Source organism: Amblyomma mixtum, chromosome 7 (genome assembly GCF_055824585.1).
Source record: "Amblyomma mixtum isolate Tamu chromosome 7, ASM5582458v1, whole genome shotgun sequence".
Taxonomy (NCBI): Eukaryota; Metazoa; Arthropoda; class Arachnida; order Ixodida; family Ixodidae; genus Amblyomma; species Amblyomma mixtum.
In genome coordinates this window covers 81,285,407-81,429,585 of record NC_143018.1, presented here as the reverse complement: position 1 = coordinate 81,429,585, position 144,179 = coordinate 81,285,407, and the positions used below count along the sequence as shown (strand labels likewise).

General features: G+C 49.8%; 1 pseudogene; it reads right to left on the bottom strand.

Annotated features, from left to right (window-relative positions):
* Nucleotides 1-52,557: 52,557 nt before the first annotated feature.
* On the bottom strand, nt 52,558-115,401 carry LOC149336621 (endothelin-converting enzyme 2-like; annotated as a pseudogene).
* Between the last annotated feature and the right edge of the window lie 28,778 nt (nt 115,402-144,179).

Here is a 144,179-nt window from a genome sequence, read left to right as displayed (position 1 = left end):
CTCGCGGAATGGTGTATGTTTGCTTCGTAGCGCTTTACAAAACCTATTAGCCCTAGCTATATCAGGCATGCATAATGAATAGGGTTCGACTTGCTTTTTTAAACCACAGATTTCCCTTCCCCTCCCCCTGTGGGCGCTCGTTACCTCAGCCGGAGTACCCGGGTTCCAACCGCACCGCGCCGGCCGCATTCCGATGCAGGCGAGGCCTGTCTGCTGTGCGGTGTCAGTGCACGTTAAAGATCGCCATGTGGTCGAAATTATTCCGGAGCCCTCCACTTCGGCACCTCTTGCTTCCTTTCTTCTTTAACCCTCCCCTTACGGCGTGGTTCAGGTGTCCATCGAAATATGCGAGACGGTTAGTGCGTCATTTCTTTTTCTGAAACCAACTAATTAAAACTTTTTCACGGATTCTTCATCGTAGTCGTCTGTGTTGGCGTTGCCGTACCACACCACCTGACAACCATGTATGATAGCAGAAGAGCGAAAAGGAACCTGCCACGGCGAGAGCGGAGAAACGGACAACCTAAAGGTGGCTGTCACGGGAAGATCCCGGATGGTGGCTAGCAGCGTAACATACCACCTTCCAGCGGTGGCAGGTGGCGTGCGGAGAGCTGCGTTGAAATCTCGCATGTACCGACTATCGTAGTTGCCCTTCAATTTTTGTGGTTTTTTTCATTTAGCTTCAGCGAGGAATCACTTGTAGGCTTTCTACTGGCCCCCCGCTTATCATGGTGTAATCAAGCGCATACATGGTGTAATGAAGCGAGTCTGTGAACACTGCTTCATATGCAACCAAGTTCGAGTATTCTGATAAATTTCTTGTAACACAATCTTGAGACGAGGAGTGAATTTTCATTTTTCAATGTTGAAGTGGAAATAAGCAGCGTAGATACAACGGCAGACACCACCGGACGCAGTAAACACAAGAGCCTCCTGGCGAACTGCCGTGGTAATTTTATTGCAACCTACAGAATGTGCGCACGACGACTTTTTCATTTTCACTGTAAGCAGGTATTTGTAGATGAGATCTTCGTAACGAAATTCATTTCGAATGTAGTTGTCAAGAATGTTTTACACCAAGTGGCGCTCTATTATAGAAAGGAGCATGCCCTGCGCGGTCAAACCGGCTGTAGTCTACAGCTAATAATTGCGAAAGCAATATGTGGCGCATCGGGAACAAAACGCCGGGTCAGCGTTCACCAGCTGCAGTGGTCGCAAGACTGCCAGTTGACGTCACCGTGGTATACACAGAAAAATAACGTTTATTCTGAAGATGCAAGGGATTCAACCAAGGACTTTCAGCATACAACCCACAGGCCATAAAACACAATGCTTCTTGACGAACAAAGGTGAACGTAAGATATGCGTTGCCTTACGTGTTTATTCTAATGCGTGGGCATGTCATTACAAAAGAAAAAATCATCACAACATAAGTGAAATTAAAGCGAGATTAAAATACAAAACTGATGCTTTCGAATTCATAGCAGAAAAGTAGGCTTATGTGCGCTCGCAATTTTTGCGACATAAATCCGTCAGTATACAATTTTTTACTTTCAGACAAATATCGAAGCAGTGATGCTGTGTCCAGTTCTAAAATGTCATTTATCAGCAAGACAATGCCGCAATGCGCAAAGCTGAACAAAGAATAAAACCTGCGAAATCGTGCGTTTATCTCCCTGCATTAGTAACCAAGTAAATAATACTGGATGTCCGTCAGATTTCAAGAAAATTACGTCTCGCGTACGGCTAATCCTGGACGCTTGAGTATATGGTAAGGCACATGGGATTGTACACCAGCTACAGGAGCATATTCATGATATCGGCACGTCTATCTGAAGATTTCACTGCCTGTGCCCGGACAGGTGCTCTCTGAGGCTCTCCTTATCTAAAGACGTGAATGAGCACCGGGTACAGCGATAGCCCTCTGCGATAATGTGCGTCAGCATATGACGCTTTAAAACCCATCGCACTGACGTTGCAAAAGCGCATATATCACACTTTAAGGGTTTCTCGCCAGTATGCTTCCGCTTGTGCACGGCGAGATATGAAGAATGCGCAGTTGAAAAAGCGCACAGGTCGCACTTGTACGGTTTCTCGCCGGTGTGCGTACGCTTATGTACGGTGAGGTGGCTCGACCTTGCAGCTGCAAAAGAGCACATATCGCATTTGAAGGGTTTCTCGCCAGTATGCTTTCGCTTGTGCACGGCGAGATTGTAAGAATACGCAGCTGAAAAAGCGCACAGGTCGCACTTGTACGGTTTTTCGCCAGTGTGCGTACGCTTGTGTCGAGAGAGGCTGCTAGAGCTTGCAGCTGCAAAAGAGCACATGTCGCAATTGAAGCGTTTCTCGATAGTATGCTTTTGCTTGTGCATGGAGAGAGTGTAAGAGCGCGCTGCTGTAAAGGGGGACAAGTCGCACTGGAGCGGTTCTTCGCCACCGTGCGTATGCTTGTGACGAGTTAAGCTTGAAGAGTCTTCAGTTCTAAAAGGGCACATGTCGCACTTTAATGGTTTTTCACCAGTGTGCATAGTATCGTGTGTATTGACGCATCCAGACTCTGCAGCTGTAAAAGTACACGTGTTGCGATTCAACAGCCTTTCGCCAGTGTGCATGGTATTGTGTGTACTGACACATCCAGATTCTGCAGGTACAAATGTACACGTGTCGCGATTGAACGCGCTTTCGACAGTTTGCGTACTAAAACGTGGGGTGACATTTCTCCAGTCTGCAGCTGAAGAAGGACACATGTCGCGACTGAAGCTGCTCTCGCCACTGTGCGTACTATATTGTGGAGAGACGTTTCTCGGCACTGCAGTTGTAGAAGGACACGTGTCGCTAGTGAAGCTGGTCGCGCCACTCTGCGTATTATAATGTGGAGCGACATTTCTCGGGTCTCCAGCTCTGTAAGGACACGTGTCGCTATTGAAGCTGCTCGCGCCACTCTGCGTACTACAATGAGGAGCGACATTTCTCTGGTCTCCAGCTCTGTAAGGACACGTGTCGCTATTGAAGCTGCTCGCGCCACTCTGCGTACTACAATGTGGAGCGACATTACTCGGGTCTCCAGCTATGTAAGGACACGTGTCGCTATTGAAGCTGCTCGCGCCACTCTGCGTACCACAATGTGGAGCGCCATTTATCGGGTCTCCAGCTCTGTAAGGACACGTGTCGCTATTGAAGCTGCTCGCTCCACTGTGCGTACTATAATGTGGAGCGACATTTCTCGGGTCTCCAACTCTGTAAGGACACGTGTCGCTATTGAAGCTGCTCGCGCCAATGTGCATACTATAATGTGGACTGACATTTCTTGGGTCTGCAGCCGTAGAAGGACAAGTGTCACTATAGAAGCTGCCCTCGTCACTCTGCGTACTATAATGTGGAGCTACATTTCTCGGGTCTCCAGCTCTGTAAGGACACGTGTCGCTATTAAAGCTGCTCGCGCCAATGTGCGTACTATAATGGGGAGTGACATTTCTCGGGTCTGCAGCCGTAGAAGGACAAGTGTCGCTATAGAAGCTGCCCTCGTCACTCTGAAGACAAGTCCCCTTGTCGAAACGTTGGCTCTAGCAAACTGAGGTTTTCCCCTCCCTTGTTCATTTTGTGATCGCCAAGGACCATCTACCGCACCCTCTCTCTACCATGCGTACTATAATGTGGAGCGACATTTCTCGGGTCTCCAGCTCTGTAAGGACACGTGTCAATATTAAAGCTGCTCGCGCCAATGTGCGTACTATAATGGGGAGTGACATTTCTCGGGTCTGCAGCCGTAGAAGGACAAGTGTCGCTATAGAAGCTGCCCTCGTCACTCTGCGTACTATAATGTGGAGCGACATTTCTAGGGTCTCCAGCTCTGTAAGGACACGTGTCGCTATTAAAGCTGCTCGCGCCAATGTGCGTACTATAATGGGGAGTGACATTTCTCGGGTCTGCAGCCGTAGAAGGACAAGTGTCGCTATAGAAGCTGCCCTCGTCACTCTGCGTACTATAATGTGGAGCTACATTTCTCGGGTCTCCAGCTCTGTAAAGACACGTGTCGCTATTGAAGCTGTTCTCGCCACGGTGCGTATGCTTGTGCTGGGTTAGCGTTGTAGAGTTTTCAGTTGTAAAACGGCACGTAGGAATCTGATGCGGTCGTCCTCTTGTGTGGCACAGCACATCTCCCTTACCGTCGCACTTCGCTAACTCCGCTGGGTCGTCGGAGCAGTTAAATGGCTCTCCTCCTCTCCGAAGGTGCATGTGTCTCGTAACATCTGCAAGGTTCGCTGAACCGTAGGTGAAGGAGGGGCAGCTGAACTCATCTCCTTTCAATGCAGGTGTCTGCTGCTCGGACGAATTCTGTTCCATGTGCGAATACGGCGCTTTGGGTCTGTTCTGGTAGTGTTCACCGCCTTCCGACGGTGGCCGTTGTCCTGCAATGAGCCCCGAACACAACCTCCGCCGTGGTAGTCTGGAGAGCACACCGCTTCTGCGAAAAAATAGAATAGAATGTGTACTGTTAGGGAATTTTGTTTTTTTTTCGACTTACTTACTCCGCAATATTTTATTTCATTGTTTCAAACATGCCAGTTGCTACTTGGAAAGAGCAATAATTCTCGATAATATTGATGTTAAAATAACACACAGGACGCGCACATTTTAAGGAAACAAGCTACATCAGCAACATCTCAAGCAATAAGGAGTAAATTCAAGGAAGCTTGCAATATAGTGCCCATAGTGTACCTACCGTCCTATGTGGATCTATGGGGTTTATTGGACCTTGTTAGGGCAGCTCAAGCATGCCAGATTTTTGTTTGCGTCGAAGAATAATTTTCGCTAAGGCTGGGGCTCAGATAACACAGAGGAGGCGAAGATTTTCAGCAAACGCACCAAGTCAACATCTCAAGTGAATTGAACTGTTTTCTCTGTGTTGCTTTGACAGGGCCGAATATAAAGGCTGCGAGAGCGTCTGGTCGAGTGCGCCCACCTCTACATTATGTGGCAACAGACAGCAGTAGAGAAATATAAGTACTCTGATACAAAGAAGACACTGATCACAACAAGCTAGTCAGCCATACAGTCTGAGGTAGCAAATGAAAATGCAGAAAAAAAATGCGCACATATGTGCGGAAAAACAAAGGGAAGAAGAAAAAAGCAGTTTGAATACATTTAGAGGAGTGCGATTGGGTTTAAAGTGAGTAGCGCGAAATTTGAACAATATTCACAAGAACTGTTTATTAGGAACTGTATTGCCTGTTTTAGATTAACCTTCCTTGTCATATGCTTCTGTATTTATTAACACTATTCCAGATTTCGAAATTTACTGTTTGTACGTTTGTTCTTTTTACTTCTTTGTGTGCTTAGTTTCGTTTTCGGACTGGTTTTCTAGAGATTTGTGTATATTTTTTACTAATAACATATCTTTATGAACCGTATGTATGCCTCTGCATCCGTTACTCCCCTCTGTAATGTAGGTTCGAACCCTGTGGGTATAATAAGTAAATAAATACATAAATAATCAGCGTTCAGTGTGTTAAAAAAAAGTTGGAATGTGTTTTTAATATTTGTTTTCAATAGAAGGTCTAGTGAGCGCCGCGGGTGGTTGGTATTAGTGCGAAAGCATTTTTTGTGTTATGAGTGGTGCCTACGGCACCTCTAGGCAGAGCATGTCATCAGAGCACGTCCGCGCGAACTGTGAGTGATCAATTATAGGGTTAATTAATAGAATGGCTTAATTGAATAGTTTTGTATATAGCAAGAATAATTAACTTACCAGGATTATTTCTCAAATGGGTAAATAATTTATTGAAGTCATTTTATAGTTCATTCACGTAGTCAACCATTACAAAAATTGTTCGGTAAAATAAGTGAATCGACGTATTAATATTTCGAGAGTTAGTTACTTCTTGCTTCTATATATGGGGATTTAACGTCCCAAAGCGACTAAGGCTTTCAGACGCGCTGTAGTGAATGACTCCGGAAATTTCGACCACCTGGGGTTTTTAGAGGTGCACTGACATCACACAGAAGACGGGACTCTAGAATTTCGCCTCCATCGAAATCCAATCGCCACGGCCGGGATCGAATCCGCGTGTATCGGGTCAGCAGCCGAGTGCCTAACCACTGAGCCACCGCGGCGGGGCTAGTACTATACTCCGTTTCATACATCAGGTGCACCGCTGCCACAGCTAGCGCTCCTTTTTGCGCAACCTGCATCCGTGACACAAAATAGTGCGTTGCTTGTGGTGAGCGGAAAATAACAAATGTTTTGGGGACAGGCTTCGTGAATAATACTTTTGCCATGAGCGTGACAAAAAACGCTGCTATTTTGCGAGCGAATCGATCGAGATCTGATTTTCTATTTTGCGCTTGTCGTATTTTTCCATTTCACGTTTTCGCTGTCTCCGCAACCCTGGCCGTGTTTACTCTTTCCGTCCGGCTCCCTTTAACTTTTGAGAAAATGGCGTCCTGCTCAGCAGCCGCGGCCACCTCTCCTCTACGCATTTTCGCGAAGGTTCGTGCATCCAAGCTGTCAAGGCACTCCCGTACCAGGATCCGCTTTCCGGAAAAGTCTGTTCGGGAAGTACTGAGTGCTGTGGGCGAGAACCCCGGAGTATCTCCCCGTGATGTTGCCAAAATCAAGGCGGAGCGTCTGTGTTGGCCTTTGGCGTCTCCGAAGAAAAGAACTCGCGACGTGAAGACTTCAAGCTTGCGAACAGTCAAGAATGACAGCTTCACAGTCCCTGCCATCCGTCTGAAAGTGCACAGTATGTACGCGAAGAGGGAAGTCCCAACACTGGACAGTGTGCTAAAGGCTGTCAGTGAGGACGACGACCTGCCGAACTTCAAGAAAACGACGTTGTGGAGGTTGATGAAGGACATCGGATTCACGTTCGAAAAAAGAAAACGGAACCTTGCGCTGATCGAGCGAAGTGACATCATTGCCTGGCGTCGCAGGTACCTGCGGGCGATCAATGCATTCCGAGAACAAGGCAGGTACGAATTGTTCCTTGCTTATTTTCTTACGCAGCACGTTTAGACTGGCTTCACATAGAGCTTGATGTCAGCGTTCCAACCTCCTAGTCGTAACAGTGATTGCGGCTTGAGAATGACACATTTAAAGGAAATCGTCTTAACCACGTGGCTGTTTCGGACCGCGCAGAGGTGACATTACACGGCCAGTTTTGCGCTTCCTTTGGGGTGGGGCGCGTGTCTGCATGGGTCAGATTTAATCGCTAAATCCGAATTGGTGCGGCAAGCAAAAGCAGCAAAACTGCCAAAAATTTCGTAGCACCGCAATCGGTAGTGCCATCTTGTCGTCACCGTTAGGAACGAATAAACACCCACCGTACACTGCCCGTTGCTCCAGTGGTGCGAGTTACTGGCGCTACTGCTGCGAACATTGGGAATTCTTGTTCGCAGTCGCCACAAGTGAAGAGATTTCAAATGTTACCGAATTAGTCAAGTAACCCATGCAAACAGTGAATATAAACTGGCCACCAAATGCCACCTGGGCGCGAAATATAATCCCGAAAGAGGAAGCAATAAAGCCGAGATAGTTCTTTTCCTCGATTGTCTTTGAGCGGCTATTTGTGAGACAGTGGTTAGCAGTGTGTTTGTTGCAGTGCGTTGCCTGCTTACATGCTGCAGTATGTTTGTTTACTTAATAGCATTAACTCGTGCACTCGGTTGTTTCGCATTTACAGGTGCATCACCTACCTAGATGAAACCTGGGTCAACGCAGGGCACACAAAAGAATACGTCTGGCAGGACAAGACTGAACTCATCTCAGCATGATGTCCTGAAAGGTTTAATAACGGGATTGGCTGCGCCTTCGGGCAAGGGGGCCACTGGCTGTGTCCAGAATAATCCATTTCTCGCAAACACTCTCGGGTCAACACTCATCATTGTCCTATCTCATTTATAGAATATGTTTTCCTAGCGTTGTACAACTTTATCTGCATCTTACTTGAAGCTCCCACAGCTTGGGACTCTTTTTACCTGGCTGCATGAAAATCCTGCCTGAGCAGCTTCTGCTGTTCTAGGTGAGAAGGGAAATAGAGACAAGCTGAATTGCCTCTGTATTGCCTTCATATACATTTGTGCAGGACAACAGATCTAACTCTTGAGGCAGAACTATTTTCTGTCACTGTGCGAATCAACACGTTCTAAATTTAACACAGCACATGAAACAGGCCATATCCAGGTGGTGTGTGTAAAAATATTTTGACCCATCAGTTTAAACATACTGCTCTTTTTCCGCATATAATAGCCAAGTTATAGAACTATCTTCAATGACAAAAGAAAACGCGCTTTGCTTAAAAACGAAAGGTACCTTAACAAAAACAAAAGAAATGCAGATATGCACAAGAATGTTACGCATACACAGTCAGAAAATAGGCGATTAAGAAGTCTAGATTGTTTTCTGCGCTCCTGTAGTCTAAATTCTAAGCCAGCGTTTTAAATTAACAGACATCTTGCTTCTCAACTTTGCGATCAGTAAAAAATAACTGCTCTCGCCAAGGCTTTCGGGCTACTCTACAGCACAGTGCCAAAGTCGGTCCCAGACTCTTTTGGCGAAGACTGGACCAGCCGCTAACCGGTTGCTCAGAACAATTCATAACATGCCAGGTACCTTAAGAGAGGCCCACAAAAGAGTGGGTTCCTCGGCAACAGCGAAATGGAAATTTGCAGACGGCCACTTGTTAATCGGACCACGGCGGAGCACTCACCACTGTGCTGAATAATTAAACCCGACGAATGTGTGTCATTTCGCTCAAATCTCTAGCTTGCATCTAAAAAGTATAGCCACAATGTTGCAGAATCGGGAAGAAAACCGCCACTGCTGACCAAAAGCCGGTGCGAGCTCACTGACAACGAATTTCAGACAGCTCACATTAACGCGGTATGCATCAAATGAACAGATGCATGCAGTTTTTTTTTAGAGCATGGCATAATATTCAAGCGATTGTGAACAAAACAAGCTTTCTCTATCACGTCACACGAAATGAAACTTTCGATGAAAAAAAAAATGTGCGAAAAAAAAAAGTTTCAGTACGCGGGATTTGCGGCCATTGCGGCCTGTCGACACTCCGGGGCGACGCGTTAGACCACACGGCCACCGAACAGCGTGGAGTGATACACCTCTCTTTATTTTGTTTTGCGGACTACTTTCGTAGCCTTGACAGCGTTGCACATGATGTATGAAACGGCGTATAAACAGTCTGGCGGAAGCGATAGCGACCAGCGCATTTTGCGGTCGTCGAAGAACATAACAGACCGCTGCTCTCAGCCGCGCTACTTTTCAAGCTGGGAAGTGAACTTTCGTGGTAACGTCCAAGTGCTATGGCTGCTATCTCGCACCAGGTTGAAGCGGCAGCGCGGAACAGCGATAATCCCAGATAAAAGCAGCTCTTTTGGCGCTCGGCTGCTGACCCCAAAGACGCGGGTGCGATCCAGGCGGCAGCGGTCGAATTTCGGTGTAGATGAAATTCTGGAGGCCGGTGTATTGTGCGATCTCAGTGCACGTTAAAGAACCCCAGATGGTGGAAATTTCCGGAGCCCTTCACTATGTCGTCCCCGTAGCACGAGTTGCCTTGGGACGTCAAACCGATGAACCAAATCAAGATAGATATGGTCGCGCTTCGCGTCACGAGGTTATCAAGCATCGTACCAAGGTTATGAGCCAATAGGTGCAAAACTTCACGGTAATATAATCGATGCACAAATAATGGCGCAGCTTCTTTCTCCTGTTTACTTCGCACTCCCGAATTTGGCCAGCCGCAGCTAAAAATACGCGCCGACTTTTCAACGTTCCAAATGGTTCACTCATTGACAGCTGATGCACTAGTTCATTAGATGAAAGACTGCATATTTCAGGAATTTTGCACTTCTATTCCCGCATCGAACTTCTCAAGCATATTCTTGGCAGAAAATGTATTTGATGATGACTGCCTGGATTTTAACGGAACGTGGGCTGCCTGTATGGTGCAGGTAGGAAAGCGTGGGACTTTAAGCGACACCCGCGCAAAAAACACCAACTGAGCTATGTGCAAGAGAACAGATGTACTCACGTATGGGTCTCCGCAGAGTCGCGTCGTCGGCGCCCTAGTCCTACTTTTTCGTTCAAGGTAAAGTGGGCGGTGCAGAGCGAAGAAGAATGGCCTGAGTTGGCTGCCTGTGCTGCATCTAGACAAGCTGCGAGAGAGCAAAAGTTCACTTTTGACCGCTGCGCCATACCAAGGGCAAGGAACAAGAAGCAACAGTGCGGGGCGCGTCTTAGGCCACACCTTGTTCAGCAGACGTAAAGTGGGTAGGAACAGTTGGTACTCTCTCATAAAACGGAGCGAAAACGGCGGGCATAGGAACAGGTAGACGGAATTAACGCTGAATTCGACCAAACCATTTATTTAATGTCACTTGGAATTGATACTGGCGCTGGAAACATAGCTACAACGCGACCCGCGCACAAAATACAGGAAGCGCACAATGGGTGAAACACTCACACTGGGTCTCCGTTGAGTTGGGTCTTCGGCGTTCAAGTCCTTCTTCGTCATTCAGAACTCTATATAGTGTGCTACAACTGCGTCACAAAGCAGCAAGTGTAGCAGCTAAACACCGTCGCGTGTGCTTAAAAGTTTGCTGGTTCTTTACTGCGCCCCGTACTCTTTGTCTAAAGCCACACCCCCCGCTGTTTCAAGGCTTTCTTTTAGTGTCGCCACCTTGCGGTAACCACAAGGATCAAGGCTACGCAGCGTGTTTTCTTTTCTTTTTTATTGACTGTCCGCCTCATTTTGGTAGCCAAGGCAGGAGCTGGTATATGACAGGCACAAATGGATGGTCTATAACAGATAACAAACATAAATAAAAGAAAGGAAATAGGCATACAGTCAGGTTTCTACGGCAGAAAGCAGCCCATAAAGAAAAATAAAAAAGCGCCGAATTGACATGCGTAGCAGAATTAAAGCATCAAAAACATACTCTGCAAGAATGAAACCAAGTGCATAAAACTTACTGGCTTGATCTGACTGCAGATAAAGATGCTTCGGGTGATAGAGTGGCCGCACTGCGAGTAACCAATTCTAATAGGCTACGGTACTTGGAAAGAATGACATCTTGTATGCTTTGATTGTGCACTGAGGGATTGAAGTCGTTTTGTCAACTTTCTTCGCGTCTTTCGTGTTCTATTATACTCCATATCAGCCTGAAATTCTTTTTCTTTGTGCGATAACAGATGACGGCGAATAGCATTATCAAACGGTGCATTTTTCGACGAGATTCTTTTGGGATATGCCGAGCACCATAACCTTTGCGCCACCGCGACGCCTCCCCCACCCCCCCCACACACACGAACGCACACCCAAACGCGCAGGCGCAACACACACGCACGTACGCGCACAGACACACACACAGCCAGGATTTCTTTTAATGTGACTAGTAATGCTTTCGCATTAAAAGTGCGTCTCCCACTCACACCCAATACACCCTAAAAAAGGTGCCAAGGCGGCACTGGACGGCCGTTCTCTCATGGAAGTTTGGTAGGAGTGGTAGTCTCTTCTTAAATAATTCAGATAGGCAGATCTCTCCCGAAATGTTCTCGTTCCAGTGGCTATCAAGCACCCTAAAGTGCGCTATAAAAATGAAGTAAAAGAAATTCCGCCACCAACGGGAATACTCTGAAGGAACGCGCTTTAGCTGTTCGGTAGCGCCATCCGTCGTCCATGTGATGTATTACCACGTGATTAGGCTACTTTTCAATACATTATGGCAAGCCGGCGCCTAACGCCTTGTGGTCGGATATTTTAGAACAATTTGGGCTGAAAAAGTTTTTCGACTCTTTGCAGGGCCATTATTCTTTACCTCAAGGTGGTAGGTGCCTGTCGCAATGAAATATGAAACTGTGAGCTACCGAGTGCTGACGACGTGGCTGCCATGTTGAGCCAAACCTTAAGTAAATATTGTTGTGGAACGAGACTTATTAATCGTAGCCATAACTTGGGTCTCCATACTTCGTTGCACGTGCTGCTGAATGACAGAGCTGGTTAACGCCGCGACAGAACCTCACACGGCTTCCTCGAAATCGGCAAGTTTGAGGCCCCGAGGCAACACAGCTGGCTCTACAGATTGGTTCTCTGTCCACAGCTGGGTACGGCCTCTCACCACGGGAACGACCAAACAAGGCACGCGGATACTCTTCTTAGAGCAGGCGAGTGTCATAAGTCCTACTACAGCTTGAAAAGATCCGCACTGATTGTGAATAGAGGAAACCCGCACGAATGCTGCAGATAAAGCTGGTACAATAGTGTCTTCTTCCACCGCAAATGCTCCAAAATCAAGTGTCGAGTCAACCACACGAGCCGGAAGTAGTGGAGGGTTCATAGCATTCTCTCCCGTACGACAGTCTAAAGTTGCACCACACTCTTGCAGAAAAACAATCCCAAGAATTACATCTTGCGGGGACCGCGGCAGCACTAAGAAATCTGTTCTAAACGTTAGGCCACCAATAACAATATCCGAGCACACACACCATGTGGAACCAAAGGTTCACCACCGCCACCACGGAATAACGCTGCACGCTCACCACTAAACACTACTTTCCTGCCTAAACGGTTTTTAAACATCAAGCTCATAACGGATACTGTAGCTCCAGTGTCAACAAGAGCCATTGTTTTCACACCGTCAATAAACGCTTGGTTCTTCAACATAAACACGGTTAGAGGTATGGACGTCATCGACTCGCCGGCGGCCTCAGCTCTATCAGCCACGCCTCCCAGTTCCCCGGAGGCGGAGGGGAAGCACGACGTCAAGGAGAAGGTGACCGTCGTTGGTGCTGAGGTGGCGGCATCACACTCCGATAAGATCCAGGTGAACGCCGCAAATGTGTCGAATAGTACGTGCCCCAAGCGGACAGAGTTGGGGATCGCTGCTCTTCGGTGTGCAGTTGTCCGTGAATATTCGCCGAGGGTCGGTAGCCTTGAGCAGTCGGGACACGGCGGGGGTAATGTCTAGCGATATGCCCTGCAATGCCACAGCGATAGCAAAAAGGTTGAGAGCGCCAGCGATCGCCATAAGAGCCCTGGCGAACAAAGTCGCGACGTTGGTTGTAGCCAGGCTATCGCTGCTCACAATCGAACCGCGTCTTGAGGGTAGCTGGGCCTCCTTCCCGTCGGCTGGTGACCATAACGTTGGGCAATGTTGTTCCGATCGTCCATAGCCGAAGCGCCGCTAGGTTGGGGCCACGGAGTGGACAGGGCAGCAACATCTACCCGCGGTCCACAACTGTGCCCAGATATTGTGCACGGCTGAAGGTGTCCCTGGATCTGGAAAATTCCCAGCGCACAATCTCTCGTATTGTATCAGCCATAGAATGTGAAGGACAGGCTTCAACACTGGTTCTAGAGGAGACATTGGCCAGTCTTCCGAATTTAGGAGCGATTGGACGCAGCCTAAGAGCTTCAAATGTTCTACAATGCTTTATAACGTCGCCGATGGTGCTCAGGCTCTCTCTGCTAATAAGAAAATCATAAATGCCTTCCGCAATTCTTTTTAGAAGGTGGCCGAATTTGTCTTCTTCAAGCATACTGGAATTCACTAGCTTGCACAGCTTTAAGATAGCTTCGATGTATGCCGTGCAAGTTTCTCCAGGTACTTGGGCCCGGTGTAGTAATGTCTGCTCCGCACGCTTCTTTGCCGATTCGTCCTTAAAATTTTTCTTCATCTCGCTTCTAAGGATAGCCCATGAGCTTAGTGAATCCTCATGATTGTCAAACCAGTCGAAGGCAGTGGCGGCAAGGAAGAACACCACGTTAGCCAGTTTAGTAGCAGCGTTCCACCGATTATATTTGCTCACTCTTGCGTAGTATTTCAGCCACTCGTCAACGTCCTCCTCAGGTTTTCCAACGAATGTCCGGGGCTCTCGATAGTGTGGCCAGGTCACCGTGGATGGTCCTGGTTGTTCGGTATTGTCGTCTCCAGGCATGTCCGATGGCATTCTACGGCTCCTTCAATAGATGGAACGCTCCGTGGTCGATACCCCACACCTCCACCAAAGCTGTTACCCGCTTAGCACGAACGGGGGTTTATTTAGAGAGGGGATCGATAGAAGCAGAACCGCGACGACGCCTACAAGCGTCCTTCGGCCCTTTCTCCTCCTTTTCCTCTACCGGTCTGTCCGCCCGTTATCTTCTGCTTCTTCTGTCGATGTTCTACGAAAGCGCTTGACAATAGTAGCCTAATTGGACAATATTGGTGTCTAACATGTCCTACTCAGCGAGCCCGTTACGAATATCCTTTAGTTAGATCGTGACGTTATCGGAAAGTTAATTATAAGCAATTAGATGTAAACATAACCAAAACTAAATATTTTACTTCATAAGTAATTTTGGTGTCTAACCTATTGTAATCATATAGAGGAATCGAAATATCTAATTCATCTTATGATGCCTTATTAATTACTCACTTAAGAGCGGTTAAATATAGTCATGAGAGTAGTTAAGTATGGCGTCACGAAATCAGTGTCGTCGCCAATCCCCAATTCCATATACTAATGACGTCACCAATCTATCACCAATTGGTTTGCTATATCGATTTACTATACGGGCCCCCATATTGAATTCCTTGGACTTAGGTACCTAGAAAATTTCACGCCGAAGGGAGCAGATAGCAGACGCCGAGGAATTAAAAAACGTGATAAATAAGAGCTAACGCTCTTAAAACATTTCTTCTGTATTTGTCTTGCACGGAAAATGGGGTTCTTAAACACAAATATATAAATAGGTGCTGTAGTGGAGAGCTTTAGAATATATTGGATCAAATGGGTATTTTTAACATTAAAGGTAGCTGGTTCCAACGAAGAATAATTCTCGAAACGATTGATGCTGAAATAGCACTCAGGACGCAAAGCTTTTAAGGAAACGCAGTACGTCAACGACATCTCGAGCATTAAACAGTTCACTGATGCATGATTTCAAAATAATGCGCGTAGTGTATCTACTGCCGCATGCTGATCTACGGGTTTTTTTCAGCGTGTTAAGCACTCCGTAAATCACACTTTATCATCGGCTTTATTTCGTGCGCTTTTTCTTTTTCTTGTGGCGGGGAAAAATGCGGCGGTGGTTCGGGGACAGCAAGTTGGCGCAGAAGCTTTTGCTTACGGTATTATAGGTTTTGCAGAGGAGCCGGGGTTATGAATATGCTTGAAATTTGCTTTTAACCAAAGTAAAAATTACCGGAGCTCATTTTATGCCCAAAGGTTTCAACATCTGGTCCATGAGGCTGTCAAAGGGAACCAACGTGCGGACGCTAATGCCCGAGCATACGCCAACCGGGAGGCGCGCACCGAAGGGGAACTGGACCCAGTCACTAGACGGTATGGAGCCATCTTAGAACACCAACGAGCCCTGCGGAGGACCTACCCTCCTCCCCACAAAGACCTTTGTAGAGAGCAGTCGGTTGCCTGGAGATAACTACACACTAATACATACCCCAATCTGAGTTTACTCAGCAAGATCTATCCTTCCACATATGACAACAAATTCCCGCTATGCGGTGAACACCTAACGCTTTATCAAGTTACATGGGCCTGTCAGAAAATGCAGGCAGCGTTGATAAACAACACAACAACACCGGAGCAGTGGGAGGCTGCGCTGTCCAGCTCGAAGCCTGAAGAGCAGCTCAAGCTGATCGACAGGGCTCGCAAGACTGCAAAGGCCGCTGGGGCCCTGGACTGAGGGCTCCACCTACGCTAAGAGAAAGAGCCCTTGTAGTACAATCAAGTTTTTCATTCATTCATTCAACATCCAGCGCGTAAACTCCTGGCGTTCTGAATAAAGTGCTCTGCCCACAGTTAGAAAGATATCGGCGTGCTCCAGTGGACCACTTTTCTGGCCCATCCTAGGGTTGGTTTGACTTCACGGAGAAATTGAGATGGGCCGCAGGAGCTTTCTCTTGGGACATGACCTCGCATACGGCACGCCTGGTTTGAATGGAGCGGCTGTTCTGTAAGCTTTGCGCAGTGATGTTATAACACTGACAGAGCGTCTACGGTGGCGGCGGAGGAGGGGTAAAAAGTTATTTCCTTATGTGCAGCTCCATCCAGCTTCTTTAGTTTTTTTGTTGCGACAACTACACAGATGCCGATAGTTTATCAACCATTGCCACTTTCGGACCTTGCATCCATCAGAAAGAAATATAGCGGCGCAAAAGCGACGGCCTAACACCGAGACGTATGGAGGCATCTGTAATTTCACCGCTCCGACTCCAAACGCCATAATAGTCCAGCGAGCATCGCGCTCGCTGTTTTTCGCCTCTGCATTCCTTCTTCACTTAGAAGATCGGGTGATTACGACCGGAACATTTTAATGATTTCATGCAACGTCAAGCAAAAACCGGTTACAAAACAATCAGTACAGCCAGACATAGAAACCATTTCATTTGCTTTTTTGCAGTTCTGAATACCCTCAAGGGACCTCAGTTTGAGGTTATCACAACAGAGGTAAAGTACTAACTCAGTATGATAGTGCTTAGGCGAAAAGAAATTAAAGGGAAACCCATAAAGCATGTAAAGCAGCAAGAATATTCATAAAAAAAGTGAAGTAGAAATATTAGGAACAAAGTTTGAATGTTCAGTAGAAGAGATAAAAACGACTTAAGTCGGTGCGTAAAAAGTCAAGGAAAAAAATTCAAATCAGGACAAAGAGAGAAACATCAAGAAGCAATCATATACATTAATAGTTAAACAATATAAAAATAAAGCCAACAGATCGCAATTTAAAAGTAGTTTCAGTATAGCTGGCCCTAAATTTTTAAAATAGGGTCCTTGTACATAAAAGAGAAGCTTTTTGCGGCGCAGTAATACATGCGTTGGCGGACGTCAAAACAGGCGAATCAGTTTAGTTTTATGAGGTTTAACATCCCAAAGCAAATCTGGCTATGAGAGACTGCGCAGTGAAGGGCTCCGAAAATTTCCACTAACTGGGGTTCTTTAACGTGCCCTGACATCGCACAGCACGCGGGCTTCTAGCATGAACGTTCTAGCGGAACGTGCATGAACATTCACTTACTCTCCATTTCACCAGAACTAACAGTTTTAAACACAGTTTTTTCCCTAGAACAGTGCAAGATTGGAATTCGTTACCGGAATCAGTTTTTTCCTCGCAAAATTTTTCTGATGCGTTAAATCGTCTACTTACCTGCTAATGTTGCTTATATGTATGTTTTGTATCCGTGTGCTGCTAATATTGTATAAGTTTATTCTTTTGGTTTTACTCTTTTGGTATCCGTGCGCTGCTAACATTGTACAAGTTTATTTTTTTGGTTTTATTCTTTTGATATCCGTGTGCTGCTAATATTGAATAATTTTATTCTTTTTTGTTCTGTAACGATGTAAGTTCACTCCTGCTTGGGCCAAGCAGTGGCCTGCAGTATTATGAAATAAAAATAAAATAATAAATAAATATCGCTTACATCGAAACGCGACCGCCGTGGATGAGATCGAACCCGCGTCTTTCGGGTCAGCAGCCAAGCACCATGACCACTGAACCACCGCGGCGGCCCCAGAACAGGCAAATCATGTTGAGTAGTGAAGTGGATATGTAAATTCTAATAGTTACCCTTTTAACTGTTACCGAAATACACCAGTTTGCAATTAAAGATTTTTAGCTGGCCATTAGTGCTACCGATATTAGTTTTCGTAATTTTTAATCCCTTATGGAGAACAAGAAAGCGGCTCCCACGGTAACATCCCGGAGGATGGCTAGCAGCGCAACACACCACCTGCCAGCTGTGGCAGGTAGCTGTGGTAGGATGCGTGTCGCTATTGAAGGGGCTTTCGCCATTGTGCGTACGCTTGTGCCGAGTTACCATTGTAGAGGCACTCATGTGGTCGTCCTGCTGTGAGGCACCGCCTGTCTGTGTTACCGTTGCACTTCGGAAACACCGCTGGGTCCTCGGAGCTTTTAAATAGCTTTCTCCTCCGTCTAGGTGCATGTGTTTACGATTTCTGGCGTTTGCCATTGAAACAGATCGTCTACTTTACCCACGTGCGTCAAAAGCAACGGCAACGCGACAATGACCCTTTACGAACCGATGTGCATGGATAGGGGCGTAGCCCAAAAATACCTTCATACACCTTCCTTGTCGGTTGTATTCGGGAAATATAAAATAGCGGCTGTCGTTCCTTGGCCGGGTCTCCCTATGTCTCTGCTGACAACGAGGAACAAGTTTAGGCAGGCGAAGCGGAAACTTTCTGGCTACAGCTTAAGTCAGTAAAACATGACTGCGTCTGTCGCTTTCTTAAGCCACCATAGGCGATCGGCGAAACTCCTCGCGAAGATTAAAGGAGGAGTTCACTCAACCCGCAGTGGTCGCCATTTTGGCGAGCATTCAGCACAGCGAAATGCTACGGTGCGCGTCTAATCGGGCCTACCCCCCTCCGACGGTCTACACCGCTGAAGCCGTGGAGCTGAACACTAAAATTGCGCCTGTGACGTCACTTGAATAGCCCTCGCTTGCGTTGCAACTGAAGTCAATTTTATAATGAGCGATAGCAAAACGGCCCTCTATAACTTTGGAAAGGGTAGGATCTCGCCGGAAGCGGCAAGGATTCTGCCCAGTAGACGGCCAAAAAGAAAAGTTAGCCTAATTTGGACTCCCGCACAGGCCTCCGTTCCTGCAACGACGCGGCTCACGAGTTATCCTGGGATCTCGACTTCCGGGTAGCTGTGAAGCCGGCCGACTGCTGGAACATGGACGAGCGTCTGCAAAATTATACGGAGATTGTTGAATATTAAATGTTACAAAGGAGACTGGTGCCACCACCGGATAAAATTCTAAACAACCGGGAGGCAATCGCATGGCGACGCCTCCCTGCTGGGTACTTCGTAAACCAGGTTTGGGCGTATCATGTTCAGAGAGATAACAAAGAAAACGATAAGTGCAAGCACTGTGGGGCGAGAGGAACCCCCGATCATATAATCTGGGAATGCGCTAGCTCCCCAGGGGCTAAAGCGAGCATAAGTTGTAGAGAAACCTGGGAAGCACTGATGCGGAGCGAGGCCCCTGCTTCACAGCAACAAGCCATGCGCCTGGCGGAAGGAGCCGCGAGAAATCAAGACCTTTTCGCCTCCTTCTAATCGCGGAGGTCCCGGCCCCCGTCACCAAGGCCTGCGTGCCGGGGACCGGGACTAGGGGGCCTCCTTATCTGGCGGATAATAAAGTTGTCATCATCATCATCCTCATCCTATTGCGTCTTCTAAATAAACGATAGAGCTCTGCCACCACAGACGTGCAGACCGCTTGACCGTGATCCGCAGAAAAAAGGCAGGTACGGAGCAAACTCCACATTACATTATCTTAGACTAAAATACGCAGTATGGCGTGATACCCGAGAACCACCGACGACAAGCACTTCAAGCTACCGGGTGTCGTGAGTATTCACGCAGTACCAAAGAGTGGCATCTCTCTTCTTCATCAGAACAAAGCACGACACCGATGGGCCCTTAGACGGCTTGTTGACGCCATACTACATCATTTTTTCGACCTTATATCTGATAGCATTACGTTCTCGTGCTCTCACTCGTTATGGACATAAAGAGACAGGTCTGTCGCGTATTCGTTAGTTGAATGAGGCGTCTGGTGACTCCGTGGTGTCTTCCAGAGCTTTTACCGGGAATAAAGGCAGCCACTAAACGCCGTTAGGAGGCCTCTCAATTCATAAGAATGTTCTATAGTGCTCGCGGGCTACTGCGGTCATTGACTAAAGCTCCAGGACGGCGAATTTTTTGCTTTCCTAGGCTTGGGTATCTAACAACGCAATTATCGTGTAAGCTCTTGCTGAGGTGTGGGGATTGATTGCAAAGTTTCTCGCCAGAACCTCAGCTTAGCAATTTCCGGAACGTACGATGCCTCTGTCAATGTCAATTTCTCGGTCCAGGAGAAACTGTGTGTTTCGCTCTACGAAGCATTCAATGCAATTCTCTGCAATCTTAAAGCCGCGGGGATTACGACGGCTGACCAGGGTTAGAAGCTGCCTGCTTCATCGAGCACGCTTAGGCGATGTTATTTGTAGGGTCGACCGCGAAGGCATCGCTTAGTCCGTCGAAAAGTAGATCTGCTTGGATCTGAGGTCATTGATTTATTTTATGTTAACTCTAGGAAGTCTATGACCACGATAAGGTCCTGGGAACACAGCCACCCGCCTACAAAGAAGAAGGGCAGGTAACTATATCTGTTCAGCTCAACTCGAGCCAAATATCGTCCTCAAAGGTGCGCTAAAGAGGATCCTACAGAAGATTTTTAAACCGCAAACTCGATCTACACGCTCCAAGCGTTCTAAAAAATTTCGAGCTATTGTCATGTGTGTCCGTTTTCCCTCGTAAATCGAATTAAACATCACGGCTCCCGCCTTTTTCTTTTAACTCACCTTCGAAAAGTGGAAGTCACCCAACGCGTCGAGCGCCTTTCTGCCCCCCACGTTTCAGCTTCCTACTCTGCCATTAGTGGAGTGATACGTAGCGATCGGCGAAAGCAAAGAGTCCACCCGTATTATTATTTCCGCAGGTCTAATTTGGGGTTATGTAGTCGGCGAGTATCTATTGGCGGTAACATAGAAACAAAATAAAAGCGAAAGCGACGCCCCCACGCGACTGGCTGAAAAGAACTCCACGTGTTGGCCGACTCCTCCGCTTTTCGAAGGCGAGGTCGAAAAAAAAGGGGCGGTTCCGTGATATTTAATTCGATTTTATAGAGAATTTTTTTTTCTTCCCACACGGTGGGTGCTCCTATTCCAGGTCTCCGCTGAGCTTCGCTGCTCGTTAACCGCGCTGGATTAGACCTTGTTGGCAAGCCAGATCGCCGCTGGAGAGCCGGCTCTCCCACTGTTCTGCACTCGGTTCTTTACGAAAGCTGTCGTTCTTACTGCATTCCCATGTGATGTGGTACAACGATGGTTTGCTGCCACACCACGGGCAAGTGTCCCGATATTGCGTCGGGTAAATCTTGCTAAGGATATGCAGGTTTGGGAATGTTCCTGTCTGCAGTCTTCGCCAATTCAGGATGAGGCGGCGGATAGCGGATCCGTACCCCATTATAGTAGTTGAGCATGTCTGAGTACGTAGAGCCGACTCGGTCGGGTAGATCGTCCGATTGGGAGGAAGCTCGGCTCGTATACCCTCGAGCTACCTCGTCGGTGCGTTCGTTCCCCGCTGTGTCGGTGTGTCCTGGCACCCAGTAAATGCTGTGTGACTTTTGGTGGGGCCGCGCTCTGGAGGAGCCGGAGCGCTGCGCAACCTATGCGGCCGTTCATGTAGTTACGGCACACTTCTCTCGAATCTGTAAGGATGGTAAGGGACATGTTGCTTCGATAACCGGCTACCGCCGCTAGAGCTACGGCCACCTCCTCCCCTTCGGTTACCGTGCAATCCCTCACTGAGGCGCTAGCTAATTCCTTTAGGTTGGAATCAATAACTACCGTCACTCTGCTGTTATGTGAGCTTCCTGTATACAGAGACGCCGTAGTGGACGGCTCCGGAAATTTTGACCACCTGGGGTTCTTTAACGCGCACTTACATAGCACAGTACGCGGACCTCTAGAATTTCTCCTCCATAGAAATTCAAACGACGCGGCCGGGATCGAACCCGCGTCTTTCGGGTCAGCAACCGAGTGTAAATGATCAGAGTGTAAAACGTTGGCAAGGCCAACGCCAATGAACACAATGAACGCCGACAGCCTATGGCTTCAGCGCCGCGTTTCTGGCACAACCTTGTCAATGCCGGCAGCCCACATCTCTCTCTAATCATCCAACGCACCTATAAGCACGATTCAGGCGTCCACTGACCCAGACAACCATTATACGCATTTCTTTTCCTTAAAATGATCGTAGCTTTAAACATTGTCAAGGCGAACGCCAATAAACACAACGAACGCCGACGGCCTACGGCTTCAGCGCTGCGTTTCCGGCACTACGTTGTCAATGCCAACGCGTGCAGCGCAAACCTGTCACTACCACCACTTACCTAAAGCACGGTTGAAGTGCCCACTGTTCCAAGAGGGCAGTTATGCACCTTCCCTCTGGTTCAGGTGTCCACCGAGAAGTGGACACCTCGCCCTCACCTCAAGCTAATCTACTGGCATCGCAGAGCTAAGCCACTGCCAATTTTTTGCCCCACGTTCTTTATTAAACTAATTCGAATTCCATCCAGTCCTGTCGGCATGCTACTATAAACCTTCTTCTCTGCGCTTTACCACTCTCTGTCCAAGTGAAGCCGTTGCAGTAACCGGCCTATCGTCCTTCGCCAGGTTATGCAGATTCCTTTCTTTATAAGAAATTTTCTGTCATCGTTGTTCTTGCATGTTCGTTTCTCTCCTCCCCTTCTAGCCGACTACCTTGGTCGGCAATTATATACCAGGTTTTGTTGACACCAATGCCTATCTCTTCAAGCGGGAGCTTATAGAATCCCGGAATGCCCGAAAATCGGTCCAAAGGCTCCTTTTCCTCAGTGGTCTTCCCACATGGCCTTAGCCTTTTCGCACAAACCGCCTCCGCCAACTCGCGATAACCTATTTTCAGCACCTTACTCATGTGACAGCTGCGCCCATGCGATGACTCATTGTTCGCCCACTGCGGATCTTGTGACCCATTGTGGCTGTACCTGAACATTGGAAGCGGGCCAAAAGAAAGTTGAAAAAAAAAAATTGGCTTTGCCATTTAGGATGATTTACGTGTGGAAGTGCGAAAGCATTACTCTGCTTTCCCAAGCAGCATGAGTAATCGGCTCCATATTGAACATGCATTATATAAATTGGAAACACACAACACTGGAAACGCATACGCCGGTCCTTCAAAGCACCAACCAATTGCAATATTGGGCCAATTACCCGTGCTACTTGGGTGGGTGCATTGCCACAAACCGGCACATACATAACACCCACACGCACACACAAGTGCGCATATGGCACCGCCAGGAACGCTGTGCCAACTTTTTTATCACAGTTTTGGTGGTGGTGGTGGTCGGTGGGGTTTAACATCCCAAAGCGACTCAATCACAATTTTGATACAAAAAGAGTTGTTCGAGAACAGTAACGGGTGCAGCAACTATCAAATCTCAGTGGACACCTAAACCGCGCCGCGTCTTAAGGGTAGAGGCAAAGACTCTGGTAAGGAACACGCCAGTAAGCCTAAAGATTGCCGAACATACGTCAACAAAAAAGCGGCTTTGCACTGTCAAAGGGCCCCCTCCGAACCCACTGCGTCGCCCAATTGTAAACAAGTTTCCTGTGTGACAATGCAGGGAGTGGCACACGAAAAGGGTTAGTCCGATCCCAGAACTGTCCGCGATACTCGCCTTCCTGCTCACTTGCCATCAGGGCCAACATCAAGACTCTCCCTCTCCCCGGGAACATGCATCCAACTCATCATCAAGATCGCAGAGAACCTCGGGCCGCGTCACTCCAGCAGCGATATGCTGGCCGACTTGACGTGCTTTACACAGACGCGGCAGACCATCCTACTCGGACTGCTGCAACAGCGGTTGCCACAGATGAGAACATGACTCTCCATGCCTCCTGCTCCGTACGCACTTCCCATATCACTACAGCGGAGGAAGTAGCTATTGCTCTCGCGCTCTCCACTTCTAAAGCTAAAGTAGTCATAAGTGACTCACAGCGCGCCATTCTTAATTTTACTCATGGCCGTATTTCAGTCGAAGCGTTTCGCATACTCATATCAAATCCTCGTAAACAACTGACCCTCCTGATATGGGCTCGAGCCCACATGGGTCTGAAGGGCAAGGATGGAGCGCATGAGCTACCTCGAGGGCTCACTTTCCGAGCAGCTTATCATCCCACCCCAAACATGCCCGCCTTGGTCAGGAAGGACACCATAATCGCTTCACGCGATCTGCTCCAGCACTATCGTCTTTCTCGCCAAATCTATCCAGGTCCGCACCAACTTACAAAGACAGAGGCCGTCGTATGGCGCCAACTCCAGACGGACACTTTCCCCAATCCCAAAAGATTCCATAATATATTTCCTGAACGGTAGACGCCGATGTGTAAACACTGCAATATCATAGCAGACCTCCTTCATATGGTCTGGACTTGTCCACGACAACACATGCCAACACCCACACAACATACCTGGGAGGGTCGTCTACGCAGCTCTGCCCTAGACGACCAACGAGCGCTCATCGGTCTCGCTCTAGAGGCTGCCAGATGCCAAGGAGTCTTGGCCGACCCCTAGATCTGGGCCTTCGGCCCCTTGACTGTTTTAATAAATGTTTACCAACCAAATCCCTGTTCTCTTTTGCCACCTCCTGTATTGTCTCGCTCAGGGTCATGAGAGGGGGCCGATGCGATTGCCTGTGAAGGCGTCCTTTGACGCAGAAAGGTAGCTTTTTTTTTTTTCCTTGTATCTGCTTATTGCGTATCTAAGCAATATGCAGGATGGTTTATTGTTTGATTTAAGATTTGGTTTGGTTCGAGGGGGCATAATGTAGAAAATGCTCCAAAGCCGGGATTCAACCCACATCCTCGGGTTCAGCAACAAATCGCACTATTCACTGCGCCATTTCGGAGGGCGCAAGGGATGCTAGTACCACTGCAGGTGCGACAATAATGTATTTTGACAATATGAGAAGCCGGGCAGCACAATAATAAAGGGCTGTCCCAAATAATTTTCCACAAAATGGCGCGCAAATTAGGCCCATGTTGGTGCTGGCGGATGCACGTCTGCTTGTTGGTGCTGGCGGATGCACGTCTGCTTCGCAGAGCTTTAACAAACGTTTTATCCAATGCAGTGTCACGCTCGCATAACGAATTTTGCTCAACTTGCTTGTTAAAACAGCAGATCCTCTCCCTCCCGCCCTCCCTACCAATCAGGCGCTCATCTACTGGACCACAGTACCCGGGTTCGAACCCGACTGCCGCGGCCGCATTTCGAAGGAGGCGGCGCTCGTTTTCTGTGTGGTGTCAGTGCACGTTAAAGATCCTCAGGGGGTCATAATTACTCCGGAGACCTCTACTACAGCACCTTTCTTTCTTTTTTCACCCCCCTCCTTTATCCCTTCCCCTACTGCGCGCTTCGGGTGTCCAGCAAGATATGCAAGACAGTTGCTGCGTCATTTCCTCTCCTCAAAGCCAACTATCTGCATCTTGTTCTTGCGTTCCTGATCGTAGTCGTCAGAGTCGGCGTCGGCTTAACATATCACCTGACAACCATGGCAGGCAGTAGCAAAGCGAAACGCCACCTGCACCGGAGAGAGCGGAGTAATGGACAACCGGAAGTTGGCTGCCACCGGAAGATCCCGGAAGGTGGCTAGCAGCGTAACGAACCACCTTCCAGCTATGGCAGGTGGCGGGTGAAGAGCTGCGCACAAATTTCGCATTACCGTCTATCGTAGTGGTCTGACAATTTTTTCTTTCATTCGTCTAGCCTTAACGGGGAATCAATGGGCGCATTTGCTTTGCAGTCCCGGACTGTCCGGGACTACTTGCCGACTCGAGTCCGGTATTTGTTTTTCTCGGGCAGCCCGAAAGCTCCAGCCACCTGCCTGCGTCGCCATGGCAACGCGTTCGTTTTTCGCCTATGGCAGTCCGCGGGCCACTTGGGGTTGCGGGGAAGGAGGCAGACGACAGCTGCACGCCGCGCTGGCAGCCATATTCAGTTAGACTTTGCGTGCATTTTCCGTACTTTTCGTGTTCCTGGAGGACGATATTGTGCGTTAGATCTTCACATAAGGTCTGTAGCTGCTCTCTGAGCCACCGTAAGACTTTTTGCTCTTGCATCTTCGTTCTATTTTCTTGAAATCCACTACACATGGACGCGCATGCGGAGATGCCAGCGTGTACTGTTTGCTCGTGTCGTCAAGAGGTTCTTGTTCGCTTGTTTTGCGACATGCTGTCTGCACGCTTGCCTGAAAGCATCGCAGGTGAACCACTCGTATATTGGAGCAGCTATAGCGCGTGCTGCCAACATTTTTGCGAAGGCTGTCGGTTATCTGCCTATCCGCAACGGGTTGGGCTACTTTCTGCGAACTTCGGCGCGAACAGTTGCGGCGAGCATACCCCCGAAGCTGAGTTCTGTAATGCACCTACGCTAAGCTGACAGTACGGTCTTCACATCGACTCAGTATCATGATCGCGAGTGCACGGCGTTGCTTCGGCGTCGTGGTGGCCATGGCTTGAGTCGTCTGCTAGTAGATGACAGCGTCCAGGTACGGTAACCAAGGGGGAGCGCGGCTTTGGCGGCGAGTCCGCAAGCAGCCTATGGCAAGTAGGTCATGTGACCATGAATATGTTTCCTGTCAGAGCGGAAGCCGCGACCTGTCAGCAAGTAGTCCGGTACTGGAAAAACAAATGCGGCCAATGTTACGCTTTCAACTGGCTCCCCGCATAAGCTAGAAGACAGATGTGCTGGGTAAGCATACTGCAGCCTCACCTCCCCCCCCCCCCCCCCCCTGGTTATTCGTCTAGTAAGCCGCAGTATCCGGGTTCCAACCTTACCGCGAATGCCGCATTGCGATGGAGGCGATACCCATGTGCTGTGCAATGTGAGGGCGCGTTAAAGATCCCCAGGTGGTCCACTTTATTCCGGAGCCCTCCACTTAGGCATCTCTTTCTATTTCTGTTATTTCACTTCCTCCTGTATCCCTCTCCTTACGGCGCGCTTCGGGTATCCACCGAGATATGTTGATTTATTGACACAACTCTTATTAAACTTGTAGGCTTTCAACTGGCTACACGCATAAGCTAGAAGAGGGATCTGCTGGGTTTGCATAGTGTACTGAAGCAAGCTTGGTAACTATGCTCCATATCCAACCAATGTCGAGTGGTCAGACGATTTTCTTGTAACACATTTCTGACGCATATACTGAAAAATCTGTTCTTTATTTGAATGTCGAAGTGAAAATGATGAGCGTAGATACAACGGTGGACACCGCAGGACGAAGTCAACGCAAGAGTCTTCTGGCGAACGGATGTGGTAACTTTATTGCGACATGCAGAATGTCCGCCGCCCGACTTTCTCGATCTCACCTTAAGATAGCATTTGAAACAGAGCGCTGCCCTCAGACACTTTTTTAGGCTGCAATGGTCATGGATATTTTGCGCCAAGTTACGCTCTCTTAGAAAAGCGGCGAGCGGCCCAGGCATCTGCAGTCTACAGTTTATCAATGCGAAAGCACGGCGTGGCTCAACCGGAACGAAACATGGTGTCGCCGTTTAAAAAGAAAAAGGTGCCCAATTTACAAAGGAAGCAAAAAATGATAAAAATATATATATAGATAAAAATACAAAAAAACGATGCTTTCACATTCTAAGCACGTGAGTAGTCTTAAGTGCACTCAGTAATTTTTGCTCCATAACTCCTGCAGTATACAAACTTCTACACTTCGGATAAAAATCGAAGCACTGATGCTGTGAGCAGTTCTAAAATATCACTTACCAACAAGACAATGCAGCAATGCGCCTTGAGGAATAAAAAATAAAAGCTGCGAAATCTTGCTTTTATCTCCCTGCATTAGGAACCAAGTCGTGGAGAGCGTATGTCTGTCAGATTTCAAGATGAACAATTCGTCTCACGTCACGACTCAACAAGGGCGTTTATTTATCTGGTAAGGAGCATAGGAGTGGACTCCAGCGGCAAGTATATTCCTGGCATTGGCGCGGCCATCTGAGGATTTCACTACCCATGACCGGACACGTGTTCTGCGAGGTCCTCTCCATTTGAACAGGTAAATGAGCATAGGGTACTGCGATAGCCCTGTGCGATAGCGTGCGTCAACATATGGCGCTTTAAAGTGTCTTGCTGAGACGATGCGTAAGAGCATATGTCACACTCGAGGGGCCTTTCCCCCGTTATTTCGCTTATGCCGAATTAAGTTTTAATGGATCGCAAATGTAAAGGGGCACACATCGCACTTGAAGGGTCTTCCCCACTGTGCGTAAGCTTGTGACAAGTTAATGTTCAAGCATGTGCAGCTCGAAAAGGGCACTTACCGCACTTAAGTAAAAACGCATCGTATTTCCATTTAAGCGTCGAAAGAACGAAAAACCTACATTCTAAAAATCAAACCAAGTACATAAAACTTACTGGCTTGATCTGACTGCAGATAAAAATGCTTTCGATGATGATAAGGTGGCCACAAAGCGAGGCAACGTTTTACAGTCGGCTGTCGCTCTTGGAATAAACGACCGCTGGTTTTCATTGGCTCAGCACTGAGGTATTAGTGTTGCATATGTCATGTTTCTGCCGAGTCTTTCGCATTCTTCTGTGCTGCATATAAGCCTGTAATTCTATCTTTGTATGGTAATTGATGAGAGCGAACGACATTATGAAGCGATGCATTTGTCTACGAGATTCCAAGGATACCTGTGTGACGTCGGCGAAGTATATAAATCGAAGTGCCCCCCCCCCCCCCCCCCCGTCTTGATATACCTATAATGTACGTTTTTCTGCGCGGGCCTTGCATTACGTTTACACCGTGCTGTGCACGGGTAAATATTCTAGAGACATCTACGTCCTCTCAATAAACTGTGCAAGAAAGATAGCAGAGACGAAAAAAAATGCTATGGAGTCGCTTAACGCATCTTCAGAGGGCAATGCAAAATCGGTGTATTCTGGATTCCTTGCGCGCGGATGCAAGTTTTGGGGACTCACCTCGCGTCGACCCCTTTGGTTTGCTTCCCCGCGATGTATTGTCTTTTTCCACATTTTTTGTATACGCCGACGACATCACTATATGGACCAACTCCATATCCGACCGAGAGATTTCAGTGTCATTACAACGAGCTATCGACGCGGTACAGTCTTTCGTGCAGGGAAACGGCCTGTCGATTTCACTGGCTGAATCGGGTCCATTAGTTATAAGGAACAAACAAGCCTCACAGACACAACCCGACCCTCGGGAACCAATCGAGTTGCTCATCGACAGCCATCCGATACCCTCGGCAGTCACGATCAAGTTTCTTGGCATGTTGATTCAGAGTAATAGAACACGGAATCAACACGCCGGCTAAGCGTCACGGCGTACCAGATAGGTGGGCTGGTGACGCGCATTTCCACTCGTCGCGGGGGCATGAAAGAGACCGACCTGTGCAGGATCATGCAATCCTTCATCACAAGTAGAATCACGTAGGCTTGCCCGTACTATCATCTGCGTCGCAGGGACGAAGAAGCACTTAACAGCAACATTAGAATAACATACAGTGCAGTCCTTGGCCTGCCGGCCTATGCCAATTCACACCGACTGCTGCAGTTGGGAATTGTTACGGTTTATATGGTTTACGTTGTTCAACGTCCCAAAACGACTGAGGCTATGAGGGACTCCGTAGTGAAGGGCGCCCGAAATTTCGACAACCTGGAGTTCTTTAACGTGCACTGATATCGCACAGTACGCGGGCCTCTAGAATTTCGCCTCCACCGAACTGCGACCGCCGCGGCCGGGATCGATCCCCCTGTTTATTCTTTTTTTTTTCTTTCCTCGCTTTGATGTGGACGTGTACGCCTTCGCCGCACGCTGCTGCGCTACTGTGTATGCTGGGAGGTCAGGACTCCTCAAGCTGTTTTTTCAGCTTTTTACCTGCCCTCCTCGCAACATTCCTTTCCTGTTGCGGAATAAATTTCAGTTTCAATTTCAATCTTCCGGGCCAGCAACCGAGCACCATAACCACTCCGCCACCGCAACACACACACGCACACACAGGCAGCTTTTCTTCTAATGGGACTAGCACTGCGTTCGCATTAAAAAATCGTCTTCCGCTCCTACCAACTCAACCCTAAAGAAGATGCCGCGTCAGCATCGGACGGCAGTTCTCTGGTAGAAATTTGGTCGGAGTGTTCGTCTACTTTATAATTCAGATCTCGACGCGGCAGTTCTTTCCCGAAATCTTCTCGTTCCACTGCTTATAACGTATCGTAAAGTGCGTAATATGAATGAAGTAAACACATTTTTTCTTTACTTGACTTGAATTGCACAGACAATGCAGTCGGAGGAAAATCACAGGAATAAACAGCTGCCGTACTGGGGGGCTTTCGAATATTTCGAGTGACGTGGGTATTTTTGAACGTATTAAATCCGCCTCCCCGGGCTCACCACTTGACCGCCCTATTTATTCACCGATTCATTCGGGAGGGCCAAACGAATTCTAGTACCACCAGAGGTTCGGCAACAACGGTATTTTGCCGCTGTGGGAAACCCGGCACCGCAATGACCAACGGCTGTCCCAAATGAAAATGCTGCGGAAATCGGGCCCACCTTGGTGATGGAGGAATGAGGCACGATTGCTTTGTAGCGCTCTACGAAACGTATGACCCCAAGCAATGCCAGGCACGGATGACTAATTATGCTCAACTTGCTTTTTTAAACCGCATCTCTTCATTCCTCCCCCTCCACCCGTCCCGCACCTCCTAAAATGCTCGTCTACAGAGCCGGAGTACTCGGGTCGGAACCCAACTGCGGCGGCTGCATTTCCATTGAGGCGACGCCCGTGCGCTGTGTGATATCAGTACGCGCTAAAGATCCCCAGGTGGTCGAAATTGTTTCCGAGCCCTCTACTTCAACATATCTTTCTTCCTTTCTTCTTTCACTCAATAATTAATCCCTCCCCTTACGGTGCGGTTTGGTCGTCCACCGAGATATGTTGATCGATTGATCGATTGATTGATCGAGACAACTTCTATTTTGGTCACAAAAGGGGCACCTTCCTCCTGCCCCCGGTACGTAGGCCTGGGAAGATGGGGAGCCCTGTGGCCCCGGATTAGAGTCGGTAAGCAGTCCTTCCCTTGTTCGGCCTCATCTGCCACATGGATGGTGCGTCGCTGCGTAGGAGGGTCCGCGCTTCCCAGCAGGGTCACTCATTCTTTGCTTACTATATTTTGACCCACACTTGTTTATTGCCGGTACTCCCAAGTTATGTGGTCTGGTGTCCTTCTCGCCCCACAGTGTTTTCACTGATCGTTGTCCCTAAGCTCTGATAGCACGTGAAACGCCCAGACCGGGTTTATGAAGGAATTAGTTTGGAGTCGCCTCCACGAGACAATTTCTTTATTATTAAGGCCAACATCTGACAGGGGAACCAGTCTGCGTACCAATTTCTAATGGTTGATGATTGCCCCGTAATTTAGCAGACGCTTCTCTTATGCCCAATGAGCGAGGGGACTCACGAGCTACCCCCAGCACTCTACTACCGAGATACCGAGCCCCCAATCAATAACTAACATCACAAAACCTGAGGCTATAAAACGCAAAGCCCTACGAATAATTCACAATAAATACAAGCGCACAGATTCCCCAACATTGCTTGCAGCTTCATCCGGTCTCCAAACATTATCCGCAAGAGCAAAACAAGCGCGCTTAAAATTTTTGTTTCAATTATTACACGAGCAGTACAGGATAGATGTGAAAAAATACGTGACGTACTCACAATCGCCACCTTCACGGCACAAACATACGAACACACTAACCGAGTATGTGTGCCATAATGACACGTTTAAGCATTCCTTTTTCCCTCTCTCCATTAGTGAATGGAATCGCTTGGATCGTAACATCACCTGCACTCAATCCTTATCATCATTCGTGTCGCAGATAGAGCATTTGTCGTAATGCACAGTGGCGATGCAGCAACCGTGACTGCAAATCTAGGCAAGAAGACAACCCCTTCTAACTTGTCATGTATGCGATTTTCAGTGCATTTTGAAATTGTGCCTACCATTGTCGAAGATCTGTTCTGTATATCCTTTTGCTACGGCCAATTCACTTTTCCCTACCTTTGCTTTTATGCCATGTTTGCTGCCTTTGAATAATATGTTTATATTTGCTTTTTGCACTGTACTATTTGCCCCTGCTATGGTCTTGCAGTAAGACCAGCAGTATTGTAAATAAATAAATAAATATTGAGAGAGATACTTGTCATTTCCTTTCCTCAAAAGAAAAAAGCCGCTATCATCTCTCCGGCAGCCTTCAAATAGACGTGGGTGCGGCCGCCTCTTGGGCGACCTCCACATAAACTTCTACAAGCCCCTGCTCCTCATCGTAGTCGTCTATGTCAGCGTTGGCTTAACACACCACTTGGCAACAGTGGCAGGTAGTGCCAGAGCGAAACGCCACCTGTCAAAGGGAGAGCGGAGGAACAAACAACCGGAAGGTGGCTGCCACGGTCCAGGGGTGGAAGGTGGTATGTGAAGACCTGCACACAAATTTCGCATTACCGTCTGCCGCAGTCGTCTGTTAATTTTTGTGCTTTTATTGGTACAGCTTTAACGGGGAATCACTTTCACGCTTTCAAATGACTCCCCGCATAAGCTAGAAGATTGATGTGCTGAATAAGCGTAGTGTACTGATGCAAGTTTGAAAACTAGTCTGCATATCCAACCAATGTCGAGTGGTCAAACAATTTTCTTTTAATACATTCTTGAGACAAGTGCTGAAAATTCTGTTCTTTATTTAAATGTCGAAGTGCAAATGAGCAGCGCAGATACAACGGCAGGCACCACAGGCCGAATGCAACGCACGAGCCGGCCGTTGTAGTTTTATTGCAACATGCAGAATGTCCACAGCATCCTCACTGTAAGCAAAAACGCGGAAACGGGCTCTGCGCAGCGACACTGAATTGGGCTTCGATTGTCATGCATGTTTTACACCAAGTGACGCTCTATTAGAAAAACGGCGAGCGCGGAGCGGCCAAGGTCGCTGTAGTCTGCAGTTTATCAATGCGAAATGACTAAAATTTTCACCAGCGCTGCGACTAGGAACAAGAACAGAGAAGGAAGACAAGGACAAGCGCTACTAACAACTGAAAGTTTATTTGAAAAAACACAGATTATATGCACACAACTGACAACCCAAAGCGCCTGCGCTTCCCGCAAAAAGCACGGAAAAGAAAGTTAAGAATCTAGATACAAAATTTCACATTCATGTAAGTTTACAGATGGTGTGCTAACGCACGTGTCGCTGTTCTTGTGAATGTGATAGGCTTGACACAATTCCTTAGTCAGCTGATCTGGATGTCTGAATTTAATCTTTGCCCTGTTAAGCAGTGGAAAGCATGTTTTTTTATTAGACACACCGGGTTTGTTCAGATGACCATCTCTCTAATGAAGGGACAGATTTGATGAAGGAGCACCATTCAAAGAGGTTTTATGCTGACGTAAGCGTGTATTTATGCATTTCCCGGCTTGCCCAATGTAATTCTTGCCGCATTTAAAAGGTATGTCATATACCACTCCCTCTGCACATGGCACAAAGGGTGATTCATGATCCACCTACCATGCATTATTTTTTCTTTTGCCTCATATTTCCTTCAGTTCCCGGGCTCTTTCGTCAACAATAGCACAAACCTTCCCTAGTTTATTAGGGACCGAAAAAAGCACTTTAACCCCATATCTAGTGCCAACCTGCTTAAGCTTATGGGATAACTGATGAATGTAGGGTATTACCGCAACCTTCGTTCTATCATTACCGGAATTTTCCTGTGCTTCATGTCTACCAAACGACTTGATCTTCTTCAGGATCTTGTTGCTAGCAAGCGCTATCACATCTTTGGGGAAGCCCGCTGACCTCAGCCTTTGAACCTGCTTATCGAAACTGCTGCCTAAAGTATGAATACATGATTTAGTAAGTGCAGATCCTAAACAAGACACTGCTATGCCGCATTTAACTATTCTCGAATCCCCAGACTGATAATTTAGCAAAGGCTTTTCCGACCGCTGTAGGAAGGACAAACAAACATGATTAACCTTTTTCTCCAATCTAATATCCAAGAATTGCAGCTGATTTTCTTCCGGTAATTCAAAAGTAAATTTCAGACGAAACCCGCAGTTTTCAAAAGTCATTAAAATGTCATCCACCTGTGCCTTGAAGTCATGGGATTCAACAAAAACAAGATAATCGTCTACATGCCGGAAGATTTGTTTTACACAGTTGTCTAAGTTAACTTTAATGCTCCTATCCGCATAGGAAAGAAAGATATTACTAAGTACTGGAGCCACTTTTGAGCCGATGCACACCCCTGTTTTTTGAACATATAGCCTGCCTTCCCATTCAACGAATTTGGATTTGAGATAAAATGACACAAGTTCCAAAAACGAGCCCACAGAAACACCACACTTTGAAATGAATGCTTCTTCATCATTATCGTCTACTATACATTTCTTAACACACTGGAGGAGCCTATCATGTGGCAATGAATAGAATAAATCCTGCACATCAATACTAAACATATCACACACACCAGGATTATTTAGTTTCAGATATTGCACAACCTCTACGGAATTAGATACAAGAAACGGGTCTTCTACAGTCAGTGAACACAAATTACTTTGCAAAAAACTTGAAACAGCATGTTGCCAAGTTCCCCGTTCAGTAACAATGCAACGGAAGGGGATGCCAATTTTGTGAGTTTTGGCACCAAAAAACAGTTCTAAAAAGTTGCCTCTCGCCTTCTTAATGGATGCTTGCAGGCCAACTAAATTCATATCACCTACCAGCCTTAACGCCTCACTTTTTTGCTTAACGGCACTGGTACGCACAGGCTTAAAGTTTTTGGCAACTGATTTGATAGCCTTCTCGCGGAAAAGTTTCTGTGCACTGCGTGGCTCATAAGGAACGAAACGCGGCGTCAGCATTGACCAGCAGCAGTGGTCAGAAAACTGCCATATGACGTAGCCATGGTGCTCATAGAAAAATAACATTTCTTCCAAGATTTCCGACTTTCAGATTGCGACGCGATCTTCCAACCGATAGGCCCAAAAACACGTTGCTTCTTAGCGAACAAAGGCGCACGTAACATATGCGTTGCCTGAATACTCTGTGCTAACGAATAGGTGTCTGATTACAAAGAAAGGTTTGGTTTGGTTTATAGGGTTTAACGTCCCAAAGCGACTAAGGCTATGAGAGACGCCGTAGTGGAGGGCTCCGGAAATTTCGACCACCTGGGGTTCTAACGTGCACTGACATCGCACAGTACACGGGCCTCCAGAATTTCTCCTCCAAAGAAATTCTAGCCGCCGCGGCCGGGATCGAACCCGCGTCTTTCGGGTCAGCAGCCGAGCACCATAACCGCTGGGCCACCGCGGCGGCAATTACAAAGAAAGCAAAGATAATGAAAATGTATACAAAAATACGATGATGCTTTCAAATTCTAAGCACTAAGTAGTCTTAAATGGCCTCCCAAATTTTTTATTCATGTCTCATCCAGTATTGAAACTTCTACACTTTGGATAAAAATCGAAGCACTGATGCTGTGTCCAGTTCTAAAATATCTCTTCTCGGCAAGACAATGCAGCAATACGCATCGGGGAATAAAAAATAAAAGGTGCCAAATGTGCAGTCATCAGTGCCCTCCCAAATTTTTCCTTCATAACCCCTCCAGTATTCAAACTACTACACTAAGGATAAAAATCGAAGCACTGATGCTTTGTCCAGTTCTAAGATATCACTTATCAGCAAGACAATGCAGCAATACGCATCGAGGAATAAAAACTAAAAGGTGCGAAATGTGCAGTCTTAAGTGCCCTCCCAAATTTTTGCTTTATAACTCGTCCAGTATTCAAACTTCTGCACTTCGGGTAAAAAACGAAGCACTGATGCTGGGTCCAGTTCTAAAATATCACTTTTCAGAAAGACAATGCAGCAATACGCATCGAGGAATAAAAACTAAAAGGTGCTAAATGTTCAGTCATAAGTGCCCTCCCAAATTTTTTCTTTATAACTCCTCCCGTATTCAAACTACTACACTTAGGATGAAAATCGAAGCACTGATGCTGTGTCCAATTCTAAAATATCGCTTATCAGCAAGACAATGCAGCAATGCGCATCGAGGAATCAAAAATAAACCGCCCAAAATGTGTATTTATCTCCCTGCATTAGGAACTACGTCGTAAATTATATGTCCGCCGGATTTTGAGAACAATGCGTCTCAAGTCACGACTCATCGAAAACACCTATTTATCTCTTAAGGCACATAGGACTGGACTTTAGCGGCAAGTATATTCCTGACATTAACGAACCCATCTGAACATTTCACTGCTCGTGACCGGGCAAGTGCTCTCTGAGGTCCTCTCTATTTGAACTCGTGAATGAGCACAGCGTACAGCGATAGCCCTCTGCGCTAGCATGCGTCAGCATATGACACTTTAAAGCCTCTCGTCTAGTCGCTGAAAAAGCGCATATGTCGCACTTGAAGGGTATTTACCGAGTGTGCATTCGCTTGTGCTGATTTAAATTTGAAGATTGTGAACATGTGAAAGGGCACATATCGCACTTGAAGGGTTTTTCGCCAGTGTGCGTGCGCTTATGTTTAGTGATGTCGCTAGAGATTGTAGCTCTATAAGGGCACATGTCGCAATTGAAGGGTTTCTCGCCAGCATGCGTTCGCTTGTGCTGAGCTAGATGGTCAAAGCGAGCAGCTTTAAAAGTACACATGTCGCACCTGAACGGTTTTTCCCCACTGTGTGTTCGCTTGTGTCGAGTTAAGCTACTAGAGACTGCAGTTGTAAAAGGGCACAGGTCGCACTTTAAGGGTTTTTCGCCAGTGTGCGTGCGCTTATGTTTAGTGATGTCGCTAGAGATTGTAGCTCTATAAGGGCACATGTCGCAATTGAAGGGTTTCTCGCCAGTATGCGTTCGCTTGTGCTGAGCTAGATGGTCAGAGCGAGCAGCTTTAAAAGTACATATGTCGCACCTGAACGGTTTTTCCCCACTGTGTGTTCGCTTGTGTCGAGTTAAGCTACTAGAGACTGCAGTTGTAAAAGGGCACAGGTCGCACTTTAAGGGTTTTTCGCCAGTGTGCGTGCGCTTATGTTTAGTGATGTCGCTAGAGATTGTAGCTCTATAAGGGCATATGTCGCAATTGAAGGGTTTCTCGCCAGTATGCGTTCGCTTGTGCCGAGCTAGATGGTCAGAGCGAGCAGCTTTAAAAGTACACATGTCGCACCTGAACGGTTTTTCCCCACTGTGTGTTCGCTTGTGTCGAGTTAAGCTACTAGAGACTGCAGTTGTAAAAGGGCACAGGTCGCACTTTAAGGGTTTCTCACCAGAGTGGATACTATCGTGCGAGACAATTCTAGACTCTGCAGGTGTAGAAGTACACGTCTCGTTATTGATGGGGTTTTCGACAATGTGCATACTATCATGTGGAGTGATATTTCTGGAGTCTGCAGCTGTTGAAGCGCACGTGTCACGATTGAAGGGGCTTTTGCCAGTGTCCATACTTTCCTGTGGAGTGACATTTATCCAGCCTGCAGCTGTAGAAGGACACGTGTCGGGATTGTAGGGGCATTCGCCGGTGTCCATCCTATCGTGTGGAGTCACACATCCAGACTCTGCAGGTGCAAAAGGACCCATGTCGCGTTTAAAGGGGCTTCCGCCCGTGCGCATATTATTTTGTGGAGTGACATTTCTCGAGTCTGCAGCTGTAGAAGCACATATGTCGAGATTGAAGGGGTTTTCGCCAGTGTGCGTACGTTCGTGCCCAGTTAGCGTTGTAGAGTCTTCAGCTGTAACAGGCCGCATAGCGCTCTCATACGGTCGTCCTCCGGTTTGACACCGCACATCTCTCTTACCGTCACAGTTCGCAAACACCGATGCGTCCTCGGAACAATTAAATGCGTCCCCTCCTGTCTCAGGGTGCATGTGTCTCGTAACATCGGCAAAGTTCGCTGAAACGTAGCCGCAGAAGGGGCAGATGAACTCATCTCCTTTCAATTCAGGTGTCTGCCACCCTAACGGGTTCTTTTCCATGAGTGAATACGGTGTAGGGGTCTTTTCAGGTAGTGTTCGCCACCCTCGCACGATGGTCGCTGTCCGCAAATGAGCCCAGAACACAGCTTCTGTCGTAGTAGTCAGGAAAGCACACCGCTACTGCAAATAAAGTAAATATAATGTGTGGCATTAGGGAAATTCATTTTCTTTTGTCCACTTACTTACTCCGCAATATTTTCTTGCAATGGTTCAAGCACGCCAGATTGTTGGCATGCTTGACAAAAGTCTCGCAAAGATTGATGCCAAAATAACATACAGGAATTGAACATTTTCAGTAAACGCACCAAGTGAACACCTCAAGCAAGTAAATTGAATTGTTTTCCCAGTGTCCTTTGTGCAGGGCAGAGGATAAAAGCCGCAAGAGCACCGAAAACAAAGGGAAGAAAAAAAAGCAGTTTCAGTGTAGATACAGCAGTGCTATTAGTTTCAGAGCGATTTGCCCGAAATTTCAGAAATTCGCACATTAACAGCGTTTAGTGTGTTCGAAGTACGTGATAATGTGTTTTTAATATTTTATGTACCATATGCAGCAGATATTTAACGTGCCAGTGTTCACGATGTCTGCTGTGAAATTGATGATTGTTAGTACGAAGGTCTTCGTGGTTGCTATTAATGCGAAAGCGTTTTTTGTGTCAAGAGTGATCAATAAAATGGTAATAATTGACGGAGTATTTAGTCGAATTAGTCAATTACTGGCACAAATTAAGGTGTAATAATTGAATCAGTGAATGAGTAGCTACAGAATTATATAACGAATAACTTCAGTTATTTACAATGATTCACTGAAATAAATGATTTGAATAAATTGGGTGAATAAATAACCGACCTAATTAATTCAGTTAGTGACTTACTTCACACACTGATGATTTTCATAATTATTGAATAATTAATTAATACTTCGGTGTGCTTACTACACGCTCTAGCAACGAGGCATGTACACATGTGGTAGAACCAAATCAGCTGCATTGAGAGAAATGCTTTCCCATTACTGCATGTAATAAAACTAAAGTGCACTTGTGGTATTTTTTCTAACTAGGTCAGCTCTGTAAGTGTCAATATATCTTAAGTGTTAAGGCCAGATATTCAGACTATCTCGACCAAGAAGCTGGGCTCTGTGGGCGAAGAAACTCTGGTTACATATCGCTCGCGAGACTTTCTTCTGAAGCACATAAATCTTGTCTTCATTAAGGCGCTGGTAGTTGCCCACACAAGGTAGCAGTGATTCGGGTATTATAAAAATATAGATTGATACAACAGATGAATGTCATTTCAAGGTCAAATCAACGTTAGCAATTATTAAACAAGACAGGCTAGTTGGTGCTGGGACACTCTCCCGTCTGTTTCTCTGTCTCTGTCCAATGTTTTATACGCGCTAGTTAACATGTCGCAGCCAAGTCCAGGTCACGTCAAGGTCAACCAAAATTTGGTCACGTGATCAACTTTGGGCTTGCCGAAGAGCCTAAAAGCGCTTTTTACGTAATAGGCGTGACGTCACGCCTTCGTTAACCTAGTGCATGACGGAAGGAGGAAAAAACGTTATTTATGGTTGGTTAAACCGATTCAGAAGCAGTAGCTTCACAATGGATTAGCCTAGTAAAGTATTGTTACGCTGTTCGTTGAGCGTGCTTTTTAGGTATTTTCCAGACTAAACAACCGTGAAGGCTGGGTTCATGGCTTATGGGAGTTTAACGTCCCAAAGCAACACAGGCTATGAGGGACGCCGTAGTGAAGGGCTCCGGAAATTTTGAACACCTGGGGATCTTTAACATGCACTACGTCAAAAGCGTACGTCAAAAGCGAACACAATGCGATAATGGCAATTTACGCACCAATGTGCATGGATAGGGTTGCAGCCCAAAATTATCTCCAAACGCCTTACTGGTCGGTTGGATTCGGAAAATATGAAATACCGACTGGCGTTCCTTGGCCGGATCCCACTTTTTCCTAGCTGACAAAGGGGGACAAGTTCAAGTAGGCGAAGCGAAACCTTTGTGGCTTCAGCTTAACTCCATAAACATGATTGCCTCTATCACTTGCTTCAGCCTCCTTGGGCGTTCGTACAAACTACGCGCTTTGAATACAGCGTCGTCTAAAAGGAAAGTCCGTCGAAAGGGAGATGTGCTTGTACCTATGCTCATTGATTTTTTTACGTTTAGTCTTGAAGCCTATTCCCCCAGGTCGCCGGGCAAGAAACTACCTCCATTCGCCACCACTCGAGCAAAACATGGTCCTTAAAGGGCAACTGCATAAGTTTTAGATGTCGACGAACTTTAAGGGTTCGAATGTGTGAAACTTGCAGGTAAAACGTGCAAAATCCTTCTGGGCTAGCATTTGAAATCCCGACGTAATCGCCGATTAAGATCTCGATGACATTCAAGCTTCTCCACAGCATACAGCGCGAAGTGGGAGGGCGCATGATGACGTCATCGAATTTAGTACATTTCGAACGCGTCAGCGCTTCGTTTGAAGGAAAAAACCAACGCCACTGAAGGCAAAACCCACCGAGGGTTATTTGACAGCATCAAACGAAGTGCTGCAGGATTTGGTTGACGGCAGCGGTCATTTTAAACCTTCCCTTCCGTGGCCTCACACTGACGTTGCCCAAGCTTCTGCGGCGCGTTGAGGAGAAGCCTAAAATTCGATCGCCGATCAAGTCACTATTTTAATGCAAGCCCAAAAAATTGGCGGGGGCTTAGCTTTGGATAAGCCTGGTAGGTTGCGAAAGCAATGCGCCTTGGCTACGCCTTAGCACGGCTTGTGGTGTACATTGCTGGTGCCCTTGGTTAAACATGTATTCTCCATGGCTTTCCCTTTGGGTTTACCTCATGGTGTACCCATGAATTGTTTGGCTATGTGATTGAACGGAGGCCTGACATGGATTCTACTGTGGTTGCAGTTTATATATGCCCGTAATTACGCTTCGGTGATCCGTGAAAAAATGCCTTTTGGTTTAAACTTGGGTGATGCTGAATCAGTCGTCGACGGATTGTCTGCAGCGGCGCAACCTCCTCTGTAATTTCCTTTCCTCTAACTCTTTTTAAGACGAAAGCCTTTAATGGTTCATGCTCGCGGCGTCCGTCCGTGCTCGCGGCGTCCGTCCTTGCGCTGGAATCATGCCAACTGTGGCCTCACCACCGCGCAGCGGCGGAACCTTCTGCGTAATTTCCTTTCCTCTAATTGATTTTCTTCACTACGAGCCCTCTTTCTGTTCCTTCTTTCACTCCCACTTCCTCCCTTCCTCTGCAAACGGATGGCGGGTGTACACCGAGAGATGCGAGACAATCCTCAAACAAAATTTACATTTTTTTTTCACTACGGCTCCTCTTTGTCTTTCTTCTTTCACTCCCACTGCCTCCCTTCTTGTACGGTGCGGTTCAGGTGTCCACAGCGACGGTTGCTGCGTCAGAGGTCATTCTAAAGGTCAAACGTGGCTACCGGCCGCCGCTACGCGAAAAGCCGTTAGTCAGCGTAGTACTGCTTTTGCAATAAACCACTTTTACGCTTTACCTACAGCCCATATGGACTTCAATCTTTGATATCGGGATACTCTCGAAATGTGGTGTAGTTGCTCTTTAAGGCGTATCAGGAGCCTTCCTGCAGTGCGGATTTTGGGCCCGTCGAAAATGAAGATGACTTTAATCATGATGGCTGCAGAGAGTCTGCTGATATCAGTCACCTCTCACGACTTCCACGTCGGTTACCTTGCGGCCGTGAAATTCCACTTTTATGTCGATAGTTGCCTTCGAAATGCACGTTGTCCTCAGAGCAGGGTCAGTGCTCCGTCGCTTATCGAAATACGGCTCGGGCATGTCGTCGTAGTTTTTCTCGTTCGCGTCAATCGAGACTTTCATCGCGTCAATTTCTGGCTCAACTTCGTGTGCAGATTCGTCGCAGTGGAATGCGATGCCGCCATGCGTTGTCCTCGGTGAAGAATCTTAGAAAATATGCCCTCGGGACCCGCAAATCGCGGAAGCCTGTGTCTCGGTCCGCCGAGAATGCTGTCGCGTCCACTCTCGTGACACATTTCACCAAGCGAATTCCAACCCAGTGACTACCGCAAGACGTCGCACGCGCAGTTCGGAGCTAAAGTGACTATTTGGAGAGCCCGCAGGTCTTCTCTAGACAAATGCAATCGCAACATTAAAGTCATGAAATTGATGAGCGTGAACTCAGAAGCGCGTGCCTGATAGCCTCGAACCCTACTCGTGGTGATACGCGGCGGCCGCTTTCATAAACAAACTGGAAAGGGAGGTGCGTCCTTCGGCTTGCCGGGATCAGGCAAGGCGGCATAACCCTTTCCACCACGTTGCTAAAAGCAGCCATCGAGTATTGCCACAAGTATGGCTCGAGGCTAGAGGCTGTGTGCTCCCGTGTTGACACTCATAATCTTCATGACTGTACTTCACAACCTGACGGAATCGATAGCTACTAGAACATTTTATGGTTGTACAAGAATACCGACCGCTTCTCTAAGCCGCGCTAAATTTAAAGCTGGCAAATGAACTTCCGAGGTAAGGTCCAAATGCTATCGCTGTTATCTCGCACGACGTTGAAGCGGCACCGCGTAACCGTGATAATTCGAGATAAAGCCTCGTGGTGGTTCACTGGTTATGGCGCTCGGCTGCTGACCCGAAATACGCGGGTTCGAACTCGGACGCTGCGGTTGAATTGCAATGGAGATGAAATCCTGGAGGCTGGTGTATTGCGTCCGGTACAGAACACCAGGCGGCGTAAATTTTCAGAGATCTTCACTACGGCTTCAATCATAGAGTGAGTCGTCTTGGGACGTCAACCGCATAAACCATTTCGAGGTAAATATGGTCGCGCTTCCCATAGGAAAGTTATAAAGCCACGTACCAAGGCTATGAACCAACAAAGATTACAAAACTTTACGGTAATATAATCCATGCACTAATAATGGCGCAGATTCTTTTTTGAGTTCACTTCGCGCTCTAGAATTCAACCAGCCGCAGCTAAAAATGTACGCCGACTTTCCGTCGCCTAAAATGGTGCTCTGAGGGACAGCTGATTCACCAATTCTTTAGGTGAAAGATTGCACACATCAGGAACTTGCCACTTCTATTCCCGCACCGGGCCTCTCGAGAATATTCTGCGGTGAAAATTTGATACTTGGCTAAGGCTGCTCGTGCGACTGCTCGTGCGACTGCTCGTGCGACTGCTCGTGCGACTGCTCGTGCGACTGCTCGTGCGACTGCTCGTGCGACTGCTCGTGCGACTGCTCGTGCGACTGCTCGTGCGACTGCTCGTGCGACTGCTCGTGCGACTGCTCGTGCGACTGCTCGTGCGACTGCTCGTGCGACTGCTCGTGCGACTGCTCGTGCGACTGCTCGTGCGACTGCTCGTGCGACTGCTCGTGCGACTGCTCGTGCGACTGCTCGTGCGACTGCTCGTGCGACTGCTCGTGCGACTGCTCGTGCGACTGCTCGTGCGACTGCTCGTGCGACTGCTCGTGCGACTGCTCGTGCGACTGCTCGTGCGACTGCTCGTGCGACTGCTCGTGCGACTGCTCGTGCGACTGCTCGTGCGACTGCTCGTGCGACTGCTCGTGCGACTGCTCGTGCGACTGCTCGTGCGACTGCTCGTGCGACTGCTCGTGCGACTGCTCGTGCGACTGCTCGTGCGACTGCTCGTGCGACTGCTCGTGCGACTGCTCGTGCGACTGCTCGTGCGACTGCTCGTGCGACTGCTCGTGCGACTGCTCGTGCGACTGCTCGTGCGACTGCTCGTGCGACTGCTCGTGCGACTGCTCGTGCGACTGCTCGTGCGACTGCTCGTGCGACTGCTCGTGCGACTGCTCGTGCGACTGCTCGTGCGACTGCTCGTGCGACTGCTCGTGCGACTGCTCGTGCGACTGCTCGTGCGACTGCTCGTGCGACTGCTCGTGCGACTGCTCGTGCGACTGCTCGTGCGACTGCTCGTGCGACTGCTCGTGCGACTGCTCGTGCGACTGCTCGTGCGACTGCTCGTGCGACTGCTCGTGCGACTGCTCGTGCGACTGCTCGTGCGACTGCTCGTGCGACTGCTCGTGCGACTGCTCGTGCGACTGCTCGTGCGACTGCTCGTGCGACTGCTCGTGCGACTGCTCGTGCGACTGCTCGTGCGACTGCTCGTGCGACTGCTCGTGCGACTGCTCGTGCGACTGCTCGTGCGACTGCCGGTACGACTGCCGGTACGACTGCCGGTACGACTGCTCGTGCGACTGCCGGTACGACTGCCGGTACGACTGCTCGTGCGACTGCCGGTACGACTGCCGGTACGACTGCCGGTACGACTGCCGGTACGACTGCCGGTACGACTGCCGGTACGACTGCTCGTGCGACTGCCGGTACGACTGCCGGTACGACTGCCGGTACGACTGCCGGTACGACTGCCGGTACGACTGCCGGTACGACTGCCGGTACGAATGCCGGTACGAATGCCGGTACGAATGCCGGTACGAATGCCGGTACGACTGCCGGTACGACTGCCCGTATGACTGCCCGTATGACTGCCCGTATGACTGCCCGTATGACTGCCCGTATGACTGCCCGTATGACACGCACAAAAAAAGACCAACCGAGTGATGTGCAGGAGAACAGATGTACTCACGCAGGGTCTCCCCACAGCTGGGTCGTCGGCGTCCCAGTCCCACTTGGTCGTTCAAGGTAAAGTGGGCGATGCGCAGGAGGTAGAACAGCTTGAGTTGTGGAGCGTATACACAATCGCACGAGAACGTTCACTTTTTCACTGCTGCGAAATACCTAGGGAAAGGAACAAGAAGGAATAGTACGGGGTGCGTGTTAGGCCACACCTCCTATTGCAGACTTAAACTGGGTAGGAACAGCATGTACTCTTTCGTAAAACAGAGCGAAAACGACAAGCACATGAACAGACAGATAGCAGCGACATTAAATTCGACTAAACCAATTATTTCATCTCACCTGAAATAGATATTGACGCCGAAGACATAGCTATAACGCGAACCATGCACGAAAGGCTGGAGGCGCCCAATGCGTAAAAGACTCACACTGGGTCTCGCTAGAGCTCGGTTTTCAGCATTCAAGTCCTCCTTGGTCATTCAGTGTAAAGTGGACGCTATGCAGTGCGCTACAACTCCGTCACTAATCAGCTAGTTTAGCACGTAGACACCACCATTCGTATTAAAAAGTTCGCTGGTTTCTTGTTGCGCCCCGTACCACGCCCCCTCTCCCAAGATTGTATTGTGGCACCACCATGCGGCAGCCACAAGGAACAAGGCTGCGCAGTGTGTCCTTTGTTCTTCTTCATTTTTTTAATCAATACTGCCCGCCGCCTTTTGGTATCGAAAGCAGGAGCGGATATATGACTTGCACAGATACACGACCTTTAAAAGATAATAAACCCAAATAAAAGAAAGGAAATGGGTATACACTGAAATTTCTGCGCAAGAAACCAGCTCAGAAACAAAAATAAAAAGCCCCGCATTTATGTGCAGGGCAGAAAGCTTCAAAAACGTACTCTCGAAGATTGAAACCAAGTGCATAAAGCTTACTGGCTTGATACGACTCCAGATAAAAATGCTTCGGGGGATGGCAGGATGGCCACATCGCGAGTAAACAATAGCTATAGGCTGTCGTACTTGGACAGAACGACATCTTATATGCATTGGTTTTGCACTGAGGGATTGCAGTTGCTTTGTCATATTTGTTTCGTCTTCCATGTTCTATTATACTCCATATAAGCCTGAAATTTTTTTTTGTGAGGTAATTGTTGATGGCGAAGAACACTATCAAACGATGCATTTTTTGACGAGATTCAAAGGTGGGTAAACCGGAGCGGCTGGCAAGGTCAGATACCGACACCTGTCTTCAATAGGCATAGCATATAAATCGCAGTGCTTCCCCCCCCTCCCAATTAGACTTCTAACGTCCCTATTCATTCACATGTGGATCTCATACTAAATCTACACGGTGTTGTGGACAAGTAAATACTCTAGAGATAGCTAATATATCTTATTAAACACCACTAAACGAAGAGTGAAGGCGATAAAAAAATTGGCTGTGGTTTAGCTCTGGTTAAACCTGGAGGATCGCGAAAGCAACATCTACGCGTAGCCATACATTCTTGCGTGAGCAACATTGCCCACAGTCTCGCCGTTTCGCGTGCTCTTGGACGACCATACTGCGCATGCGCGAGGAGCAAGTGACGTCACTTCGCACAGCTGGCATGCCGCCGGCCCCGGCACGCTCGCTGTGCGCCGTTGCAGCGCATTGGAGAGCAGAGAGAGAGAGTGGATGGAGAGCGCTCGGCAGTGGCGGCGGCACTGAACCCGCTAGCTATGCGCTGCTACTGCGCATGCGCAACTGGCTGGTTTGGTTTGGTTTATGGGGTTTAACGTCCCAAAGCGACTAAGGCTATGAGAGACGCCGTAGTGGAGGGCTCCGGAAATTTCGACCACCTGGGGTTCTTTAACGTGCACTGACATCGCACAGTACACGGGCCTCGAATTTCTCCTCCAAAGAAATTCAACCGCCACGGCCGGGATCGAACCCGCGTCTTTCGGGCCAGCAGCCGAGCACCATAGCCACTAAGCCACCGCGGCGGCGCATGCGCAAATGGCGAGAGCGGCGACGGCACCTCTCAGTCACCCGCGCAGCGACAGCGGCGGTGCGCCAGCTTTGCGCCGTCACTGCTCCTCGCGCATGCGCAGTATGGCCTTTCCTCGGCTCCGCGAAATGGCTCGGCTACTAGCGTAGTGTTCCTCTCGCAACAAAAATTATGGGGCAGCTTAACGCAACTTGAAGGTGCACTGAAGAGGAATCTGAACTCGTCTTTTTGCCGCGGGAACTCCATCTACACGTTCCAAGCATTCTTAGAAACTTCGACTTATTGCTCTGTGTGCCCGATTGCTCTAATTAAATCTAATTAACGTCCGGCTCCCGCCTTTATTTTTTTTAATTCTCCCCGTACGGTGGGTGGAGTCGACCAACGCGTGGAGTGCCTTTCAGCCAGCTCCGTGGAGGCTTTGCTTTCGTTTTATTTTGTTTTTTAGGTTTCCCTGAATAAATAGTTTCATTCGCAGATAATATAGTCGCAAAATAAGCCCGCAGACATAAAAATGCGCACGCACTATTTGCTACTGCGGATTACTCAAGCCGCCACGGGACTGGGTGAAAAGCGCTCCACGCGTTGGTCGACTCCGCCCACCGTACGGGGAGAATTCAAAAAATAAACGCGGGAGCCGGACGTTAATTCGATTTAATTAGGGAAATCGGCCACACAGGGCAATAAGTCGCAGTTTCTAAGAATGCTCGGAACGTGTAGAATGAGTTCCCGCGGCAAAAAGACGGGTTCAGATTCCTCTGCACGGCAGGTTTAAGAGGGCAATACGGTTTGGTTTGGTTTATGGGGTTTAACGTCCCAAAGCGACTAAGGCTATGAGAGACGCCGTACTGAAGGGCTCTGGAAATTTCGACCACCTGGGGTTCTTTAACGTGCACTGACATCGCACAGTACACGGGCCTCTAGAATTTCTCCTCCAAAGAAATTCTAGCCGCCGCGGCCGGGATCGAACCCGCGTCTTTTGGGTCAGCAGCCGAGCACCATAACCGCTGAGCCACCGAAGAGGGCAATACGATAGCGGTGTGTTCTGCGTTCATTGCGCACGGATAGAAGTTGGTGAATACGGCGACGTCCAAAGCACAGAGGAACGTGGAGTGCAGACTGGCACGTGAGATTGGCAGTCAAACACGCACGATGTGCAGCTGCGGCGGTGGCGTAGTGATCTAATGCTGGGGGCAATGAAGTTCTTCTGTAAGTGCCACCGCCGGTTTGAAACCGATTCACAGCCATGAAGTGTTTATTTTTGTTTGTTTTATCTGTTTATCACGAGCACCCCCCACCCCCCCCCCCTCCCCTGACACGCTTTTGCCACTGCAAAGCTTGCCCTCTTCGATAGTGATGTAGGAACTGCCACGGCATCCCAGCTCCTTCAGAGTTGGAGGATTTTGAAATTTGCCTCTATCTTCTGATTTTTTTCTTTGATTGCACGTAATCCTGATGATTTCAGAGGTCTGTTGACGAATCTCTGCATTTCTTGAAGGAGAACGCCAGAGTTTTGCCTCAAAGACAGCTTAATCGCAATCGCATAATAGTCACAAGCAGCACCAAGTTAATGAAAGCATTTAACGCTTGCAACGGGGGATAGGTACTGCTGACAAAAACAAAAGGCGAACCTGAATCCATGCGTTAGTGGCTTTGACATTCGGCTGTTGATCCTCCATGGTAATTGGGTAAAACTGTGGCTGCGGCTCCCGCATTTATATTCAGGCAAAATGCCAAAATTCCTATGTGCAGATCGGTGTTAGCGCACAGTAAATATTCCTGAGTGCTCCTAGTTATTTTGAAGCGTCCCTACAGTCCATGTGTAAACTCCAAACGTTCTACCCCAAAAGCCATACGATAGAAAGGCCCAACCCTGCATGGTGTCCTAGTTAAGATCTGGAATGGCTAAGAAAAATTTCTTTCAAAAACTTTCTATAGCCGCCTATACAAACCCAAAGCGGTACTTACCGCTAGCTATCGAAAAATATATGACACTACAGCTATTGCTTCAGAACCATAAAACTGTTTTTAGCTGTGTATTGAAAAGGTTATAAGCCTGAAACTCCGGCTATAGACGGCCATAGAAAAGATTTGTTGTATGAAGTCCCTCCTGCACGGGCGAAGACAATAATTATTTTCATACGCTGCAGATTAAAGAAAGTGTTGCAAAGAAAGAAAGATAATATAGTCTATGAGCTATTGAAACTTGCCTGCTTCAACGGTATTGATATCTTCCTTGCATCAAATTCTGCAAATAATCGTGTAAAAAACACTTTCTCCCAGCTGCGTTTGCAAAAAAAGGTTAGGTGGTATCAATTGAATTGATGCGGAGACATTGCAGCAGCACCCTTCTTTCACTGGCCAGTCTAATACAGTTGCGATTAGGTACATTTTTAGTCCATTATGTTTCACACCCTAATCTATTCCAACTCTGATTTTATTCAGCCGCCGCGAGAGTTCAATCGTTATGTTGCTCGGCTGCGTGCTCAAAAGACGCGGGTTCGATCCAGGCCGCGGCCGTCGAATTTCGATGGAGGCAAAATTCTTGAGGCCCGTGAACTGTGCGATGTCAGTGCACGTTAAAGAACCCCAGGTGGTCGACAGTTCCGGAGCCCTCCACTACGGTATCCGACATAGCCTTGGTTGTTTTGGGAAGTTACGGCTCCATAAACCATATACCATAAAAGCAGTTTAGTGGCAATGGGTGCTCGGCTGCGGGCCTGAAATACGCGAGTTCGATGCAGGCCAGATCGGTCGCATTTCGATGGAGGCGAAATGCTAAGGGCCTGTGTACTGCGTGATGTCACTGCACGTTAAGAACCCCAAGTGGCCGAAATTTACGGAGTCGTCCACTGTGGCGTCCCTGACAGGGTGGTTATCAAGGGAATAATCCGGAGGTGGTTCACCATGGAAGGAGACATAATATGGAGAGAGAGGAGAAATGCAGACCGGTCCATCGGCGGCAAGTGCTGCAAAACGCACAGCCTGAGGAGATGTCATCAGTGGTGCCGCACGCCTAAAGAGGGGCACTAGACAGCAGAGGTAGTAGAAACACTAGCACGAATGGGAGGATAAAAAAAGAGCTCTGGAGCCATACAGATAAGAAGTCGCTGTCATATTCTGTGCCTCGGCATACTGTAAAATACTAATAATTCAAAAGCTGTTGCTGCATCTAGCGTTACACAGTGGCAAATATCGTTCCAATTTTTCCCTTAACGCCTAGTGCCTAACGCCTCCGCCTCGCATTCAAGAGGCTGATTTTGTTCTCAGTGCTGCCGGGTACACACCGATTTTGTGATGCCTACAAGATAGATTCCAGACTTTTTTTTAGTTTTTTTTTCTGGTCCTGAATTCATAACTTATTTTTCTTGTTATTACCATTGTGGTACAGTATTCAAGTAGCCGTTTCCTCTACAATAAGCCAGTTGTGAGAGAGCGCGTGCCTTGTGCCTTCTCTCTTCGTCTTTTTAATGTTTGTGCCCACGAAAACGTAATGAACAGCCTTCATGTCACCAAGCTTTCTATTCTGTTCCAGGAAGAAGATATCCCCCGACGTGGTGCTCGGCTAATCTTGCTGAAGTGCTTGGCAAAGGGTCATTAGCATGATCGCCCCACCCTCCTTTCCCTACCACGAATAAGCCATCCTCGAGTGACCAAAATCGACCTTTCGCAAAAAAGGCCATTGTGTCCTTTGTTTACCAAAGTGGTAGCTTAGTGTTACAGCACCCAACTAGCATTCGGGAGAGGACGAGTTAGATCCCGGTGCCTTCAAGCATTCACCTCTTTTTGGGTGGGTACGAGACTTCCCCCGTACTATTCGGAGGCCCTCTTGGCCGTAATGCTTGTGAAAATGGTGTTTTTGCCACCCCTTTTCGACGGATCAGCTCTCCTCGAGACCAAAATCTGTCCAGCTTGGAATTTAAAATTTGAAACTGGAAAATTTCAAAATCTAAATACATGCTTAAAGCTACAATTTTTGAAAAGAAACAATTTGAATTTTGAATAAAACTTTATCCGTATAATAGATTCGGCTCCGTCGACGATCCAGGAAGGACTCCAATAACGGATCTTGCCGTAACATAGTACAGGTAGTCTCGACGCTGAGGTAGTTGAAGGGCCGTATTTCGGTTTTTGAAGGTGACGAGGGTTGGACACAACATCTTGACTTTCCCTGCATCCGCAGTATCATAAGCACCGGGCGTTCTTCCATTAGAAACTATCTGACGTTTCAACAATAAATGATTTCACATTTCTTTTGGTTTGGCTTAGGCGGTTTAACGTCCCAAAGTGGGAAATCCATGAGGGACGCCGTAGAGAAGGCTTCCGGAGATTTCAACCACCTGTGGTTTTTTAACGTGCAATTACTTTTAACTTGGTTACACTGCACCGTCGTGCAAGGTAACAAAGCGAAAGCACTTAGGGTCAATAACTAAAGAAAACCCGACCACGGCAATCGCATTTCTTTGCTTCCAAACTATAACAACTCAGTTGAGGATTTCGATCACACAAGACAGGAAAGGACGGTAGTTGATTGAGAATAAAACGGAATCCTCTACTGTGACCGCCCTTATAGCATAGGAGAACTTACGTAACGTACAGAACTTCTCGCAAATTCACGTAGTGGTTTATTAAAATTTATATGTTAAAAAAAAATTGGATAATAAACCAGCAATTCCAGAAAAAAATCAAATCAAATCAAACCTTTATTTCAGCATCGCAAAAATGCTGAGGGTCGTGGACCAAAAGCCTCTTTATGGGCTTGACTAGGCCCACGGCCCTTTTCTACATAGCAGCATGGCATACAGCAAGAGAAAATAGTTCCAAGTTAATTTTCCACAGCTCTCAGAAAAAAAAGAAAAAGGAAGACAAATGAAAGTTCACAGAAGGTAAGCGACTTGGTACAGTTATTAGGAATATAAATACAGGCATGTATGAAACAAATCTACGATGAAGGCAGTTCTTAATATCATAGAATATTGCATGAAATATCAACAAGAGAATGACTGCAATAAAAACTAAACAATGAATAAAGAAATAGAAAATTCGTAACAAAAAGAAAACCGAAAAAGAAACTTCCACCTACATTTGTTTAAGTATGAGGGAAGGAGATGACGCAACATTTGAAGTCCATAATTTGTTCGTGAGTGTGGAATTTCCCAGGTTTCAGCTTGTGGTGTAGTACGAATACTAGTTTTTAGCTTTAGGTTTGCAATCTTAACTAATGCGGTATTATTCTTTTTTATGACAGCTTCATAGCGCCTGAACAAGACATTAAATCAAAATCAAGACATTAGGACAAAGTACGTCAAATGCGCAAGGCAGCGCAGACTGAAAAGCAGTACACAACCTTTTTAAACTACAGCGACATATAATCCCTCCAGTAACAATTGTGCGGAAATTGAAGGACAAAAAAAATCAATAATTACAATATCAACGCAAAAAAGTGCTAGCATTATGCAGTATGCACGCGATAACAGAATGACCCAGGGTTACACGTAACTGCAGTTCCCCTAAGAAGATTTAGAAAGATACAAAGAGATACGGCGCAACAATGAGGGTTAGACCTTCGGAGGCCTGGGTATCGATGACAAACGTGCCCGATCCTCTCCTGTCGAAACAATTAACAACGCGGTAATAGTACAGATTTGTTCTCAAAGCTCAAACCAAAGGATATGGTTCATACTTTATCTACATTCAAAACACCAAAGTACGAACTCTTGCGCCTGAGTTATGTGCTCCTTAATAACACTTGTCTCTCCTGAACCACTACAACACAAACACTATGTGCACTTTCAACGAAAAAAGATTGCAGAACACAGTTGTGCCCACTTCCCTCATCGGCAGATTGAGCACTGCAGACCAAACGCTTCGTTGGGAACACAGAAAGCGTCAGCTGCTGAGCAGCAGAGTTCAGGAATTATTACTAAGAGAGGTCCTCATCACCTTCACAGTATAGCAGCCTTTTCCCTCAAGCGCCTTAGGAAGTGGCTGTTATTCCACAAAGAATAGAATAATGGTTAGATGCAAACGTAAAGCTGAAACACTCGATGAAATAAAGCAGGCTAATAGCTTTTTGTGCATTAACGAGATCAGGAAACAGCTCGGAACTGCCGAAGTGAGCGCTTTCGCGTCGCTAAATGCACACAAGTTGTTCTCCGATGCCCACAAAGGTTTCACAAAGAAAACGGAGAACTTCAGCGCAGCCAGTTCACAAAAAGAATAAGCGTCGGTGTGAAGCAGGAAGGCTCATTGGAAGTAGGTATTTTTTTCCTTCGGGTTCATGGGCGAGCCTTCGGGACAGCGGAAGGCCCGAGCGAAAGGCGACAGGTTGCTGACCGCCTTTTTGCAGTCGCCGCCCAGGCTCCCGGTAGAGCCCCTGCGGCCGCACATGCTGAAGCACACCGTGGTGAAGAACCCCTGCGTATGAGAAAGGAATCTTCGTCAAAGAAATGAGGCAGATATGTGCGGTCAGATCTCACCGACATCCACTTCCGACTTGTGATTAGGAACTTCACATTAGTCGTGACATCGTCATTTTCAGATCCTTCAGTGTAGTTCAGTGCTTTCTGTGCTCAACTGCTGGGTGAGTAGAGCCGGCATTAACTCTCAGCCTGGGTGGTCATGTTTTGGTGCAAGCCGACTTCAAATGACTGCCGTATACTGTGCAATGTCGGCGCCCTTTTAATAACCAGAGGGGGTTCAGAATTTGTCTGCAGGCCTCCACTGCGGTGCCGTCTCCTTTTCTGTCTTCCCTCCTTCATTGCGTCCACTACCCGTTCGCTCAATGGGAGGTTAATATGTCCGCCATGAATTTAACAGCCATACAGCATGTCATTTTGTCATAAAAAGAATATTAACATCTGCCCAAGGATCAAACTTCTGCAGCGGAAGGTGCTTTGCAATGTCAGTGCCCGCTAAATAACAGCAGCTTTTTTGCGAGGTTCGTCAAAGATTCCTTTCTTTCTAATGACGCAGCTGCTTATTAGCGTAGAGCCGTAAGGAAACGCATAGAATAGGTTCACCTTCACGCGCCGCGAAGTGACGTGGTTTTGTGGGCCACGGGTTGCGTGTTCGCTTCTTAATCTGAAGGTCATTGGTTCAATTTCCCGCACCTTTGAAAGAAGTTCGATTTTTCTTTGCTGTGCCGTCACTCCCTTATGGTCTACGGCTGACGCCATGTGAGAGCACGGAGACTTGAGTGAGGAATTTCATGCTTTGGACGCCGGTGGAAGGCGCTCTTGCGGTAATGGGAAATTACTTCTTCAGCGTTAATAAGGACAAATTATAAACCCATGGTGGTGCCGCAAACCCTCGAGGAAGTCCTGCACTAACGAATATCGAATTTGAGCCTGGCAAAAGCAGGGCATACCTGTTCGTCGGACAAGATCGCTAAGACTCGCGTGCCACCCGCCTCTCGACGGCGGCTCTGCAGGAAGGCACCGTGGGCGATGCGCAGTGCGGACACCTCCGGGAAGATGCCGTCACCGGAGGGAAGGCAGCGCGCCCTTAGCGCAGTGTGCTCGTTCCACTCGGCCGGCAGCCACGAATCGTCGATACGGCCGGACGGATCCACCTGCGGTCATAGAGGGCGAAGTATGCAAGTCTGAAGTACTGTCCCTCCTTGATGCCACTTCAATATTAGTGAGCTTGGCAAAGTGGCTACAACGCCGCCCTGCCTAAGAGAAGCATGTTGAGTATTTCGCCCCCGACAACGAAACACGCAATTTGATGAAGGGTAAAACATAAGGACGCCCGTGCAACATGATTTGAGAGCGTCTTACAATGAACTGGAGGCTAGAAGGTTGGCGCGAAGCACTAAAAATATGGCTTTCCGAAAAGGCTTAAGATCTTTAAGATGAGGATACGTTTTCTACATTCGTGCGGATTTTAAATGGTGAAGCAATAACAAAACACCAGCGTGAGTTTGTTAATCGCCATCAAGACGTTATTCAGGATGCGTAAAAATGCATGCATGCCGATATGTGCGGATTGGTGTGCTTTTTCAACAGATGATGACAAAGGTGTATACTCTGCAACTTAAATATGGGGAGTGACAGATGCGCTGATGATACTGAGAGCCTACGGCAAGAAAGAGAAGGACCGAAGTCGTCCAAAAGAGGAAGGCGCAAAGCGTGGACTGCTTTTTGTACTTTCATGGTGACTTAGCTACCTTTTCAACTGGACTTTCTTCTTTACTGTTGTTCTTTTCATATTGTGCTGTACAAAGTCTTGAGTATAGGGACAAACCATGTAGGGCGTCTCTTCAATTACAAGGATTTCAGCCGATACCGCCGCCTATCTTCTGATAGTTATTTCCGGGAATCTCAGTAAATATTTATCATAAGCTCATTCTGCATTTCATCGGCCATTAACATTGATATGCGAAACCTGTGCTTTCCTCCGCTCACCATGAGCCCCGTGCTGTCCACGACCTTGACTATGTCCTTCACGAATGTGAATCCCAGGCCACCGTCCGTCATGCCGGGCGTGCCGTAGGCATAGAACAGTGGCCTTTCGAGCGCCGCCACGGACACGGACACCACGTTGAGCAGGTAGTCCTAGAGGATCAATGGCATCAGGAAGTTTGCCCGCTGCGCCAGCGCTTGAGCGTATTGCGGATGCTCCGACAGTTACCTCAGGCGCTCGTGTCCGTGCACCCAATAGCGTGCAAGCGACTCTTGGACAGGAGGGAAGATGCTGTACATCTCGCTTAAGGCACGCCACTGCAGCAGAGGGTCGGACGGCCACAGGGACACGCGAAGCTTATCCAGCTTGCTCTTGGCGGAAGCGTTGGAGCTGGACGAATTCCTTCCCCAGGAGAGCGTGGCGAACCTTTCCCTGGCCCACTCTGTGATGTCTTCCAGAGTGCGGTCCACGAGCGAGAGAGCCTTGAAAATTTGTGGATTTATGAAATTATTCTGAATTATTCCTCCTAAACTAACCGAAGAGTACGTAAAAGCAAAACAAGGATAGTAAGTTCATTTTTTGTCATGTCAACAGGGGAGCACTGCAAAAAAAAAAAAGAAATGGCAGAACATGAGCTTGACATCCTGCCCTCTTTAAAAATTTTAGCCTTCGAACAGACATTCAGTGCACACAATACCGCTTTGAGGGGAGCGGATTTATGCACAAAAAAAGAAAAAAAAGACCAGTGTATGGCAGAACAGAAAATGGTTAACGTCTACTGTGACTATTCGCTTCCACAGCAGATTGTAACAGACGATGCATATGCTGAAATAAAACTCATTGTCCTGTCATTTTAGAGATATTAAAGACGTGCGTCCTACTACAACTAGCGCCACCGCGGTGGCTCAGTGGTTATGGTGCTCGGCTGCTGACCCGAAAGACGTGGTTTCGGCCCCGGCCGCGGCGGTCCTATTTCGATGGAGGCAAAATTCTAGAGGCTAGTGTACTGCGCGATGTCAGTGTGCGTTAAAGAACTCCAGGTGGCCGAAATTTCCGGAGACCTTCACTACGGCGTCTTTCATAGTCTTAGTCGCTTCGGGACGTTAAACCCCCACAAACGAAACGAACCTACTACAACTAGCAGTGTAACGGTAAGACAGCTGTTCTTCAAGTAAACGGAAGATAGACGCAACCAAACCATTTGTTATTGCTCAAAATTGCTGTTCATAACTGCGTCCAGGATGAATGAAAGGGAACTATTAGTGCCAAGGTAAGCTTCCAGAGAAAAAGAGCATGTTTTCAGTACATATTGGTAGGGCCAGAATGGCTATCCATGGGACTATTATTGGCATCAACAATGGGACATCAATGGAATAGCTGATGTTCAGTACATATTGGTAGTACCAGCATGGCTGAACATTGGACCGATACTTGCAGGGCCAATGAAGTATGAGTGGAAAGGCCAGTGATATGCCCATACTGGCAGTGCCAGAATGGCTGAACAATGGGACAATCTTGGTTTGAAGTATGGGCCAAGGTTGGAAAATGTAGTAATGTGCTTGTATGCCAATGCCAGCCCAATATTGATGCCACTGTATTCCAACAATGAGCCATTGTTGGTACAATCCTGGCGTGCTGCCTGGGTGTATGCGTTTTACCCAAGCGTGGCGAGGCATCTGGCAGGATTTCTTTCACGATGACAGCAAGGATGCTCGCTGAAATAGCTTTGATGAAATTGACATTAAAAATTTTTCAACATCCCGTGCGATGTACGCATTCAAAATTTCCTACTAGGTTTAATAAAAGAAATTTGTCTCCTTATAATTACTAAATCAAACGTCCAAGAAAATATGCTACCCTGGTCGAAGCAACCGCGTACAGCCATGCCCTCCTCGAATCTTTAGAGCATGTTGCCAATTTTTAAGTTGGCACAAAGCTCAAACATACCGTTTCAATTTGGCACAAAATGGTCTTAATGGGGTGAATGACTGAAGAAATTTTTTTATTCCGCCACCTCCATCTACCTTGTGCACAAAATGCTTCTAGAGCAAGCTGAACTGCACACGTGCACAGGATGGGTTCCGCAGCGGTCATGTTATGTTGACAAGTTCTTCCCGCGTCATCCATGAATTGCTTTTTTAGAGGAACAACATAGGTAAAACAACCCTCTTCTTTTGCAAGTGCTCTACTGCGTAAAGTAGGCTGCACCGTTGCGAGTTGGCGAGGGAGGGCTTGTTTGGAGCTTAACCAAACCCTTACTGTCACCAGAGCCGTTCGTAGATCCGATTCCTTTAGCCAGTAAGACTACGGCTCATGCCAGGTGCATTCAGCAACCACTAATCACTAGTCTACCATTCCACTTAGAGACCATCAGTGACCAGAAGTATCCAACAAAACCTTAATATTGTTAGTGCTGGTTAAAGAATTAGGCTCTAGGATGAAATCTGATTCGTCTAACCTTTCTCGTTAGGAGCGCTTCCACGAACAGCAACCTGATCAGCACGCCGTAGGATGCCTCCACTTCAGTGGCACAGAAGACCGGCCGATTGCTGACACCGCGATCGAATTCGCCTAAATTGTTCTGTAGCAGTTCGATGCTTCCAAGAAGGGCGAACATCTGCGGGACAAAACCGGTTCTGTGGCTCCAACTTTTCTGTCTCGCGATTTTTTTACAGCATCAGCTGTTTAGACTCTCCAAATACCCGATATATCGTCGCTGTCGTCCAGAATACAATGACGGCGTGACATAGCAAAGTGACATCACCGGTTGTCATTGGATATAAGCGGTAAAAGGTCTTCAGGTGCATTCACACTTGCCCAAAAATCCGGCGAGCGAAGCGGATTCGCTCGCCGCAAAAACTAGGACCTGTTCATATCTGTTGACGCCCGGGTGTGGCGGAACCGCCGTTCCGATGCTGTTTCTCGCTTTTCCACACCACGTCGCTGCTGGCGGCATACACAGATAGAGTGTGAAAAGAGCATAAATTTACGCTGTCTACGTACCATAAGCGTATGCATGATTTCGTACGTTAAGCGTAGGCGCATTCCCCCTTTTAGTTGAAAAAAAAAACTCAAAAATAAACTAACCCTATAGTGGCGCCATGTGGTTGTCAGGACGGGAACCATTACTGTCAACAACCCGACTCTCCTCTTAAGCCTAGAAGCAGCCGAATCGTCACTCTTAATAAAAAAAAATACAGCAAATTTACCACTTGTACGTTTTCTAAGAGACGAGGTGAGACGAAGCGAAAGACCGGTACCCGATTTATGGCCAGGGAACATGTTGAAAAAGGCAGCAACAACACGAATCTAATTCGAATCGACGGATGCGTCTTTTAAGGGCGCCGCCATGTTTGTCGCCGCGCGGCGGAAATAGGTCTGGACCGATTGGCCTTGCCGCGCCGCTTCCGTCTCGCTCGGCGTCATAAGCGGCCGAATTCCCTTCGTTCGCCGGATTTTTGGGCAAGTGTGAACGCGCCTTTAGTGAGGAATTCATGACATCACATTTTCCCTCTCATATGAAGCCGAGCTTTTCAGTGAGTCCCTTTGCACTGGATGCTATGCGAGCGCCTGTGGCATATTTTATACTCAGAAAGAACGAAAAATACCGCGCTGTTGGCGCTGACATGCCGGCGAGGAGAAACTGTCCCCTTTATTTTTTTACAAGGACGTAGGAAAAGTACCCGCTTATAGCAGATGGCGGAAGCCAACAGTCACACAAAATAAACAGCATAGGGGATGTTCCTTTTTCATGTTTTTTGTGGATTAGAAGCGTAATTATTTAAACATAATTGATTACAAAGCTGAAGAAAAGGAATCACATGCCATTGATCGCATCCGAACTCACGACCTCTGAGTAGTAGGTACGACACCAAAAAGTGGTTTGCTGCAGGCGAAAACAATACTAAAGGTTCTGCTGTCGTCGCAACCAATTTCGACAACACCATTAAAAAATTATTCGCCACCCTATAGGCGAAACGGATTGAACACTTCTTGCAAAAAGATGAACAAACAAACGGGCCGTCAGGTCGTCCTCAGGTTTGACTATCCCTTCCTATCAGTTCTTTGGTTTAACGTAAGCCTACGATCCCTAAAAATTTGTAACGCTGCTCACTTATTTTGAGTGACTTAATACCTGAACGAAGAACCACACGATGTGTTGCACTATCTCGCGTCGGCTGTATTTGGTGAAAAGTTCGTCGACCGTCATGAGAAGCGCTGTGTCCTCGACCAGGACGCGGTAGCCAGCCTTGAAATCGGGCCACAACGCCAACTGCAACCCGATCTGGGAAAGCCACTGGGAGGTGTTGGTTGAGGCGCTCGATCTCCGACAGAGACTTCGGCAGGAGTCTGCGCAAACATCGGTAAGCGCAACGTAGCATTAGTTCAGGAGCTTTCAGCCTGGACCTGTGCGCTTGTTTCAGGGTGCGCTGCAGCCGTGTCCGTGATATCTACCTATTTGGTAACTGTGGTACGAAGTTGCGAACATAATCATAGCCAGAGTTAGAAACAGCTCTTTACACCACATAAATGACTGCCATGGACAGATACCCTGAATGCAAAACGGGCCATTACGCAAGAGACCGCACTAGCCAGCATCAAAAAGAGGCTTCACACAAGGTTTCCGAAAATGAGGGAATACCTGCCTATGCAAGTGCGTGCTTGCCTAGTTTTATCTTCTTAAGAAGTTAAGAAATCACCCGAGATAGTTCGCTCTTTATGCCTTGATATTTTTCTCAGCAAATGTGTTGAAGTATTCTTTCTATTCAAAAAGTAAGAGCCGACAAGGCGTTGCCTGTAGTGAATTATATTCCACAATTTTGATTATCTGCCTGATAGAGGGTAAAGAGTTAGTGCCATTTTTATTGGCCTATCACTCTCTTCTACTTGTGTTTATCAATGTGTCTAAACTACAACTACTTGCCTTGTTCTTCCGCATCAGCAGCTCCATGAAGCGACTGAGGACATCCGATTGCATCGCCGCTGTTTTGGCGACTTCTTGCGTGGACCGCTTTGGCTCGTTAACGCCTGCAAAGGCGTGCACGTAACTGATGTAGTAGTTATAGTAGACCTGCTCGGTTATCAGGGTCTCGTGGTAGTTGGACCAGAACATCATGAAGTTGCCCGAGCGAAGCATCAGCGTGTTCCTGTCGCCGCTATGATTCTGTCACACCTGCAGCATAACGGCGCTTGTAACTTTTGTAAATTTTTATGCTCATTTCTGGACTGCATTATATTTTAGGCTAGCTCTTCTATTCAGACTTGCAGGTACTGAGCAATAACAACTAACACACTCGTAAAGTCTCTCCCATGGCGTTAAATCATTAGGAAGAGAGAACACACTTTTTGTATATAATAGCGTGTTCACAAAGCACAGTTCTGCGCATTAAAGCTATCATTTCGTTATTCAGACGAAGAGTACTTATTGAAATAAATAATAAGCTTCACTACGCACATTTAAATAGGAACTTTTCATCAATAAGTAACTTTCAGAAACTAATGCATCTGTACACAAAAAAAAAACCAGGTTTTATTGCACCCTTAAACGACTGTGGATTTAGTCGTTACGAAATACCGAAAAAATTCTTGGTAGTAAGCGCACAAAAAGGAGTTCACTGAAATGAAAGTTGAGAAAATGAACCTTCAAGTTCATTCCCTCGTGTACCTCGTTAAGCACGTCATTTTCTCCTCTTTTGGATCAGAGAAATGTGCTATCGCCTCCAACTGAACTTCTGACCTCTCTTCTGCATGATGATATTAACATAAACGTTCCAAGTTGTCAGTAAGCAAGGGTCAAGGAGGGAGACACCAGAAAGCGCCGACTTCAACATGGGTTGAAGTTGGCGCTTTCTGGTGTCTCCCCTCTTGACCGTGTTCGTCTTTGCGCTGTGTGAATGAAAGCATGAAATTAAAACTCACCCAGCAACTGATTTTAAGCACGGGAATCCCATAATACCGAGACCAACACTAGCTAGATTCGCTTGCAATTTTCGACCATCACACAATAAACAAGTGTCATTTTCTTAATTTGGACTGCATATTTCGCTATAATTTTCATTCACGACTTCAAGGAAGACCTAGTGATTTCGAAAAAATAAACACAGAACTCGAAATTTTGCATCATTGGCAAATATCTTTGCGGCATGTCTCTTCAAATTGTGCATGAGTACTTAGATGCTTGACATGGTCAACCATGCGAGTGCGTGATCTAAGATTTATTTTACACTTCTTCGGCTTAATGATGAAACTTTGAGAGGACAAACGGCTTTCCAGTGTATCAAGACGCTTGCTTTATCCTTTATTAAGTGCCCCATGCGCTGCGGTATAATCTCGCGGACTTTGCGTTCAGCTCCTGAGCACAAGGTCACTGGATGTAATCCCGGCTACGATGGGAGCACTATTAATTTGCTTGAGTGACGTTATTATCAAACATTTTTCAGCGCTATGAACAATGGTTGTCAGACACGAACTACAGACATGAGCAAATATTTACAGAATCCTAAGCAATTCTTCACATTTTCCGGGCATAAGAGCAGTGTGAAATAGAAAACAAAATGTGGAAATCGAATCAGAGACGCGCAAAACCGCTACTTTCCCGATGCCTTGGAGCACTCGGCCATCGCAGCAGTCTATGCACCGCTGCACTGTACTGGGCTGCGCTGTTTTGTCGCTGTGTCCTTTTTTTCCCTGTGCTCTTCCGTAATCGTGCTGTTTTTTCGCTGTGCTGTTTTGATGCTTGGTGTTTTTTCTGTGCGCTATTTTGTCGCCGTGTTGTTTTTTCCCGGTGATGTCTTGTCGTTGTGTAGTTTTTTCCTTATGCTGATTTTTATGCGCTGTTTAGTCGCATGCCGTTTAGTGGTGCGCTATTTTTCCGTGTCCCCGTATAACATAGACAACCACAAATGTCACATGGTGTCACGGCGTTAATTTGTGAATGCATCACCTGTACATAGAACCAGAGAGGCGTCTGCCAGTTAAAGGCCAAGTCCAGAAGGATGCCCAGTGGACTCGCTCCGGGATCGGGCTCGCCGGGCCACGGGATGCGGCGCTCCCGCATCAACTCCTTGAGGTCCGCCATGCCGGTCTCATCTGTGGAACCCATGCGCTCTGCATGCATGCAGGCTCTGTACATGGCCAGCGCCTTCCTGCCTGCGACTCTCAGTTCACATGCTTTGCTTAGGAGCGCCTCGAAGCCCTGCAGCGATGAAAAACCGAATGGCGCAAGTATTAGGCTGCACCGTTCCTGCCCTACAGGTTGTTTATTTTTTAATACAAGCCAGCTTGCCGTGACCCTGAAAACGGCAACGCTATATTTGATGGTGGTAGGTCGCCTTGCTAATATAGGCCGTTCTTCAGACGAACAACCCGTAGAACTTGGTCAAATGATCCCGCATTAGGAATTTTATGCCCGCTGCCTTCAGGACCGCCTTACTGCACTTTAATAAACAGGATCAACACTAGCACGGCTAGTCGATGAGATTATTGTGAGAAGCAGATAAGCCGGGAGAGAGAATCAACCACTATTACATTCCCGGATGGTTTTTCAGGCTGCGCGAAACCTATGAAACCCGCTGCTTTTTGCCCCCACCATCTTCTCATTAGTTAAGTCAGTGTCTGCTGGAAAAAAAAACGGCCAACAACCCGTATGGAAGGAGCTCCGCACGTGTGCGCGTGTGTGTGTGCGCGTGCGTGCGAGTGAGTGCGCGTGCGCGTGCGTGCGCGTGCGTGCGCGTGCGTGCGCGTGCGTGCGCGTGCGTGCGCGTGTGTGCGCGAGTGTGCGCGTGCGCGTGCGTGTGCGTGTGTGCGCGAGTGTGCGCGTGCGTGCGCGTGCGTGCGCGAGTGTGCGCGTGCGTGCGCGAGTGTGCGCGTGCGTGCGCGAGTGTGCGCGAGTGTGCGCGTGCGCGAGTGTGCGCGTGCGCGAGTGTGCGCGTGCGAGTGAGTGTGAGTGCGCGAGTGTGCGCGTGCGCGTGCGCGAGTGTGCGCGTGCGAGTGAGTGTGAGTGCGCGAGTGTGCACGTGCGCGAGTGAATGAGTGTGAGTGCGCGAGTGTGCGCGTGCGCGAGTGTGCGCGTGCGCGAGTGTGCGCGTGCGCGAGTGAGTGAGTGTGAGTGCGCGTGTGTGCGCGTGCGCGAGTGAGTGTGAGTGCGCGTCTGTGCGCGTGCGCGAGTGAGTGTGAGTGCGCGTGTGTGCGCGTGCGCGAGTGAGTGTGAGTGCGCGTGTGTGCGCGTGCGCGTGTATGCGCGTGCGCGTGTGTGCGCGTGAACGTGCGCGTGCGCGTGCGTGCGCGTGCGCGAGCGTGCGCGAGTGAATGTGAGTGCGCGTGCGTGCGCGTGCGCGTGCACGAGTGAGTGTGAGTGCGCGAGTGAGTGTGAGTGCGCGAGTGAATGTGAGTGCGCGAGTGAGTGTGAGTGCGCGAGTGAGTGTGAGTGCGCGAGTGAGTGTGAGTGCGCGAGTGAGTGTGAGAGCGCGAGTGAGTGTGAGTGCGCGAGTGAGTGTGAGTGCTCGAGTGTGCGTGTGTGCGCGAGTGTGTGTGTGTGCGCGAGTGAGTGCGAGTGCGCGAGTGAGTGCGAGTGCACGAGTGAGTGCGAGTGCGCGAGTGAGTGCGAGTGCGTGCGAGTGCGCGCGAGTGAGTGCGAGTGAGTGTGAATGCGCGAGTGAGCGCGAGTGAGCGAGTGCGCGCGAGTGAGCGCGAGTGAGTGCGATTGCGCGCGAGTGAGCGCGATTGCGCGCGAGTGAGTGCGAGTGCGCGAGTGCGCGCGAGTGAGTGCGAGTTAGTGTGCGAGTGAGTGTGCGAGTGAGTGCGCGAGTGAGTGTGCGAGTGCGCGAGTGAGTGCGCGAGTGCGCGAGTGAGTGTGCGAGTGAGTGTGAGTGCGCGAGTGAGTGTGAGTGCGCGAGTGAGTGCGCGAGTGAGTGCGAGTGCGCGAGTCAGTGCGCGAGTGAGTGCGAGTGCGCGAGTGAGTGCGAGTGCGCGAGTGAGTGCGCGTGCGAGTGCGCGAGCGAGTGAGGGAGCGAGAGTGCGCGAGTGCGCGAGCGAATGAGGGAGCGAGAGTGCGCGAGTGCGCGAGCGAGTGAGGGAGCGAGAGTGAGCGAGTGCGCGAGTGCGCGAGCGAGTGAGGGAGCGAGAGTGAGCGAGTGAGGGAGCGAGAGTGAGCGAGTGCGCGTGCGAGTGAGGAAGCGAGAGTGAGCAAGAGTGAGCGAGTGCGCGAATGCGCGTGCGAGTGCGCGAGTGCGCGTGCGAGTGAGGGAGCGAGAGTGAGCGAGTGAGGGATTGCGCGTGCGAGTGCGCGAGTGCGCGTGCGAGTGCGCGAGTGCGCGTGCGAGTGAGGGAGCGAGAGTGAGCGAGTGAGGGAGCGAGAGTGAGCGAGTGAGGGAGTGCGCGTGCGAGTGAGTGAGCGCGTGCGAGTGAGAGCGAGTGCGAGTGAGAGCGAGTGAGAGCGAGTGCGAGTGAGAGCGAGTGCGAGTGAGAGCGAGTGCGAGTGAGAGCGAGTGCGAGCGAGTGCGAGTGAGAGCGAGTGCGAGTGAGAGCGAGTGCCAGTGAGAGCGAGTGCGAGCGAGTTCGAGTGAGAGCGAGTGCGAGTGAGAGCGAGTGCGGGTTCGCGTGCGAGCGAGTGCGCGAGTGTGCGCGTGCGCGTGCGTGCCCGTGCGCGTGCCTGCGCGTGCGCGAGTGAGTGTGAGTGCGCGAGTGAGTGTGAGTGCGCGAGTGAGTGTGAGTGCGCGAGTGAGTGTGAGTGCGCGAGTGATGCGCGAGTGAGTGTGAGTACGCGAGTGAGTGTGAGTGCGCGAGTGTGCGTGTGTGCGCGAGTGTGCGTGTGTGCGCGAGTGAGTGCGAGTGCGCGAGTGCGCGCGAGTGAGCGAGTGAGTGCGAGTGAGCGAGTGAGTGCGAGTGCGCGCGAGTGAGTGCGAGCCGCGCGAGTGAGTGCGAGCGCGCGCGTGTGAGTGCGAGTGCGCGCGAGTTAGTGCGATTGCGCGCGAGTGAGTGCGAGTGAGTGTGCGAGTGAGTGTGAGTGCGCGAGTGAGTGCGAGTGCGCGAGAGAGTGCGAGTGCGCGAGTGAGTGCGAGAGCGCGAGTGAGTGCGAGTGCGCGAGTGAGTGCGCGAGTGAGTGAGCGAGGGAGTGAGGGAGCGAGAGTGAGCGAGAGTGAGCGAGTGCGCCAGCAATTGAGGGAGCGAGAGTGAGCGAGTGCGCGAGCGAGTGTGGGAGCGAGTGAGGGAGCGAGTGAGGGATCGAGAGTGCGCGAGTGCGAGAGCGAGTGAGGGAGCGAGAGTGAGCAAGTGAGGGAGCGAGAGTGAGCAAGTGCGCGTGCGAGTGAGGGAGCGAGAGTGAGCGAGAGTGAGCATGTGCGCGAGTGCGCGTGCGAGTGAGGGAGCGAGAGTGGGCGAGTGAGGGAGTGCGCGTGCGAGTGCGCGAGTGCGCGTGCGAGTGAGGGAGCGAGAGTGAGCGTGCGAGTGAGTGAGCGCGTGCGAGTGAGTGAGCGCGTGCGAGTGAGAGCGAGTGCGAGTGCGAGTGAGAGCGAGTGCGAGTGAGAGCGAGTGCCAGTGAGAGCGAGTGCGCGAGTGCGCGAGTGTGCGCGTGCGAGCGAGTGCGCGAGTGCGCGAGTGTGCGCGTGCGCGTGCGTGCGCGTGCGCGTGTGTGCGCGTGCGCGAGTGTGCGCGTGCGCGAGTGTGCGCGTGCGCGAGTGTGCGCGTGCGCGGGCGTGCGCGTGCGTGTGCGTGCGCGTGCGCGTGCACGTGCCTGCGCGTGCGTGCGCGTGCCTGCGCGTGCGCGTGCGCGTGCCTCCGCGTGCGCGTGCGCGTGCTCGTGCCTGCGCGTGCGCGTGCGTGCGCGAGTGAATGTGAGTGCGCGAGTGAGTGTGAGTGCGGGAGTGAGTGTGAGTGCGCGAGTGAGTGTGAGTGCGCGAGTGAGTGTGAGTGCGCGAGTGAGTGTGAGTGCGCGAGTGAGTGTGAATGCGCGAGTGAGTGTGAGTGCGCGAGTGAGTGCGAGTGCGCGCGAGTGAGTGCGATTGCGCGCGAGTGAGTGCGATTGCGCGCGAGTGAGTGCGAATGCGCGCGAGTGAGTGCGAGTGCGCGAGTGCGCGCGAGTGAGTGCGAGTTAGTGTGCGAGTGAGTGCGAGTGCGCGAGTGAGTGCGCGAATGAGTGTGAGTGCGCGAGTGAGTGCGCGAGTGAGTGGGAGTGCGCGAGTGAGTGCGCGAGTGAGTGCGCGTGCGAGTGAGCGAGGGAGTGAGGGTGCGAGTGCGCGAGTGAGTGCGAGTGCGCGCGAGTGAGTGCGAGTGAGCGTGAGTGCGCGAGTGAATCTGAGTGCGCGAGTGAGTGTGAGTGCGCGAGTGAGTGTGAGTGCGCGAGTGAGTGTGAGTGCGCGAGTGTGCGTGTGTGCGCGAGTGTGCGTGTGTGCGCGAGTGAGTGCGAGTGCGCGAGTGAGTGCGAGTGCACGAGTGAGTGCGAGTGCGCGAGTGAGTGCGAGTGCGTGCGAGTGCGCGCGAGTGAGTGCGAGTGAGTGTGAATGCGCGAGTGAGCGCGAGTGAGCGAGTGCGCGCGAGTGAGCGAGTGAGTGCGAGTGAGCGCGAGTGCGCGCGAGTGAGTGCGAGCGCGCGCGATTGCGCGCGAGTGAGTGCGAGTGCGCGCGAGTGAGTGCGAGTGCGCGAGTGAGTGCGAGTTAGTGTGCGAGTGAGTGTGCGAGTGAGTGCGAGTGCGCGAGTGAGTGTGCGAGTGCGCGAGTGAGTGCGCGAGTGAGTGTGAGTGCGCGAGTGAGTGCGCGAGTGAGTGCGAGTGCGCGAGTGAGTGCGCGAGTGAGTGCGAGTGCGCGAGTGAGTGTGAGTGCGCGAGTGAGTGCGCGTGCGAGTGAGCGAGGGAGTGAGGGAGCGAGAGTGAGCGAGTGCGCGAGCGAGTGAGGGAGCGAGTGAGGGAGCGAGAGTGCGCGAGCGAGTGAGGGAGCGAGAGTGCGCGAGTGCGCGAGCGAGTGAGGGAGCGAGAGTGAGCGAGTGCGCGAGCGAGTGAGGGAGCGAGAGTGAGCGAGTGCGCGTGCGAGAGTGAGCGAGTGCGTGTGCGAGTGAGGGAGCGAGAGTGAGCGAGTGAGGGAGTGCGCGTGCGAGCGCGCGAGTGCACGTGCGAGTGTGCGAGTGCGCGTGCGAGTGAGGGAGCGAGAGTGAGCGAGTGAGGGAGCGAGAGTGAGCGAGTGAGGGAGTGCGCGTGCGAGTGAGTGAGCGCGTGCGAGTGAGAGCGAGTGCGAGTGAGAGCGAGTGCGAGTGAGAGCGAGTGCGAGTGAGAGCGAGTGCGAGCGAGTGCGAGTGGAGCGAGTGCGAGTGAGAGCGAGTGCGAGTGAGAGCGAGTGCGAGTGAGAGCGAGTGCGAGTGAGAGCGAGTGCGCGTTCGCGTGCGAGCGAGTGCGCGAGTGTGCGCGTGCGCGTGCGTGCCCGTGTGTGCGTGTGCGCGTGTGTGCGCGTGCGCGTGCGTGCGTGCGCGTGCGCGTGCGTGCGCGAGTGAATGTGAGTGCGCGAGTGAGTGTGAGTGCGGGAGTGAGTGTGAGTGCGCGAGTGAGTGTGAGTGCGCGAGTGAGTGTGAGTGCGCGAGTGAGTGTGAGTGCGCGAGTGAGTGTGAATGCGCGAGTGAGTGTGAGTGCGCGAGTGAGTGCGAGTGCGCGCGAGTGAGTGCGATTGCGCGCGAGTGAGTGCGATTGCGCGCGAGTGAGTGCGAATGCGCGCGAGTGAGTGCGAGTGCGCGAGTGCGCGCGAGTGAGTGCGAGTTAGTGTGCGAGTGAGTGCGAGTGCGCGAGTGAGTGCGCGAATGAGTGTGAGTGCGCGAGTGAGTGCGCGAGTGAGTGGGAGTGCGCGAGTGAGTGCGCGAGTGAGTGCGCGTGCGAGTGAGCGAGGGAGTGAGGGTGCGAGTGCGCGACTGAGTGCGAGTGCGCGCGAGTGAGTGCGAGTGAGCGTGAGTGCGCGAGTGAATCTGAGTGCGCGAGTGAGTGTGAGTGCGCGAGTGAGTGTGAGTGCGCGAGTGAGTGTGAGTGCGCGAGTGTGCGTGTGTGCGCGAGTGTGCGTGTGTGCGCGAGTGAGTGCGAGTGCGCGAGTGAGTGCGAGTGCACGAGTGAGTGCGAGTGCGCGAGTGAGTGCGAGTGCGTGCGAGTGCGCGAGAGTGAGTGCGAGTGAGTGTGAATGCGCGAGTGAGCGCGAGTGAGCGAGTGCGCGCGAGTGAGCGAGTGAGTGCGAGTGAGTGCGAGTGAGCGCGAGTGCGCGCGAGTGAGTGCGAGCGCGCGCGATTGCGCGCGAGTGAGTGCGAGTGCGCGCGAGTGAGTGCGAGTGCGCGAGTGAGTGCGAGTTAGTGTGCGAGTGAGTGTGCGAGTGAGTGCGAGTGCGCGAGTGAGTGTGCGAGTGCGCGAGTGAGTGCGCGAGTGAGTGTGAGTGCGCGAGTGAGTGCGCGAGTGAGTGCGAGTGCGCGAGTGAGTGCGCGAGTGAGTGCGAGTGCGCGAGTGAGTGTGAGTGCGCGAGTGAGTGCGCGTGCGAGTGAGCGAGGGAGTGAGGGAGCGAGAGTGAGCGAGTGCGCGAGCGAGTGAGGGAGCGAGTGAGGGAGCGAGAGTGCGCGAGCGAGTGAGGGAGCGAGAGTGCGCGAGTGCGCGAGCGAGTGAGGGAGCGAGAGTGAGCGAGTGCGCGAGCGAGTGAGGGAGCGAGAGTGAGCGAGTGCGCGTGCGAGAGTGAGCGAGTGCGTGTGCGAGTGAGGGAGCGAGAGTGAGCGAGTGAGGGAGTGCGCGTGCGAGCGCGCGAGTGCACGTGCGAGTGTGCGAGTGCGCGTGCGAGTGAGGGAGCGAGAGTGAGCGAGTGAGGGAGCGAGAGTGAGCGAGTGAGGGAGTGCGCGTGCGAGTGAGTGAGCGCGTGCGAGTGAGAGCGAGTGCGAGTGAGAGCGAGTGCGAGTGAGAGCGAGTGAGAGCGAGTGCGAGTGAGAGCGAGTGCGAGCGAGTGCGAGTGAGAGCGAGTGCGAGTGAGAGCGAGTGCGAGTGAGAGCGAGTGCGAGCGAGTGCGAGTGGAGCGAGTGCGAGTGAGAGCGAGTGCGAGTGAGAGCGAGTGCGAGTGAGAGCGAGTGCGCGTTCGCGTGCGAGCGAGTGCGCGAGTGTGCGCGTGCGCGTGCGTGCCCGTGTGTGCGTGTGCGCGTGTGTGCGCGTGCGCGTGCGTGCGTGCGCGTGTGCGTGCGTGCGTGCGCGTGCCTGCGCGTGCGCGTGCGCGAGTGAGTGTGAGTGCGCGAGTGAGTGTGAGTGCGCGAGTGAGTGCGAGTGCGCGCGAGTGAGTGCGATTGCGCGCGAGTGAGTGCGATTGCGCGCGAGTGAGGGCGAGTGCGCGCGAGTGAGTGCGAGTGCGCGAGTGAGTGCGAGTGCGCGAGTGCGCGCGAGTGAGTGCGAGTGCGCGAGTGAGTGCGCGAGTGAGTGCGCGAGTGAGTGGGAGTGCGCGAGTGAGTGCGAGTGCGCGAGTGAGTGCGCGAGTGAGTGCGCGTGCGAGTGAGCGAGGGAGTGAGGGAGCGAGAGTGAGCGAGTGCGCGAGCGAGTGAGGGACCGAGTGAGGGAGCGAGTGCGCGAGCGAGTGAGGGAGCGAGAATGCGCGAGTGCGCGAGCGAGTGAGGGAGCGAGAGTGCGCGAGTGGGCGAGCGAGTGAGGGAGCGAGAGTGAGCGAGTGCGCGAGTGCGCGAGCGAGTGAGGGAGCGAGAGTGAGCGAGTGCGCGTGCGAGTGAGGGAGCGAGAGTGAGCGAGAGTGCGCGAGTGCGCGTGCGAGTGAGGGAGCGAGAGTGAGCAAGTGAGGGAGTGCGCGTGCGAGTGCGCGAGTGCGCGTGCGAGTGCGCGAGTGCGCGCGCGAGTGAGGGAGCGAGAGTGAGCGAGTGAGGGAGCGAGAGTGAGCGAGTGAGGGAGTGCGCGTGCGAGTGAGTGAGCGCGTGCGAGTGAGAGCGAGTGCGAGTGAGAGCGAGTGCGAGTGAGAGCGAGTGCGCGTTGCGTGCGAGCGAGTGCGCGTGCGTGCGCGTGTGTGCGGGTGCGCGTGCGTGCGCGTGCGTGCGCGTGCCTGCGCGTGCGCGAGTGAGTGCGCGAGTGAGTGTGAGTGCGCGAGTGTGTGAGTGCGCGAGTGAGTGTGAGTGCGCGAGTGAGTGTGAGTGCGCGAGTGAGTGTGAGTGCGCGAGTGAGTGTGAGTGCGCGAGTGTGCGTGTGTGCGCGAGTGTGCGTGTGTGCGCGAGTGAGTGCGAGTGCGCGAGTGCGCGCGAGTGAGCGAGTGAGTGCGAGTGAGCGAGTGAGTGCGAGCGCGCGCGAGTGAGTGCGAGTGCGCGCGAGTGAGTGCGATTGCGCGCGAGTGAGTGCGATTTCGCGCGAGTGAGTGCGAGTGCGCGCGAGTGAGTGCGAGTGAGTGTGCGAGTGAGTGTGAGTGCGCGAGTGAGTGCGAGTGCGCGAGTGAGTGCGAGTGCGCGAGTGAGTGCTCGAGTGAGTGCGAGTGCGCGAGTGAGTGCGAGAGCGCGAGTGAGTGCGAGTGCGCGAGTGAGTGCGCGAGTGAGTGAGCGAGGGAGTGAGGGAGCGAGAGTGAGCGAGAGTGAGCGAGTGCGCCAGCAATTGAGGGAGCGAGAGTGAGCGAGTGAGGGAGCGAGTGAGGGAGCGAGAGTGCGCGAGTGCGCGAGCGAGTGAGGGAGCGAGAGTGCGCGAGTGCGCGAGCGAGTGAGGGAGCGAGAGTGAGCGAGTGAGGGAGCGAGAGTGAGCGAGAGTGAGCGAGTGCGCGAGTGCGCGTGCGAGTGAGGGAGCGAGAGTGAGCGAGTGAGGGAGTGCGCGTGCGAGTGCGCGAGTGCGCGTGCGAGTGAGGGAGCGAGAGTGAGCGAGTGAGGGAGCGAGAGTGAGCGAGTGAGGGAGTGCGCGTGCGAGTGAGTGAGCGCGTGCGAGTGAGTGAGCGCGTGCGAGTGAGAGCGAGTGTGAGTGAGAGCGAGTGCGCGAGTGCGCGTGTGTGCGCGTGCGCGTGCCTGCGCGTGCCTGCGCGTGCGCGTGCGTGCGCGAGTGAATGTGAGTGCGCGAGTGAGTGTGAGTAGGTACTGAGCAATAACAACTAACACACTCGTAAAGTCTCTCCCATGGCGTTAAATCATTAGGAAGAGAGAACACACTTTTTGTATATAATAGCGTGTTCACAAAGCACAGTTCTGCGCATTAAAGCTATCATTTCGTTATTCAGACGAAGAGTACTTATTGAAATAAATAATAAGCTTCACTACGCACATTTAAATAGGAACTTTTCATCAATAAGTAACTTTCAGAAACTAATGCATCTGTACACAAAAAAAAACCAGGTTTTATTGCACCCTTAAACGACTGCGGATTTAGTCGTTACGAAATACCGAAAAAATTCTTGGTAGTAAGCGCACAAAAAGGAGTTCACTGAACTGAAAGTTGAGAAAATGAACCTTCAAGTTCATTCCCTCGTGTACCTCGTTAAGCACGTCATCTTCTCCTGTTTTGGATCAGAGAAATGTGCTATCGCCTCCAACTGAACTTCTGACCTCTCTTCTGCATGATGATATTAACATAAACGTTCCAAGTTGTCAGTAAGCAAGGGTCAAGGAGGGAGACACCAGAAAGCGCCGACTTCAACATGGGTTGAAGTTGGCGCTTTCTGGTGTCTCCCCTCTTGACCGTGTTCGTCTTTGCGCTGTGTGAATGAAAGCATGAAATTAAAACTCACCCAGCAACTGATTTTAAGCACGGGAATCCGATAATACCGAGACCAACACTAGCTAGATTCGCTTGCAATTTTCGACCATCACACAATAAACAAGTGTCATTTTCTTAATTTGGACTGCATATTTCGCTATAATTTTCATTCACGACTTCAAGGAAGACCTAGTGATTTCGAAAAAATAAACACAGAACTCGAAATTTTGCATCATCGGCAAATATCTTTGCGGCATGTCTCTTCAAATTGTGCATGAGTACTTAGATGCTTGACATGGTCAACCATGCGAGTGCGTGATCTAAGATTTATTTTACACTTCTTCGGCTTAATGATGAAACTTTGAGAGGACAAACGGCTTTCCAGTGTATCAAGACGCTTGCTTTATCCTTTATTAAGTGCCCCATGCGCTGCGGTATAATCTCGCGGACTTTGCGTTCAGCTCCTGAGCACAAGGTCACTGGATGTAATCCCGGCTACGATGGGAGCACTATTAATTTGCATGAGTGACGTTATTATCAAACATTTTTCAGCGCTATGAACAATGGTTGTCAGACACGAACTACAGACATGAGCAAATATTTACAGAATCCTAAGCAATTCTTCACATTTTCCGGGCATAAGAGCAGTGTGAAATAGAAAACAAAATGTGGAAATCGAATCAGAGACGCGCAAAACCGCTACTTTCCCGATGCCTTGGAGCACTCGGCCATCGCAGCAGTCTATGCACCGCTGCACTGTACTGGGCTGCGCTGTTTTGTCGCTGTGTCCTTTTTTTCCCTGTGCTCTTCCGTAATCGTGCTGTTTTTTCGCTGTGCTGTTTTGATGCTTGGTGTTTTTTCTGTGCGCTATTTTGTCGCCGTGTTGTTTTTTCCCGGTGATGTCTTGTCGCTGTGTAGTTTTTTCCTTATGCTGATTTTTATGCGCTGTTTAGTCGCATGCCGTTTAGTGGTGCGCTATTTTTCCGTGTCCCCGTATAACATAGACAACCACAAATGTCACATGGTGTCACGGCGTTAATTTGTGAATGCATCACCTGTACATAGAACCAGAGAGGCGTCTGCCAGTTAAAGGCCAAGTCCAGAAGGATGCCCAGTGGACTCGCTCCGGGATCGGGCTCGCCGGGCCACGGGATGCGGCGCTCCCGCATCAACTCCTTGAGGTCCGCCATGCCGGTCTCATCTGTGGAACCCATGCGCTCTGCATGCATGCAGGCTCTGTACATGGCCAGCGCCTTCCTGCCTGCGACTCTCAGTTCACATGCTTTGCTTAGGAGCGCCTCGAAGCCCTGCAGCGATGAAAAACCGAATGGCGCAAGTATTAGGCTGCACCGTTCCTGCCCTACAGGTTGTTTATTTTTTAATACAAGCCAGCTTGCCGTGACCCTGAAAACGGCAACGCTATATTTGATGGTGGTAGGTCGCCTTGCTAATATAGGCCGTTCTTCAGACGAACAACCCGTAGAACTTGGTCAAATGATCCCGCATTAGGAATTTTATGCCCGCTGCCTTCAGGACCGCCTTACTGCACTTTAATAAACAGGATCAACACTAGCACGGCTAGTCGATGAGATTATTGTGAGAAGCAGATAAGCCGCGAGAGAGAATCAACCACTATCACATTCCCGGATGGTTTTTCAGGCTGCGCGAAACCTATGAAACCCGCTGCTTTTTGCCCCCACCATCTTCTCATTAGTTAGGTCAGTGTCTGCTGGAAAAAAAAACGGCCAACAACCCGGATGGAAGGAGCTCCGCACGTGTGCGCGTGTGTGTGTGCGCGTGCGTGCGCGTGCGTGCGAGTGCGTGCGAGTGCGTGCGAGTGAGTGCGCGTGCGTGCGAGTGAGTGCGCGTGCGCGTGCGTGCGCGTGTGTGCGCGAGTGTGCGCGTGCGCGTGCGTGCGCGAGTGTGCGCGAGTGTGCGCGTGCGAGTGAGTGTGAGTGCGCGAGTGTGCGCGTGCGCGAGTGTGCGCGTGCGCGTGCGCGAGTGTGCGCGTGCGCGAGTGTGCGCGTGCGCGAGTGTGCGCGTGCGAGTGAGTGTGAGTGCGCGAGTGTGCGCGTGCGCGAGTGTGCGCGTGCGCGAGTGTGCGCGTGCGCGAGTGTGCGCGTGCGCGAGTGTGCGCGTGCGCGAGTGAGTGAGTGTGAGTGCGCGTGTGTGCGCGTGCGCGATTGCGCGTGTGTGCGCGTGCGCGAGTGAGTGTGAGTGCGCGTGTGTGCGCGTGCGCGAGTGAGTGTGAGTGCGCGTGTGTGCGCGTGCGCGTACGCGTGCGTGCGCGTGCGCGAGCGTGCGCGAGTGAATGTGAGTGCGCGTGCCTGCGCGTGCGCGTGCGTGCGCGTGCGCGAGTGAGTGTGAGTGCGCGAGTGAGTGTGAGTGCGCGAGTGAGTGTGAGTGTGCGAGTGAGTGTGAGTGCGCGATAGAGTGTGAGTGCGCGAGTGAGTGTGAGTGCGCGAGTGAGGGTGAGTGCGCGAGTGTGCGTGTGTGCGCCAGTGTGCGTGTGTGCGCGAGTGTGCGTGTGTGCGCGAGTGAGTGCGAGTGCGCGAGTGAGTGCGAGTGCACGAGTGAGTGCGAGTGCGCGAGTGAGTGCGAGTGCGTGCGAGTGCGCGCGAGTGAGTGCGAGTGAGTGCGAGCGCGCGCGAGTGAGTGCGAGTTAGTGTGCGAGTGAGTGTGCGAGTGAGTGCGAGTGCGCGAGTGAGTGTGCGAGTGCGCGAGTGAGTGTGCGAGTGCGCGAGTGAGTGCGCGAGTGCGCGAGTGAGTGCGCGAGTGAGTGTGAGTGCGCGAGTGTGTGTGAGTGCGCGAGTGAGTGCGCGAGTGAGTGCGAGTGCGCGAGTCAGTGCGCGAGTGAGTGCGAGTGCGCGAGTGAGTGTGAGAGCGCGAGTGAGTGCGAGTGCGCGCGAGTGAGCGCTAGTGCGCGCGAGTGAGCGCGAGTGCGCGAGTGAGTGAGGGAGCGAGAGTGAGCGAGTGCGCGAGTGCTCGTGCGAGTGAGGGAGCGAGAGTGAGCGAGTGCGCGTGCGAGTGAGGGTGCGAGAGTGAGCGAGTGCGCGAGTGCGCGTGCGAGTGAGGGAGCGAGAGAGAGAGTGCGCGTGCGAGTGAGTGCGCGTGTGCGAGTGAGTGCGCGCGTGCGAGTGAGTGAGCGCGTGCTCGTGCGAGTGCGCGTGCGAGTGAGAGCGAGTGCGAGTGAGAGCGAGTGAGAGCGAGTGCGAGCGAGTGCGAGCGAGTGCGAGTGAGAGCGAGTGCGAGCGAGTGCGAGCGAGTAAGAGCGAGTGCGAGTGAGAGCGAGTGCGAGTGAGAGCGAGTGCGCGTTCGCGTGCGAGTGCGCGTGCGCGTGCGCGGGTGTGCGCGTGCTCGTGTGTGCACGTGCGCGTGCGTGCGCGTGCGCGTGTGTGCGCGTGCGTGCGCGTGCGCGTGCGTGCGCGTGCGCGTGCCTGCGCGTGCGCGTGCGCGTGCGCGAATGAGTGTGAGTGCGCGAGTGAGTGTGAGTGCGCGAGTGAGTGTGAGTGCGCGAGTGTGCGTGTGTGCGCGAGTGTGCGTGTTTGCGCGAGTGCGCGCGAGTGAGCTAGTGAGTGCGAGTGACCGAGTGAGTGCGAGCGCGCGCGAGTGAGGGCGAGTGCGCGCGAGTGAGTGCGATTGCGCGCAAGTGAGTGCGAGTGCGCGAGTGCGCGCGAGTGAGTGCGAGTGAGTGTGCGAGTGAGTGTGAGTGCGCGAGTGAGTGCGAGTGCGTGAGTGAGTGCGAGTGCGCGAGTGAGTGCGCGAGTGAGTGCGAGTGCGCGAGTGAGTGCGAGAGCGCGAGTGAGTGCGAGTGCGCGAATGAGTGAGCGAGGGAGTGAGGGAGCGAGAGTGAGCGAGAGTGAGCGAGTGCGCCAGCAATTGAGGGAGCGAGAGTGAGCGAGTGCGCGAGCGAGTGAGGGAGCGAGTGAGGGAGCGAGAGTGCGCGAGTGCGCGAGCGAGTGAGGGAGCGAGAGTGCGCGAGTGCGCGAGCGAGTGATGGAGCGAGAGTGAGCGAGTGAGGGAGCGAGAGTGAGCGAGTGCGCGAGCGAGTGAGGGAGCGAGTGAGGGAGCGAGAGTGCGCGAGCGAGTGAGGGAGCGAGAGTGCGCGAGTGCGCGAGCGAGTGATGGAGCGAGAGTGAGCGAGTGAGGGAGCGAGAGTGAGCGAGTGCGCGTGCGAGTGAGGGAGCGAGAGTGAGCGAGAGTGAGCGAGTGCGCGAGTGCGCGTGCGAGTGAGGGAGCGAGAGTGAGCGAGTGAGGGAGTGCGCGTGCGAGTGCGCGAGTGCGCGTGCGAGTGAGGGAGCGAGAGTGAGCGAGTGAGGGAGCGAGAGTGAGCGAGTGAGGGAGTGCGCGTGCGAGTGAGTGAGCGCGTGCGAGTGAGTGAGCGCGTGCGAGTGAGTGAGCGCGTGCGAGTGAGAGCGAGTGCGAGTGAGAGCGAGTGCGTGAGTGTGCGCGTGCGCGTGCGTGCGCGTGCGCGTGTGTGCGCGTGCGCGTGCGCGTGCCTGCGCGTGCGCGTGCCTGCGCGTGCCTGCGCGTGCGCGTGCGTGCGCGAGTGAATGTGAGTGCGCGAGTGAGTGTGAGTGCGGGAGTGAGTGTGAGTGCGCGAGTGAGTGCGAGTGCGCAAGTGAGTGCGAGTGCGCGAGTGAGTGCGAGTGCGCGAGTGAGTGCGAGTGCGCGAGTGAGTGCGAGTGCGCGAGTGAGTGCGCGAGTGAGTGCGCGAGTGAGTGCGCGAGTGAGTGCGAGTGCGCGAGTGAGTGCGCGAGTGAGTGCGCGAGTGAGTGCGAGTGCGCGAGTGAGTGCGAGTGCGCGAGTGAGTGTGACTGCGCGAGTGAGTGTGAGTGCGCGAGTGAGTGCGAGTGAGTGTGAGAGCGCGAGTGAGTGCGAGTGCGCGAGTGAGTGCGAGTGCGCGAGTGAGCGCGAGTGCGCGAGTGAGTGAGGGAGCGAGAGTGAGCGAGTGCGCGAGTGCGCGTGCGAGTGAGGGAGCGAGAGTGAGCGAGTGCGCGAGTGCGCGTGCGAGTGAGGGAGCGAGAGTGAGCGAGAGTGAGCGGGAATGAGCGAGTGCGCGTGCGAGTGAGGGAGCGAGAGAGCGAGTGCGCGTGCGAGAGTGAGCGAGTGAGCGAGTGAGCGAGTGCGCGTGCGAGAGTGAGCGAGTGCGCGAGTGCTCGTGCGAGTGAGGGAGCGAGAGTGAGCGAGTGCGAGCGAGTGCGAGCGAGTGCGAGCGAGTGCGCGAGTGCGCGTGCGAGAGTGAGCGAGTGCGCGCGTGCGCGAGTGAGCGAGTGCGCGAGTGAGCGCGCGTGCGAGCGAGTGCGTGAGTGAGCCAGTGAGTGAGTGCGCGTGCGAGTGAGTGCGCGTGCGAGTGAGTGCGCGTGCGAGTGAGTGCGCGTGTGCGAGTGAGTGCGCGCGTGCGAGTGATTGAACACGTGCGAGTGAGAGCGAGTGCGCGAGTGCGCGAGTGAGCGAGTGAGTGAGCGAGCGAGCGAGCGTGTCAATAGTCAATAAGTTTATTTTCCAGTTTCAACTGGAGGGTTTCTGGCTAGAACCTGCCTGGGCAGCTTGACTGAGTCCAGGAAACCCCTACAAGCAGTAGCACACGAGCGGCACAAGAAATTTGCAAAAACCAGTCACACATAAAGTAGTAGATTAAATACAGAAAACACTCGACACATATACATTGACTCGAATAATAAAAATAGAATAGAAAAAAAAGATGATAACACTGAAAATGGTCATACATATGGTGAGGGGAAAAGTAGATTAACACTCAATCAAACGTTCAAAAATCAAGAAGTGGAGGCATGGAATGACATATGAACAAAACATTTCCGCAGCTCAGCTTTTTTATATCCCGTTGTGTGTTGATATGTGTTTAAAACATGGGGAAGATTATAAAACAACATTTGTAATTTATAATCGGTGCGAAAACGTGTGCGCGCGTGTGTGTGTGTGTGCGTGTGTGCGTGTGTGCGTGTGCGTAAGCGTGCGCTCACGCGCAGGCAAAGTGTCGCAGCCGCTACGTGTCGCAGAACAGCTGTATCTAGCGAGTGGGTTGGCAAGCTGGCGCCGGACAGATGGCTTGCGGGACTACAGAGACGCTGTCTGCACGGAGGCGCGACGGTTTCGAAAGGGACACCGATCATCTGGCAGCCATTCCCGGGGGCCAGCCTGTTTGCAAGTGAAGGAAGTCTTTACGGCTGGTGCTTTCTAAGAACACTGCGGGCACTCGCTGCCGTCGGCAGAACTGGCGACAATGAAAGAAACTTTGGGCAAGGGTACCCTAATCAGAAAGGAGTAAAAAGGAGTAAGTGGTCCTATAGCGCATTCGTTAGGGGACAGCTTATTTCCTTTTTCTTCCATACAGGCGCAGTCGTGTTCACAGTGGTTGACGGCGAGAACAGGAAATCTACAATGAGAGGTGGTCAACGGAGGGAGCCAAAAGAGAACGGAAAAGGGGATCGTGTCGACCGATTGGGAGCTGACCGAGAACGAGTTGTTTTTGCGCAATAGTACATAGATGTAAATAAGTTCAGCGACTGTTTAGTAGTCAGGCTTCATTAGGAGGAGTGGAAAAAATATTAAGAGGAGAGAAGAACGCGCTGTTTAAGCGGCTACACTGAGCGATCAGTGCCATATAGCTTTGTTGTCTTCGCAGTTAGAATTTTGCAGGAGTTGTTATTATATAGGACCACGCCAGGGAATCATTTGTATAGTATACTTGTGCTGGAGAGTGGCACCATGCGTAACATTTGTCCGCGGCAAGCGCGAAGAATCCTTGAATCTCTAGTTGCGGATGTTTAAAAAAAAGTTATTTTGTCCGCTGTCAAAAATGGTCGTTGAAATCTATTAACAAGCTGAAAATGGCTTTCAAATGGTCACACACTCTAGCTGACAAAAAAGACTTGGAAAAAGCAGACAAAAGGTATATAACTTGCACGAATATGCGCTTGAAAGCGATAAGAGGCTGTGTTTATGCACGTGCCTTCAACCACGCTTCGATGGCATCGCTCGTGGTGGCCGCGGCGTAGCTCAAAAACTCTTTGCACGGACTCCATGCCGAGCACGCGTAAGCGCTGAAGTCTTGGCACGGGTCCACGCTGGTGTTGACGTGTTGCCCCAGGAGACTTTCGTGGATGACGCAGTCCTCCGTTCTGCAGATCTTCTGCGCTGTCGTAGAGACATCGCGACGACGCGCCACCAGGGCCAGCAGCAACACAAACGCCACAAACAGACCCGCGGCGACCACGAACGACAGCCTGGTGCCATGCGTCTTCACGGACGACTGCCATTCCGTGATGGGACATATGGGTCTGTCCAATCTGCGGTGACGGCACACAACATACGCTGCAAAAACTCGACCGACACACTTATGACTGTTTGCGTGTGGGAATGCGAAAGCATAAATGTACTTGGGTGCATTGACACCCACTGAAACACACACAACGCCCCCTCTCTGCGTATGCGCGCGCGCGTATGATACCACACGAAACGCTGTACGAAGAACGGTTGCATCACAATTTTGATACGAAAAGTGGTTTTTCAGTTAAGGAGTTGGCGCAGTAACTGTCTCATATTTCGGTGAGCACCGAACCGTGCCTTAAGGGATAGCCTAGTGGTAGGGAAGACATACCATTGAGGGTGCATATGTCGTCGATTCGAATCCCTCTCGCAAGCTAGTCTCCAAATTTACTAGCACATATAAGCGTTATGCAACGATAAATAGTACGACACCATCCGCAATGCTGTACGACAAACGGTCGCGTCATAATTTTCGTACGAATGTTGTCGGGAAAACTGGCGCCACACTAAGGTCGGCTAGTAGGGAGTATACAGGGTGTCCCTGCTAACTTTCGGCGCGTTTCTAGAAGCGTTTTTAAACACAGGATTTCCGAGTCACTGTAAGACGACGCGAGCAAATGCATGTTTAAGGCTATTTTATGAAGCAAGTCACACTATTTTTTATTCTGGTTAGTTGTTTGTAATTAGTGAAATTAAGTAACAAACTACGCAAGCAACAAAAATGCAGTCAGATTTAGAACGGCGTACGAAACATCAGACTGAGCATCTTTTTACTTTCCATCTATTACGTGTTTGTTTTCTTACGCTAACTGCAGATGTTCAAAAAAATACTACGTGAAATGCCCGCTTGCGCACCGCGATTGCAGTACCCTCTATATGCGGCATATCCATAATGAAGGGCTCCAGATTCAGAAACCCGGGGTAACGTTCCCTGACGTCGCACACCCCACGGGTGGTATGCCATTTCGCCTGCATCGAAATGTGGCCGTTGCGGCCTCCTGACCCTTTGGGGGAACGGAACGATGCAAGGGCCTGCCTCTAGTGATTGGTTGTGCAGGTAGGACGCAGTACATGAACACGATGCATTGCCTTCACTTCTGTATGGGCAATACGTTATAATAAATTTGTGTGTAAAACAATACGTGATTAAATTGCCCCATTGCTATACACAATAAACACGAAAGGAGGGAAAAGGGGGTAAGGAGCCCTCTGACGTACTACCTTTCAGGGGAAGCGTATTCTGCCCACGCCTTGAAGTAGATTGCCATTACTAAAGATATGGAATACTTATGGTTGGAACGGAAGCAAATTCCCTCTTCAAAACACGCGAAGTCCTATCAGTTACGAGCATTTTAACCGTGGCTTCAATCTACTGTATTTCCTGAAATCACGACCCCCCCTGCCGAGTTTAAAAGATTCCTCCCATTGCTCGCTGCATCAGGTTAGTGTGCTTTGCAGTGGGAATATGCCTCCATTGCGAAGAGCAAGCATTCCGCATAACTAGCGTCGAGATTTGCTGCGGAACTCGGGCAGCTACGCTGCCCTTAAAAGGGACTGTGCTATAGAGGACAGCTCACTCCCTTCTTACTGCCATACAGATTTCTTCGTGTTCAGAGTGCATAGCGCTTTTAACGTGTGGGGATACACATGAATCCCCTGCCCCATTGTAACGGCCGCGCGTAATTATCACGCGATGCTATGTGCGCGCCGTTCGGGAGGTTTTGCGAGGGAGGGCACTCTCGCCACCCCCGCTTCCTTTCGCTCCCCGCCGCGGAGACTTTCCCTCTTTCCCCTCTTACAACGGAGAGACCTCCTCTCCACAGCCCGGGAGGAGACGCGTTTCTTCCGAGGCTCGCTGGTCTTCTGGCGGGAGCCGTGCACACGCACGGATCAGAGATCTGCCACGGAGACCGCTGCCCTTATCGCCCGGCCACCGTGTGTGACTTGACCGCCGCGGGCCGTGAGCGAGGAACCACGCGAGGTGAGCGGAACCTACTTCCCCCACATTTTTGCGTGCGTTCTGCCCTTTGTGTTTTCCACCCCCGTACGCGAGCGGAACATCCTCGCTCGTTACGGCGGTTGTATTGTTGCTGCTGCACTGTATTGCTCGGGAGCAATAAACGCTCCTCCGAGTAGCATACTCGTGTTTGTCCCCTCTGGCCCGAACCCGCCGTGGTTGCGACCTACCGCACCGCGGGTTGGGGGTCACAGCTCTGACTGCTAGGGCTGGTACGCTGGTGCTAGAGAGCGACAACTGCTTCTAGCCCTTTGAGCGTTACTACAAGAATAGACCCCCATATTCTTCTGCCCCATTGTAACGGCCGCGCGTAATTATCACGCGATGCTATGTGCGCGCCGTTCGGGAGGTTTTGCGAGGGAGGGCACTCTCGCCACCCCCGCTTCCTTTCGCTCCCCGCCGCGGAGACTTTCCCTCTTTCCCCTCTTACAACGGAGAGACCTCCTCTCCACAGCCCGGGAGGAGACGCGTTTCTTCCGAGGCTCGCTGGTCTTCTGGCGGGAGCCGTGCACACGCACGGATCAGAGATCTGCCACGGAGACCGCTGCCCTTATCGCCCGGCCACCGTGTGTGACTTGACCGCCGCGGGCCGTGAGCGAGGAACCACGCGAGGTGAGCGGAACCTTCTTCCCCCACATTTTTGCGTGCGTTCTGCCCATTGTGTTTTCCACCCCCGTACGCGAGCGGAACACTCGCCCTCGTTACGGCGGTTGTATTGTTGCTGCTGCATTGTATTGCTCGGGAGCAATAAACGCTCCTCCGAGTAGCATACTCGTGTTTCTCCCCTCTGGCCCGAACCCGCCGTGGTTGCGACTCACCGCACCGCGGGTTGGGGGTCACAGCTCTGACTGCTAGGGCTGGCACGCTGGTGCTAGAGACCGACAACTGCTTCTAGCCCTTTGAGCGTTACTACAGGAATAAACCCCCATAAACGAATGTACTGAAATGAATATTGGTCGCTTAGTTTCATTCGTATTGGCTGACTGACAGACTAATTGGCTATTAGGTCCACTCGCAATTCAGCAACTGAGCGCTAGAAACGACACCACTGAATCCCAATCCAGGCCGGATATTCCGCACCATGTCTTGAAGCTTGCAGGTGGTCTGCCACAGGGCCTGGACTTCTCTCACTTCTTCCTCGGGAAGGAGGCAGACCGAGACGTCCTCGTCCTTGGCGCCACACTGCGCTTCCGACGTAGGAACCTGAGAAGCTCCCTGCGTGAAACAAAATTTACGAGGAACTTTAGCGGCTAAAGTGGTGAAAGGCGAAAGCCTGAGTGCTGTACTCTGCTACGCAATACATTGCTGTGCCCGGCAGCGCTAAAACATTTTGACCCCTCCTTTAGCGGCAGCTGCCCCCACTGTAGTGCAGTGTCTTCTGACACTTATCACATGGTGTGGGCCTGCCCCTTCAACCCCGCTATTCCCCCCATCCCCAACCCAACCCGGGAGGAGTGGGAGGCGACCCTGCTCGGCTGCCACGACTTACAGGCCCAACAAGCCTTAGTCGGGCGCGCCCGGGCGGCGGCAACCGCCCCTGGGGTCCCATACTAGGGACCTCCACCTAGTGTTTGTAAGGATCGGTCCCTTACGGGCTGATCCAAACATACCTCCTGCTCATTCGTAATAAATGTTTTCACCACCACCACCACGCGATTGTTCACTTCCCATTTTGTTCGTACATTAATTAACTGCCAATTAATGACGCTTAAGCTTCGCCTTTAGGAGTGGAACGCGACAGCGTGTCGTAGCGCTGCCACGGAGTCCAAGGAACGCCACCACCCGTCCGGCGCGATGCGTTGCCCTTTGAACGCAAAGCTTTTTAAGGAAAGGAAATGGGGCTGTAATTCTCTGTCGTCTCGGTGGACACCTGAGCCGCACGGTACAGGAAGGGAGGAAATGGGAGTGAAAGAAGAAAGAGGGGCCGTAGTGAAGAAAATTAAAATTGTATTTGAGGAAAGGAAATTACGCATTAACTGTCTCACATATCTCAGTAGAAACAACACCACCTAGACGAAGTTCGTCTAGGTGGTGTTGGTAGAAACTATTCGAAAGTTGTATTTGAGGAAAGGAAGTTGCGCAGTAACTGTCTCACATATTTCGGTGGACAACCGTCAAAATTCGCGCGTGGTGTCGTCACGACAATTTGGACCAATCTGAAACGCGGACAAACACGCCTTGCTAGTCGGTAAATTGGTTTTTGAGGAAAGGAAATGTATCTGTCTCTCATATCTCGGTGGACACCTAAACCTCGCCGTAACGGGAAGGGAGGAAGATGGGAGTGAACGAAGACACTGTAGTCACTAGACGCACCTTTGTTCATTCCAAACCATCGAGCTGGCATGACTGAGTGGTAGAGTGCTCGACTCGCACTCCGAAGACCGGGGTTCGATTCCCAAGCTCGGCCAACTTCTTTCTCGGTTTTATTTATTTATCTGGTCTGCCTAGAAAGGTTACTTGGACTAATTGGTTAAGTAAGCAATTAACTCAACTCAGTCAAACTTGGAGCGGCACTATACGATCCCTTTAATTGGTTGCATGGTTAGTAGCCAAAGTACAATTGGCCCCGTTTGAAATTCGCGCACTGTGACGTCACGACCGTTTGGACCAACTGAAAAGCGTGACATTTCTGTCGACAGCTCCTGCTTACAACGATGAGGCATTAAAGGCTTCCGCCCTAATATTTCGGACAGCGTTACACGACAGCTGGTATTCACACCTTTGACCTTTATCTCGTTCATTTCCGCCGCAGCGGACATAGAGGCCGTATGCCAGCAATGGCACATGACGTCTGTTTCGAGTTATTTTTTCACAGATATCATTAAAATGTGGCGTCAACAGTTAGGTTACACTGAGTTTTCTTTTTTAAAATATTTTGCTTTATTTTTGGCAATTTTAATTAACATGTCTCTTTTTATGTTGCTATGTATTCGGTGCTTAAATGCACACTTCAAACATTTTCGCAATGGGTACAATCTCGCGTGACTCCGAACCATCAGCACGTAAATGCGGTAATTCGAGATTAGTATAGTCGTTCTTTGCATCACAGTTAAAAAGCCCCGTACCAAGGTTATGAACCAAAAAACATTACAAAACTTCACGGAATATATCCCATGCACTAATATTTGCGCATCTTCATTATGGTGTCCACTCCGCGCCCTAGAATTCGACCAGCAAAAACTGAAAATTTACGCCTAGTTTGCATCACTAGAAATGGCTTGCGGACTGACAGCTGATGCACCAATTCTTTAGATGAAAGAATGCACATTTTAGGAACTTTCTACTTCTATTCCCGCATCGGACTTCTCGAGAATATTCCCTGCAGAACAAATGATGAGGGCTTCCTGGGTGTAGTCATAACGCGTGCTGCTATTATGGTGCAGGTATGAAAGCGTGCGGCTTTCCGCTACATCTTCCCCCCCAAAAAAGAAAAAAAAAACAACCGAGCGATGTGCAAAAGAACACGTTTACTCACATAAGTTCTCCCCACAGTTGCGTCGTCGGCGTCTCAGTTCTACTAAGAAGTCACGCTGCAGAGCGAGGTAGAATAGTTTGGGTTGCCTGCCTGTGGTTCGCCTAGACAAGTTGCAAGGGCAAAATGTTCCACCTTTTGACTGCTGCACCCCGTAAGTTGTCTTAGGAGCATGCTCACACTCTTCTGATTATTTGTGCGGCGCCAAACCAAGGCAAAGCAAACATAGGAACACTGCGCGACGCATTCTAGGCGACCCTTCGTTTTGCAATTTCAATTCGTTTCGCAATGGTACTCCTTCATAAAACAGAGCGAAAAACAACCGGGTATCGAGCATATAGAGAGAAGCCGCCCTAAGTTGGACGAAACCATTCATTTCATGTATCCTGGTATATGAATTGGCACTAAAATATGGCTATAAAAAAGAACACACCATAGGTGCAATGCTCGAAATAACAGACTCACTCACACAGGGTCTCCATAGAGCTGGGTCATCGGCGTTCGAGTGCTGCTTGATCGTTCATTGGAACATGGACACTACACAGCGGGATAAAACTGCGTGACTAGGCAGGTAGTGACGGTGCTGGACACCGTCACAAGTGTTAGAAACTTTGCTGCTTCTCTGTTACGCCCCGTACAGCTTGTCTGAACACCGCGCCCCCGCTCTCTCATGCTTTTTTATGTGGCGCCATCACGTGCCAGCCACGAGGAACACGACTGCGTGGTGCATTTTTACTCTTTTTTTGTATTAAATACTCTTGGTTTCCTATAGGTGGCCGAGGTAGGACTGGGTGCGAGATGTCCAAAAATGATTGGTCCTTCACAGACAACAACAAATAAGAAAAGAGAGCACATCAGCATACTGTCAAGATTCTGTGCAAAAAAACGAGCTCGTAAAGTACACAAAAAGACCTCGTATTTCAATGTAAGCGTCGAAAGCACCGCGAACCTACACTCGAGGAACCAAAGGAAGTAAAAAGAACTTACTGGCTTGATCTGACTGCAGATAAAAATACTTCGGGTGATGGTAAGGTGACCGCATTCCAGGATAAGTTACTGCAGCCGGCAATCGTTCATAGAATAAATGACAGCTTCTTTGACTTGGTTGTGTACTGAGGCGTTAGAGTTGCTTATGACATGTTTATGCACAGTCTGTCGCGTTCTATTGTACTGCATATAAGCCTAGAGCTCTATTTTATATGATAATTAATGATTGCGTACGACATAATCAAGCGATGCATTTGTCGACGATATTCCTGAGTGGGCAAACCGGATTTGCTGAGATGGTCAGATAGCGATACCTGTCTTCTGTAGGCGAAGTAATTAAATAAAAGTGCTTCGCCCCCCCCCCCCCCCCATGATATACATATAATGTACGTTTCCGCGTGCTGGTCTTGCATTACGTCTACACCACATAGTGCAAAGGAAAATATTTAGAGACTGCTGATGTCCTCTATATAAACAATGCAAGAAAGAGAGAAGACGAACAAAAATACGATGGGGCCGCTTAACGCATCTTAATTAATAAGGCAGTCTGATGGGGGTATGTTCCGGATCCATTGCGCATGGATGGAAGTTGGGGGACCTCGCTCCATCGACCCCTTTGTCTTGCTTCCCCTCGATGCATCCTATTTCTCCATATTTCTTATATCCGCCGATGACATAACCATATGGACCAACCCTGTATCCGACGGCGAGATTGCATGGCCGTTACAACGAGCAATCGACCCAGTACAATCTTTTGTGCACGAGAATGATGCTGCAATTTCACCGGCTGATTAGGAGCCCTTAGTTATAAGGAACAAACAAGCCTCACGGGCAGAACCCGACCCTCAGGGTTCCATTGAGTTGCACACTGACAACCTACCAATAACCCCAGTATCCCCGAGCAGGGTTCTTAGGAAGTTGATTCAGAATAATACAACACGGAAGCGATACGCTGCTACGGGTCACGACGCACCAGATAAGCGGGCTGGTTACGCGCATTGCCACCCGTCGCAGGGGCATGAGAGAACCCGACCTGGGCAGGATCACGGAAAGCTTGATGGTAACTAGAATCATGTACACTTGCCCCTACTATAATGTGAATTGCAGGGATGATGCACTTAATATCATTAGAAAGAGCGTACAAGGCGGCCCTTGATCTGCCGCTATACGCCAACTCAGATCGACTGCTGCTGTTAGGAATTTTTATGGGATACCGGGTTTAATGTTGCAAAGCCACTGGGGCGATAAGCGACGCCTTAGTGGAGGGCTCCTGATATTTCTATTACGTGGGGTTGTTTAACGTGCACTGACATCGCACAGTACGCGGGCCTCTAGCGTATAGCTTCCATCAAAATGCGACCGCCGCGGCCGAGATAAAACCCACGTCTTTCGGGCGACTAGTCGAGCACGATAACCACTGCGCCACCGCGACACTTACACGCGGCCAGCTTTTCTTGTAATGGAATTAGTAATGCTCGCATTAAAAGCGCCTCTTCCGCTCCTACAAAATCAATTTTATAAAAGCGCCTAGTCTCCAACGAACGGCACTCCTCTCACGACAATTTGCTCTTAGAGTCTTTAAAATTCAGATTTCTACCAGGCAGATATTTCACGAAGTTTTCTCGCTCCAATGCTTATAAGGTAAGGCACAAGGCAGAACAGCGCAAGCTACACAGGGACAAGAAAGTAGACGAGAAACGCACAGCGCTGTCTTACAACTGAAGGTTTATTTTTTCAGGCACTTCGGTAAAAATATACAGCACCATCAAGAAAATAAAAAGAGCAACCGAGTCAGACAAGCAGTCATCGCCACCAAAAATCACACAGGAGAACTACCGATAAGAACTGCAGTTCTCTATCGCTAAGGGCTAATGAGGGGTTCGTGACTCAACTGCTTTTAAGATGCGCGATTTTTACGGCTTCAATAATTTCTCGCGGGGTTTTTTCATCGCCCATGCGCAGCACGCTCGTGCTGCCCAGCTCAGGGGTGCATTTACAATCTCGGCAGTAAATGCACATATGACCTCAGATTCGTTGCGTCACATTCTATTCGTGCTCGGACAACCTTTTATTTAGGCACCTGCTGGTTTTGCCTACGTATGCATGGCCGCAAGTCAAGTGAGCAGAATACAGGACGCCCTGAGCACAGGAAACGAACCGGTCGCAATGATTTATGGTGCATGCTGCGTGCTTACGAGTCATTTCATTAACGCGCTTGCAGAGGCTTGACAAGCGATCCGGAGCTTAAAATAAAACATCTATTCCTACTCTCTTTCCTATCTTTCTTAAGTTTTGTGAAATCCCGTATGTGTAGGGAATGACTGCGACCTTATCCTTATCTCTTATTCTTTTTTCTTCTTTGGCTCGCAACAAGGCCTCAACCACTGAGGATAAGATGGTTTGGTTTGGTTTATGAGGTTTAACGTCCGAAAGCGACTAAGGCTGTCAGAGACGCCGTAGCGGAGGGCTCCGGAAATTTCGACCACCTGGGGTTCTTTAACGTGCACTGACATCGCACAGTACACGGGCCTCTAGAATTTCTCCTCCAAAGGATAAGAGGGTCAGCGGGTAACCAGCCTGCAGTAATAGGCGCTTCTGGGCTAAAAAGCTTTCTTCCAATTTGTGATTGCAGGATTTTTTTAATGCATTGTTAACACATAAATCGATGATGCTGCGCTGAACTAGCTTCGAGTGCGCTGAATGAAAAGAGAGAAGAGAGTTGTTGTCCCGAGGCTCAAAGGCAGAGCAGACGTGATTGGGGAGAAAATATGATTCTAATTCTAAAAACTGTGAAGCCGTTAGTTGGTAGTTCTTGAGCGACAATCACTGGGCTCAGAATGCTTGAAAAATTTCAATGAACTTTGGAAGCTTCGGAAGGGAGTACATCTTGCTATCATTGTAATATCACAAAGTAATCATCCACGAATGTAAACATTATTTTTCCCATTGCTGCCCTGAAGGTACCTGTTCAGCGCTCTGTCTTGCGCGGCTAAGTAAAGATCACTGAGGACAGGTACAGTTTATGAACCGATACAAATGCCATTGTTTTGAATGAAAAGCGAACAGTTACAATCCGGGCATGTTGATATTAAGTACTACACAGTAGCTCAAGGAAGCCGGCAGTTGAGATGCAACTCGAATTCTGAAATTTTATCGCTCCATGCTAATCTATACAGTTCCTGATGCAGCTGACCATGTCGTCATGAGGGATGGCATAATATAAGTAAGTCCTTAATGTCGACAGAAATTCCTGTCAATGTCATTTCGCAGTCATCTTTTAGAAAATCAACCACAAGACCTACATTTTTTACCGAAAATGGGTTGTTAACTGTTAATAGCGTAACTTTTGTAAAAATGATGCAACATATTTCTGCAACAGAAATCCTACAACCACAAACTAAGATAGCTTTTTAGCCCATACGCACTGATTACTACAGGCTGCTTACCCGCTGACCCTCTTCTCTTAAGTGTCTGAGGCCTCGTTTAGAGCCAAAGAATAAAAAGAACAAGAGATAAGGATAAGGTCGCTTTCATTCCCGACACACACGGGATTTCACACAACTTAAGAAAGATAGGATAAAGGGTAGGAATAACTGTTTAATTTTCAGCTCCGGATCGCTCGCCAAGCCTCTGCAAGCGCGTTAATCAAATTGGTCGTAAGCACTCAGGATGCACGATAAATCATCGCGACCGGTTAGTTTCCTGTGCTCAGAGCGTCGTGTATTCTATCCCCTTCTTTCGCGGCCGTGCATACGTAGGCCAAACCGGCAGATGCCTTAATAAGAGATTGTCCGAGCACATATACAATGTAACGCGACAAATCTCAGGCGATCTCGGCATTCACTGCCAAGATTGTAAATGCGCTCCTGAGCTCGGCAACACGACTGTGCGGCGCAGGTGCGATGACAAAACCGCGCGAGAAATAACTGAAGCCGAAAAAATCGCGCATCTTAAAGAGATTGGTTTATTGGTTTATTGGGGTTTAGAGTCCCAAAGCAACTCAGGCTATCAGAGACGCCGTAGTGAAGGGCTCCGGAAATTTTGACCGCCTGGGGTTCTTTAATGTGCACTGAGATCACACAGTACTCGGGCCTCTAGAATTTCGCCTTCATCGAAATTCAGCCGCCGCGGCCGGGATCGAACCGCATCTTAAAGAGAGTTGTGTCAGCGCCCCCTCCATAGCCCTTAAAGAAAAAGAATTGCGCTTCTTATCGGTAGCTGGATGATGTGAGTTCTCTTCTGTTATATCTGGTGGCGATGACTGTTTTTCAGACTCGGTTGCTCTTCTCATTTTCTTGATGCTGCTGTATGTTTGTACCGAAGTGTGTCAAAAAATAAACCTTCAGTTGTAGGTCAGCGCTGTGTGTGTCTCGCCTCCGTTCTTGTCCATTAGTAGCTGCGCTGTTCTGCCTTGTTGTGAACCAACAAGCTCGCGATGTGTCATTCAAGCTTATAAGGTATCGTAACTTGCGCAATAAAAAATGAACTAAAAACAATTTTTCTGTATTTCACTCTAACAGACAATGCATTCGGTGGAAAAAGCAAATAGCTAAACCACTGCTGTAGTGGAGGGCTTCCGAATATTTTGGATCACGTGGAAATTTTTAGCGTACACTGACATCGCACAGCGCGCCGATTCTTTTCAGCTTCGACTCCAAGTAAACACTGCCTCCAAAGCCGGGATTAGAGCAGCATCCTTGTGCCCACCACCCGAGCGCCCTATTCACTGAGCCATTTTGGATGCCGGATGAGATCCTGGTACCAGTGCAAGTTCAGCAAGGAAGATATTTTGACGCTATGACAAACCCATCAGCAAATGATCAACGGCTGTCCGAAGTTATTTTCCACTGAAATGGGTGCGCAAATAGAGGTCATCTTGGTGCTGGCGGAGTGATGTATGTTTGCGTCGTAGCGCTTTACAAAACCTATCAGCCCTAGCTATATCAGGCATGCATAATGAATAGGGTTCGACTTGCTTTTTTAAACCACAGATATCCCCCCCTCCCCCTGTAGGCGCTCGTCAACTCAGCCGGAGTACCCGGGTTCCAACCGCACCGCGCCGGCCGCATTCCGATGCTGGCGAGGCCTGTGTGCTGTTGTTGTTGTGACTGAGAGAAAGATGAAAAGGAAATTGCACGGGCCTGCTACTGGCTCCAGCCAAGCCACCACCGCTGCCACGTGCAGACAGAGAAGAGTTCAAAGATCAGAGGAAGGAGAAAAAGGAAAGACGCGCGTCGCAGCAACAACTGCGTACGCCGGAGCGGACGCTGCTCAAAAAACAGATAAGCGGCCGAAGCCGCGCTCGCCGAAGCGAGAACAGATACTCACCTGTGTGCTGTGCGGTGTCAGTGCACGTTAAAGGTCCCCATGTGGTCGAAATTATTCCGGAGCCCTCCACTTCGGCACCTCTTGCTTCCTTTCTTCTTTAACCCTCCCCTTACGGCGCGGTTCAGCTGTCCATCAAAATATGTGAGACGGTTACTGCGTCATTTCCTTTTCTGAAACTAACTAATTAAAACCTTTTCGCGGATTCTTCATCGTAGCCGTCTGTGTTGGCGTTGCCGTACCACACCACCTGACAACCATGGCAGATAGTAGAACAGCGAAACGCCACCTGCCACGGCGAGAGCGGAGGAACGGACAACCCGAAGGTGGTTACCACGGGAAGATCCCGGAGGGCGGCTAGCAGCGTAAGACGCCACCTTCCCAGGCAGCACAACAACATTGGCCGAACGGCGGGCAAGTGTTGGCAAAACTTGGCACGAACATCGGTCCTACACTGGCATTTGGGCCGAGCGCTACCACTTTACACATTGGCCCTACTTTCATGCCAGATTTGGGCCAACGCTCGTCCGATCAAGCGGCCAACGCAGACCCAATGTTCGTTCTGCAGCATGGGCCAGCAAAGGTCTCATACTGGCATCCAACTTTCAAACATTGGTAGCCAACTTTCAAACATTGGTAGCCAGCTGTCGAATAATGGTTTCCAGCTTTCGAATAATGGCATCCAGCTTTCGAATAATGGTTTCCAGCTTTCGAATAATGGCATCCAGCTTTCGAACGCTGGCTCATGCAATTAACCCACTCGCCATTGACCGGCACTGTGGATGGATGTACATACATACCATTCTACCTAGCAAATATTCATAAATGAAGGTGCGAAAGAATTCCAGAAAAAAGACCCGTTTATTGCTTTGAGTTACAAGAATCACGCTTCTAGCGCACACAGGATGGTTTGCGCTACCACCAGCCACCGTGGGGAGTAAAGAAAGGGGGCCCAAGAGCATGGTGGCAGAGGCTGTGGGAAAACAATTTATTTTCAAGTTTGGTGCGTGCCGATCAGGTTGGACAAAGCATCTCGGCAAGCTGCTGCGGCATGGCTAAGGCATCCATAAAGTGCTCAACGGAGCTGTCCTCCAGTGAATTGATCAGTCATATCCGAAGTAATCGTTGCACCCCACTTGCAAGTGGTCTGGTGGACTGCATTCAAACAAATTCCTCGTCCAGTTCTTGCACGATGGCCTTACGAAGCGCCAAGCCTGCAAAGAGATGCATGATGTCATGGTAAGTTGAATTATGGCCATCACAGAACAAAAACAAAGATGATTAAATAACACCGAATTTTGTGAAACACAGTCATCGTGAAGACACTAGCAACATATTTTACAGGATAACTTTTAATTTATTCTCAAGAACCAGCACCACATTTGTTGCACAAAGTGGAATTTAATTTACTGAACTTCCCTTATACCAAATTGTTTAATTTAGTTTAATGCGTCGTGTCGCACTCCCAGTAAATATATTCAATGCCAGATAAGCAAATTAATGTGATATTGAAAACAGATTAATGTATTATTGTTTTAATATCATAACTCGTATCTCTAAATTGCGAGCTTATTTTTTATTCAAGTAAATATGCACAGGTTGTAGCGTCTCTTCCACATGCACGTCAAAACAACATTTTTGATTAGTTTTATTTAATGGGGTTAAAAATGCGGCTTGCGATTTTTTGCGAAATACGCTGAACGCTAGGAACTCAGGGCACCTTTGTTTTACCTTAGTTGCTTCGCATGCATGCTATAATTGGATTCGAAACTGCAACTTGAAAACCACACAAAAATACTAGTCTGATAGTCCAGAGTAATGCCCTTTTTCATTGCGAGAGAACTTGGGCAAAAGCTTTAACCAGAAATTGCGGATTTTCTATTGAGTCTGCAAGTGTAGAAGGCAAAAAGAAACACTACAGAAGTATTACACATATCCTTACCAACTGGTCTGCAGTGGAAAATTAATTAAGCGGTTCTGATTTCCGTCGTGCATAAGCGGTAAAGGATATATTCCCGAATGCATCCTATCTCAGGTCATATGAGTTCAAACCCGCTGTTAGCCACAGTAGTGAATCTTTAGTGAGTTCATCTCACCAAAGACGAAAAATTAAATTCTCACCATTCGGCCACAATTCCACTGCGCACGACGTCAAGCAAGCCATTTCGCAATGAGAGTGGGTACACAGAAGTCGCCCTCGTGCTTTTTGGCTCGCTCTCTTCTCCTGCCGAAAAAATAAATGCGCATGTAGTCAAAGCAACATTTACTACAAAAACCACTTTAAATTCCAGACGTATATAAAGATAAAAGAGTTTTAGTACTTACAAATAAGATCTTGCAGGCGGTACGAACAGCGTCGGAGCTCTCCTAATATATCTTTTCGCGTGCACAGACTATGAACGGTGCTAGCTCGAGTGTGCATGCATTTTCATCGCGTTGGTTGTGCACGTGGTTGAGGTCCGCCGTGCAGTCAAGAATGTCTTATTGTGATGCGTCGCGCGGTTCCAAGACGAGCAGTGGAGACGATGGGGGGGGGGGGGGGGGGGGCTGGAGGGGAGAGAGTCATTTTCCTTTACACAGGTTTTGTGGTTCCGAGAAAAGTCCTCGAGCTGAAAGGTGCAGACAGGGAGGTGGAGGAACAGCGAAGCGCGTAGCTGCGCGCGAGGGAGAACCGCTTCGAGAAAGTGACAACCAAAAAGAAAGAATAGCGCTTCGCGGGGGGGGGGGGGGGGGGGGGGTAGCCCGCTACCTGGCCCGGAGAACAGGTGGGGAGATATTGGACTTGAAGACTTGAAAGAGAGAGGGAAAGGGGCCAAAACACGTGAAAAGCGTTTGGAATTTTTGGAGAATGAGTCACATGGCCACAGGCAGTACGGAAAGCAGTATCTACAAGAGACACGTGGATGGGAAACACGGAAGCGTCAAAGTATTGCTAAAAAGCTGCAGCAAAAGCCTGAAAATTTTGAAGTGAAAAACTTGGAGCTTCAAGATGCATTTCGCCAAAACGACTTGAGACACTCGCGTATTTTGTGGGGCCGTATGATGTGGCTTCTGTTAGTTCAAGATAGCTTAAAATGTTACCACATAATAACAAAAATATAAAGCAAAATAATATCCAAGCAGAATGCGCTTTTTTATAGTTTCATGTACCGTACATGCACCAAACAAGCTAGGTTAACATGCGTCTAACGCCATTTGTCAGTCCATTTATTCAGTGGTCGTCGAAGAATCCTCAAATTGTTTGTTGGTGTGGAAGTTTCACGCAAAAAAAAGCAAAAACAAACAAAGGCGTGTTGAATTGTGGTTCGCAACTACTTTCGATGGTTTTCATCAATAAAGGTGATGTTCGAAAGAAAAAAGAAACTTGCGAGTAAATATGCAAAGACGTGAGCAAGAGCTATATAGCCCCCAATGCAAATTACGCAACAGAAGAATAAAATGGACAAAAACAACAGTTTCCAACACTACGATTTGCAGAAAAGAAAGGAAATAGCAAATCAGAAAACACGGGAAAGGCGCGATCACAGGGCATGACGTAGGGAAGCGTAGGAATCGCTTAGCACGTGTCCGCGTGCGTTTATGAAGCACCCGCCTAATATTTCAAGAGCGCAACGCATAATTCGCAATTACGAGGCGACTGCTTCGTTTCTGGACGTTGCCAAAACTGAGCACAATTTCGGTTTAGCGAATGCACTTGCGCTAATCTATTACGTTTGTATCGCGATCTCCATGAAGCAGACAACAGCTGCGCACTGCAGCAGTGAATTCCTAGAGCGAATAAAAAAAGTGATTTTTTTATTCCAAAAATTTAATCAAATGAAACTTATTTGATTTTTGTTGAAGGCACCTGTTGACAATTTTTGTTGAAGGCGTCTCGAGTGTAATCAGAACGTTAATTCTGATCAACAGGACTTCGATCGCAATTCTCCTAAACGTATTATTGCTGCTCACTGCGCAACCAGAGTGCAGCTTTTCCAACGGAATCATGGGTAGCTTTGCTCACAAACTGCAAAAGTGTTCGGTTAAAATATAATAATAAATAAAAGCAAATCTTTGAACTCGCATGTTTTAGCGCGTTCGAAAATTATGAACTTCCAATATGGTACTCGACAATAAAATTAATTTTGAACCCATTTTAATGGATGACACAATGTTTACCAACGTTTGCAAGTATACTTTGAACACTGGATAAGCGGTGGCAATCCTAGGCCAATATAGCCAGCTCCCGGAAATGGCATAGCCAATTCTGGCAAAGAGTGTAACAACACTGGCTAACATGGCCCATGATAGCCAGGATTCGATGATGGCACAGCCAGCAATGGCAAACAGTGGGGCAATCCTTGCTAACCTGGCCCATGATAGCCAGGATCTAATGACGGCTCAGCCAATACTGGTAAAGCGACGGACAACCAGGGCCATTGTTGGATGTGCTAAGGAGTGGCACAACCAATATCGGATGCTCACTGGCAATTCTGGGCCTAGTTAGGGCCACGCTTTGCCAGTGGATTTCCAATATTGGCCCGCCGTCGTGTGCTACCTGGGTTCCAGCTGTGGCAGGTGGCGTGCGGAGAGCTGCGTTGAAATTTCCCATTATCGACTATCGCAGTCGCCCGTCAATTTCTGTGGTTTTATTCATTTAGCTTCAGCGAGGAATCACTTGTAGGCTTTCTACTACCCCCCCCCCCTTCCCATCAGCTGGTGTAATAAAGCGCACGCATGGTGTAATGTAGCGAGTCTGATGACGCTGCTTCATATGCAACCAAATTCGAGTATTCTCGCGATTTTCTTGTAACACAATCTTGAGACGTGGAGTGAATTTTCGTTTTTCATTGACGAAGTGCAAATGAGCAGCTTAGATACAACGGCAGATACCACAGGACGCAGTCAACACAACAGCCTCCTGGCGAACTGCCGTGGTAATTTTATTGCAACATACAGAATGGCCGCAGGGTGATTTTTTCATTGCCACTATAAGCAGGTGTTTGGAAATGAGCTCTGCGTAGTGAAATCGATATCGAAAGAAGTTATGAATGTTTTACAACAAGTGACGCTTTATTATAGAAAAGAGCATGCCCTGAGCGTCTAAGCCTGTATGTTTATCATTGCGAAAGCAATATGTGGCTCATCGGGAACGAAACTCCGGGTCAGCGTTCACCAGCTGTAGTGGTCGCAGGACTGCCAGATGACGCCGCCATGGTATACGCAGAAAAATAACATTTCTTTCGAAAACGCAAGGGATTGAACCAAGGACTTCCAGATTGCGAGGCAAGCATACAACCAAAGCCATAAAAAAACGTTGCTGCTTGGCGAACAAAGGTGAACGTAAGATATGCGTTGCCTTACGAGTTTATGCTAATGAGTGCACGTGTCATTAAAAAGGAAGAGAAAACCATCACAACATAAATGGCATTAAAGATAGATTAAAACATAAAACCGATGCTTTCGCATTCATAGCACAAAAGTAGGCTTAAGTGCGCTCGCAATTTTTGGAACATAAATCCGTCAGTATACAATCTTTGACTTTCAGACAAATATCGAAGCAGTGATGCTGTGTCCAGTTGTAAAACGTCACCTATCAGCAAGACAATGCAGCAGTGCGAAAAGCTTTACAAAGAATAAAATCTTCGAAATCGTGCGTTAACTCTCCCTGCATTAGTAACCAAGTGATTAATACTGGATGTCCATCAGATTTTAAGAAAATTACGTCTCGCCTGAAGGCTAATCGTGGACGCTTAGGTAAGGCACATAGGATTGTGCGTGTTAAGGCACATAGGATTGTACACCAGTTGCAGGAGCATATTCATGATCTCGGCACGTCTATCTGAATATTTCACTGCCTGTGACAGGACAGGTGCTCTCTGAGGCTCTCCTTATCTAAACACGTGAATGAACACCGGGTACAGCGAGAGCCCTTTGCGATAATGTGAGTCAGCATATGACGCTTTAAAACCCCTCACACTGACGCTGCATAAGCGCATATATCACACTTGAAGGGTCTTTCCCCAGTGTGAATTTGCTTGTGCCGATTTAATTTTGAAGAGTTACACATGTGAAATGGCACAAATCGCACTCGTACGGTTTTTTGCCTCTGTGCCTACGCTTATGTGCAGTGAGGTTGCTGGAGCTTGCAGCTGCAAAAGAGCACATGTCGCATTTGAGAGGTTTCTCGCCGGTATGCTTTCGCTTGTGCATGACGAGATTGTAAGAGCGCGCAGCTGTAAATGTGCACAGGTCGCACTTGTACGGTTTTTCGCCGGTGTGCGTACGCTTATGTACAGTGAGGTTGCTGGAGCTTGCAGCTGAAAAAGAGCACATGTCGCAATTGAACGGTTTCTCGCCAGTATGCTTTCGCTTGTGCATGGCGAGAGTGTAAGAGCACGCAACTTTAAAAGCGCATAAGTCGCACTTGAATGGTTTTTCGCCAGTGTGCGTACGCTTGTGACGAGTTAAGTTTGAAGGATCTGCCGTTCTATAAGGGCACATGTCGCACTTTAACGGTTTGTCACCAGTGTTCATAGTATCCTGTGGATTGCCGCATCCAAACTCTGCAGGTGAAAAAGTACAGGTGCTAAGATTGAACAGGCTTTCGCCAGTGTGCAGAGTATCGTGCGGAGTTACACATCCAGACCCTGCAGATGTTAATGTACACATGTCGCGATTGAACGCGCTTTCGCCAGTTTGCGTACTAAAACGTGGGGTGACATTTCTCCAGGCTGCAGCTGTAGAAGGACACATGTCGCGACTGAAGCTGCTTTCGGCACTGTGCGTACTATATTGTGGAGTGGCATTTCTCGGGTACGCAGCTGAAGAAGGACGCGTGTCGCGACTGAAGCTGCTCTCGGCACTGTGCGTACTATAAAGTGGAGTGAAATTTCTCGGGTCTTCAGCTCTCGAAGAACACGTGCCGCGATTGAAGCTGCTCTCGCCACTCTGCGTACTATAATGTGTAGTGACATTTCTCCAGTCTCCATCTCTAGAAGGACACGCGTCGCGGTTGAAGCTGCTCTCGCCACTGTGCGTTCTATATTGTGGAGTGAGATTTCTCGGGTACGCAGCTGTAGAAGGAGACGTGTCGCGATTGAAGCTGCTTGCATCAGTGTATGTACTATATTGTGGAGTGAAATTTTTCCAATCTGCAGCTGTAGAAGGACACGTCTCGCTGTTGAAGCTGCTCTCGCCACTGTGCGTTCTATATTGTGGAGTGACATTACTCGGGTACGCAGCTGTAGGAGGACACGTGTCGCGATTGAAGCTCATTTCGTCACTGTGTGTACTGTATTGTGGAGTGACATTTCTCGGGTCTGCAGCTGTAGAAGGACACGTGTCGCGGTTGAAGCTGCTCTCGCCACTGTGCGTTCTATATTGTGGAGTGACATTTCTCGGGTACGCAGCTGCAGAAGGACACTTGCAAGCAGCTTCAATCGCGACGTCACAGTATGTCCTATATTGTGGAGTGACATTTCTCGTGTCTTCAGCTGTAGAAGGACACGTGTCGCTATTGAAGCTGTTCTCGCCACTGTTCGTATGCTTGTGCCGAGTTAGCGCTGTAGAGTTTTCAGTTGTAAAGCGGCACATCGGAATCTGATGCGGTCGTCCTCCTGTTTCGCACCGCACATCTCCCTTACCATCGCACTTCGCTAACTCCGCTGGGTCGTCGGAGCATTTAAATGGCTCTCCTCCTGCCTCAAGGTGCATGTGTCTCGTAACATCGGCAAGGTTCGCTGAACCGTAGGTGAAGGAGGGGCAGCTGAACACATCTCCTTTCAATGTAGGTGTCTGCTGCCCGAACGAATTCTGTTCCATGGGCGAATACGGCGCTGGGGGTCTGTTCTTGTAGTGTTCACTGCCCTCCCGGGATGGTAGTTGTCCTCCAATGAGCCCCGAACACAACCTCCGTCGTGGTAGTCAGGAAAGCACACCGCTTCTGTAAATAAAGTTAATAGAATTTGTGCCGTTATGGAAATTTAGATTGTTGGCGAATATACTCACTCCGCAATATTTTGTTTCATTGGTTCAAACATGCCAGTTGCTTTTTGAAAAAAGGAAAAGTTCTCGAAAATAGTGATGTACAAATAGCGCACAGGACGCGGAAATTTTAAGGAAACACGCTACATCAACAACATCTCAAGCAATAAGGAGTGAATTCAAGGAAACTTTCAACATATTGTCCGTAGTGTATCTACCGTCGTATGTGTATCTACGGGGTTTGTTGGAGCGTGTTAAGGCAGTTCAAGCATGTCAGATTTTTGTTTCCGTCGAAGAATATGTTTCGTAAAGCTTGGTGCTCAGGTAGCACGGAGGAGACTAAGATTTTCAGCAAACGCACCAATTCAACATATCAAGCATGTGAATTGAACTGTTTTCCCTGTGTCGCTTTGGCAGGGCGGAATATAAAGGCTGCAAGAGCAGCTCGTCGAGTGCGCCTACTTTTACAGTACGTGGCAGCGGACAGCAGTGCAGAAATATAAGTACTCTGATAAAAACCACACAGAGATCAAAACAAGTCAGTCAGCCCTGCAGTCTGCGGTAGCAAACTAAAATGCAGAAAAAAAAAGGCAGATATGTGCGCAAAAACAAAGGGAAGAAGAAAAAAGCAGTTTCAATACAGTTAGAGGAGTGCGATCGGCTTAAAAGTGAGTAGCGGACAATTTCAGCAATATTCACATCAACTGTTTATTAGGAACTGTATTCCTTGTTTTATATTTATTTTCCTTGTCATATTCTTCTGTATTTAGTAACACTATTCCAGATTTCAAATTTTACTGTTTGTACCTTCGTTCTTTTTATTTTTTCGTGTGCTTAGTATTGTTTCCAAACTGGTTTTGCAGAGATTTGTGTATATTTTTTACAAATATCATATTTTTATGTACAGTATTTATGCCTCTCCATCCACCACTCCCCTCTGTAATGTACCTTTGAACTCTGAGGGTATAATAAATAAATGAATACACAAATAATCAGCGTTCAGTGTGTTCAAAAATACGTGGCAATGTGTTTTTAGTATTCGTTTTTAATAGAAGGTCTAGTGAGCGCCGCAGGTGGTTGGTAATAATGCGAAAACATTTTTTGTGTTTTGAGTGGTGCGCACAGCACCTCTCGGCAGAGCATGTCATCAGAGCGCGTCCGCGCGAACTGTCAGCAATCAATTATAGGGGTAAATAATGGAATGGTTGAATTGAATAATTTTGTATATAGCAAGAATAATCAACTTACCAAGATGATTTATCAAATGGGTAACTGATTGATTGAAGTCATTTATTAGTTGAATTAGTAAATCATTACAAAAATTGTTCGGTAAAATAATTGAACAGATGTATTAATATTTATAGGACTAATTATTGCTTGCTTTGGTATATGGGCGTTTAACATCTTGAAGCGACTAAGGCTTTGAGAGGTTCTTTAACCACCTGGGGTTCTTTAAGGTGCACTGACATCGCACAGAACACGGGCCTCTACTAATTCGCCTAAATCGAAATCCGATCGCCACGGCCGGAATCGAACCCGCGTCTTTCGGATCAGCAGCCGGGCGCCATAACCACTGAGCCACCGCGGCGGTTATAGGCACGGAATTAATTAAACAATGAATTCAGTTACATCCAATCAAATCGCCGTTACCATTTGTGAACTGTATTAATATATAATTGAACTAATTAATTATTTAATTTTTCCAACCATTGAATTACTTCACACATGCATCGGTAATTATTAAAACTTAACAATTACTTAATTACTGAGTAATCAGTACTTCGGCGTGCTTACTACACGCTCTTTCAACCAGTCCCACGCCTTCAGATGTGGTACAGCCGATTGGTAGCAGTAAGAGAATTGCTTTCGCATTACTGCACCTAAGAAGACTAAGAAGCACCTCTCGAATTTTTTCCAACTAGGCCAGTTCTTTCACCGTCAAGCAGTCGTAAGGGTTAAAAGCCAGATATTCTGAATACGCATATTATGCTGATAGAAAAGCTTGGCTGCGTGGGCTAAAAATGTGGTTTCGTATTGCACGTAAAACTTTATTCTGAAGCAGATATATCTCTTCATTCAAGTGGGCGAAGACTGGTGGTGCCTGCAAACGGGACTGAGTCTCATTGAGCCCTACGAACTGCATTGTTTCCCATCGAAAGTGAACGTCTACTTTTCTCGTCTGCGTCATAAAGCGACGGCAGTGTGACAATGGCCCCTTACGAACCGTTGTGTATGGATAGGGTTGCAGCCTAAAAGTACCTCGTAGCGCATTCCTGGTCGCTTGTATTCTGAAAATATAAAATAGTGACTGTCGTTCCTTGGCCGGATCCCACTTTGTCCTTGCTGACAACGAAGAACAAATTTAGGTGGGCGAAGCGGAACCTTCCTGGCTTCAGCCTGAGTCCTAAAAATTATGTCTACGTCTATCACTTGCTTCAGCCTTCTTAGGTGTTCCTTGAAACTCCTCGCGAAGAGCATTGCGTCGTCATAATAAACAACACAGCTCGGCCACCACAAACCTGCAGACCATTTGCCCTTGATCCGCAGAAAAAATGCAGTTGCGGATCAAAATCCAAATTACACTTTCTTGAACTCAAATACGCCGTATGGCGTGATCTTGAGAACCACCGACAAGAAGTACTTCGAGCTGCAGTCAGATCCGGGTGTCGTGGATACAGGGTAGTGTTGCAAATCGTTATGCTGTTGAGGCTGCTGTCATTAAGGCAGTACCAAAGAGTGCCATCTTCCTTCTTCATGAGACAAAGCATGGCTTGATGACGCCGGGCAACATCATTTTTTCGACCTCATATCTGATAGCGTCACGCTCTCGTGCTGTCACTTGCTATGGACATTGAGAGACAGGTCGCTCGCGTAATCGTCAGTTATGATGAAAAGTTTCGTGACTCCGTGGTGTCTGCTGGGGCTTTACTGGGGAATTAAGGCATCGTCTATTCGCCGTTAGGAGGTCTCTCAATTGATAAGAATGTCCTAGAGTGCTTGAGCTACTGCAGTCCTTTAGTAAATCTCTAGAAGAGCGAGTCCCTTGCTTTCCTCGGCACTCTGATCTAAGAGCAGAATTATCGTGCTTCATCTCAGCTTTGGAGATTTTTTGCAAAGTTTTGAGCCAGAACCTCAGCTTAGCAATTTCCGATACATACGTCGCCTCTTGCAATGCCAATCCTCGGTCCAGGAGGAACTGTTTGTTTCACTCTACGATGCATTCATGCAATTCCTTGCAATTCAAGGAGCCACGGGGATTACAACGGTTGACCAGGGTGAAAGATACCTGCTTCGAAAGGAGGCACAATTCTAGAGGGTCGTGTACTGTGCGCTGTCAGTGCATGTTAAACAACCATAGGTGGTCGAAATTTCCGTGGTCCTTCACTATGGCGTCCCTCATAGCTGGAGTTGCTTTGGGACGTTAAACCTCAATAAACCATAAACCATCATCGAGCACACTTGAGCAATGTTATTTGCAGGGTCGCCTCAGAACACACCTCTAAGTCCGCCGTCGAAACGGAGAAGTGCTGGGATCTGAGGCCGTTGACTTTCTTTATGTTCACTGCAGGAAGCCTATGAATACGATAAGGTCCTGAGAACACAGCCGCAGGACTACCAGCCCAAGTAACTACGTGCGTTCAGCAGCACTCAAGCAAAACATGATCTTTTAAGGGCAACTGCATAAGTTTTATCAATCGACGAAATTTAGGGGGTCGAATGCGTGAAACTTGCAGGTAATTGATGTTAAATCCTTCAGGGCTAGAGTTTGAAATGGTGACGCAAACGCTGATGAAAATTTCGGTGGCATTCAAGTTTCTCCGCAGCACACAGCGCCAAGTGGGAGGGCTTATGATGATGTCATCAAAGATACCCGTACATTTCTAAGCGTAAGCGCTTGCTTTGAAGGAAAAAGCCAACGCCACTGAAGGAAAAGCCCACCGAGAGTTGTTTGCCAGCATCAAACGAACCACGCTAGGATTTGGTTGACGGCAGCGAAAATCTGAACCCTTTCCTTCCGTAACGTGACACCGAACTTGCCCGCACTTCTGCGCTATGAGAAGAAGCCTAAAATTGAGTCGTTGAGGACGTCACTATTTAAAATACAAGCGCAAAAGCAATTGGCATGCTTTACCTACAGCCTTTGAATATCAGGCAATTCTCGAAATATGGTGCCGTTGCCCTTTAATGCGTATGAGAACCCTTCCTGCAGTGTGGATTCGGGGCCCGTCGTGAATGAACATGACTTCAATCATGATGGCTGCACAGAGTCCGCTGATGATAGTGTCGCCTCTCTTGACTACCAGGTCGGTAGCCTTGCGGCCATGAAATGCTACTTCAGTGTCGATGGTTGGCTTCGAAATGCACGCTGGCCTCTGAGTAGGGTCAGTTCTGCGTCGCGTATCGAAATATGGTTTGTGCATGTCATCGTATTTTTATAGTTTGCATCATATCAGACTTGCCATGCGTCACTTTCACGCTAAACTTCGTGTGCGGAATCGTCGCAGTGGAAAGAGGCGACGTCATGAGTTTTCCTCGGCGAAGGAACTTGGAAACTCAGCTCTCGGGAGCCGCAAATCAGGCAAGCCTGTATCTCGGTCCGCGGAGAATGCTGCAGCATCCACTCTCATGACGCATTTGACCAAGCGAACACGAACCCGATGACTGCGGCAAGACTTCGCAGGCGCAGTTCGGAGCTAAAGTGACGGTATTTGCAGAGCCCACAGGTCCACTTTAGACAAATGTGATCGCTACAGTACTAACCAGACTGGCGGAAGCGATAGCAACCAGCTCATTTTACGGCCGTAGAAAACACAACTGACCGCTGCTTTCAGCCGCACTAAATTTAAAGCGGGCAAATAAACTTTCGCGGCAAGGTCCATGTGCTAGGGCTATAAATCGCACAACGTTGAAGCAGTAGGAGATAACTGCGATAATTTGTGAAAAAAGCAGCCGCGGTGGTTATGGGGCTCGGGTGCTGACCCGAAATACGCGGGTTCAATCCCGGCCGCCGCGGTCAAATTTCGGTGGAGGCGAAATTCTGGAGGCCCGCGTACTGTGCGATGTCAGCGCATGATAAGGAACCCCAGGTGGCAGAAATTTGGGGAGCCCTTCACGACGGCGTCCTCGTAGCCTGAGTCGTCTTAGGACGTCAACCGCATAAACCAATTCGAAATGTGGTCGCCCTTCCTGTCACAAAATTATAAAGCCACGTACCAAAATTCATCATCATCATCAGCCTGACTACGCCCACTGCAGGGCAAAAGCCTCTCCCATATCTCTCCAATCAACCCTGTCCTTCGGCAGTTGCGGCCACCGTATTCCCACAAATCTATTAATCACATCCGTCCATCTAACTTTCTGCCACCTCCTCCTATGCTTGCCTTATCTAGGAATCCACTCCGTTCCCGACAAACATTGCAAAACTTTATGGTAATATAATCGACGCACTAATAATGGCGCAGCTTCTGTCTTTTGTTGACGTGGCGCTCTAAAATTCCAACACCTGCAGCTAAAATGTATGCCTTCTTTTCATCGCTCAAAATAGTTCGCAGTGATAGCTCACGCACCATTTGTTTAGGTGAAAGAATGCAAATTTAAGAAACGCACCGAAGTTCTCGAGAATGAGAAAATGCGGTACTTGATGAAGGCTGCCAAGGTGCAGACAGAAAGCGGGCTGTTAGTACGGGGCAGGTAGGAGAGCGTGCATCTTTCCGCGGCACCCGCACAGAAAACATCAACCGAGCGATGTGAAGAACAGATGTACTCACGTGTGGTCTCCCCAGAGTTGCGTCGTCAGTGTCCCAGTGCTACTTAATCGTTCGTGGTAAAGTTGGCGGTGCTACTTAATCGTTCGTGGTAAAGTTGGCGCTGCAGATCGAGGTAGAATAGCTTGATTTGGCTGCTTGTGGAGCGTCTAGACAAGTCACGAGAGAAAGTTCACTTCTTTACTGCTGCGCCGTACCAAAGGCAAGAAACAAGAACCAACACTGTCGGGCGCCTGTTAGGCCACACTTCGTTTTGCAGAGGTAAACACTGTAGGAACAGCTCATACTTTTTCATAAAACAGAGCGAAAACGACAGGATATGAACAGATAGACGGAAGAGACACTGAGTTCGACCAAACCATTTATTTCACGTCACCTGGAATAGATATTGGCTCTGCAAACCGCTATAACGCTACCCTCGCACAAAAGACAGGCGGCGTGAAATGCGCAAAAGACTCACAGTGGGTCACCCTAGAGTTGGATCTTCGGTGTTCGAGTCCGGCTTGGTCATTTAGCGTAAAGCTAACGCTATATAGCGTGCTACAACAGCATAACTAGGCATCCAGTGTAGCAGCTATAGACACCGGCGCATCTGTTCAAAAGTTCGCTGGTTCTCTGTTACGCACCGCACTGTTTGCCTGAGAACCACGCCCCCGCTCAAGTTTTTACTGTGGCGCCATCAAGCGGCAACCACGACGAGCAAGGCTGCACAATGTGTTTGCTTTTCTTCCTTTTTTTATTCAATACTGCCACCCGCCTTTTTGTAGCCAAGTCAGGAGCGGGTATATGACGCGTACAAATGCATGGTCTATAACAGATAACAAACAAGACGAAAAGAAAGGAAATCGGAACACAGTTCAATTTCTGTGGAAGAAACTGGCCCACAAACAAAAATAACAAAGCGCCACTTTTACATGCAGGGCAGAAAACATCAAAAACATACTGTGCAAGATAGAAACCAACTACATAAAACTTACTGGCTTGATCTGGCTGCTGATAAAAATGCTTCGGGTGATTATACTGTGGCCACACAGCGAGCAACCAGTTCAAATAGGCTATGGTACTTGGAAATAATGACATCTTCTATGCATTGGGTTGCACTGAGGGATTGCAGTTGCTTTTTCATGTTTCTTCCCAGTCTTTCGTGTTGTATTACGCTCCATATAAGCCTAAAATTGTTGTTTCTTTGTGAGATAATTGCTGATGGCGAAGAGCATTATCGAGCGACGCATGTTTAGACGAGATTCTTTCGGGTCAACAGCCATCCACCATAACCTTTGCACCACAGCGACCCCCCTCTCCCTCCTCCCTTCGCACACAGACAGACACCCCCCCCCCCACCCCAACACGCACCCCCACATGCACACGCACGTGCACACGCACGTGCACATGCACACACATGGACACACGCGCGCGCACACACACACATTCACGCACACGCGCGCACACGCGCACACGCGCACACGCGCACATTGGCGCACCTACTCACACCACTATCTTTTCTTGTAATGGTACTAATAATGCTTTCGCATTGAAAGTCCGTCTTCTGCTGATACCCAATCAACCGTAGAAAAGGTGCCAAGGTGGAATCGGATGGAAGGGCTCTCATGGCAATTTGGTATGAGTGTTGTTCTCTTTTTTATAATTTAGTTCTTGACCAGGCAGATCTCTCCCAAAATGTTCTCGTTACAGGCCTTACAAAGTACCGTAAAGTGCATAATAAAAATCAAAAACAATTTTTAGCGAGAGCTACACTACCCAGTCGAGCATTTCGCCGTGAGCCTGGGAGGCCGATAGTGCGCATGCGCGAAACCAGAGAGTAGCAGCAGGTGCGCGGTGCATGACATCAGAGTTCGCCACCGCCGCCGGGCGAGGAGCCGCGCCGGCCCGACCACGTCCGCCGGCGCCGAGGGTGAATGAGCGGTGGAGACGCCTGGCCAAAGAGAAGAACGTCTTGTCAAACGGAGACGCCAAGGTAGCTCTAGCTATCTATATCCTGGCACAGCTGAGCTAAGCCGCTGCCAGTTTTTTTATGTATTTTACTTGCACAGAGGATGCAGGTGGTGGAAAAAAAAAGGAACAAACACGTGCCGTAGTGGAGGGCTTCAGAATATTTTGGATCCCGTGGATATTTTTAACGTGCACTAAAATCGTGCAGCGCAAAAGACATTTTTCCGCTTTGCCTCCAAGTACCTTCAGCCGTCAAGGCCGCCATTTAACCCGCATCATCGGGCTCACCACCCGAGCACTCTATTCACTGTGCCCTTTCGGAGGGCGGAAGGCATTCTAGTACCACCGCAGGTGGGGCACGACAGGTATTTTGACGCTATGAGAAATCCGGCAGCGCAATGACCAAGGGCTGTCCAAAGATATTCTCCATCAAAATGCTGCGCGAATAGGGCCCACCTTTGTGCTGGCAAAATGATGCTCGTCTGCTTCGTAGCGCTTTACCAAACGTATGCTCCCAGGCAAGGTTACGCACGTATAACCAGTTATGCTCAATGTTCTTTTTTACACTGCAGCTCCCCCCCCCTCCCTTTAGGCGCTCTTCTACTGAGCCGTAGTACTCGGGTTCCAGCCTAACCGCGGAAGCCGCATTTCGATGGAGGCGATACCCGTGTGCTCTGCGATGTGAGCGCGCGTTAAAGATCCCCAGGTGGTCAACTTTTTTCCGGAGCCCTCCACTAAGACATGTCTTTCTGCCATCCTTATTTCACTTGCTGCTTTATCCCTCTCTTTACGGCGCGCTTCCTGAGTCCAGCGAGATTGGTTGTTATATTGAAACAACCTTTACTTCACTCGTACGCTTTTAACTGGCTCCCCGCATAAGCTAGCGGATAGATGTGCTGGATAGTCATAGTGTGCTGAACCTAGTTTGAAAACTCTGCTTTATACCCAGGGAATGTCGACTGGTCAGACGATTTCCTTCAAAAACATTTCTGAGGCATGTACTGAAAAATCTATTCTTTATTTGAATGTTGAAGTGCAAATGAGCAGCTTAGACAGAAGTACAGACATCATAGGATGAAGTCAATACACCAGTCTCGTGGCGAACAGCTGTGGCAATTTTATTCCGACATACAGATTGCCCGCAGCCCAACTTCCTCATTCGCACTGTAAGCAAGTATTTGGAAGCCAGACAGACAATCATTTCGGCTGCAGTGGTCATGAATCTTATAAATCAAGTTACGCTCTCATAGAAAAGCGGCGAGCACTGAATGGCCATGCCAGCTTTAATCTCTGCAGTTTATCAATGGGAAAGAATTATGTGGCTCATCTAAAACGAAACGCTGTGTCGCCGTTCACCAGCGGCATTGGTCACAAAACTGCCAGATGGTGTACAAAGAAAAACAACATTTCTTCCGAAGGTGCAGGGGATTGAACCCTGGAGTTTCAGGTTGCGATGCGAGCATACAACCCATAGGTCGCAAAACCACATAGCTTCATGACGAACATAGGCACGCGTAGAATACGCGTTGCCTGACGACTGTATGGTAACGAATAGGTGTTCAATTACAAAGGAAGCTAAAATGACAAATATATACATAAAAATAAAAATTTATAAAAATACAAAAATGGATGCTTTTAAATTCTAAACAAGCAAGTAGTCTTAAGTGCCCTCCGTAATTTTTGCTCCATACCTCCTTCTGTATACGAACTTTCACACTTCGGACAAAAATCGAAGGACTGATGCTGTGTCCAGTTCTAAAATATCACTTATCAACAAGACAATGCTGCAATGCGCAGAGCGAATAAAGAATAAAAGGTGAGGGAATCTTGCATTTTATCTCCCTCCATTAGGAACCGAATAGTAAAGTACGCATGTCCGTCGGATTTCAAGAACAATACGTCTCACGTCATGACTCATCGAGGGGGCTTATTTATCTGGGAATACGCATAGGGGTGGACTTCAGCGGCAAGTATATTTTCTGAAATTGGCGAACCCATCTCAATACTTCAATGCCCGTGACCGGACACGTGCTCTCTGAGGCCCTCTCTATCTGAACACACGAATGAGCACAGGGTACAGCGATAGCCCTCTGCGCTAGCGTGCGTCAGCATATGGCGCTTTAAATTCCCTTTCTGAGACGTTGCATGAGGACATATGTCACACTTGAAGGGTTTTTCCCCAGTGTGAATTAGCTTGTGCCGAATTAAGCTTGAAGAGACTGCACTTGTGTAAGAGCACATGTCGCACTTGAACGGTTTTTCGATAGTGTGCGTACGCTTATGTACAGTAAGGCTGATAGACCTTGCAGCTGCAAAAGGGCACATGTAGCAAATGAAGCGCTTCTTTCCAGTATGCTTTCGCTTGTGCCGAACTAGGCTGTCAGAGCGAGCAGCTTTAAATGCGCACAGGTCGCATTTGAACGGTTTTTTCCCAGTGTGCGGTTTTACAACTGCAGAAACTGCAGTTGTAAAAGGGCACACATCGCACTTGAAGGGTCTTTCTCCAGTGTGAGTTCGCTTGTGCCGAGTTAAGGTTGAAGAATATGCAGTTGCAAAAGGGCATATACTGCACTTGAACGGTTTCTCGCCAGTGTGCGTACGTTTGCTTCGAGTTAAGGTTGAAGATTGTGCAGTTGTAAGAGTTTCCATATCACACTCAGAGCGTTTGTCCTGCCGGTGCGTACTGTCATGTGGATTGACACATCTCGACTCTGCAGCTGTGGAAGGACGCGCGTCGCAATTTAAGGGGCTTTCGCCAGTGTGCGTATTATTGTGCCGAGTTAGCGCTGTAGAGTTTTCAGTTGTAAAACGACTCATAACACTGTGATACGGTCGTCCTCCTGTGTGACAGCGCATATCGCTCTTACAGTCGCACTTCGCTAACACCGCAGCGTCCTCGGAGCGTTTCGATGGCTGTCCTCTTGTCTCAAGGTGCAGGTGTCTCGTAACATCGCCAAAGTTCACTGAAACGTGGGCGCTAGAGGGGCAGCTGATGACATCTCCTTGCAATACGGGTGGCTGCCGCTGAACTGAGCTCTGTTCCGTGAGCGAATACGGCGCTAGGGGTCATGCTGGTAGTGTTCAGCACCCTTCGACGATGGTTGTCCACCAGTAAGACCGGAACACAACTTCTGTCGTGGTAGTCAGGAGAGCACACCGCTTCTGCAAATGAAGTTTAAAAAAATGTGGCGTTAGGGAAAGTCAATTTTTTTTTTGGAGCGGAAGCAACACTACGCTAGGTTTGGGCGATATTGCGAACCTCGGAGAGCCCGAACTGCGCATGCGCGAGGAGCAAGTGTGAGGCAGTTACTGCGTAATTTCTTTTTCTAAAATACAATTTTCATTTTCTTCATTCCGGCCCCTCTTTCTCTTTCTTCTTTCACTCCCTTGCTGTAAGGTGCGGTTCAGGGGTCCACGTGAAGACAGAATTACTGCGCCATTTCCGTTCCTCAAAAAAAGTTGCGTTCAAAGGGTAAGACATAGATGGTGGTGTGAAGCATTTATTACAGGTTGCACATGGAGAGGTAGTTTGGGAGGTGGTAATTAGTGCGCCACCCCCCTCACAATACTAGGTGGGGTCCCCATTCCGGGACCCCATTTGACTCTACCGCCGCTCGGGTACGCCGGACCATGGCCTGTTGGGCCGGAAGGTCGTTGCAACCGAGCAGGGCCGCCTGCCAGTCCTCTCGGGTTAGGTTGGAGTGGGAGGGGGGGGAAGGATTTTTCCAGCATGCCCACACCATATGGTAGGTGTCAGCCACCTCCGCACAGTATGGACAGGAGCCAGAAAAGGAGGGGTCGAAGTGTTTCATGACTGCCGGGCACAAGAATGTATTTGTAAAACGTCTTATCAGAAGACGCTCACCTGCTTTTCCCAGCCCCTTGAGGGGGGTCGGGTACTTGCGGTGAGAATCTTGATAGTGATTGACTATATCTTTAAATTTTAAAAGGGGTTCGTTATCCAGATCCGAATAGGTAAGGTCATCGCCAGGGGCCCGGGAAGTGAGTGCGCGGGCGGCTGCGTCTGCGGCCTCGTTACCTTGTAGGCCTTGGTGACCCGGAATCCAAACTAAGTAGCGTAGCGTAGGATCTCGGTCCCGTGCCGCGTTCCGAAGTATTCAATAAGCTTTGAGGGAGGCGCAACCCAGCTCGTAATTTCGACAAGCTCCTTGCGAGTCTGAGAGGATATATTGCGCCTGAGGGTGAGAGGCCGCCAGGGCGATGGCCACCTCCTCAGCGTGAGTTGCGCTGGGAGCTTTGAAAGTGAGCCCGTCCACCTGTTTTTGTTGGTGTATGACTGCTGCCGTGTACAATGCATCCCCCCCTAGAGCGGTGCGGGCCGGCCCCGGCCGTATAAAATACACGCTATTTGTTGCCATAATGGCGGTGGAGGGCATCCGCCCACGCCTGCCGGCGGCTGTTAGGGGCTTCTTTTGACATTTTCGTAGGAAGCGGTCGAACGTGGATGGCGCATCTCCACATTTCGGGCACTCGTACCCTTTCCTCTGTGTGACGGTTGTGCTGAATGTGTAGTCGGTCCAAAAGGCGACGACCGGACACGGTCTGGGCAAGACGCGTGTATTGGTTGGTGAGGTGCGCTTCTTGCAGCTCCCGATAGGTGTTCACCACTCCCAGCGCGAGGAGCCTCGCGTTGGAGGTGGAGATCGGAAGGTCGAGCGCCTTTTTGATGATCTTACGGAGGGTAACCTCCAAGATATCTTCGTCCTGCTTGCGTAAGTGAAGGTAGGCGGTCGAATAGAGTATTGGACTCGTAACGAAAGCATGTGCGAGTCGCAACGCATGTGTGCTTCGTAGACCTCCGCGTTTGTTGGAGACCCGACGGACCATGCGGCCCACCTGGTCTCCAACCCTACGCAGCTTGGCCAGTGTTGTGTCTGCGCGACGTGTTCTACTAATAAAGAGTCTGAGAACTCCGATGCCTCACGGATGGGGCCGCTGGCGAGGGAGAGGGAAATGTTGATTGCACACTTCGGCGATGGCCGAATATGCACGAATTCTGATTTCTGTGCGGAGCACTGGAGGCCGCAGTACGCCGCATAGTTGTCTACTATTTCAGCGGCTGCTTGCTGGCATTCCTCCATGGGACCCACATTACCTTGGGTGGCCCAAATAGTGATGTCGTCGGCATACAGCGCATGCTGGATGCCTTCGACATCGGCCAGGTCCGAATGGGTGGTGGCGTTCCGTGGAAACCCTGGCAGTGCTAGAACACGCTGTTGCATTCCACTCCTAAATCAAAGCTTAAGAGCAATTAATAAGAAGTTGATTTAATATTTGGTAATTAATAAGTAGTTAGCCATTAATTAGTAATTTATTATTACTTAGTAATGAGTACCTAAATACGACTGACGCCATCCAGTGGTGATGTCATCAGTGCACAGAGGCAGCCAAAGTGGTGCAGAAATTGCTTTCGCCTCTACGCATTTTAGGCAGTCAAAGTTCCCCCTGTAATGCCGCCGCCGCTGCGATTGCCGCGCCGTTGCCTCCGCAATTCTGCTCGGGATGGCCATTGGTGAAACCACAGCCAATTTTGCGCAATATTTTCTTGCGATAGTTCAAGCATGCCACATTGTTGGTTGCATCGAGGAATATTCTCGCAAAGATTTATGCTAACATAACACGCACGACGCGGGCATTTGAAGGGAACGCACCACGTCGACATCTCAAGCATTAAAGAGCGGATTCGTACAAGGTATCCAAACAGTGCCAGTAGTGTATGTACTGCCGTAAGCTGATGTACGGGGCTTCTTGCAGCGTGTTCAGGCAGCTCTGATGGGAGGGGGGGGGGGGGCGCTAGTTTGGGGACCGCAAGTAGGCGCTGAAGCTTAATTTCTCGCTATTCCAGGTGTTTCAGGGAAGCCGAGGATGTGAATATGCTTCAAATTTGTTTTTAACCCTTGTGAAAATTACAGCAGTTCCTTATATGCCCAATGTTTTTAACATCCAGAGTGTAAATTCCATCCGGTTCGAAAAAAGTTCTCAGGCCACAGTTTCTAATATGTCAGCGAGCTCCAGGGGACCCCTTTTCCGGCCCATCCAAGGATTGGTTCCACTTCACGGAGAAATTCCACTTGGGCGCCGGAGCTTTCTCTTCCGACATGAAATCGCATTAGGCGTGCCTGATTTGAATGGAGCGGTTGTTCGGTAGATTAGCTCTGCGCGGTGATGTGGTAACAACGGTGACACAGCGTCTACTGTATTGGCAGCTGAGGGGTGAGAAGCTGTCTCCTTTTGAGCAGCTCCATCCAGCTTCTTTCATTTTTTTTGGGATAACTACTCAGGCGTCGATAGATTATCAACCACGGCCACTTTCGCACTTTGCAGCCATAGAAGGAAATGTAGCGGCGGAAAAGCGACAGCCTAACCCCGAGACGTATGCATGTATCTATAATGTCACCATTCCGACTCCAAACTTCGTGGTACCTCTGTAAGCCTAAAATCATCGCGCTTACTGTTTCTCGCCTCTCCTTTCCTTCTTCGCGTACAAGATCAGGTGATTACGTATCGTGCATTTTAATAATTTTGTACTAAGTCTAGAGAAAAACGGTTACAAAACATTTATTAGAGCCTTGGTAGAAACCATTCCGTTCTCATTTTTGAAATTCAGGAACCCCTAAAGAACCTTCACTTTGAGGGTGGAACATCAGGGTAAAGTACCAACTCAGTAGGAGAGTGCTTTGGCGAAAAGAAATCAAAGGGAAATCAACAAAGCATGCTAAGCAGCAAGAATACTTATAAAAAGAAGGAAAGTAGAAATGTTGAGAAAAAAAAGTTTTATTGTTGACTACAACGGCAGAAGCAATCATATAAATCAATTCTTAAAAATACAAAAATTAAAAAGGTAATATATCGCAGTTTAGCAGTCGTTTTAGGGTAGCCGGCACTAAATTTTTAAAACTTGGTTTTTGCAATTTAAAGAAGTTTTTTGCGGAGAAGTAATACCTGTGTTGGCGGACGTCAAGAAAACATGGGAATCATGTTAACTAGTAAAGCGGCTCAGATAATGCTAATAGTTACCTTTTAAACTATTGCCGATAGACATCTGATTGCACATAAAGAATGTTTACTCAGCCGTTTGTAGTAGCGATATTAGTTTTTGGAATTTTGAAAACGTGATTACCATCGCTGCTGCGGCTCTGCTAATTTGGGCCACTTCTGAAGACATTCGAAAACCGCGGGCATGCGGGAGGGCGCAGAGCAACGCCAGTCAAATCGCGGCACCACTTGACGCACGCACAACGTGACATTCTCTGCCCCGCCTGCGCTGGAGCAGCCAAGTAGATAGGAGCGGGGAAGACTGCAGCATGGGCGGGGCTGAAATTGTCCCGTGGTACGTGCGTCATTTCATTGACGTCGCTTTGCGCTTTCCCGAAAGCTCGTGGTTTTTTAATAGCGCGATAAATGGCCTAAATTTTTTGAGCCATAGCAGCTAAGTAATCGCGTTTATGAATTCTAAGAACTGAAATGGCCATCAGTATCAGCCTGCTAGAAATCTTTTAATGCTAACTATAAGAATTAGGGTAATCACTTTAGTAGTTCACATGATTCGCCATTTTTGCGACGTCCGCCAGTACTGGTATTACTACCCCGCGAAGAGCTTCGCTTTTTATATCAACCCTGCTTTGAAAAATTAATGGCCGGCTACCCTGAATCACTACTTCGGGGGGCAACATGGTTCACTTCAGAAGAAGGCTCACAAACAGGAGAAAGAGAGCGGTTAACGAATAAAATCCCTCCTAGATGCTGTAGACTCTTGGATGGTGACATAGGGATCGAGAGAGAAGAGAATAATGGTTAAATTCACTGCATATTGATGCCCATGATGCTACATGTACATAATGTAGATTGAATAAACGCCATTGTGGAGTTGGGCACACCGTAGGCTGCGTAATTAAATGTAAGACGATCTTTCAAAGTTTAAAGATCTTTATATAAAAATTTGGAGAAGTATGTACATCGGTGCGGTATGTGCAGGTAGACTTTAGAGCAAAATAGACATTACAAACTCATTCTATAAGAATAAGTACACAACTACATAAAATAAACTAATAATTTTTTTCTTACAACGTAGGGCAAAGGTTATAACTCAAAATTGATCGGTATGGTTGGTTTCATGGGGTCAAATGTCGTAAAGTGACTCAGACTATGTGGGACGCCGTAGTGGAGGCCTCCGGATAATTTCGACCAACTGAGGTTTTTTTCTAGCGTGCACTTACATCCACTTTTTCCTCCACTTAAATGCGACCGCCGTGGCCGCGATCGAACTCATGTCTTTCGGGTCAGCGGCCGAAAACCGTAGCCATTCCTCCACCGCCGCGGCTCGTAAAGAGCAACGCAGTCGAGCTCGCTATTAAAAACTGATGGAAGCGCCGATTTCGTTCGTTGCATCCGAGATTCGTAGTAAGCGGACTTTTAATTTTCAGCCAGAAATGCGATATCCGACTTAACAAACGTTTGTTCTCAGAAACATTCATTATGCGCGTTGGATTCTTCGAAGCATACGCTATCACGACGATTTCCAAGCTCTGGAGAGCGGCCATACGCATGTTTCCGTCTAAGGTCAAGAAACGAGATGCTTTAAGAAACCGATTTAACTAACCGGGGATAAAGCGCTCATGGAAACCGGTGGCAACTCGAAATTTTCGTCAGCAGACTCTGGGCAACCGGGAAATTCTCGCACTTCACGAACAATGGCCTGTTCAGAGTTCGCTTTGCAATGACGGCATCATGATCCGCACCTCTCAAAGTCATCTCATGTGAAGTCATGCCCGGCCATCTGTGCATCAACAACGCGTTGTTACAATTCCACATGTGTCAAATCACGCGCATGCACAACAGCGTCTTCTGTCGTATCCTCACCAATGAACTGTGCTTCAGGGAAGCAATTTCCTATTCACTCCGCTGTAAGCCGCATCCACAAGGCCTCATTCATTTCCACAGCGGCGAACAAAGATACCTGAAACGGTACAACGCCGCCTTCGGCATCATTTGGTATGAGCACGCGCTGTATATAGCGCGGATGCTGGGACACCTTGAGCGCGGGAATGACGCTCATGTCCGGTAGCTGAATTTTGCACTTTACATTCGGTGGCGAGAAGAGCATTGGCACCACATGCAGAGAAGACAACGCGTGGTGCGTCGCAAATTTGTCAAGAACGAGCAGACGCTCCTGTTGTTTCCGCCATGTCACGGACGAGTGCACAAGCCACACGACGAGATAATCATGAAACACCCTCATGAAGCTCATGTCTGGTTGCACGCTCCAGGAATAACAAAAAGTGAGGCATTATCCGGGACATTCAGTTCAGCTTGAAACATACGAATGCGCACGTCCCAAAGTATCAGTTGACTGGACTTCTCGATGACGATAGGTAGCCGTTTGTCGCAGCCGTTCTTCCCGTTAACGCAAAATTTTGCGGTGCCTTCCACCAGCGCAGTTTTGCCTTTCAAGGCATTCGTTTTTGACGGCACGATTTGGTTAAATGGTCACTTCGTCGTCAACGTGTTGCCTTTCGTACTGAAATTTTGGTCCCCGCATTCGTTCAGAGGGCGAGTGTCACCAGGGGACGGAAGGGTGCTGCTCAAACTCCGCACCTTACATATAAGCGGGTTTTTGGTCTACGTGGCCAAATTTGGTGCGCCTTCCCTCTCAATCTTACATATTTACGGTGTCGCGGTTGTTCCTAGTGTCTAAAATGTAGTCCTCAATGTCCCAATGCGTACTTTGACGGTAGCACTCCCCTCGTTTGTATTAAGCAAAAAAAAACGCTCATTATAACTGCGGTCGTTAAAAGCGTTCTCTACTCTATATCTATGAGCATGAAGTTTTCTAAGTCACTACGTATACGGCGCGCGTAAAGTAGGAGTGACGCTACGGAGATGCCTGCAAGGGGCGAAAGTGCATGAATGTAGCGTTGGGTTGCACCGAACGCAGTTGACCCGCGACGGTAGTTAATAGCTTGGCGCCGGCGATACCAACAAGCGCGTTTTGCGGACATCGAAGAACACGATGACCGCTGCTGTCAGCCGCGCTGAGTTTGAAGCTAAGATAGAACATCCTACTGAAGTAGCAAAATGTAACGGTTACCGTCTCACACGATGCAGAAACAGCACCGCATAACTATTAGAAAACTTCGCGGCAATATCATTGATGCACTAAAAATGGCGCCGCTTCTTTCTTTTGTTCACTTCGCGCTCTAGAATTCGAGTAGCCGCAGCTAAAAGTATACGCCGACTTTGCATCGCCTGAAATGGCTCGCTGACTGACAGCTGATGCACCAGTTGTTTAGGTGAGAGAATGCATATTTTAGGAAATTTCACTTCTATTCCGGCACCGGTTTTCTCGACAATATTCTGTGCAGAAAATGTGATGTTTGAAGAAGGCTGCCTGCATGTTAACGCAACACAGGCTGCTCGTATGGGACAGATACGAAGGCATGCGGCTTTCTGCGTCGCCCACACAAAAACACCAACCTAACGATGTGCAAGAGAACAAATGTACTCACGTAGGGTGTCCCCAGAGTTGCGTCTTCAGAGTCCCAGTCCTGCTTGGTCGTTCAAGGTAAAGTGGGCGCTATACAGCGAGGTAGAACACCTTGAGTTGGCTGCCTGTGGAGCGTATAAACAAGACGGGAGAGAGAAAAAGTTCACTTTTTCACTGCTGCATGCATTACGTAGTCTTATGAGCATGCTCGATCCCACTCGTCTGATTATTTGGGTGGCGCAAAACCGTCGCCAAGCAAAAAGAAGCAACACTGCAAGACGTGTTTTAAGCCACGCCGTTTTTTGCAGATGTAACTTGCATAGGAAGGTTCGTATTCCTTCATAAAACAAAGCGAAAAACAACCGGCATACAATAGACAAAATCCACTCTTAGTTCAGCCAAAGCATACATTTCGTGTAACGTGGAATACATATTAGCGCTGGTAGCATAGCCAGAACGTGCCTCATGAAAAAAAAAACATTACATTAGGTGGCAAGGCGTAAAAGAACAGTTTCACTCACACAGGTTCTCCCTAGAGCTGGGTCACCGCCTGCTTGGACGTTCAAGTCCTGCTTGGACGTTCAATGGAGTACGGTCAATACATAGCGGGCTAAAATTGCCTGCTAAGCACCCAGTGCGCAGGTAGACCCCATCACAAGTGTTGAAAAGTTCGCTGGTCTCATGTTACATCCCGTACTTTTAGTCTGAACACCACGCCCACGATCCCGCATGATTTCTTGTGGCGGCACCACGTGGCAACCACGAAAACCATGACTGCGCGGTGCGTTTTGTTCTTTTTTTTTAGTATTGAATCCTGCCGGTTGCCTTTTGGAGGCCAAGTCAGGAATGGGTACGCGATCTGTAAAGATGTTTGGTCCGTCACAGACAACACCAACAACAACAAAAAAGCGCTTGAGCATACTGTCGAGCCTGCACAACAAACGAACTCGTAAAGTACAAAAAGCGTCATATTCCGATGCAGGCGTCGAAAGCACCAGAAATCAACATTCGAAGAATCAAACCAAGTACATAAAACCTACTGGCTTGATCTGATTGCAGATAAAAATGCTTTGGGGGATTATAGATGACCACATCGCGAGGTAACCTATTCAAGTCGGCTATCGTTCTTGAAATAAACGACAGCTTGCTTGCTCTGGTTATGCTTGAGGCATTAGCTTTTTTTAAGTCATGTTTGTGCTGAGTCTGTTGCATTCTGTTGGGCTGCATATAAGCCTGAAATTCTATTTTTGTATGATTATTGATCATGGCGAACGTGGTTATCAAATGATGCATTCGTCAACGAGGTTCCAAGGTGGGCAAACCGGTGTGGCTGAGAAGGTCTGGTACCGATACCTGTCTTCTGCAGGCGAAGTATATAAATCTGTGCTCTCCCCTCCCCCCATACTCATAATGTACGTTATCGAACTCGCGTCTCGGATTACGTCTACACCATGTTGTCCATAGGTAAATATTCTAGAGAAAGCTAATATCCTCTCAATAAACAATGCAAAAAGGATAGTCAAGTCGGTGAACCATACTATGGGGTCGCTTAACGCATCTTAAGAGGGCAGTCCGATGGGGTGTGTTCAGGATCTATTAAGAACGGATGCGAGTTGTAGGGACCCGACCCGCGTCGAGCTCTTCGCTTTGCATCTATGAGATGCATCTTTCTACCCAAAATGATGATGCATCTTATTTTTTCATATTTCCTATACACGCCGACGACCTCACCATATGTTTCAACTCCCGAGACGACAGAGATATTGCAGAGTCATTACAACGAGCTATCGACACGGTACAATCTTTCGTGCAGGGGAACGGCCTTAAGATTTCACCGGCGGAATCGGGACTCTCAGTTATAAGGAACAAACAAGCCTCACAGGCAGAGTCCTACCATAGGGAACCCATCGGTTTGCACACTGACAACCATCTGATGACCTCAGTAGCCATGATCAGGGTTCTTCCCAATAAGTCCAAAATGACTCAGGCTATGAGGGACGCCGTAGTGAAGGACTCCGGAAATTTTGACCACCTGGGGATCTTTAACGTGCACTGATATCGCATAGTACACGGGCCTCTAGAATTTCGTCTGCAACGAAATTCGGCCGCCGCGGTAGGGATCGAACCCACATATAACGGGTCACCAGCCGAGCACCGTAACCACCCAGTCACCGCGGCGGGACTTTCGAATTTCGATGGAGGTGAAATTCTGAAGGCCGGTGTATTGTGTGATATCAGTGCACCTTAAAGAACCTCATTGGGTTGAAACTTCCGGAGCCCATAACTTTGGCGTCCCCATAGCTTCAGTCGCTTTGGGACCTAAAACCCGTAAATCAATTCGAGATAAATATGGTCGCACTTCGCGTCACAAAGTTATAAAGCACCGTACAAAGGTTATGAACAAACAAACACGCAAACAGATTAACACAGCGCAACGGAACGAGCACAAGAAAGAAGAAACACGAAACACAGGACGGGCGCTGACTATCTGTCCTGTGTTTCGTGTTTCTTCTCTTTTGTCCTCGTTTCGTTGCGCTGTGTTAACCTGTTTCTTAGAGTATGAAACAACTAGCCCCACCAGACTCTTCTTAAAACAACGCAAAACTTCACGATCATATAAAGGATGCACAAATAATGGCGCAGCTTCTTCCATCTGTTGACTTCACGCTACACAATTCAACCAGCCGTCGCTAAAAATGTGCGCCTACTTTTCATCGCACGAAAAGGTTCGTCCCGACGGCTGAGGTACCAGTTCAGTATGTGAAAGAATGCATATTCCAGGAACTTTCCGCTTCTGTTCCCGCACCGGACTTCTCGAGATTACTCTGTGCAGGAAATGCAATATTTCATGAAGGCAGCAGTAATGTTTCACAGGTTCCCTATCCTCCTTCCTCGCACCGGAGGTGCCCCGTCAGAGACGGTTGGTTTAACTCGAAGACTGAAGCACTTCGCACCAGGGGTGCCCCGTCAGTGACGGTCTCAAGATGAGTGACGATGCAGGGGTGAGGCGAATACTTGAAGATTTATGTACACGTATTTACATTACATCAAGTTGAGGCACTAGAGACATAAGCAGCAAAACGGACAACCCAAACAACAAAAAGGTGGAACTGGCTAATACTAGGGGAGGCCCCTACTCGGCGTAGCCGAAGATGCGTTGCATCTCACCTTAGCCCAGAACCCCGCTTCCGGCTCCGGGGCCCAGTTTTAAAGACTTAAAGGCCCGGCCCACATTTGGTGGCTTCCAATCATGTAACGATGATCACATGATTGGTTTATCGAGAGCCTGGCCAGCCCTCCAGCTTCCGTAGGGCAAAACGCTCTCTCCGCCACAAAATAAAACAAAAACACAAATATACATTCGTGCTCGGTACCGCGTGTCGGGTGGACACCCGTACTTCCCGGCGCGTTCGCGAGCGGCCGCGTTCCAAGAAAGGAGACGCTCCGCTTTGAGTGCCCCCAGCCGCGTTCCGATGACCCCCGCGAACGCTACCGATACCTTACACGCCCTTCCCAAGATTCTACAAAGGGCTCAAATGCCACTTTTAGAATTACAAACAAAAGGGATCGGTGTCTGACACGAAACTACCCTTCGGGTGACATAACATAAACAAAACGTACACATTCAAATGCGCGTTTCACACCTGTAAATCCAGCGCATTCACCGAAGTCCAAGCTGTCGCGCTGCGACCAGTTGCACCAACAAAACCAAAAACAACACTGTACACGGGCACCAACACATTACTCAAAATGCACACTTAAATACACACAGTGACATGCCTGCCGTGCGCCGTAACACAGCGTCCAAGTTGGTGCGTTGCACCCAGTTCACCAGCATGCACACCCGCGTCCTGCTCGACACACACACCGACACTCGCAACTAGAGCGTTCAGTAGCACTCGCACGACGTCCGTAAGTGGCCACATGAGCCTCCTTAGTCGCACCGAGCGTCCTTGTGTGCGTTCGAGCCACTACGCGTCTCAACACAACTCCTAACTGCCACTCGGCTCATTAGGCTGGTGCCACAGCGGGGCAAGAATTCAAAAATTGCTGCCCTCCAGGATCGAAAACAACGTCCTGATCCTCGATAAATCCAAATCTTTGACCCCACGACGCACCTGAGGGCCCGCTCTCTCTGGCGCGCCGGTACGAGCCGTGCGCTGCATAAGGAGCATAGCCCCTGCCCTGTCTAACCGTACCACTGACGCCGGTTTTGCTACTCTTGATCTGGCATACTGCAGCACGGAACGTACTTCTCCACGCAGCGACTTTCAATTTGAAAGCCAAGTCCTTGCCTCCTGCTACTTCGCCTCGCTTGGAACCATTTGCCCCGTTCCTCCACGAGCAAACACTGATGTTGCCGTTCCCTGCTTGATAGGCATTCGCCGGCTTCGTGGCATCGTCTAACTCCGAGGCTCCATGAGCTCCCTGACAGTCACTTGACCCGAGCTTGCCTTGCGGCAAGTCGCCACTCATTTCCGGGTCCTCGACTGACCTGGCCGGGCACACACCGGGTGCGTTCGGCAACTGTGCGGCGCTCTGCCCGGTCGGCCCAGCGGGCCCACCTCCGCTCTCTGCCTCGGATGTAGAGCTGTTGTCACCAGGAACGCTACGGCGCACTTCATGCCCTATGGCCGACACAGTGTGTGTTTGCAGCAACGCCAGATTTTCACCGGTTACTAGCTCCGTGTCGGAGGTCACAATCTTAGTCATAGAGCCTGCAGAAATTAGATCACTCTCCTGCTTGGTTTCGGACAATTTGGTCTCGACTGGCCCTAGACCATCAGAATTGGGCTGCTCTTTTTCTTTGCTAGCCGCCCGCAGTGGCGAAGCTGTGATTCCTTCAGAAATCTCGTTTTCGCTCTCTGCGGCATTTCCCAACAAAGAGGCGTCCGCGCATATCGGCTGATTACCTACAGCGACCTGACTGCTCTTTCCTCCACCTGTGCTTGAGCAGAATAAGTCTTTGTCTTCCAGCACAGGCGGCCTCATCTCTCGGGACTCGGAGCAGTTCTCCCTGGCTGATCGACTACCTCTCCTAGATTCTTTGAGCTTAGCCAGCTCGAGCTCTAGCTGCTGGCGCCTTGCTTCCAACGCCTGCAAATCCGGAGGTTTTTCCTCGCATAGGGGCGCCTTTCCTCCATTCACTTTTGCAAGCTCAGCCTGATAAGCTAAACGCGCCTTCGTCAATTGCACTCGATACCTCACATCGAGTGAGGGCCGGCATGAATAACCCTCCATACCGCTGTCGGTATCCCTCAACTGTCCTACTGGCTCGAACACAGGGACGTGAACAATGCGACCAAGGAAACTCACGGTTTCGATGCGTCGATCCGCATTGCCAGCTCTTTGGCGTCGCAGTCCACCGCCACTTTCACCGCACGCTGCGATGAGCTGTCGCACGCCGCTGGTCCTGTGCCCGTTGTCGTCACTTGCTGCGACCCGCCGGTGACCGTCGAGTTCTCGACGCGCTGCCTTCCTTGACCGGACGCAGTGCCGCGTCGCTGGACTACTGCCGTGGTCCTTGCGTCCTTACCGCCGTCTCTCCGCAGGTCCTTTCTCGAACGCTGCTGTTGCCTGACCGTCGCCTTTCTCCCTGCGTTCAATCTTCCTACGCCGTCTTCCGATGGCCGCAGGATCCTGTCGACTGCGCCAGTAAAGTTTCACAGGTTCCCTATCCTCCTTCCTCGCACCGGAGGTGCCCCGTCAGAGACGGTTGGTTTAACTCGAAGACTGAAGCACTTCGCACCAGGGGTGCCCCGTCAGTGACGGTCTCAAGATGAGTGACGATGCAGGGGTGAGGCGAATACTTGAAGATTTATGTACACGTATTTACATTACATCAAGTTGAGGCACTAGAGACATAAGCAGCAAAACGGACAACCCAAACAACAAAAAGGTGGATCTGGCTAATACTAGGGGAGGCCCCTACTCGGCGTAGCTGAAGATGCGTTGCATTTCACCTTAGCCCAGAACCCCGCTTCCGGCTCCGGGGCCCAGTTTTAAAGACTTAAAGGCCCGGCCCACATTTGGTGGCTTCCAATCATGTAACATGATCACATGAATTGTTTATCGAGAGCCTGGCCAGCCCTCCAGCTTCCGTAGGGCAAAACGCTCTCTCCACCACAAAATAAAACAAAAACACAAATATACATTCGTGCTCGGTACCGCGTGTCGGGTGGACACCCGTACTTCCCGGCGCGTTCGCGAGCGGCCGCGTTCCAAGAAAGGAGACGCTCCGCTTTGAGTGCCCCCAGCCGCGTTCCGATGACCCCCGCGAACGCTACCGATACCTTACAGCAGCCTTGTGCAGACAAAACGCGGGCTGCTAGTATGGGACAGGTAGAGAAGTGTGTGGCTTTCCGTGACATCCGTCCAAGAAACACGAGCCGAGCGATGTGCAAGAGAGCACATGTACTCACGTAGGGCCTCCCCAGAGTTGCGTCGTAGACGCCCCAGTCCTACTTGGTCGTTCAAGGTAAAGTGGACGCTACATAACGGGGTAGAATAGCTTCAGTTGGCTGGCTGTGGAGCGTCTAGACAAGTCGCAGGAGAGAGAAAGTTCACTTTTTGACCGCTGCGCCATACGAAGGGCAAGGAACAAGAAGCTACACTGCGGGGCGCGTGTTAGGGCACACCTTGTTTTGGAGACGTAAACTGGGTATTAACAGCTGGTACTCTTTCATAAAGCAGAATGAACACGATAGGCATATGAAAAGACAGGCGGAAGAAACACTGAGTTAATTTCAGCTGGAATAGATATTGGCGCTGAAACCATAGCTGCAACGCCACCCGACCAAAAATTACAGGAAGCGCGCAATGCGTAAAATACTTACACAGGGTCTCCCTAAGTTGGTTCTTCGGTGTTCGCGTCCTTCTTGGTCAATCAGTGTCAAGTGGACACTCTACAGCGTGCTACAATTGCATCACTAAGCAGCTAGTGTAGCTGGAACTAAAGTTGACTTAACGGAACTTCAGTGGACAATGCGTTAGCGGTGTGATATGGGTCCATTGCGCACGGATAGATATTTATAAAGACCGCTATATCCAAAGCACAGAGGCACGTCCAATGCAGACTGGCACGCGAGATTGGCAGTTAAACACGCGGGATGTTGAGCTGCGGCGATGGCGTAGTGGTCTAATGCAGGGGCCACTGAATCTATTCTGTAAGTGCCATCGCCAGTTCGAAACCAATTCCCCACCATGAAGGGTTCATTTTATCGCTTTATTTTGTCCCCCCCCCCCCCTCTGCCCCAACTGGCACGCTGACGCTTCCGCAAAGCTTGCCCTCTTCGATAGGAATGTCGACAGTACAGCAGCGTCCCAGCTCCATCGGAGTTGATGAATTTAGAAATTTGGCTCTATCCTGTGATTGGTCCTTTGATGTCACGCGACCTTGATGATGACCAAACTCTCTTGACCAATCACCGAATTTCGTGATATAGAACGCCAGGGTTTGGCATCCATGATGGCTTAATTAGTACAGCATAATTGACACAAGAAATACTAAGTTCAACCAAAGTGTTTATTACGTGCAACGTGGGATGTGCTCCTCACAATAACAGGAATCCCGCCTGAATCCGTGCCTTAGGTGTCCGGCTGGTGGTCCCGTGGTCTAGAGATAAAATTGTGGCTGCATCGCCTCCATTTAGTTCAAGCCATAATGCAATGACACCTATTTACTGTGTGGTGTCACCGCACGTTAAACACCGGTATGCAGTCCGAGTTATTCTGAAGCCTACACTACGGCTTCTCTGTCAACCGTCTGTCAACTCTAAGCCCCAAACCCCGTACGATAAAAAAGCGCAACTATATCGAGAGTGTCCTGGCTAAGAGGGACAAATATTTAAAAAAAGAATCCTTTTTTCCACACTGAAATGCAGTGACTCTAGTCGGCAGGTATGTAAAGTACATGCTAGTAATTTTTTGTTTCGCCTTCTTTAGTAATTAGTGGACAATAATTATTTGTCTTACAAAATACTACTGTATATAATCAGGCGTTACTAGAAAATTTGCCCAGCGGCATCAAAATGGCCCAGCCAGGTTCTTGCGACTGAGTTTCCAAGGCGCAGCCTTTTTTTATTCGACAAGAAACAAAGCCCCCCAAATTTAATAAATGCCGCAACACAGCATGCTCCCTGCACCCCAGTGCGGCGCCATTACAGCGCTCTCCTACGCGACTTGTTGAAGCGTTCCTGCTTGAGCTTTTTGAGCTGCCTACGAAGCAGTTTCGCGTTGCACCTGGTTCCGAGATAAGCGCCAGCGGATGCTCACAGTAGAGGAAAGGCTGCGCGAAGCCAGTATCCTTGGTGAGAAATGCTCACTCATGCTTGCAGAATGCATGCGTAAGCACGGTGCCGATATCATGTATTTGCAATAGAAGAGCATGCTAGTAACGAGTAGCGATGCATATTAAAATGCAGGAAAAAAATCGTTAGTTCGGCTTTTCTCGCAAAGGAAAAGAAAGTAAAAAGGAGGCATATCGATGACTTGGCGTTTGCAGCACTTTGTCGTGGGTAGAGTACTTTTAATTTCATAGTACGTGGCTTTCCACAAACGTGTCCAACCGACGGGTTCCAAAGAGCCCTAAGCAGCGATATTCGCATAAGGAGTGTGCACGAATAGCCAGCATTTTGTAGCAATTAACACAGACACCTATCGCTGTAGCGTTGCTGACGCGGCTATCGGTCATCCGGCTGCAGTGTTTCGCAGTTTTAGCCTTTAGTGCTTGTGGCGTAGTTTTGTGGATGGAGTACACATGGTCCTTCACATAACTCTAGAGAAGTCGAAAAGATTCACTCAAGGTAACCTGGGTGACCAGGCCATTATTTCATTCGACCCTATCGACTGGTTTTTGAAAGCTCCGTGTCACCAACTTCATGCAAGGCTGGTGCTTTGAACTGGGCAGGACCCCCGTGCTTAAACTAAGCGGTGACTTGAACTGCAAGACGGAGGTTTCAACGAAAATCTTTGGCTGAGCCTCGCGCTGCACTGAGAAATGAGCATGCGGTCACGAAATACGGGTCCAATTCTTCTTTTGTCACAGATCTCGCAAGAAACACTACATGACCACTGGAACTGTAGTTTTGATAGTCTCAAACAGGGTGGGTTCATATCGCTCCTGTAGTGAAAATTGTTAAAGAAAAGTTCACGGGAATTTCTAGGGTACTTAGCAACATCATTGCAAAGCATCATGTCGATAAACTCTAGTAAGTTCGTCAGTCTTCACCAAGAGCCCGTTCGCGAAGGAAAGCCAGCGTGACAGGTCTCTGCCTTCTGACTTTAGGAACAGATGCAGATGCTACGAGGGCATTTCTGCCTTCCCAAGAATTGGTCACACACGATTTAAAACTGCCCACCAAAGCATTCACATCTACTACGCTGGTATTAAGGTTTGCAGCGACGAAAGCCAAAACATCTGTTTGGGCCTGTTCATTGATGGTCCCCTTTCGGTGCCGCGTCTTAGTAAAGCTGCAAGTCTCTGTCGGCATCAGTTATTCTTAATTATTGTGCTTCCAGTACGTTTTTCTCCGCAATGTCACATCCGGTATACCTCGGCAGCCTTCCTCTTGTCCCGTCCTGCCGCTCCCAAGGCTAGTACCATCTTCCTCTTCGGTTCACTCTAGTAGGGCAAGCTTGAGGTATTGGAAACGAGAACATCGTAGCGGTTATATGCGGTGTGGCAGGAATCAAGCTTTCACCAGCTCTCGAGCGTCGCCCCCACCGACACAGCGTGGAAAGAAAACTGAATTCTACGGATACGTTGTGTCGCACAAATCCGATTAGGGTGCAGATGTCTGAGACAAGCTAATGAAAACGTAATAATTCTTTTTATTTTCGTCTTGCTTGATTGAACTGCGGGCGAATAGGCTTACGGACGGACGGACGGACGGACGGACGGACGGACGGACGGACGGACGGACGGACGGACGGACGGACGGACGGACGGACGGACGGACGGACGGACGGACGGACGGACGGACGGACGGACGGACGGACGAACGGACGAACGAACGAACGAACGAACGAACGAACGAACGAACGAACGAACGAACGAACGAACGAACGAACGAACGAACGAACGAACGAACGAACGAACGAACGAACGAACGAACGAACGAACGAACGAACGAACGAACGAACGAACGAACGAACGAACGAACGAACGAACGAACGAACGAACGAACGAACGAACGAACGAACGAACGAACGAACGAACGAACGAACGAACGAACGAACGAACGAAAGAACCAACGAACGAACGAACGAACCAACGAACGAACGAACGAACCAACGAACGAACGAACGAACCAACGAACGAACGAACGAACCAACGAACGAACGAACGAACGAACGAACCAACGAACGAACGAACGAACCAACGAACGAACGAACGAACCAACGAACGAACGAACGAACAAACGAACGAACGAACGAACGAACGAACCAACGAACGAACCAACGAACGAACGAACGAACGAACGAACGGACGGACGGACGGACGGACGGACGGACGAATTGATGGATACACCCTTTAAATCAGGGGGTGGCTCATGCCATTTAAGTATGACTCATAAAAGGTCACTTGTCTTGATTTTAGTCACCATAACCAACCCTATAACCATCGCTGGGTTATTTCTGCCAGTTCAAAATCTATTTTTCTCGATTGTCTTTTTGCCCCAATGCCTTGAAAAAGTCATCCGGGTGGCTTTCAACTGAAGGGTGACGATCTCTACAGAAATGGTCAAGTATTCAGCCGTATCCTCCTCCTCTCTCCACTCACAAACCACATAACGTGCCTTCTCGCGGTACTCGATAAGTGTTGGTCGGCAATACTCCCGTCCTGGCCTCGAACAGCAAAATAGTTTCCCTAGAATTAATGCAGATATTTTCTTTTCCAATTTTCTAGTTCATCGTTTTGTATGCTCTAAGTAGCGATTTCGTCTGCATCCATTTTCCACAGACCCCTATGTGCTTCTTTATGATTTTTCTTAACCGACATTACCTGAATTGCCCCCGACTGCGGTCCACATATTTGCCTCCCCGATTTCCAGTCCACCTCCTCCATTAGTCTCGACTGTCCTCGTGTACAAGTAACTGATAGCTAGCTTTTCTATCTAAGGGTTTTTCCGGAATTTCTCTCAACCTCTCCTCAAATTTCACCTCGCTGGTAGTTTCTCTGCTGTCTAAGCATGCCCATCTCATGTCACCTCTGACCCCCTGAATTTGTGCGCTGCCATGTGCTCCCGAACCAATCCTACCTAGCCCGTGATGATTGGTTTCTAACCTCTCCTGAACCTCTAATCTCATGCACAGGACCGCATAGGCGAAAGTCAGACTAGGAACCATCACATCTTTCCAGATCCCTCTTACCAATTCTTACCTATTGTAATGGAAAGTTCTCTATTTTTCATGACAGCTGTATTTCTGCTACCTTTATTGCGTACATCGTTTTCATGCTCAGTTATATAGTAAACACCATCAAGACCACCTCTAGCGTGGCCTTCTATATCCTGTTGTCGCCGCCCTCATCATTAAGTCTTGACTGTCGATCTTTCCTTACAAAACCTTAGATACATTCTAGCTCCCTTCGTTCTGCAGATGTCTAACCTCTTTAAATCTTCCTTGTTGTAAGCCATTAACACTGTATCATCCGCGTACACCAGTCCTGGTAATAACCGTTCAATTAATTGTCCTTGCCTAAAAAAACAAAGGTTTAAGCCAGGTCCACTGCTCTCTAGTTTGGTCTCTAATCTTTATATATAGAACACTAGCAACGAGCCGCCGCGGTGGCTCAGTGGCTATGGTGCTCGGCTGCTGACCCAAAAGACGCGGGTTCGATCCCGGCCGCGGCGGCTAGAATTTCTTTGGAGGAGAAATTCTAGAGGCCCGTGTACTGTGCGATGTCAGTGCAGGTTAAAGATCCCCAGGTGGTCGAAATTTCCGGAGCCCTCCACTACGGCGTCTCTCATAGCGTTAGTCGCTTTGGGACGGTAATCCCGATAAACCAAACCAGAACACGAGCAACGAATGCGATAAAAGCCAGCCTTGCTAAGCCTCCCCCCCCCCCCCGCCCCGTATTCCTACAGGCTCTGGGACATTTTCTCTATTTTATAAGCACTCTGTTATTTTATAGCTATATATTAAGAGATTATTTACTCCGTCTCCACTATCCAATGTACCCAGTATGTCTACAAATCCTCTTGACTAAGTTGTCGTACGGTTCCTTGACATCCAAAAATGCTATACACTGCGTCGATGATAACAGATTTTCCTCTATCCTCTTTGTTTTCGGAACCCATTTTGTAGCGCCCCTTGCTCGCCGTCGTTCTCCACCCAAGCCTGCAGTCTGTCCTTTAAAATCTGCATCACCACCCTGTAAACCAGGGACGTCACTGTTTTGCGACTGAAGCGTTTTGTGAGCTTTCTCCTGTTTTCTCTTATATCATAATTATCCTGGTGAGTCTCCATCCATCAGAGGCTTTCTCATTCATTATCATTTTGCTCACTACCTCTCTCACATGATTGCTTAGATTTTTGTAGCGTGAGCTACACTGGCCGAGGTTGAGCCGCTTCTAGTGGCTCCTGGAGAACCGTGCTGCGCATGCGCGAGGAGCAAGCGACGTCACTATGCACAGCTGTCGAGCCACGCCGCGGGTGCTCGCCTTCCTTTCCTTAAAATGGTTGGTTGGTTTATGGGGTTTAACGTCCCAAAGCGACTAAGGCTGTGAGAGACACCGTAGTGGAGGGCTCCGGAAATTTCGACCACCTGGGGTTCTTTAAGGCCCACTGACATCGCACAGGACACGCGTCTGTAGAATTGCTGCTCCATAGAAATTCAACCGCCGCGGCCGGGATCGAACCCGCGTCTTTCGGGTCAGCAGCCGAGTGTAAATGATCGGAGTGTAAAATGTTGGCAACGCCAACGCCAATGAACACAACGAAGGCCGACAGCCTATGGCTTCAGCGCCGCGTTTCTGGCACAACCTTGTCAATGCCTGCAGCCCACGTCTCTCTCTAATCATCCAACGCACCTATAAGCACGATTCAGGCGTCCCCTGACCCAGACATCCATTATGCGGACTTCTTTTCCTTAAAATGACCGCAGTGTTAGGCGTTGTCAAGGCGAACGCCAATGAACACAACGAACGCCGACGGCCTACGGCAACAGCGCCGCGTTTGCAGCACTACATTCTCAATGCCAACGCGTGGAGCGCACACCTCTCACTACCACCACTTACCTAAAGCACGGTTGAGGTGCCCACTGTTCCAAGAGGGCAGTTATGCAACTTCCCTCTGGTTCAGGTGTCCACCGAGAAGTGGACACCACGCCCTCACCTCACGCTAATATCCTGGGACAGCAGAGCTCAGCCACTGCCAATTTTCTGCCCCACGGTCTTTATTAACAGAATTGGAATACCATCCAGTCCTGTCGACATGCCACTATCAACCTTCTCTGCGCTTTCCCACTCTCTCTGTCCAAGTGAAGCCGTTGCAGTAACCGGCCTATCCTCCTTCGGCAGGTTACGGACATTCCTTTCTTTATAAGGAATTTTCTGTCATCATTGTTTTTGCATGTTCGTATCTCTCATCCTCTTCTAGCCGACTACCTTGGTCGGCAATTATATACCAGGGTTGTTGACACCAATGCCAATCTCTTCAAGCGGGAGCTTATAGAATCCCGGCACGCCCGAAAATCGGTCCAAAGGCTCCTTTTCGTCAGTGGTCTTCCCACATGGCCTTAGCCTTGTCGTACAATCCGCCCCCGCCAACTCGCGATAACCTATCTTCAGCACCTTACTCGCGTGACAGCTGCGCCCACGCGATGACTCATTGTTCGCCCACTGCGTCTCTTGTGACCCATTGTGGCTTTCCCTGAACAGTGGCAGCGGGCCGAAAGAAAATTGAAAAAAAATTGACTGAACCATTTAGGATGGTTTACGTGTGGGAGCGCGAAAGCGTTACTGTGCTTTCCCAAGCAGCATGAGTTGGTTGGTTGGTTTATGGGGTTTAACGTCCCAAAGCGACTAAGGCTATGAGAGACGCCGTAGTGGAGGGCTCCAGAAATTTCGACCACCTGGGGTTCTTTAACGTGCACTGGCATCGCACAGTACACGGGCCTCGAATTTCTCCTCCAAAGAAATTCAACCGCCACGGCCGGGATCGAACCCACGTCTTTCGGGCCAGCAGCCGAGCACCATAGCCACTGAGCCACCGCGGCGGCTGCAGCATGAGTAATCGGCCCCATATTGAACATGCATAATATACATTGGAAACACATAACATTGGAAACGCATACGCGGGTCCTTCAAAGCACCAACCAATTGCAATATTGGGCCAATTACCCGTGCTACTCGGGTGGGTGCATTGCCACAAACCGGCACACACATAACACCCACACGCACACCGCCACGAACGCTGTGCGACGAACGTTTGCCTCACAGTTTTGGTGGTGATGGTGGTTGGTGGGGTTTAACATCCCAAAGCAACTCAATCATACTTTTGATTCAAAAAGAGTTGTTCGAGAACAGTAACGGGCGCAGCAGCTATCAAACCTCAGTGGACACCTAAACAGCGTCGCGCCTTAAGGGTAGAGGCAAAGACTCTGGGAAAGCATACGCAAGTTAGCCTAAAGCTTGCTCGGATATGCGTCAACAAAAAAGCGGCTTTTCACTGTCAAAGGGTTCCTCCGAACCCACTGCATCGCCCAATTGTAAACAAGTTTCCAGTGTGACAATGCAGGGGGTGGCACATCCCAGAACTGGCCACGATACTCGCCTTCCTGCTCCCTTGCCATCAGGGCCAACATCAAGACTCTCCCTCTCCCCCGGAACATGCATCTGTGAGGGGAAAAGCCCTCAGCAGGTTCGACCATCCTCCGAGGTGGGGCCCCGGAGGATCCAGAAAATCGTCCCAGACCGAGCACGTCTGTAGATATAACAAAAATGGTTTTACTTAAAACAGGAGAGCAGTCACTGATGGGTAGGGAGCTGTGCGGCCGGGGACGAGGAGTGGCTCCGGTGTGAGATTCCGCTGCCCGTCGCCAGAAAGGCGCCGGGGCCAAGTACCTCCGCAGGGCTGTTCTCCCTGCGGCCGGAATTCGGGCGCGGAGCACCAGCACCAGTGGCCCTGACGACGCACCAGAGAGGAGACGGCCGCCCAGGTCTGGACACCCGGGCACGGCCAGGAAGGCACCCTTTCACAGCAGGGGGTCCCAGCCACAGGACGGCAGGCACGATCCGACAGCAAGGCCGGCAGGATCTCTGGGCAGGCAGCACCTGCCTGTGCCCGGCAAGGCGCCCGCTCTACGAGGCAGCAAGAGGCAGGCTGGAGACAGGAGACAGGAGGCTCCTGGTGGCGCGGAACTGGGCGAGGATGGCTTCCCCAGGCCTGGTCACCCGGGTTCCAGAAGCCGTTCAGCCGTGACCTCGCCTGCTCCGTTGCCCGAGCTCGTCTCTCGCGCCGCTTGCGCCACGCCCCGCGTCTCTCTTCTTTTTCTTCTCCTTCCTTCTCTCGCCTGAGCGAGCGTCAGGCCGCCGCTAGTGCTTAAGGGGGCTGGTGGCGCATCACAAATATGCCCCCCTTTGAGAAGTTTTTTTTTTTCAAAAAAAAAAAACTTTTGCGCGAAGTACTGTTCGGCGCACTGCACCACAGCACACTGAACACTTTCACACGCGCGCCACTGTTCACTGGCTGTCGACAGTGTTTCACACACACAAAACACACAACAAAACATAACTGCACAGACGCCACCAAAGGAAGTTCACACACAAAGATTGGTTACCGGACCAGTCAAAAGAGCGTTACGGCGACAAAGTTCTCACAGGGTCATGACCGGCTTAAATAATTTGCACCAACGTTATCACAGCCTTTAATATGTTCAACCCGGAAAGAATATTCCTGTAGCACCAGACTCCATCGTAGCACGCGGCTATTTAAAAGCTTCGCCTGCGTCAAGTATTGAAGGGGCTGATGGTCTGTTTGGATAATAAAAGTGCGACCATACAAGAAAATTTGAAATTTGTCGACCGCCCAGACTAGTGTCAAGCATTCGCGTTCGATGGCGGAATAGTGTGTTTCGCGCTGAAGAAGCTGCCTGCTGGCATACGATACAGGATGAAGCGTACCGTTGTGTTCTTGCAAAAGAACTGCACCTAGACCGTTCCCAGAGGCGTCGGTACGGAGAATGATCTCCTTTGCGAGATCGGGCGCCCGCACAACTGGTCGGGATGCAAGAGCTTGTTTCAAGGTATCGAATGCCTTTTGACGCTCGGGAGTCCAATGCACATGATTACTCTCTGCTTTCCGTGTAAGTTCAACCAAAGGCTGGGGCTTCGCAGCGTAGTGAGGTATTAAGTCCCTGTAGTACCCAGCCAAACCTAGAAAAGACCTAACCTGCTTCTTAGTTTCCGGTTTAGCTGCCGGTTCAAATTTGCTGACAATTGACTCTACTGGGCGAATCACACCCTCACTCAACAAATGTCCCCAGAAGACCACGCGGCTCATTCCAAGCTCGCATTTTTGAGGTTTTACTGGGAGGCCTGCCTTTCTGATGCGCCTGAACAATTCTCGGAGAGCATTCAAGTGGTCCTCCCACGTCGAGGTAGCCACCAAGACGTCATCTATGTAATGGACCACATTAGGTAGACCTGCCAGAAGGCTTCTCATAAGGCGGGTAAAAATTGCGGACGCGGTCTTAATTCCAAAGGGCATGAAGGCGAACTGATAGTGGCCGGATTGGGTGGAAAATGCTGTAACTGGCCTGGACGCAGTACTGAGTGGAACTTGCCAATAACCTTTGGTGAGATCTAGTTTTCCAAAAAACGTCTTGACGCCGACCTCGGCAAACATAACATCACTTCTTGGAATGGGCTCGCCATCGTCCAATATGCTATTAATCCGACGAAAGTGAATGCACGCACGATACGTTTTGTCAGGTTTCTTAACTAAGACAAGTGGAGAATTGTAAGGGGAATGGGAGCGTTCGACATCCCCAAGCCTCAACATGTCTGCAACCTCCTTCTCGACAACCTCACGCAAAGCAAATGGTAATGGATACTGCGGGGTGTTGACGGGCGCACTCGTCGTTAATCCCAAGTGGCACTCAATTCAATCATTATGGCCCGGAACCTCTGAAAAAATGTCGCTGTAAGCCTCCAGCAATCTATCTAGTGCGGCTAACTGCGTCTCATTCAAAGTTTGAGCTCGCTTGATAGCTCCAATCCCAGGACCAGGATTCGCACTGAAGGTTGGCACTGGAGTTTCTGCCTCCACTTCCTCAACGACCACGAACGATGGATGACGCTTGGAGAGCATTCACTGGCTGGCGCTCTTCATAGCGTTTCAGCATATTTATGTGGAACAACTTTTTGCTGGAGCCCACGCCAAGCCAGTAGTCGACTTCGTTCTTTTTGCCTGTGACCACAAAAGGGCTTTTCCAATGCATGATGAGCTTGTTATGGTAAGCGGGTAGAAGGATCAGCGATCGATCACGAACCTTCAGTTTCCTATTAGAGGCGCGCCTATCATAGTACATCTTCTACGACCGCTCCGCCCTCATTAAATTTTGGTGTGCGAGCTGCAACGTGCCTTCGAGACGCTCCCTCAGGTCTAGCACATAACCATACGTTGTTCTGACGGTGTCAGACAATTTTCCGGCAGTCCAGAGCTCTTTTAAAATGGTGACTGGCCCTCGGACTTGGCGACCGTAGATGAGCTCAAATGGGGAAAATCCCAGGCTAGCTTGTGGTGCCTCTCTGTAGGCAAAGAGCAGTGGAGGAAGATAACGGTCCCATGCTTTGGGGTGTTCTTGGCACAACTTCTGTAGCATGCTCTTCAAGGTCCCATTAAACCGCTCCACAAGCCCGTTTCACATAGTATGGTATGGTGTCGAACTTAAATGTTTTATAGCTAACAAATCGTTCACTTCTCGCATAAGTGCAGATGTGAAGCACGAAGCCCGATCACAAAGAACCTCCAGTGGGAACCCAATACGGGAGAACATTTCGAGAAGGCCTTCCGCCACAGTGGCTGAATCGATGGCAGGAAGGGCTACCGCATCGGGAAACCTGGTGGCAAAATCCACCAACGTGAGGATGTATCGGTTCCCTCTAGATGAGGTGGGAGTTAAAGGTCCAATCATGTCTACCGCCACCCGCTCAAAAGGTGTGGAAATAATAGGCATACGTCCTAATGGAGCGTTGCCCAGTTTTCCTTTCGGCACAGTCCGCTGACAGGCGTCACATCACTTCACAAATCTTTTGATGTCGGCTTGTACCCCTCGCCAGTAAAAGTCACCTAGTACTCTCGCCGTAGTTTTCTTCACACCCTGATGGCCGGCGAGAGCACTCTCATGCGCCTGCATAAGGACCTGAGGGGGCAAGCTCTTCGGAACCACCGCTTGTTCAATTGTTTTGCCAGGGCACACTTGATACGTTCGGAACAATACGCCGTCAACCAGATGGAAGGTGTGGGTGGTCTCTGTTTTCCCGGAAAAGGTTGACCCTAGTTTCTTCCGACACACCTCTAAGCTAGGGTCTTCTTCTTGTTTCTTGCGGAATTCCGGGCGAGACACATGGATCGCGCTCTCAGAGGGATCCAAGATAGGCTCCGAAGCTTTCGCCGCCACAGCTGTGCAAGGAGCGTTGGCCTGCGTAGCCGGTGCAGAAGTGGTCCCCTGGTCCGCCGAGATTGTTGACCAACCAGCTGAATCCTCCAAGAAAGGAAAGCGTGCACGCGGGACATTGCCAATTAACACGTCATATTGACACGAGGATTGGAACTTAGAAGAAGAAAGAGATCGCAGCCGCTAGAAGTAGACGACGCTGAAGTGTAGCTCCGTTTCTCTGGTGCCCTCGTTCAGCCGCTGCAGTTCCTTTTCAGTGTAACAACTGTTACACATCTGTTGGAGCAGTGCTGGGTACGCTTCCCGACCTGCGTACGCCTACGAGATAAAGACGGAACTCACACCGGTCCATCAGCGTCCAAGCCGCCGCCTCCGCGGTGAGTCACCTGAGTTCGGGCCTCTTGCCAACCCGACGAGGAAGACGCAGCCTCGACCGACGTCACCGGAAATGGCCACAGACAGTAGTTCCCCGGCGCCCATCCTCTACCACACGCCGCAAACACCGCCATCTTTTCACGGCGACGTGTACGAAGATGCGGAAGACTGGCTGGCCACCTTCGAGCGGGTCGCCCGCTACAACGGTTGGAGCGACGACCGTAAGCACCATAATGTGTATTTTGCGCCGGAGGACTCCGCTAGGACATGGTACGAGAACCACGAGAGCAGCCTGTCCACCTGGGAGACATTTCGCCAAAATCTCATAGCTACATTCCCCAACGCAGACCGCCGGGAGAAAGCTGAAGCTGCGCTTCGCTCCCGTAACCAGCGGACTAACGAAAGCGTCCGCATGTATGTAGAGGACATGACGCGCCTCTTCAAGCGTGCTGACCCATCCATGGCGGAGGAGACGAAGCTTCGCCACCTCATGCGCGGGGTCCAGCAGGAGCTTTTCGCCGGTCTTGTGCGCAGTCCACCGCGTACTGTTGCCGAATTCCTCACGGAAGCTGCTACCATGGAGACGACGCTCCTGCAACGAGCTCGGCAATACAATCGGGATGTAAGCACGCTTGGGCCCGCTGTTTCTTCGATGCCGCTAGGGAGTGATGCGGCCGTTTTACGGGACCTAATCAGGTCGATCGTCAGGGAGGAATTACAAGCCCTCCAGCTGCCTCCCAGCGCGCCGTCTGTTACATCGCTGTCTGAAGTCGTCAGGGACGAGGTGCGCCTAGCAGCACAGCAGCAACTGCCTGAGATCCCAAGACAGACTGAGGTCAGACCAACCTATGCATCTGTCCTCTGCCCGGCCCCAACGCCAGGCTACGACGTGAATACCGCGACTCACGCCGCGCAGCAGTCTGGTCTTTCCCGTGTGCCTGCTCGACCAGCTTATCAGCGGCCACGGAAGTGTGATGTGTGGCGTGCACCGGACCGGCGGCCCCTTTGCTACCACTGTGGTGAGGCGGGACATCTTTACAGGGCCTGCCCGTACCGCCGAGTGGGTCTGCGTGGTTTCGCGCCCGACGACCCTTGCCCCCGGAATGGCGAACGACCATTCGAAATTGAAGCTCATCTGTCGGCCCGTCAGAGGCCTGGGACATACGGTCGCTACGATCCTAGGTCGTCATCTCCGCTGCGTTACCGTTCCCCAAGCCCTCGCCGAGACGCCGGCTACGCTGAGCGGCGTTCTCCCAGTCCACGTCGGGAAAACTAATTCCAGCGGTCTCCGGAGGCAAGGCCGCTGCTATCGGGAAAACTGAAGATCCTCCGCCGCCGATATACCGATACGCTGATTCCTCACAGGGGCAGAGTAGCGACAGCATCCGACCCGCTACTTCTGATTTTTGTGTGACGATTGACGGAACTGACACCATCGCTTTACTTGATACTGGGGCTGACTATTCAGTGATGAGCCACACCCTCGCTCAGGAATTGAGCAAAGTTTTGACCCCATGGTTAGGCCCTAGCATTCGAACGGCTGGAGGTCACCTCATTAGCCCGGCCGGAAGGTGCACAGCCCGAGTCAGCATCCGCGGTTTCGTCTACGTGGGTGAATTCGTCGTCTTGAGCGAGTGTTCGAGGGATGTCATCCTGGGCCTCGACTTTCTACAGGCAAACAGTGCTGTGATCGATCTACACGAGGCGCGAGTCACATTTTCGACGAAGCAAGCCGTGGCGCACAGTGACACTGAAGGCCCAGGAGTCAACGCTCTGCGTATAGTCGAAGACGACGTAATGCTGCCACCACGGTCCAGTGTGCTGGTGTTAGTGAGGAACGACTCGTTTAACGACTACGAAGGTATTGCGGACAGTCACCCTTCGCTGTTGCTCGAGAAGGGTGTGGCTATCGCGCGCGGTCTTGTTGAACTGAATGACGGCTGTGCAACAGTTTTTCTGACGAATTTCATGAACGAAATTCAGCACCTCGCCAAGGGAACGGCCGTCGCCTTCCTCGACGACGTGGATAGGTTGGCGAATCTGTGCCCCGTACAGGTGAATCTTCACGACGATGCCGCACCAAGTAACGTCCTTCAGAAGGTTAAAATCAACCCGGAGTTGTCACCTCATCAGAAGAACCTTCTGTCGTCGCTGCTACTTGATTTTAAAGATTGGTTCGCGGCGAGCTCCAAGGTCGGACGTACGCCGGTAGCCAAGCATAGCATTGTCACTGATTCGGCCACGCCACCAGTTTGTCAGCGTCCATACCGCGTTTCGCCTAAAGAGCGCGAAGCTATTAGAACGCAAGTCGATGAAATGCTTGCAGACGACGTTATACAGCCGTCAACAAGTCCGTGGGCGTCGCCGGTGGTCCTAGTGAAAAAGAAAGACAACACGTTGCGATTCTGTGTTGATTACAGGAAACTGAACAATATTACCAAAAAGGACGTATATCCGCTCCCGAGGATCGATGATGCCCTTGACCGACTCCGTCCGGGACGCCAGGTTCTTCTCTTCCTTAGATCTGAAAAGCGGATATTGGCAGATCGAGGTGGACGAGCGAGACCGCGAGAAAACGGCTTTCGTGACACCCGACGGTCTGTACGAATTTAAGGTGCTCCCGTTTGGACTTTGCTCCGCTCCGGCCACATTTCAACGCATGATGGACACTGTTTTAGCTGGTTTGAAGTGGCAGTCGTGCCTTGTGTACCTGGACGACGTGGTCATCTTTTCGTCTAGCTTCGAACAACACTTGCAGCGATTGCGCATTGTCCTTCAAGCTCTCCAGTCTGCACAACTAACGATCAAGCCAGAGAAATGCCATTTCGCCTTCGAGGAGCTCCGTTTCTTAGGACATGTTGTCAGCGCACAAGGTGTTCTTCCAGACCCCGACAAGACTTCCGCCGTCTCCAGTTTCCCACGCCCAACCGACAAGAAGGCCCTCCGACGTTTTTTGGGCCTCTGCTCGTATTACCGCCACTTTGTTAAAGATTTTTCTCGTCTAGCTGAGCCATTGACTGCCTTGACTCGAGATGAGACACCCTTCGTATGGGGAAGTGCCCAAGACGCAGCCTTCGAGGAACTCCGCTGCCGCCTTCAAAGTCCACCCATACTACCTCATTTTGACGAGAATGCAGAGACTGATGTCCACACTGACGCCAGCAATGTCGGCCTCGGAGCGATCCTCGTACAGTGGCAGGACGGCGCAGAGCGAGTAATCGCCTACGCGAGCCGCACCCTTTCTCGATCGGAACGGAACTATTCGACGACCGAAAAAGAGTGCCTTGCCGTCATCTGGGCTCTGAGTAAGTTTCGACCTTACATCACGGCCGACCGTTTCGTGTTGTCAGCGATCATCACTCGCTATGCTGGCTAGCCAGCATTCAAGACCCTTCTGGCCGGTTGGCCAGATGGAGCCTCCGTTTACAGGAGTACGACGTTACGGTTGTCTATAAATCAGGTCGGCAGCACCAAGACGCGGACTGTTTATCACGAGCGCCCGTGGAACCGGCTACGCAAGACGTCACCGAAGATTGCCCTATTCTTTGTGCCATTAGCATCTCCCGTATGGCGCAGCTTCAACGAGCAGATTCTGAGTTGGCGCCATTAGTTAAGTATCTGGAGGGTTTGAATTCTCATGTACCTCGTGTGTTTCGCCTTGGACTACAGTCCTTCATTCTGCGGCTTGGAGTCCTCTACAAGCGCAACTTTGACAGCAACAAGGAGACGTTTCTGCTTGTTGTCCCATACCAGTTACGCTCCGAAATCATAAGCGCTTGTCATGATGAACCATCCGCCGGCCACTTGGGGGTTAGTCGCACACTGGCAAAGATTCGGTTTAAGTATTACTGGCCCAATTTACTACCATCCGTGCGTAGATACGTAACAACATGCCGGGATTGCCAACGGCGCAAATCTCCTCTGAAGCCAGCCGGCTTTCTGCAGCCCATAGCACCACCAAAGACCCCTTTTCAGCAAATTGGCATAGACCTCCTCGGCCCTTTTCCGAAGTCGACCAGAGGAAAACGGTGGATTGCGGTCGCGACAGATTATTTGACCCGATACGCTGAGACCACGTCACTTGCAAACGGTACTGCTGCTGAGGTCGCCGACTTCTTCGTCCACAACATTGTCCTGCGTCATGGCGCTCCTGCAGCTATCATTACTGACCGTGGAGCTGCATTTATGGCCCGCTTCACTCAGGCTGTACTCAAGCTCACGCACACCAGCCACAGACGTACAACAGCCTACCACCCGCAGACAAATGGCTTGGTGGAACGCCTCAACAGGACCTTGACCGACATGCTTTCCATGTATATTGATATCGAGCACAAGACATGGGACGAAATTCTCCCATACGCAACATTTGCGTATAATACCGCGCAGCAAGAGACGACGCATTTCACTCCGTTCGAATTAGTCTTCGGTCGACAGGTTACCACCCCCCTGGATGCTATGCTACCCGTGGACCCCCCTGACAGTGAGAGTGAACTTGATGTCGACGTCGCCACCTATGTTCAGCGCGCGGAAGAAGCGCGGCAACTGGCCAGACACCGCATTCACCGTCAGCAGCAGATCGATGCTGACCGCTACAACCTTGGTCGCCGCTACGTTACCTACAACCCAGGCGACTATGTGTGGGTTTGGACGCCCGTTCGTCGCCGCGGGCTGTCCGAAAAGTTACTGCGCCGCTACTTCGGCCCTTACCTTGTTGTGCGCCGCCTCAGCGACGTAACGTACGAAGTTACACCAGCCTCGCCAGCTCGTTCATCGCACAACGGCAAGCGCAGCGACGTTGTGCATGTGGTGCGAATGAAGCCGTACTACGAGCGACCCCCCGAGTGACTTTCCGGCTGCATGCAGTCATATTCCGTGATGTCAGGCTCGTGGTGTAACTCTTGAACACTTTCTCCCTGCTATTCGGTCTGACGGTAACACCGCATCGGGGCGATGCTCCTGAAGAGGGGGCAGTGACACGAGGATTGGAACTTAGAAGAAGAAAGAGATCGCAGCCGCTAGAAGTAGACGACGCTAAAGTGTAGCTCCGTTTCTCTGGTGCCCTCGTTCAGCCGCTGCAGTTCCTTTTCAGTGTAACAACTGTTACAATATAAAGGCATCGGCAGGCGCCTTGCAATAGCCTTGCCTGTAAAGTACGGTGATTTGACGATCACCTCCGCCTCAGGAGCTTCTATGGTGGAACCATCCGTCAAAAGCAATGTCGCTCTTTTCCCAGTATAAGCTGCCTCGGGCACGAGGGCCTGGCGTACCACGATGCTGTTACTTCCAGTGTCCCGTAGCACTGACACTCTTTGTCCAAACACTTCCCCCGTGCACCACCGGCATACTGGCAATCGGCGGAGTGGGTCTGTGAACAGAATCTGCCGCTTGGACATCTAAACGTTCTCTTTCCGTCTGTGGATCAGGGAAAGAACCTTGGTGTGACATGAAACATGCGGATGTCTCCCGGTCACTTGAACTGCTGTGCCGGCATGATTGTAAGTCGTGTCCAGACTTGCGGCAGAATGCGCAATATGGAGCCTTCGGCTTCGAACAGCAATCGAAAGACCTGTGTCCGACCTTCTCGCAGTTGAAACATCGAATTTGCAACTTGGGATTAGGAACCGTGTTCGTAGGTTTCACTGAACCCTGCTCACTCCGGTCTTTGAAAGTTGCAAAGTTATTCTGTCTCTGAGCCTCCAGGAAATGGTCGGCGGCCTCAACAATCTTTTCAACCTTTTTACAATCCCTTTCTCGTAGAAACAATACTAAACTATTGTGGCAGTTGTTCATAAACTGCTCAGCAACAATCATATCGCGCACCACCTCAAATGTGCGGCCTTCTCCCCGCACTTCTACCCAACGGTCAAAGAAACTGAAAAGCCTCGTGGCGTACTGGGAGGCTGTCTCGTCATCGTGAGGCTTGCTTTGCCGAAATCTCTCCCTATAGCTTTGTGCAAGTTTCGCTTTCTCATAATCCATAGAGTCCTCTGGAGATAGTCGACCAAAGACTCTAAGAGCTTCCCCGCCGAGACAGAGGCTCAAGGCCATGGCCCACTTCTCTTTCGACCAAACTTGCCCTGGGGCGACATGTTCAAAACGCTTCAAATACGCGTCCAAATCATCACGTTCCTCATTAAACGTTGGTATCAGGCCAGGCGGGCTGATGAGAAAAACGGTTGAGGCACTGCGCTCTGCATTTTCAGCGTTAGGATTAGGAGGAGGATTTTCTCTTTCTGATAGTTTAACTCGAAGCTGTAAATTCTGCGCTTCTCGCTCTAAGTTCTGTGCTTCGAGCTCCAAACGCAGCTTTGTGGCTTCCCGATCGGCATCTCTCTCTTCTCGTGCCTTGCGCAATTCCTCCTCTACCCACTCACGCAACTCGCGTCCTTGCAAACCCAGGCGCTCTCCTACCGCGAGAAAATCTGCAGCACTCATTCTGTCTCAAACTCCGTTAACTGGCTAACGCTGCTCGGCCTGGTCCTGTCGTAGCCGACGCCAAATTTGTGAGGGGAAAAGCCCCCAGCAGGTTCGACCGTCCTCCGAAGTGGGGCCCCGGAGGATCCAGAAAATCGTCCCAGATCGAGCACGTCAGTAGATATAACAAAAATGGTTTTACTTAAAACAGGAGAGCAGTCACTAATGGGTAGGGAGGGAGCTGTGCGGCCGGGGGTCGAGGAGTGGCTCCGGTGTGAGATTCCGCTGCCCGTCGCCAGAAAGGCGCCGGGGCCAAGTACCTCCGCAGGGCTGTTCTCCCTGCGGCCGGAAGTCGGGCGCGGAGCACCAGCACCAGTGGCCCTGACGACGCACCAGAGAGGAGACGGCCGCCCAGGTCTGGACACCCGGGCACGGCCAGGAAGGCACCCTTTCACAGCAGGGGGTCCCAGCCACCGACGGCAGGCACGATCCGACAGCAAGGCCGGCAGGATCTCCGGGCAGGCAGCACCTGACAGGAGACAGCAGGCTCCTGGTTGCGCGGAACTGGGCGAGGATGGCTTCCCCAGGCCTGGTCACCCGGGTTCCAGAAGCCGTTCAGCCGTGACCTCGCCTGCTCCGTTGCCCAAGCTCGTCTTGTTGTTGTTGTTGCCTTGGTGGCATGGCACATACCCACGACGGGGGATTGGCCAGGGTTCAGTGAGGAGAGCCCAATGAAGGCAAATTGGTGCCAAGCTAATGGATTACCTTTTGGTGCCAAGCTAATGATTAACTTTGGGTACGAATTGCGAGGAATTAAATATGGAATTTAAAGAAATTACGGGAAGAAATGAATGAAAAAAAAACAACCGGCATAAAGATTAGAGAATTGAATACCAGAAAAAATTCTGAATGATTTTGCAATGCGGACATTTTGGGTACCATTAGCAAGGGAACCTGCCGGTAGCAATTATGTAATTGTGGAGGAAATCGCAAACTTGATGCAATGCGAAACCTCTGGCGCTAGCACCGAAGGAGAGAAGAAGCGGAACTGACAAAGTGAATCCCATTCGAGAAATTGGAATTTCGAGATACGTCCTTCTCTGAAGTGCAAACCTCCGGCAATAGAGTAGGAAATGCTCCAGTGTTTCCACCTCTCCACAAGTCGCACAAAGGTTTGAGGGACTGAACCCGCATCTGCATAAATAAAGATTTAAGCGGGGAATTCTGCACCGCAGGAGTGTCATTGCAACCTCACACTGCCGGAATTTACAAGCACGAACCTTCCATGGGTACGTGAGATGGTGGTAGTCAATAGTAGACAGCAAGGGATCGTTGCACATAGTGGTAATATGCTGATAGCGCTGAAAGCGAGACATTCCAAAAAGGATCAGATTAGGGACGTTACAGGCGACCGGTGCATTGAGAGCAGATTTTGCTAAAACGTCTGCTGCATCGTTTTGAGAAATACCGCAGTGACCTGGGATCCAGACGAAGCGCACCGCTTTCACCCATCCAGGAATGAAATACTTCAATGAGCGGCTCAATAGATCGTCCCGTTTAGAATCCAGCGCCAACAACACAGAGAGGCAATCTGACAGGAAGATCACCTGGGATACACTGGGGGGAATCTTTAAAGCAGCCAGCCCAAGAGCCATAAACTCCGCTAGAAATATGGGAGTTTAATCCGGGACTCGAAGTGAATAACTCCAAGAGAGATCCTCAGAAAAAATGCCAACGGCTGCGTTCTGGCCATCCCCGGACGCATCTGTAGCAATCACACTGTGGTGGGGGAAAGAGTCAAGGTGTTCTGAGAGGAGACTAAGTAGGGTCCTGGACGGCAGATGCTTTGCATTAGGTGGGAAAATATAATCAAAAGCAATATCCAAAGGGGACGTTGCAGAACCTACTCTACACACAGAACTGAGATCTATACCAATGACCGATAAAAGGTTTTGAGTAAAAATGACCGGAGGGAGGCGAAACCTTGGCCAGTGATGACTAAAAAAGAGAGCCGGGTGGGAAACAAAAATAGGTGTAGCCACACCAGAAGCAGACTCAAATGCCCGTAAGAACGTCCTGACAGTTAATAGCTGAAAACGAGAGTTAAGGTCGGGAATACGAGCCTCCA